Source organism: Cimex lectularius, unplaced genomic scaffold (assembly GCF_000648675.2).
Source record: "Cimex lectularius strain Harlan isolate CLEC.00 unplaced genomic scaffold, Clec_2.1 scaffold467, whole genome shotgun sequence".
Lineage (NCBI taxonomy): Eukaryota > Metazoa > Arthropoda > Insecta > Hemiptera > Cimicidae > Cimex > Cimex lectularius.
Window position 1 is genome coordinate 1 of NW_019394160.1, and position 122,500 is coordinate 122,500.

General features: G+C 34.3%; 1 protein-coding gene across 1 annotated transcript; it reads left to right on the top strand.

The window, feature by feature from the left end:
• Positions 1–11,269: 11,269 nt before the first annotated feature.
• Positions 11,270–103,761, top strand: LOC112128158. Its single transcript, XM_024229972.1, has 2 exons — positions 11,270–11,814; positions 103,653–103,761. The coding sequence occupies exons 1-2, from the start codon at positions 11,270–11,272 to the stop codon at positions 103,654–103,656; spliced, it is 549 nt and encodes a 182-aa protein (XP_024085740.1). The 3' UTR covers positions 103,657–103,761.
• Positions 103,762–122,500: the final 18,739 nt, after the last annotated feature.

Here is a 122,500-nt window from a genome sequence, read left to right on the forward strand (position 1 = left end):
TACAATTTATTGGGTATATATATATACATATATATTCAAATAACGAACTTTAATCATTTGTGACAAATTAGAAAACAATCAGGTATTTTGTTTATTGATAAATCATTTTAAGCGGACTACATTTTCAAACTCAGGATAGAAACCAAAAACGTTTCATTCATTTTAGGTAGTAATCCAAAATATGACCTTATTTAAAAGAGGTTTTTATAAATCACTCATTCGTGCAAATCTCAAATTATCTAGTAATTGGTTCAATAGCGGTTAAAAATGCGGAAAATAGGCATGTCTTTTATTTTTGATCCCTGGGAAACTCCGGAAACTGGCACTCCAGTCGCCTTGATCTTTTATGAAAGCATAGCCTGCTGTGTACTCAGTCCTCAACCCATTTTTTCACAATAACCCCGGACTGTCTGAAATAGACTCCAAAACCAGCCAATTTATTTTATTTTGTTTTTATTGCTGTCTGAAGTAGTTATTACTCAAGGAAACCAAGAAAAACACATTTCAAATGAATAATTTATAATTTATTTAAACAACTCTTTATAATTCGTACCTTCAGAATCAACTGACGTAGTAGGTAAGAACCACTGCGTCGAAAAGCAATAACCCCCAGTCCGATGCCTGAGCCACCCTCTAACCAGGTTTATTAAAATACAGACTCTGCAATGTTAAAGTTTATATATAATAGGTATAAAGGTTGCTTAATAAGATTAAAATTATTTTTAACTTCTACCTGAGTTACTGTCAGCGCCTTTTGGATTTGGTTACTGCTTCATACTCCACTAATCAACATATTGTACAGCAGTGTAGAGCTCTATAGCTACAGGTAATTCCAACACCCTAGCTTCATTAAATAAATTAGTAACAGTAAAAGAAAAGGTTTAACGAGTTTTTGTAAATTTTATCAATATTTTTTGCCTATACTGACAAAAACCTAAACTTTTGTTAACGCTTAAAGGAAGAGACAATTATCTTTTCATCGCTTGTAATAACAATTAATTAAGGTTTTTTTAGTTGAGATGAAAAAAAGTTAATGGCACGAGAGGGATTCGAACCCACGACCTTCGGCTAGATACGCCGCTGCTCTACCACCTGAGCTATCGTGACCTCGATCCACTCGGACATCAACTCCCCATCTCAACCCCACCTTATGAGTTTTCCCTCCTTTTGCCATTTTCCAAACTTGTAATAACGTTGAATGTGGATAAAATCCATAGGAGTAATTTTTTTAGTGGAACACTGGACATCATAAAAAATTGCCCATCCCCTCTCTCACAATCAGATCAATCCCAAATATTCCAATCTTTGTATAGTTACCCATTTAGTCTATTTACATGTTTTAAAGAGTACTTAAAATAAATGCGAGCTTTTTTGGCATACTTTACTTTTAGCGTCCCATCATTCTTTTTCCTGCAATATCTAAAATCCTCGAAAAACTCTTTAAAAGCGCATAATACCCATTCTAGATTCTCATAAAACCTTCCCTCTCACCAATTCTGCTTCCGTTTTCATCATTCCATGATAAGGTTTCAGAGTTTACGACCCCATCTTCTTTGCTCCACAGAACAAGAGTATTGCTTGGGGGCGTTTACTAGATGTTCCAGGCTTTCTATATGGTCTGGCACCAGGGCATACTTTAAAAACTTGAACACTTTCTACCCACTCCTTATTTTCTTATCCTGATATCTTACTAAACCGACAGCTCCGAAATCAGACTAAAACGGTCTTACATAGGGTCATTCTTGTTCCCTTCCTGTATATCCTGTATACAGCTGACCCACCTTACACCACAATACCATCACCACCATACATGGACCATAACGCAATTTTGTCCTCTAACTAAAATCCTGTCCAACCAAACTCCAACCCAAGAACACATTGAGCTTATCGAAGATTAGTACAAACAGTGGAAGACAAACTGAATGAAGGAAAATGTACTCAGTGTACGTTCACATTGGAAACAAAAGAAATGAACTTGCCCTCCACTTTATTTCCGTTCAAGTCGGAGCAGACTTACATGGAATCCCCACACAAGACTTAAGAGAAAACAACGTTATAAGACTTGAATAAATACGAAGACTTCAAGGACCGAAAACTGTCTTGACCTCAAAAACTAAAATAACTTTATGCGAGACTTTATTGAGATCACTTCGAACATACGGAGTGGAACTGTAGGGTTTTATAATTTCCAGCGCATTCAAATACTTCAATTCAAAAGTCCTCAGACAAATCGTCAACTCTCCTTACATCGTAACTAACCTAAACATTCCTTCCGTTAACGAACTGATCATCAATCGATTTCAAAAGTTTCTTACCAACTCCATCCTAACCCTACTACTCGAGCCATCCAAACACATTCCCATCCCGAGTACCCGCTACGTCGCCATAATCGACGATGGACTCCAGTACTCCTTGCCCCTTAATCGCTCATACTGAGTGCCAGCATTGGCTGGTTTTTCATAGCATGTGTCCTCCAGGTGCAGCGCTATTAACATATATGTACTAATATGTGGAGCCTACAAATTCAAACATATAAAAAACTTTCCAATGCTTGTAACATTGTAAACTATTGATATAATCCAGCCGAGGTTTGAATTTTTGAATCAAAAACATCATAAGTAAAAAATTGCCCTAGTGTATCAAGTCTAGAAACGTATATTTCTATTACTGTCTGTTTATTCTATGTAAGTTTTTTAAAGGATGCTTAAAATGAAAATTATGTTTTTTACAAAAGAAATTTCTTTGGCCCTCTTACTGGAAGGTCTTATTGTAACTTTTAATTTGTTATTCTCGTTTAATACGATCCTGCATAAAATTTACTTCACTTAGATAAAAAAAATTGCCTGATATACCTTGAAGTACAAAGACAAAATACTATATTAAAAAAATATTTTTTAAATATGTTTTATCCGTTCACATTGGTAAAAACTCCTGTCTAATATTTTTCGACCTTGTATCACAAAATTGTTGTATCTTTAAAATCGTTACCACAAATTTAGTAATATTGAAGTGAAAATATTCAATTGCAGAAATTCACAAATTGAGACAGTTTTACGCCATTATAAATCAGTCCCCCTTGGAGAAAAGCTCGGTGGGGATCCAAAAGTGAAACAAAGAAAATACTTTGCAACTTTAATTAACAGAAATTCGAGGATAAAAGAGGCATCAAGCATAATAATCTGATTTGGAAAAATGTTCTGACCCATTTGAGCCCGAGAGTGAAAACAAAACAATAGTGAATCATAAATATATTTAACACGCCACAATCAAAATATTGTGCTACTTGAAAACCTATACGTTTTTTATGATATAATAATAATTAAGCATTAATGTGTGGTGATTAGTGACCGTTAATCGATATTTATTTAGAAATCGTGAGATGCGGTCTGGTGTGATGTAGGTAGTAAAGAGAGTAAAGCAACATATGTATGATTGCAAAAAACCTAAGCAAAATCCTACAGCACTCGCTACCCACCATCTTGAACACCAACACAATTTCTACTTTAAAAATCCAAAAGTATTACACACAGAACAAAACAAACATAAACGTAATTTCTTAGAAATGGTTTACATCAACAAAGATAAAGACAGCAACAGTTACAGAACAGATACATGTAAACTCAGTCGCAGCTACGCCAATATCATTAATCAAATCGATACAGATAACATACCTCATTACATTCCACACATCAAATATTTTCACGTAGTCTAATTTCCCAACAATTTAGCTTTCCTTTTCCTATTTATCCCTTTCTATATAATCCTGAAAGGATAACCTGGCGAAACATTACCAATACATTGTTTCCCTTCGTCGGCTCCTTTCACCTCAAAGAAGCCGACGTCTTATACAAAAATGTCTTTTCTATACCGACATCCTTCCCCATCCCTTCAAAATCCAACGTATATAAACACAAAATAGCAAAATCTCACTGGCACACTCGACACGACACGCAAGAATGGCACAATTACACAGAATACAAACACTTTGAGTGAGTAGAAATACTTTGATTGAATATATAAAAATATATTTTGCATTGTATAAATTCACTTTTCCACATCCAAAATGTAATTGTTATATGTAAAGAATGTTTGTAAATCCCAGGCCCTGAAGATGATCTCAATAAAGATCGAAACGTTGGCACGATAAAGAAAATGTTTTTCTGAAACCTACATCATACTAGACCGCATCTCACGATTTCTAAATAAATTAAGCATAAAGGTGAGTTATGTTGCTGAAAACGCAATATTACTTTTTCATAACGACGGCAAAATCCCCGGCTGTGATAAGACAGTAAACAAAACTGTCAGAAACAATAATCATCGGGATTTCTCACAGGGTTTGGTCCGTAATTAAACCAGAAATTTACATACTGAAGAACAGCACGAATCCTGGATCGTTGGATCCGTGCATGGAAATTAATCTATTTCAAAGGGTACGAGCTTCACTTGGCACTTCAGTCTGAGTCGTTCGGATCCGAGAAGACCGCAATGTTGACGGATTTGTGTTAAAATCAGTGAAATAGTAAATTTCCCATTTTCCAGTTTGAACATTCGACTTGCTAATTAGCTCCGCTACACTTAATGATGTTTTTTGTCACCGTGTAGAATGATCGTTTAGTCGGACAAATTAAAATAATTTCCTACAATCATAACAAGTTAAAATTTCTGTTGAGTCGGATAGGTACAAGGTTTAAGTAGTTTACCCAAAGTCTCTTATGTTGTTATTATCAATTAGTTTTTGAATAGTGTCATATATTTTAAACATTAAACATTTAACAAACATCTTAAATAAAATGTGTTTAACTATGAGGCAGATTTCAAGATCTGAATTAAGCAACTGTAGTTCCCTTTTGGTTTGAGTTTCTTAACAATGCTTTTCTTATTTACCAACAACATCATCTAAACAATTAAAATATAAGTCCGCGCCAAAAGTTGGAAGGTGCGAAAAACCCATCTTACTTGGTCTTTCATTAGCACTAAACGCAGTTGAGATATTTTTCCCCTTTTAATAGTAATATCTTTTCTAGCAAACGAAAAATTAAAATTAAAACACGAACATCATGAAATAGTTCTTAAAGCAAGATCGCGTAATTTTTTTACGAGGGTATTTCAGCAACGAGGTTATACGAACCCTCGAGGTGCCAGATCAGATGATTTTTTAAATTATACGACAAAACATCCTGCAGACGAGAAGAAAACCAGTCGCTTATTGTTAACAACATTTTAGTTTGTTATAAATTCAATTTGCTAATAACAGAATTGAAGGACCAGAAACCATAAGAGTTCTTGGGAGGAGGAAACCGAAACCCTCACGTGACAAATATCGCCGACCGCTTTTCATTATATATAGAAAGTTCATAGACTTCTTACATATACGCGTTTCATACCTTGCTATGTTTCTTTTCACAAAGTTCAGACAAAAGACGAAAGACACACACACACACACACACACACACACACACACACACACACACACACACACACACAACAAAACAAAAAATATATGTATATATGAGTGAGAGACCGATCGGATTGGCTTTCCTTCCGAATCTGTTATTGGGGCGATAAAAAAGTAATCTAGGTCTTTGCATTTCAAAACATTTATTAACTGTTTCAAATCCACAAAGGGGGTAAATAAGCCGAAGGCAGACACTCCCCTTTCAAAGCTTGCTCACTCCGTAAAAATCTAAGAAATGTATTGCCCACTCGACACTATTTTTACAGCCAACAACTGTCGCAGTCAAAATCCAACTTCTAACTCATAATTGGGCACTCACCAGTGACAACCTCGTGAACAACTCTCAAGAGTCAAATCCACTCTACTCAACTATTGCCTTTCAAGTGACTACCCGTGTGGTAGCTCCTACGTTTTACAAAAACCTCCCCAGAGGGCACTACGTAGGGCTTTCTCCTACGTGGTAGAAACTACACTCAGGTTTTACTATTTTGCATTTCTTGGCGTTTCCTTTGGAGGGGATTCTCGAACTTCCAATAAAGACATGAAATCTGTTGCTTCGAAGTTTACACTCCTCATCCTAATTGTCCTCTACAGTTAATACAATAATGTTTGCACAATTAATTATTAACTAATTACCCAACTAATTAGCTATTCAAAAAATAGTCTTCTCACGATGTTTTTAATTTAATGAACGATTATTGAAAGTTATGTGGAATTACCAAAAATTCTAACTTTAAAACAAAACTACGATTACAATAAAAAGTAATATACTTAAGGAACACTTTTTCTGATTAACAAATTTTTTAAAACAATTTATGCTTCCTGAAATTTTTTTATTAAAAAGTAGCCTTTTTCCAACATATTAAAAAAGTAGAACATTGTCTCTTGGTCAACAATCGTTTTATTTAAAAGTATCAGTTTTTATAACTTTTTGTAACGTATCGTATAAATTATACGTTGTACAACTTATGTAAAAAAATTATAAGGAATATCATAAAGTATCTTAATATAAATTATAACGTTAAATTATAACTTCCTAAAACACAAAGGACGCGACGGATAGCACATAGAAATTATAAAGGGTACATTCGTATCGCATGATTCTTGGCAATTTTTCTTAACGACAACATTATCGTTGCTGCACCTATTATTTTTAAACAATGCGACAATGTCATGATCTGTAGACAACTTATTGGATGTTATTATCCAATTTGGGGAAGTTGTGTTGTTACTGAAATTTATGTTTGAATAAACCCGAGAAGAAATTTGCTGCTTTGCTTCTCGTGGACTTTTATCTCAATTTAAATAAATAATAATAAAAATAGAGTTATTTTGTAGGTTTACAAGGAAAAATAACGATCTAGTGGCGTACGTTAACGGCGAAAATATTCTAATAAATTGTATTGATCCAACCTAAACTTGCCTTGTAGTGTGAGATGTAGTACCAAAGTTAATATGGTTAAAAAAACTTTCAGTTTTCAAAATAGGAAAAATGCGATTTTATTTACAGTACGATTTATTTTATTAAATAAAAACTACCGTAATATTTTTTATGCAGAATAACGGTATTCCACCTTGAAAAAAAAACTGTTATCTATTTTAACATTTGTGAAATACATCGTTTTCATTTATTATACTGTCGGTGTCATGAAAAATTTGAAAAGAAAATAACATGAAAGGAAGATGGAGCGAAGTTAGGTAGTTTTTGATATAGCCAGCAAATGCATATTTGAAAAGGTTCTATTCATACCGGCACAGGAGATTGCAATAGCAATTTTTACGTCGGGTTTGACTTATAATGTAATATTTTCCCATTACTCTTAATTAATACCATTTGTCCAAAAAAACGTACTTTTTCAAAAGAAAAATTCGTTGTATGCATTTCACTTTTAAGAGATGAAAAAATAGCTACTTTACTCAATGGTTAGATATTGTTACAAAAGCAATGCTTTGTTTAAAATAAAATACAACAAATTACAGCTTATACCTTGAAAATCACACACACGTCTAAAACGACAGGATTAACCAAAAGTTTGGAACAACTCTACAGGCTACTGGCACGCAAATCTAACGTTCAAACAAAAAAACAAACTGACAATCTACAAGACAATACTAAAATCAATCTGGACAGAAGTACTATAACTGTGGGGCACTGCTAAACCTTCCAACAACCAAAGAATATACAATCCTTCCAATCCAAAGTCCTCAGAACCATAGCCAACGCTCCTTACAACGTCTCAAACATCACCCTTCAAAATGACCTCAAAACCACTCTCGTGCAAGAAATATTCCCCAAAACATTTTCCACTTCCCCCAGTAAACTCTCCTCTCATCCCAATTGAGTTTTCCAATCCTTAGGCAATAGAAACCACCCTTATAATACCACCATACGACTGAAGAGGAAATGGCCTCGCGACCTACTAAACGAACGACTATATACCTCGCATATAGTTGGGAAAACAGCCACGGTTTTTAACTCCCCTCACGACACATCTTATATGCCACTTGTAAATTTTGAAAGTCCATCCCATTACATAATGTAAAAAAGGGTTACATATTGAAATAAATATATAAAATAAAACATGTCTACAAATTGACATAATTAAGTTTTTTAAACTGGTTTCAAATTTCTTTGAACATAGCCTCACTCCCAACTGTTGCAAACTTCACCTGGAGACTCTCCTCTCGTTATCGAAAATCGCCTCTTTTTAACACCTTCATAATTTGAACATAAGCCCACAGTAACTGTCTGAAGGTTGCAATTAGTATTTTCCATTTCATTTAGTATGTAAACGTCTTTTATTCTTCTTTTGGGTAATCGCTACTACTTGTCATTTATTTCAACGTTAGAAAATTCAAATTGGTGCCCACTTGTTAGTGAATGGAGAAAGCCATTCAGTCAAGGCCACCCTTACGGTTAACCATGTTATTTTTTTACAAAAGATGGCAGCAATGAAATAAGATCTCGTGGTTGCCAGTAAGGTGCGGTGTTTCTCAGGGCTCCGTCCTTGGCCCCCAACTTTTCTGCTTTACCTTTATGATTTATCACTCCAAATAGGTTTTTGCAACCATATACTAATGGCCTCTAATTATACGTGCAATGCACAATGCTTTACATCGAAAAAATGCATTAGATTGGTGAATAAGACTATTGAGAACATAAGACCGGCATGATACTCGAAGCAAAAATCAGCTCAACCATATGGACTTTTACTAACTTCGGTGTAAAGTTCAAAATGGTCTGAAAAAGGAGGAATATACAAAAACTCACTGAATAATTAACCAGATTTTATTCCAATTGATACACCGTAACTTCTTTTTTACCAATAAATCTTATTGTTTTTATTGTTTTTTTCTGTTAGTATTACAAATATTCAAAATTCCCTACTTGAACGTGCTTTTAATTCCTCTGTCCCCTTCATCTTTAGTGTTAAAAAATACTGGAACTTATTACCATTTTTACAACAATTTGTATTGGCCAAAACGTTGTGTTCGTTAAGTAATCTTGTTATTACTTTCACTTTAAAAACCCTACATTTCAAAATCTCTGATTATCTCTTCTCACCCATTTCTTTGAATAGACACATCTGGCTTGGCTCGCTTAATTCGTTCAAATCCTGCCGAGCTCTACCCTACTAAATACATCCTTTTTACAAAATTATTTCCTTATCAGCTTGCTAAAATTATAACAAATTGCCCATAGGTGTCAAAAATGCAAAATAATATTCGGTCCATTCCTTGAATATTTTTTTGTCCTTTGTATAACTTTGAGTTTATTTTTTTTACTTCGTTCAGTATTATAGGATATGGTTATTGGTTTCTCTTTTCCTTTAAAGTGTTTTCATTCGGCCGCAATGCTTCCATCGGTGAACGCAATGGATAAGGCGTTGTCACAGCGCTAATAACTAAGCCAGACGTCCTGAATTCGAACCAGACATACTTACAAACAACAGTTCATCGCTTCAACTCGTTGTTCAAAAAGTTGATAAGGAAGGAACCTTCCAATCCTACCAAATGTACAACATTATCTTCTTGAACGTAATCCGGCTTTTGGAGTTGTTGACGGTATGTCGTGGTGCTTTTCCCAGGATTTTTTTCTCTGAACTTAGTAGTAAAAGACTCATTTTTTTATCCCTAGTTATCAATCCGTTTAAAAATGGATTTTTTACATTCCGCTTAAGGAGGCTAGCGCAAATGGAGATGGGGTCCAGTAAATTCTGCGCTTCTTAAAAGCTAAATTTGGTCATCATCAACGGTCGTACCTTTACATTTTTAAATTTTATTGAATAATATAACTACATGTGTAACTCAATAGTAAACGGGAGTGAATGAAACAAAACAACAAACAAAATATTAAGAAAACTATTATAGTGGAGAAGCGGTCCTTTGGTTACACTAAATCCATTGGTTACATTAAAATATTAAAATTTTGCAATATACCTGTCTGATTATTTTGTTTTAATATCCATTTATAGCGACAACGTGTTGCCAATTATGGTTGTATGTTCACGCTTTTCCTAATCAATTATCACGTGATTAGGGGTGGCCAGAAACGTCACTGAATTTAATTAAACCCTTGCTTTGTAATATTAGGTCGAAAAGTATAGGACAAGTGTTTAAGTTTATATTTTTTGCTCCGTTCAGTAATGTAGGAGATTGTTATGTGTTTTGTTAAAAGAGTTCTTTACGGGGGCAGCAACGGTTAATGCGTTGGTACGGCGCTCATAACACTAATGTAAAAAAAAGTCAAACCGAAACTGGAAACCCTCGTTACAATAATTAAGAAAAGGCTCTTTTTTAATGTCTATTACAAAAGGATTGCTATTATTTATTTGTTTTATATAATTTTGCATACATTTTTTATCATTAGTAGTAAATTAATATTTCACACTATATAGAAGTCGCAGTTGTTTTACTTTACATTTTTATTTTTAGTTCATTATTACTACATAAATCTAATTTTTTATAGTAATTTCATCGTCGTTTATAAATAATAATTATATAAAAATATCTGATCTTGATGGTCGTAAGTGTTCACAAAAGGAGTATGCAGTTGCCTACAAATCCGGCTTCTAGTAATTCGGAATTGAAGCAGACTCCATAAAATTTCTTGGTGCAATAGTAGATAGAAGCTTAAGATGGCCATAAGAAATCAAACTTGGTTAAAAATCATAAGAAAATAATGCAATTTCCTAACAGAAATGTCATGTATTTAACATTAATTCAAAGACAACTTAATTACTGCAATGCTGCAATAAGTACAATGAATGCATATATTTTCTTCATGTAACTGCTGGGCGAAAAGAATTTAATTGCACTGATATTAAATTATTTAATTTACTTCCCGAGGAATTAAAAAAATTAGCACATAGTGGGGAAAAATAATGTTAAAAAAAAGGGTAACTTATTGGACAGGACTAATAGATAAACTAAAATAATAGAATCTCTAATGTAAAATATACATATAAATATTTATTATAAGGTTATATGAGCCCACGGGGTGCCGGTGTTTTGGAAAATAGCACTGTAAGTATGTTGGTTTCGAATGCAGGGCCATTTGATTCGAAACCGGGGCCTTGACCTTACCGTGACCAGTCGCCCCTTTCCACAAAGCCTTACTGTAAAATATTGATAAAATATGATTTGTTCTTAAGGGAGAATTTTTCCCAGAGCATAACAAGCGTGTTTTTCGTTGTACAAAATAGTAATAATATGATATTTTTGTAACTATTTATGCGTGTAAGCGTGAATGGATGTGTGCACGTGGAATATAAATATATATGTAATATAAGACGGTATATTATGAAGGGGATGAAGCAAAATGTAATTCTGACATTGTTTGGTTGCAGGGAGTGCGAGAGGGATCGAGAAGGGGTGGTGGGGGAACGAGCGCCGAGTCTCAAACTACCGAACGGCCGTCTATCTGCCCAGTCAGTGGACGAGATCCGTGGGGGTCGGCTCGTCCGCGATGAGATCAAGATCAGTCTCGAAAACACAAACACTTGCACAGATTCTCTAGTCACAGCCCTCGACGACGAAGCCCTTCTGCTCACAGACCTCTTCTCGCAGGACATGAGCTACGCCGGGAAAGTGCATTTCGGCGGGGGGGACGAACTGTCCCTTTACGGCACCCCGAAGGAAGAGCCGTCCACCATGGGGGCCGGTGGCGGTCCGGACTCCGCCGCAGCGGATTCCGGAAAGCAGAGCTTCATCAAGAACCAACTCCAGGCCCTCTTTCAGCCCACGGACAACAAATTGGCCATGAAATTATTCGGGAGTAAAAAAGCACTGATGAAGGAGAGGATCAGGCAGAAAGCCGCCGGCCACTGGGTCATCCATCCCTGTTCAAGCTTCAGGTGAGTGGCAAAAGAACATGTTAAATTCTTGAAATTTGAAGCGTAAACCACAAACAGTGTAACACCTCGATTTAACTGTTCAATACTTAAACGATTTGTTTCCCTACAAATTTCTACAACCTTGCTGTAGAGAAGATGAAAAGTTGATTTCGTAAAATTTTATTTCTTATAACGAAATCAAAATAATGCAAAAAAAATAAATGGCGATATTGGTATTTTAACAAAAGGGTAATCAAATAAACGACCCTAATTTGTTTCATACTTACAGAGAATAAAAACAAATTGCACATTGCCAAATTAATCCTCCTAATATTCGAATCCGATACAATGCCGGTAAAGCACCACGACAAAACCTGTTGCAATTTTGCCTTCTCTGTGCTAAAACATTACTGCTTTAGTATATAACTGTATATATAAAAAATCTCGATATGAACATTTAATTTTCGAGGAATATTTTTTTTTTTAAATGCGCATTTCGAACAGTTATCATTTGGCCTTTTTTGGCGTATGAATAGTACCTTATTGTGCGCCGAGATGCCGGGAGGTTTTCCAAACAATTTATCAAAAGTTTTCACTTATATTAGATTTGATAAGAAATTCGACATTTGCAAAATCGTACATGCTCTTTTTTCATTATTTAACAACACTAGTTACATGCCACAATATGAAAATATGTCATGTCATGCTGATACTTTTTAAATCAATCAACAATAATAAAAAACCTGTTTCGTACCTTCCTGGTTTTTGGTTAATTCCTGTCGTACATTGGCATGATATCCAAAAGCGCCCACAGTAAAAACTATATTTTGTGCAAATAACAACATAAATGAAATCTACAAAGGCTTATTGTTTGCAAAAAAAATGTAAAAATTTTCTTTATCATTATTTAGCAATACATGTTACAATATGAAAATATGTCATCGTCATATTGATACTTTTCAAAACATTTAACGATAATAAAAAAAACTGTTTTGTTCCTCCCGGTTTTTGGTTAACTCCTGTTATTCCAGGAAGATACTGGCCTGATATCAAAAAACCTCCATAACAAAACAGCATTTTGTACAAATAATGTAACTGTACACGTTAAATCTACAAAGGTTTAGTGTTTCAAAAACAAAGGGAAATTGTCTTTTTATCATTACATATCAACTCTAGATCCATGTTGCAATATGAAAATATGTCATCGTCTTGTTGATATTTCTTTCACCAATCAACAATAATAAAAAAAACACTATTTAATTTCGCCTGGTTTTTGGTTAATTCCTGTCAAAATAAAAACTACATTATGTACAAATGTTATAGCATCATAAATTAAATCTACAATGGTTTTTTTGTTTGCAAAAAAATGAAAAATGGTCTTACTATTCTTTATGCAACACTTCCATATTACAATGTGAAAATATATCAATGTCTGCCAATACTTTTTCAATCATTCAACAAAAATAAAACCTGTGTAGTTTTCTTGGTTTTTGGTGAACTCCGGTCGTACATTGGCATGATATCCAAGAGCACCATAAAAACTACTCGTGCAAACAATGTAGCAACATACATTAAATCTACAAAGGTTTATTGTTTGCAACAAAAAATCGATTTGTGTAAATGGTGTTCGATGATATATATTTGATAACTATAATTTTTTCGTGTATCCATGTGAAATCACCTAGAAAATGTATGTGACAGGTGACGATTATTTTGTTTTTCTTTATTCCATTCTCTTTTACAAAAAATATTACCTATTGAATATTGAAAAAATTTTCATTTATAATGCTTGTTATCGAATATATTATCAACTTTTTTTAATAAGATTTTCTCGAGGTATTGTTTAAATTAGTTGCGAACCAGAAGGTGTGCCAAAATGTAAAAAAAAAATTATCCTGGGGAAAAAATCAATGGTTTAATGAATTGCAAACATGCAAAACCGACCTGCCATATAAGTTATTCAAAATAAACTTTGGTCCGTTTAAAGCAATTTACTTTGGTGCTGTGTCGACCTTCTAGGGCAGGGCGCCTACAAACAAAAAAATCCCTATTTTATCTCACAGATCCTTTTAATAATTAAGTGGCTTAGATTCTTTCTACTTTTTGTAGAAATTAATCATTTTCTCGCCATCAATTCTTTCCCAATTTACACTGAGTTCCTGCGAAATTTAGGCTCTAGCTGTTTTGATTATTAATTTACAATAATATTTCCTATTCACAATCTATATAGGTGCATATTCAAAATAAACCGTTAACTTAAAATTTATAAATTATATACATTTGATTAAAATAGTAATCCTTAATATATTTTGTTTAATATGTGTGATATGATTTATTAAAAGTTCTAGACTTTTAGTAAAATATTTTTGTTTGACGTCTTTTCATAACATTTAAGACAAGAACATAGTTCAAGCTATTCCATAGATTTCAATTTTAAGATTACTAGCCGGAGTGTAAAGAGCGGTCCTTCTGCAGAGCCAACGCCTGTTGCAGGTCTAACCAATAATCTCTGCTCAGAAAAAAATATTGCATAATTTTAAATGACTCTTGTTTAAATTATTTCACTCTTTGTTTCTTTTCAACAGAATTATCTTACCTTTCGATTATTATCACAATAATATTTGTCCTCGACCCGCGTATCACAACAAAATTAGCATATTTTGAATAGATAATTTTATGGCATATTAGTTAAAACTGTTGTTATCCTGCACAACATCTTATAAAAAAATAATATTGGGTGGTAAAATAATTTTCTTGGTTTTCTGTTTAATCTAATATATGAACCATTTCCTGTTGATATCTTTTATGTAATTTGTTATTTCCTCCTTCCAGAACTCCTCAAGGTTTGAGCATTGAATTCTTGTACGCGTTTTCTGCTAGCTAAGTAAAGTTTTGTCCGTTATTAGATTTCTTGAGATTCGGAATAAGTAAAAATCTGAATGGGCAATGTCAGGAAAATAAGATGGGTTGGGTAACACATTCCAGTCAAGCTAAAAAAAATGTTTTGCCTGCAAAGATACGTGGGAGTGAGTGTAACCATCCCTAACCACCCTCATAAAACACAAGTATAACCAACTCCACTGGATAAGCGGTTTGATCAGTTGTTGACTTTGATCACTCCGAATATCCATATCGTACAGCAGAGTTGATTTGGTTGGCGGGGACCAAGCTCATTATAAAACACCCCTTTCAATCCTACCAAATGCATATAACCTCTCGGGTGGTAATTCGGCTTTTGAAGTTTTAACGGTGTGTCCTTGCGCATTCCCCAGGATTTTTCTTTCTGACCTTTGTGTTAAAAGACATACTTTTTTCTACAGTTATCAATCATTTTAAAAATGGATCTTTTACATCACGTTTAAGGATGGAATGACGGATTGATTACGTAGATGCAGTTCAGTAAATTCTTCTCAAAAGCTTGAATTTGCTCATCATCAACGGTTGAACATATCATTTTTTATTGCACAATGTAACTACCCACGAGTGTGTAACTCAATAGCGATCAAGAGTAACTGAAAATGACAAACAAAATATTAATGAAACAATTATACTGGAGAAGCTACCATTGGTTCATGCATTACATTAAAATTTTACGATATGCCTCTCTGATTATATTTTCTTTTAATATTTGTTTTTATTAAGTCAAAACTTGTGTTTTTTTAGGTTTTTACTGATCAATTATCACGTGGTACTCAAAACGGGTAAGAGGAAGTTATGGTCTTCGGATCACCTTTCTTTTTGTGATACTAGGTCGAAACGTATTACACACGTGCTAAGCTTTTTTTCCAATGGAACTTTTAAATACGAATTTGCATAGCAATAAAAAATAGTCGTTTTGGGCTAGATTCCCCAGAGTTTATTTTGTTTTTCACGCCGATGTCCATTACATTAATTATATTTAAAAATTCATATTACCACCAGATTTTCCAAATTCAACGTGGTTACGACCGTTAACAAAACTGATTTATTTTTCTTCAATCCTAGCTCAATAATAGTAATATTTTAATGCAATATAGAAAGAAAAGAGAGAGAGAGAGAGAGAGAGAGAGAGAGAGAGAGAGAGAGAGAGAGAGAGAGAGAGAGAGAGANAGAATAAAGAAGAGGGAGGGAGGGAGGGGAGAGAGAGATGGAGGGAGGGAGAGAGAGAGAGAGAGAGTGTGAGAGAGAGAGGGAGGGAGAAAAGGATTGAATCGACAAAAACACCTGAATGTATTGTTTTATATCTCAATTCCTAATTTACATACGGAGGCTATCGTTTAAGCCATTACGTTTGATCTATAGGATTGTGCTGCCTTGTAAAATTTCCTATGGGTCCATATGATGGTTTTAAATTTATCACTATTTTACAATTTATTTTTTTTTTAATATGTTTTCAGAGCTCTTTTGGATGCAAAAGGCGAACATCAAATATCATTATTATATTGATTTTTACTAGCAAATATTTGACCTTTTTTGCTACGTATCGTAGATATTGAAATATAAATTTGTCACCGTACAGTATTTCTTATCCTTCGTAATATATTAACCTTTAATTCCACGCACACTAGGATAGACACAGTCATATTTTAAAAAATATATTTAATTTATACATTTTTTTTAAATCTCGGCTCCTAGGGCTCAATGGCAACAATGCTCAGACAAGTGCTCCATATTTTTTGTATTAGTATCACCCAAATACATATAATATTTCACTGATCTCATACCAGTAGACCTCCTTTGTTAGTAATAAAAAAGATAAAACATTCAAAAGCATAAAATCACAAATTGAGACAGTTGTTTGTTTCTCCCTTGAAGGCGAGCTCAGTGGGTATCCTGCAGTCAAAGAGAGAAAATACTTTACAACTTTAATTAACTGAAATTCAAGGATAAAAGAGGGATTTAGCTTAATAGAACTGACTTGGAAGAGGTTTGGAGGCATTTCGATTCTCAGCGAATAGAACAATAGTGAATGTCAAATACGTTTAATGCAATCACTCTAAATATTTGACAATTTGAAGGTGTATGTTTTTGTTATCATTGCAAATGATAAAACACATCGATGTTTTAAATTTCGCCTAATAAAAACAGTGTTTTGTGATCCCATGAAGCCTCCCCTTCTTACTAGTATTCATTAAATGTTGTTTCTTTTATGATTTGCAATAATTAGAAAACAGGTTCATAAGAAAAAAATTTAAAAATTGTCTATTAATGTTACTATTGTTATTCAGCTTTTTTTAACACTGTGAGGGCTGATGGGGTACTCGTTTTTCTGCCATCGACCCTCTCACTTATTAATTAACGCAAGCACCTATATACAAAAACAAATAAATATACACATTCATACTTACTTTAGAGGTACACTATTGTGCAACTACAATTATTATGGTATATAGTATTCACAATATTTAAATTTGTGGAAACACCCCAATAGCCCGAACAGGGGACACAACAATTCACACTCGTGCCCAAGGACGTCTTTACGTCGGGTGCCATGCCTAATCGCTCCATGTAAGAGGTCAAGGCGTGGATCCCCGAACCAAGTGTGACGTACTGAGCAACCTTTTTTTACAAACGGGACAACTGCGCGGGGTTTCAATCGGGTATGGCCTATCCTCAAACGGGTGATCACTATTCTTTCCTTGCGTTAAAGATCTTTACTGGGCCATCGGTGAGTCGTGCTCTGGAGACGCAAATTTTGGACGATCCGGTTATTCAGTGATAAATTTATAGCTTTTCAAATAAATTAATTACTGTAATTATACTATATTCCTATAATTATAGAAACTTTTTCCACTAATTCTTACACAATTTTTGGTATACTTGGCAAATACATATATATATATATGTCTTATGACACTTAGCGGCTCATCCATTTTTAACAACACTTAGTAGGTACTTCTTTGCAATCGTATATATAACGCTACAATTAATCTTTTAAAAATATTTTTGGTTCATTTTGATCAGCTTGAGTTACCGCTGCTGAATATGTAATTAAATCTTTTTATGCTCCACATATATTTTACNTCAAGTGTGAGGGTGTGTTGGTGTTGTTGTGGGGTTGTTGAAGGTGTTGTTCCACCATGTATGAATCTTTAACGTGATCCATTCTGGCTTCTTTTGTGTGGCAGTTGCACTCTGTGGAGAATTTTTAACGCAATTAAAGTTGATTATTATCTTTACTCTTGTCACAAAGTACAGAATGATTACGAATAAAAAATATAGGCTTATACCATATAACATTTTATTAAAAAAAAGAACACTGTCTAAATGGGGGGGGGTCATTACAGTTCCTGTTAGATTTTCCGTACCCCATTTCCGTAAGCATCCATGATTCATAATGTCACTACCATTTCGGTAATGGTGATTGTTCGGTGGTCAAGAAATGATAATATCCGTTTTACATCCTTTTCAAAAAGTACAAGTTAAATGTAAATAGAAATCGCTATGAACAGTAATTTTGTTCAAAGTGTTAGTTGTATCAACAACTTTTGACTCACGAATAATCTGGATTTTGGTATGGTCTGGATGAAAAAGCAAATTCAATTGTTATCGCCCAAGATTTTCACCTATTTTAAGGTTATCATTATGGCAAAAAAATCATAAAGTTGTGTACAAATTGGCATGATTAAGGTTTTAAAAAATAGTTTCGAATTCCTTTGAAAATAGTCTCAGACACTACATGGCCAAAGGCTGTAGCAAGACGTGGCGTTTAACATTGCCGTTTGATGAATTTGAAATTGGTCTTAAGCTTGGCAGATTATAATTGAATTTGTTTTTTCACCCAGACCATACCGAGATCCGGATGATTGATGATTAACAATAATGCAATAGAAAAAAACTTAAATATCTTAGTTTGTACAATTAGGGAAACAAAACATAAATGTTTATACTGGATTTCTGATGTAAATTTCTTTAATTTATACAGTTATAAACTTGTAAATAAAGTACATTTTTATAAACGTTAATCCAATTGTAAAAAACCGTTATAACTAGTATTTATTTCTCATTAAAAAAAATTATCATTAAAATATCTGGCAATTTTAATATCTCTGAGGATTAGATCAAACGACACGACTTCTAATTACATGGCCTCTTTATTTCTTTGATTACAAAAGGCTGTCGGCGATTAGGAAAGGTTGAATACTAAATATTTGCCGTAGCTAAATGTATTCCGAAGAAGTAAATCCTAATCACTGCTTACAACGGTGGAGTGGCGGCGGGGCGAGCAGAGAAATCAAATATTTAGAGAACGCTCTCCCCAACTAATTTCTGAACACAAGCATAGTATCAATTTGGAATTGTCTATAAGATAATATGGTCACAATAATTAAGAATAAACAAACAGTATTTTTTTCAGTGTGGTTTTCGTTGATCACTATACTTTTGTACATTCACAAAATATACAACAATTATTATTATACTTTAAATTGTCTTTGAACGAATGAAAAAAAAATATTTACGAAAAGAAAATACATTTTCCCAAGGAAGTTTAACACAAATTATAACAAAAACAGTTCTTAGTCGGTATTTATTAAACCGTCTTCTGGGGGTGGTGGCCGACCGAGATTCACATGTATGGAATATAGTATGTATATATAAAATTAATGATAATAAAATTAAATCAATCATTAAAGTTAAACTGTCCCTCGAGCTCTCTGCGGTACTCCCGTCCACTCTTTTCAAAACCAACCAGGTCTCAACAGTCCGTGGAATTAAGTTCTGAGATCAAACACGGTCCAAAACCTCTAGTAGTTCGCAAAAAGAGAACCCGAAACTCCGAAAGAATACGACATTAAGTTAAAAAATGGAAGAGGTCCTCCATCGCGCAGAAGTTACATAGCGAGCAACGCTCAAGAGAATCAACTCTCAAATGGGAATAATTAAAATAGATAAGTTGGCACCTAAGTGTGAAGAACCAACATAAATTGACACAGGACAACTTTAGATCATTATTGGTTAATTGAAATATGGGTTTGAATGATCCAGTTCTTTGTAGAGCATACAAATTTTAGATCTAAGAGCAAATATATACACGTACAATAGATGATAGAATAGATGATTCAAAAGCCGAAAATGTAAAGGAACATTCTTCATGGTTGTTAAAGAAGAAAGTTGATATTAAAATCATCGGCTAGTGAATTGACCGTCGTAAACAAGGATAAATTAGCATTAATTATTTCAATCGCCGTAATTTTGGCTGTAATCTGGCAATGTGCTTAAATATGAACGGCGGATTTTGATAGCGGTAACAAATAAATGGTCAGTTATTGTATCTAAGTATAACATGTACAATAGTTAGGCGTAAAGAGCACCCCCAGATATACTTACAACGTCAATTCGTCTGCCGCCAAAGAACCAGCGCTTGCCATATTGCCACCTCCTCCCCATGAAAAACTAACATTTTGGATTTATTTAAATATACTGTCAGGCTCCAATGATACTAATAATTTTCTAAAGCATCATGGAGGGTGGTCAGAATGGCTACATCTCAGCATAGAAAAGGCAGTTATTTCACCAGAACTGCGAATTCCAAAATCAAAACCACCAGGAAGGTAACGAGGTAATAAATGACAAAAAAAGCAGGGAGCTAAGGACGGAGCCCTGCCTAATCCCAGATCCAACTGGGGCGAATGGGCGGATAAGGTAGCTAGCATATTAATTATTTCAGAACAAAAGCCAAGATTTGCAGTCCTTTTTAAAAAAGATGGTTCCTATCACATTAAGTTACTTAATGTGAGTTCGAACCATCTTTTTTAAAAAGGATTGAACTCCACACTCACCCCATCATTTATAATTTCTATAGATTTGCAGTCTTCATAAGAAGAAGTCTTCAGTCACCGAGTCATATGCGGCTTAAAGTCAACAAAGAACGCAAAAGATTTATTTCTGTTTTTTGATATTTCGCCGTTAAAAGGATATACAGTTTGCCTTTTAGGAAGAATATTTAGATCAATCTGGTAAAGAAATATTCTTCCTCTCCCTAATGTTATTCATCTACACTGCCATAAAAAAAACCTACCATCTGATTTTTGCACGAAAAAATGGCCAACTTTGGAAATGCATATTTTCTAAGCCTTTTAAGTCATAGACCTTCGCTAGTGATTGGATTTTTGTCTGCCAGAAAAAACAATGTTGTCTGCCAAAAAAGTCGCGAATAATTCGAAAACGCTTGAGAAATCGGGTAATGTAGCAGGTGACCAAATGAAAGCTTATTAAAATTTCCCACCGATGGCTCAAGGCTGAAGGACGATTTCTTGGCTCGACAGTTCAATTTGAAGTTTTCGTAAAAAGTGCAAAAATTGACCGTTCCAGAATTTCAGAATTTACTGATGAATGACTGAAGCTAGCAAAACATTTTAAAAATCCATCTTCGTTTAGCGTAAATTTTTCTAAAAAATGAAACCTAGCGCAGGCCTGTGACTTTTGTGCAAAAACCAGGTGGTCGTTTTATAAGTCCGTGGTAGGTGGAGAATTGAATAATACGTTTACAGGTTTTTTAGAAAACAATACATTTTTAGACTTCATATTGATAAACTAGAAAAACGGACTTTAAGGATGGTCCGGGATACTAACATTACGAATCCATTTTTAAATCTTACGCAATAACTTTATTATGTATTTTTCATTTTTTTCTTCAATATTCGAAAAGGCTAATGGTTCGAATAATAGAGGGGGTTTGGTCTAGAGTCCACGAAAGAAGAAACGATCACGCACAGTCATTTCTAATACGCGGTTTCAGATATCAGCTTAATGATCAAACAGTTGAAGTAATTAGCCAATTAAAAACATAGAGTTTATAAAAACAGAGTTGTACGGGTGAAAGACCAGTGGGGTGTATGTAGCTCTGGTTACTAGTGGAAGGATGGTTTTCAAACACTGATTTCACACGTTTAATTGCGTTAGAAAGCTAGAATGAAGTTCGAATAATATATGTGCGAAATTTGACCGCACTTTTTATTTTGATAAATAAATGATAGAAAAGTAGAAATTTTACTACTTTTCATAAACACTAAGCGAATTTATCGGAGGCCATGCAAATTTTTATCTAATGAAATACAATACATAACTACTTTGTGCGTCTAGGAAATTACATAAAATTTTCTTTTTAGTAAAAAACACAAAGTAAATAGTAGATTTTTGACCTCTCCAGAAAAATAAAACTTGAATAAATTATTTTGAGATTTTTTTTGTCAAATTGTTCGCCGTCCAATTTTTTGGTTCAAAAATCACAAAAATTGTGGTGATTTTGGAAAGGCGCTACCGATCCACAGGAACACCGGTTTAGAAGTTTAAGATTTACATTTAATGACAGACAACGGACCTCCGTAAATTAATTAGAACCGGAGATATAAAATAAAAAGTCTGGGGAGTTTTTGTTGATTTAACCCTCTTCTTTCTCAATTATAATGGCATACAAAATGAAGGCTGAGATAGGCTGAAAGAAGGTGAATTAAAACATCTTTCTAATAGTTCTGTTAACGATTGAAATTGGAATCCAGTGATATGAATTTTAAAGTGAATCACCGGAGAAAAGAAATACCTCCGGATGAATCTGCCCAAAAATGTACATTTTTCACAGATATATTTCTTATTCAATGGGTTTAAAGGGTGCTTAAAATTATCCGCGTTACAATTTTCAAAACAATTTTTTGTGGCCTATTTTTACTGGTTGGTTTCTTCGTCTTTATTACGTTTTACATTTAATCTCAAGTAATAGGACCCCAATATACCTTCTTATTCTAGGTAAAATACACAAATCTTTTTATTTTAGATGGATTTGTGTATCTGTCGTACTTGCATTTCGAGGTGCACTCGATGTGTTTTGTAATATAGGATAAAAAAAATATTTACTCGCTAATAAAATATATAGATTTTAACTAATACGGTACATAGCAAAGTCGGTAGACATATTTTTTCAGTAAGAATGAAAGATGATATTCGTGTTTGCGCCCTAAAAAACCCCTGGAAAATTTTTTTTTGGTAAATAAAAAATATTATTGATCAAAAATCCATATATGTTTAGTTGTCATAATTGACCGTATTAATTATTTCAGTTAATTATTCTTCTTATCTAAGGTTTTGGTTGAGATGAAAAAGTTAGGGTCCCGAGCGGGATTCGAACCCAGGACCTTCGGCTTCGAATCTCGCTCGTGACATTAACTTTTTCATCTCGACAAGTCCTTAGATAAAAAGAATTATTACTTTAAATAGATTTAAAAAAATTATTTTTGATCAGGATTTTTTAACCACAATTCGGCGATCCTTTGCCATTTTCAAGACATATTTTTATATCTTTAACATTACAACAAAATGTTGAAAAACAGGTGGATTGGCAACATGGCTGCCTGTTTTGTACGGTTTTCATCTATAAAAGGCAAAAAGTGAACAATAATTAAGGAAGAGAAAGAAGAAAGAAATTAGTTATTTTTCTGTTAATCCCAAAAATAGTGGTCAACATGAAACTGTACAAGGCTCTAGAATTACATAATCTAATGGCGTAAATCTAGCCTACATAATAAATGAGAACCAGAGATAAAGATTTAAATGTGTGAGGTGTTTTTGCTAATTCCATCATTATTTTTCTCGCTTATAATGGCATACATTTTTTCAACGGTTTCAGTTTTATTGGATTTGAATAAAATCCAGAGGTGATCTGAATTTTTAAGTGTAACATGGGACTTGGGTGTTAAAAACATGCCCCCGGCTGATGCAGCCCAAAAATGTCCATTTTTTAGTTGTAATAAATGTCTTATGGACATTTAATAGTTCTTAAAAACATTTCGAGGGGCTTTGGGCTCTTTTCATAAACAAATTTCTTCTACCGACTTTTCTGGGAGCGAATTTTCTTGACACCATGTATATTTATGTATATAAAGTATATGTATATACATGTATATAATCTATATATGTCATAAGAGCCGAATTTTTTTCTGTCCAGGCTCTTGGGACCATTGGCAAAAACACTCCAGCACGTGTCTAATATTTTTAGACTTCGTATTAATAAAAATAGTTTCATGCAAATCGATCTCTTGTCTGTAGCCTCCTCTTGTACTGAATTCTGGCTTATGTAAGCTCAAATTTGCACAAGCGTGTACGTACACACTAAGTCTGTCACTTCTCGCAGTACACCGGGTAATTCGAGCTTTTATAATTTATAAAACCTGTTTCCTCCAAGAATTTCAACAGATACTCGATGGCGCTCTCAAGCACAATTCTCATCGGTTGGCGCTCCTACACGCTCTCTATATGGAGTCAACGAGTGGCACCTTTCAATCAGGAGGGACACATCGAGCAACCTTTCTCTTTCTTTTAAGAAGATAAATGGTAAAGTTTTATATTTAGTTCTACCAAAAGACATTTATCCATTTAAAGTAATTTTGTGATATTTTAGTATTAATTCAAAAAATGAGATTACTTCAGATTGGGGCAACATCAAAATCATTTGCTTATGTCGCCACTCAATCCACGATAACCAATGCTATTACTAATACATACGCGACCACTGATCTTGAAGCCCCTGAAGAACCCTGACCTGGGGTTCCACGGCGGTTTTCGAGAAAAATTAATAAGTAAAAAAATAAACGGTGAATGAATAAATAAAATTAATAAACAATGCATAGTAAAAACAAAAGTTTTTTATTTTGCGGCAACAGTAATTGTGTTCCCCACATACATGTTTATCTACGAAATAAATGCCAGCCTCTATTAAGAAAGTTTTAGATTAGTCTTTCGAATTATTAATCATATCATTTCGCGAAAAGTCAAGTCTTTCACAATACTATGATGATTATGATACGGAAAGCCAAATCATTTTCTGATTCACGATACAGAAGTGAGGTGGCTGTCTCGTGGGAAAGCAATTTCAAGATTAAAGGAACTACGTTCTGAAGTATGATCTCTGTTGATGGACCTCGATGTCAATTTGGTCAACTTTTCAATGACGAGAAATGGCAATTTATACTGTCGTATTTATCAGATATTTTCAATAAATGAATGCGATATACAAGTATAACAAATTTCGATGCTAATGACAAGTTCACAGCCATAAAAGAAAAATCCAGTTTTGGATTGAATCTGTTGAGAAAGAAGAGGTGGGGTGCTTTCCTGTGTAAAATGATTTTTTTTAAAGAAAACAAACCAATCCTTGCATACGGCACGTTGATTGACGAAATATGTGAACAACTTCGAAGTTGATAGATGTACTTTGAGTACTACTCCCCAACAGCTCAAGATACAATGCTGCTAAACCATGAAGGGGTCGTGAAACCGTTTCCATTTTCGAAATAGCCAACCAGTATATCTTCAAGTGAATACGAATGTTTGATAGACATTACTTCAGACTCCACCTTCAAATTTACATTCCAGTCTGATACTTACCCCCATTTTTTGCTCCGTCTGGATAACAAAAAAGTTCAACCGCTCGTTGAAAAAGCAAAATGTGTTCTTCCATTGCCAAAACCAACTTATCTAATCCGAATTTTGTATCTACAGCCACAGAGCTAAATACCGAAGCTGTCTAGATGTTGAACCCGACATCCATCCCTCGCTATCAAAAATTAAATCTAACATATTCAAATTTTAAAGGTTCAAACAACCCCCGTCTTTCCATGAATTCATTAATCATTATTGTTCAAATTACATTTAAATTTGTCTCGTTTTACATATATATTGATTATATTCTGTCCAATTTGATTTTCGTGTCCGGATTTTGAAAAAAGTTAAGTACGTCAATGTAATGTTTGTTTTCAAAGTGATACCCCACTCCATCAACTAATTAGGAATCTACCGGCAATTTATAAAACTTTAATNATATACATATACATATACACAGGGCGTCCTTTTTAGATGGCCCGGCTGAACTTCTCTCGAACCAATGACGATATAAAAAAATACGTCTTTAATATATTTAGTCTAGTTTCAAACTTTTACCTTTTTTGGAGAAATATTACACTGAGTACCTCAGGCCCAGTTCATTTCAGAATTTCTATTGACCCTATACATCCTGACACATCATTTTAAATGATGTATTACGCTGAAAACAATGGTGCAATCGAATTTTAATTTGGTCAAAATGACAAAGTTATGGCAAAAAAAGTGAAAAACAGCCATTTGGTTTGTTGTTTATTAATTACATTTTATGTTCGAACTGCCCGCCTTGCGTAAAGATGCAAAGATTTGCTCTTTTTAACCACTCCTCACAGGTGCTCAGAGCGATAGAGACAAGGGGAGATGGATTGACAAGCATTATCTATCCTTTGCCGTAGTTCTTCAACTGAGGTTGCTGGGATATGATTAGTGTTGACACTGTTTTATAAAATGGCTCCACAGAAAATAGTCAAGTGGAGTTAAATCGGGTGACCGAGGAGGCCAACAGATGAGGTCCTATCCACCTATCCCGGAAGTGACGATTTAAATAATTTCTGCCCTGCAAAGAATTAAGTGAGGGGCATCCATCAAGCTGAACAATCATTCTTTGTCGTTGTTGCAGAGGAACATCATCGAATAGTGCTTCTAAAACTTCCCTGAAAAAATTGAAGAACGGATTTATTTCCGAGAAGTCCACACAAATTGACTAAACTGTGAACCATCTGAGTACGAAAAAGAGTACGAAATGCTCAGATTTTCCTCTACCCACGTTCAAAAATTCCAATAGTTTAGTATAGCATTAGGAGTGAACTTGTTCATAGGATGAATGTAAGAACGTTTTCTTCAGCCTTCCAAATCGGCATTGGTGCAAGGAACGTTAGACGCATGTCATAATCAGAGTCCGGAAGTCCCTGGACAAGGTGAGAACGATACGGTTTAAAATTGTAAGTCCGGAGTACATCTCTAATTTCATTTTTTAAAAACCTAAAACCTTTCCAACATTTCGGGGAGAGGAATTCGGATTTTCGCGAAAATGCAGTAAAATATCTGATAGCCAGCATTCATTTTCTTTTTTCCCCCTCGTCGAAATTACGCTGCCGGTTTCTTTTTGCCTTATCTTTGTAATTTTTTGACCAATTTTAAGTCCGATTGCAACATTATTTTCAGCGTAAGAAATCCTTCAAAATGATTCACCAGATATATAGGGTCGAATTCCAATTTTAAGTTGGACTGGACCTGAGGTATCATGTATATTTTTTCTACAAAAAAGGTAAACATTTGAAACTAGACTAAAAAATGTTAAACATGTATTTTTTACATCGTCATTGGTTCAACAGAATTCAGCCGGGCCATCTAAAAAGGTCACCCTGTATTATAAGTTTCTAATTTTAAATACTTGAATGCGAGGGATCCTGGATTTTGTTCTGTGAAAGGGGTCCGCTGGCTAAAGAGTTTGGGAGGCCCTGGTATCAGGTATGGTACACTAAGAAAATTTTGGACTTTTCTTAACAACCAACTAATGGCGTCATTTCTGTTGATAAATTAGCTCTCGCTAACATCAGTTCCCCTTCAACACGTGAATGTGCTCCTACTTCATCTGATACTCTCCAACCTACTTCTCAGCATTCAAGACCGGGAAAAGAAGGTGTGTGATTGGCGACGCCTTCAATGTTGGTTTCGGAATATCTTAAAACACAACATGCCAAATAATTCTAACCTGATGTGTTGTCAAACCAAATTCATCTTTCCTTGATATAGTAAATTAATGTAATTTCTGATTTTGGACCAGATAATTAAGTTACTGTGTGTACTGAATCTGTCAACATTGATTTCAATGATAATTTTAAATTAAAACACAATGTACTTTTATTCGTAAATATTCTAAACTTATTATCCCGGCAATAGTTCGCATGGTACATATAATGATTTTCGAAATGTTAAATATCAGAGCATTAACACATTTTTTTAGCCTTATTAACTGCGATGATAGATATATTTTGTGACAACATCAACGATTCTCTTGCAAACTTTTACGAAATTGTTAAGATCGTTCTGAATTTTTTTGAACCAATAGAAAGTATTGTTCATTCAAATTTCCTCTCTTACGAAAGGCTTACAAATATTAATCATTGCTCCATCATGACAACCTATCTATCACATATTCTTCAGATATAGCCCACTTGTTTGCGAATTTATTCAAGGATAGTATTACCTCTAACTCCAACAATGGGCTCACTCACTTTTTGCTGTAGAGTTCTTAATGTTTTAGGCGGTCTCCTCCTTTCATTTGAATGTTCCGAGTCGAAACTTACAAAACTTTTTTTCACTCTTTCATGTTTCTTTTCCTAGAACTAGTTACGGGGGACTCATCAGATATTGGTGATACATTCTTTCACAGTCACATTGTGAAATTTATTGTTGGTTAACTCATTCAGTAGGCAAAGATGGCCATTAGTATACATGTATATAATTTGATTAATTGTAAATTTACTTTTATGCCTAGTTTTTAAATTGTATTCGAAGTTTTTCTTTTCTGTACTGACTGTTTTGGGAATGTATCCTGTATGGACTTTGTACTAACAAATAAATAAATATTTGCTGTTTACGATGATCACTGATTTTTATACTACCTGTGAACTAGCTAACGAAACATTATTTTAAAGTTTGCCTAATTTATTAACGAAAACACTTCTAATTTCACTGCCACGAAAGTTACCAAAAGTTGCCACCATTAGTTTATTACTTATGCAATTGATCTGTAATCGTTGTAATAAGTAGAATTAGACACAAAATTTGAACACATCAATTTTTCAGGACAAGACAAAGCTTAAAAAATTCACCAACAAATTCTATTATTTATTAGGTTATATAATTTTTCAGTTTTGATGTTGTTTTTTGCATTTCGTTACTAAGAGTATAAAAAACTTTACCATCTTTTTGTTTCTTTTTACGAGGGCATTTCAACTATGAGGTTATTTAACCGTAGGAGTGCCGGTGTTTTTGAAACAAGACCATTTGTAGGTATGTCGGGTTCGAATGCAGGGCCGCTGGATTCGAACCCTAGACCCTTGCCTTGCAGTGATGAGCGCCGTGTCAACGTCTAAACCCTTGCGGCCAGCGACGCCCCCTATACATGACCGTCCTTAACATTGCAACTATGTTACAATTACCGCCAATCGGCAATCCTCTCCATTTAAAACGAGAGAAGTTCTAATTGCTGTCGCGACCTTTTAATAAAAGAGATTAGATCATATGTACTCGAGCAGATTCTACAATAGATTAAAGTCATGAATTATTTATGGCGTTGGAAAAGACTTATAACATAGTTGTCAAATTGCAGAATGCCTAATTTCCAGCTTCCAGAATTTTCCTCTGGAACAGCCGTTGAACTTGTGTATTGACACTGTTCAATTTAGCCGTTTAATTTTATACCAATTAACCCAAATCTTCGGCAAAATTTCCCACGGCTTGTTACGGAACTTTCTCAGCGTCGGAATCTGATTGTAATTTTGGACATTACATCAGCTCACTTTCTAATTATTTAAACAATAAATACCCATGACCTCAGTTCGGATCGCGCCAATGGTGCTTAGGATCAAGTTTTGGAAACATTTTAGTATAATCCGAAACTTAATCACAATTCCCCTTATAAATGCCTTACTAATAAATGCAATTCGATTTTAATTAGGGGTGGGGGCAATCAGCTACCAAGCGAAGAAGAAAGTTATTACCTCGAAATCACTTCGATTTAAGCGAATTACACAGTACTCCAATCGCGTAACATTATCTTTTAATAAAACCTTATTTTAAGGTATTACAATCAAATTTATCGTACCCTGGTTTCTTGCCTAGCTGCTATCTTAAGGCTTATAGCCGAGCTGTTGAATGCTAATACATAATTTACATCTAAAATACAAAATGAGTTTGATTACTTAATTGAAAGAATACAGCAGCTCTTGTTAAACATATAATATATACGGGTATTCCACTGAAGATGTCCAACCACCCCCCAACATCTGCAATTTTTCGTTATGAAGTGTTTTTGTTTTTTTAGTTATTCTAAGTTTTTGGATGTTCCATCAGGTACAAAAATAGCTTTTTGGTTAATTTTTTAAATTCAAATACGCCCTGTGTAGCTTTTTTTTTAAATAATACGCCAATTTTTTATTTCGGATTTTAAAACTAGGTTAATTTTTAAAAAAATTTCCCGCTACTCCTAGTTTGATATTTTAAGTTTTATGGAAGTTAGCGAAATAGGAGTTTTACTGGGTATTAACGCTTTCAGTCGGCAGGTTACAATAAACACCACTCCAGGAAACTTGAGTTTCCTATTTCTTGAAGAATGGCAATTTTCTGCAAAAACAATCATGGCTATAGATAAAAGAACTGCCAGTAGATAAACAGACAGCCAGTGTTAAAGTGAATGTTCGTATTGTTTTCATTCATTTTCAACACGTGTTTTGTATCGTTTATCAATTCCAATAGACTTTACATCTTCTTTATAATTCTCTCCTTATTTCACCTAAATAAATTTTGTGAAGTACACGTTTTAAATGGCCCCAAAAGAAAAAGTATAGCGGTGTTAAGTCTGAGGATCTCGCAGGTCTCCGTACTCGGCCACGAGTTCTAATCCATCTATCTTCAAAATTCGGTTCGAGGAAATGTCAAACTGATCGGCCATTGTGAAGCCATCTTGTTGGCGCCACATGTTTCGTCTTGTAGCCAAGGATAATTCTCCCAACAAGGTTGGTAATTGTCACAAAAATCAAATTTCCTTATCACCGTTTAAAGTCGTGAATAATGCCTTTGAAAATGTTTTGTTGTAGATACGTAGTATTCGTAAAAATTCAAATCGATGTATACAACACACACTTGCCCAAACATTAGATTCACCAGACACATTGAAAATTTATTTTTCGAAGCAATTCTTGATGTTTTTAAAACCAAATCCGTGTGTTGTGGTTCTATTAATAGCCCTTTATTCAACAATTTGGCCTCATCTGAACAAAGAATAAATTATAAAAATCCGGAATCTTTCAGGACGAAAATGTGTTCAATAATGATAATGTGATAGACTGTTAGGCGAAGGTAATGAATTAATTTTATTCTGTAATGAAATAATTGATTTTCCATTAAAATACGGGATATTGTATTTTTAAACATGATTGTTTACACTTTCAATATCATGAATAATCCAGTCAATGATTGTGATGAACAACAGTTAGGTAATGATTTTTAACTTTAGGAGTATGTAGAAAAAAATGACAATCATTTTCTGGAACTTATTCATCTATCGAACCGGGAACAGCGTGAAAAATGATTAAAAATGATCTAGTTTTGAAACCCGAATTAAAGAAAGGTGGAAGGTGGTCTTAATGTCAAAACAGTTACTTAGGGCGTATTTGATGACAAAAAACAATTAACCGAAAAGTCATTTCTGTAACTGGTGAAAAATCTAAAATCTTCATAAAAAAAGATTAATCAAAACCTGACCAAAATTAACGATGTTAGGGGGAGGGGCATCATCCGTGGGACACCCTGTATACTGGGTGTCCACTTACTAGTGTAACAATTAACAACTATTCTACTTACAAAACAAATTGAAACAAGGTTTTTTTTATTATAAATTAAAGTTTTGAAGTTGAATTACATTTTTTTATTGAGTAAAAAAAATTAACGTCTTTCCCGCGTCAGCCTACATTTTCATTTGCTGTTTCATTAAGCCGATTTGATTTTGTTAAAAATCGCGAAAATTAATTAATTTTAGCTCGACTTTTGCTATTTCGTTGTAACACTACGTGTCATATAAATGGGAAAAAAAAATTTTCCTGGGGGTCCTATAATGGGCCCGGCTGAAGACAGAGGACCCCTTAATAAAGCGGGGCAAGGACAGCGAAGGTCCTGAAACGTTCGGGTGGTTCGAGAAGCGGAGGAGAGCGTAGCGAGGAGGACGCGGGCTAGAGGCAAAAAAGAAAATCGGTTTTTTTGAGATTTTTGGTGGTTTACGCCGGGTTGCGGGACAACAGGAAACTCGAGGGATTTCAAGAAAACCAACAGAAAGTCGGAGAAATCGCCGAAGAGTTCCACGGGATCCCGAGCGTCGAGTGCGACAGAAAGAACCAGGCCAGGCTATTATTTAGTTTTTTTATAAGTGTAATTTTGTTTTCGGTTTTTCAATTAAGAAGAGATTTTTTTTTGTAATTCTTGTAAGTTGGTCAACAGGAGATTTCGAACGAATGTTAACTTTTCTTTTTATTTATTTAATAGTAGTTTTCTTGTTCATTTTTATTTTATTTTTGTAAATTATACTCAACCTTGATTTCCTTTGGTCGTCTAGTAGGGTCACTATTCCCTGAGAGGAAAAATAGTGTGGCGCCCTAACTATATATCCGTTTGAACAGCTCCACGAACTTCTCTACCGAGCTACCGGCACCCACAACTCGGATGGGTTGTCACGAAACGTGGCGAATCGGCGCCTGAACAGGGACTATTTTCGGCTCTTCACCAGTTGACCGCTGGACAAAGATGTCGCTTGACGTGAACCGTTTGGCGAAGGATGAACCTGGGTACGAGTTGACGATTCGGGGAGCCCAGGAAGACGGAATATGGATGAGATGAGAACAAGGCTCCGTCGACTGCTGCAACTAGAGAAAAATGACCAACTGGAAGTGGCGACGTGTGGGGGTAAGATCAAAGCGATCCGCGCTTCTGCGGAAGACCTTGTCAGATCCCAGAAGCGGGACAAGAAGATCGAGACAAAAATCCAGCACGTGATTGGCCGTTTGACTCGCATCCGACGAGGATCTGGCTAAGAAAACACGCCTCTTTGACGATTGTTTGGAGTGGACAGAAGGATGGGTCGTCGTTGCTTCCGGAGTCTCTGAGAAAGTGAATTCAGATGTTGGGCTTGCTATGCATGGTTTGACATTATCGACGGCTGCGACCCAAACGGACGAAGACGTGAGAACTTCGGTGGCCAGGGAGAGCTACAGTAAAGCCAAGGGCCCGCCCATACAACAGGTGTTGGTCAGAAAGAGGTATGTTGCAGATTGGAGCATCTTCTTTTCTGGCGAAGGGAAAGACCTGGGTAAGCAAGGTCTTATCCTGGCCAGCCCTTTCTCCAGAGTTGAATCCCATCAAACATTTATGGGAAAACCCAAAAGACGAATAAGAGCACATCCATCATTTCTTGGTACACTCCACGATCTTGAAAGGACTCTTCGTGAAGAAGGTAGCGTAGTACAAATAGAGCAAAGGGTGCACTCGCCGTGACCAAGCTGGAAAACTGGTGTCAGAGAACTAAGTTGCAACTAGCCCCGGAAAAAACGATGCTCATGTTACTGAAGGGAAAACTCAATGTTAGGTCACCGCCTGTAATTCGTAAAGAGCTCCGCAACCCTGTCGTATCTTGGAGTAAGAATCACACCTGGCCTAAGGTTTGGCGCAAATGCCCTGAACGCAAAAGGTAGGGTGCCTACAAGAATTACAGCTATCCGTGTACCGTACATCAATCCGCAAAAAAATGAATATGCAAAAATAAACATCATGTCCCTCTCGAAATTTGAATTTCTGTTTGCTTTTGACGTACTCTTGTAATATAATGGGAAGACTGAACAATCCATTTATCAAATCGCATAACTGAAGTCTATTTTGAATAAACAACAACTGACTTTCTCCTTTCTTGAAATTCCATCTTCTCCCACATCCGTAAAGGCAAAAGCTTTAAACTTATTGAACTAACTTTTATAACTTTGAAACCATTTATAATAAACTTAACTATATCAATTTGCAGATATCTTTTAGATTGATTTGGCCTGATGATGATCTTAAAATTATCCTTAAGTCGGCGAATAACGATTAAATTTTTTTTCATCCAGACCCTACTGATATCAAGATTATTCTTCAATTTGCTTTTTAGCTCACTTAATTGAATAAATATTTTTTCTTACGTGAAAGAATATATTCAAAGCTACATAGAACTTTATTCCATAAAAGGCATTAAGTATTAATTATGTTCAATCCTAAACGATGCTGGACTTTACTACCAATGATACAAATCAATAGGTTAGTTTAGGTTGGGTTTTTAGTGTTCGACCTGTTTACTACTTTGCGTACCGCGATCAATATTGGTCTATTTCGCAATCTCCGTTATAGACTAGAGCCCGTTTTTAATCCTAATACTTTTTACCAACGCCCAATGTTTGGTAGGGGCTCTAGTGGATCTTCCAGGCCTTCCTTTTCCTCTCCTAGTAGTAGGAATCTCTGCCAACATAGCAGTAAGCGCAAACAGAGGGCATGTTCCGCCGTTTCTTCTTCTCCCTGGAAACAGGTTTGTTTCTCCTACTTCCAGTCTACGTAGCCTCGTGAGTTTGCAGTGTTTAGACAGCAGTGATAATATCATTATAGTCCAAGCACGTCGTATTTTCAGTAGTTCTGCTGTTAGTTTTTATCGATGGTATTTTTATAAACTTACTGGGTACATTCCGACTGAACGGAGGACTTATTTCTTGTCTAGTGATTAAAATAATGTTTATTTACGTCAACTTAATATCACTGGGTGATTTTTTTCAAATTTATGCAAAACCAAAAACCGGCTACGAATTTAAAATGCGCGAAACCTGCCCCTTTCCATATTTATCGAGGAAGCCGTGAAAACGTGACTTAAATAGGGGATTAAATTAGAAGTAGCTAATCCAGCGTAGTATCTTTTTCTGAGCTAATGGGATTTTTTGAGCAATTCGACGTACGTTTGACAAGTTCAATGAATGAATGAAGCCTTTTTCCCCCTTGGGAGTTCCCAATGGATCTGTTTGATTTCCATATTAACACCTTACTTCCGTAACTTCAAAAAATGAATTTTTCCCCTTCTGAACAAGAGGTTAGTTAGAGATAAAACCTTGTTACAATTTTGTTTGAATTTTTACTTTCCAGAGATGAATTCGGCAATGATAATTTTGTAAATGCGACCTTATAAATTTGTCAAACTCATAATTTTATAGCATGTCTCAAATGCATACATACACAAAGACGCTATTTCAAGAATGAAGACTTCTAAAATTATGAAGTATTTCTCTGTGGTCTACGGTCTGATGAACTATAATTTGAACGTTACCGATCATTTAGTCTGTCTATCCTGTCAGTGTCTCTCTGACGCGTCCATTGCGCCACTGCTTATTGTACTTTTCCTAGATCCTTAGTTCAGTTCAATTGGGACGACCTTTCTTTTAAGTAGCAGTCGATCATCGACTATCATTACTCCATATCTTTTTCATGTGCCTTGTTAGTATCCTGGGCTATGTCCCCATTGAGCTGTTGCTTCGCATTCGAAGAATGGGAGGCAATTTCTTCCTTCTAATTGCAAAACCTAGTCATCATTGAATAAACCCATGTTGTGTAGGTGTTTTATCAGATACCAGCGACCGGTTTATATCCCATAAACTACTTGACTTTTACCTTGCTCAACTATAGCCATGGTTTACTTTGTCTGGCATCTCTGGAATTCGTCTACTTCTTTTTAATTCGAATTTTTATTTTTTTAAATTTTGATTTAATTTAATCAAAACTCAGTAAATATAAGTAAATGCATATTAACTTAAATTAGTTTATATTAGCATACAAGTATAAAATGATGCAAAGCACTGTAACAAAAAGTCCTTACCAAAAGACCTACCTCCAAAGCCACTGACAAGCAAAGATAACGCCGAAACACGCACCCCACCACTCACGACCTAATATAAAAGACTTTACTTCATTGAAATCACACAGACCCAACACTGAACGAAGCGCGTCTGGCAGGCCAGTCCATACAGCAACCACATCACAGGTTCATCACCCAACCAAATTTGTCAGATATATATATNGGAAATCCGCATATTGGATCTGAGTCTGTTTCCGTCTTAGGAAAATTTTCAACCATTGCAAGATTAAAAATGTACCAACGAACAAGATTTGCCCTAATCATTACATAAATGTTTGGTTGATACGAAGCAGTACGAATTTAAACAAGGTTTTCCTACAAATGTATGGATACAAAAAAATGATCAATTTAGCTTCAAGGTAAGACTTATCCATACAGGAGGACGTAGCGTTAAACAACACGTTGACTGACACAGGCGAGGGTTCAAAACCACTTTGCAGCATTCTCAAATAAAATTCCAAGTGCTATGCCAGGATTCGTACCAAGGACAGCTAATTTGGCAAATACAAATCGGACACTGTAAACACACAGACACCTGGGTCCCACAGCCAGCTATTTCTTTTAGCTTTAATCATTCATTAATTTATTATCGCCTCTGTTTAAATTATTTAAAAAAAAAACACTTGTGAATTATATCAAAAATGTACCATGGCTTGGTTTGATTTTTCGGGGCGTTTTTGACCCTGCTTCTGAAGCGATTTCAAAAAAATATTTTCGACAATTGTCCATTTCTAGACTTTGTTTTGTATTCGCCTCTGAAAAAGAGGGCAGGCAATACAGCCACGAAACGACGAAACGTCAGCCAATGGAGTTAATTATTTTGGTTCACTGACTAAGGCAAACTAAATTTTCCGGGTAGCCATAGTAACGGAAATACTGAAATTTGCTGCCCAATTTTTTTTTCAAGTCCCACAAATAGTTTTGAATATACCAAAAAAAGGTGCAATTTTGAAACGACTTAACAGATTCACACGAAAATGTACTGTGTGTTTGAAAGTAAATACTGAACATCGGTGAAAAAAAATCTCCCCTCTACGAGGGCTGAAGGAAAAAAAAACTGATTTATAATTGCTATGTGATTGATGTGATTATTTTTTCTCCTTGAAGGGGAGGTAGGATCAAAAGCCATTTAGTAGTTTCACTAGGGGAATATTAGTTACAAAAAGAAACCAGGAATAAACTATAAAGTGAAAGTAAACATTTAATATATCGGAAACATTGAAATTCATACATTTTACATTTAAAGAAATTTTATAAAAAAGTTTAAGGTTAAAAATTTATTCACAGTGATTTATTAGCAAATTGAAAATATTTCAATGGTAGGCAATCCTACAAATTGCAAGCGTTAAAACCCTTTTTCAGGTTGTTTATCACACAAAATCTAAAGTTTTTCTCGTTCGAGGTCGAGTGAGCCTAATCTAGTGTGTTAGGCCGTGCCCTTCTGTAAGTCAATGGGTCAATTCCGGACCGACTGTTTGATCACTGCTAAATAAGAAATTGCAGGGGCTGCCTCCGTAATGAGCCTCTGACCTGACAGTGTTTACCAACAGATATCGTCGCAAGTTGAACGATTGCTTTTAACACTTGAAGCAATTGGAAATGCAATTTATCATACTCAAAATTTAAATTTGAGTTAAGACCTTATATACTGTATGTACTGATTATTTGGTTTGTTTAGTTGTTTGTTTTAAATAAAAATTGTTTAAATACAATGGTATAATTTTGTTTTGACAGCATGAACATCGGAATGTTGACAAACTGATGTTTTCTTGGTGTTATATAATGATTTGTGTTCAAATTTTCTTCTTCCTCTCCAACTTAAATATATTTAATAATTTATTTAGAAATCGTGAGATGCGGTCTGGTGTGATGTAGGTTTCAGAAAAACGTTTTCTTTATCGTGCCAACGTTTCGATCTTTATCCACACCAATAACAAATAAATCTGACGTAATCTACAAGATCAACTGTTTAAACTGTCCGGCAACTTACATCGGTCTTAAATCCCAATATCTGGACAAGAGAGTAAAGCAACATATCTATGATTGCAAAAAACCTGAGCAAAATCCTACAGCACTCGCTATCCACCATCTTGAACACCAACACAATTTCGACTTCAAAAATCCAAAAGTATTACATACAGAACAAAACAAACATAAACGTAATTTCTTAGAAATGGTTTATATCAACAGAGATAAACACAGCATCAATTACAGAACATATACATGTAAACTCAGTCGCAGCTACGCCAATATCATTAATCAAATTCAATACAGATAACATACCTATATCATCACAATACATTCCACACATCAAATATTTTTCAGATAGTCTAATTTCCCAACAATTTAGCTTTCCTTTTCCTATTTTATCCCTTTCTATATAATCCTGAAAGGATAATCTGACCTAACCATTACCAACACATTTTTTCCCTTCGTCGGCTCTTTTCACCTCAAAGAAGCCGACGCCTTATACAAAAATGTCTTTTCTATACCGACATCCTTCCCCACCCCTTCAAAATCCAACGTATATAAACAAAAAAAAATCTCACTGGCACTTTCAACACGACACGCAAGAATGGCACAATTACACAGAAGACAAACTCTTTGAGTGAGTAGAAATACTTTGATTGAATATATATAAAAATAAATATATTTTGCATTGTAGAAATTCACTTTTCCACATCCAAAATGTAATTGTTATATGTAAGCAATGTTTGTAAATCCCAGGCTCTGAAGATGATCTCAATAAAGATCGAAACGTTGACACGATAAAGAAAATGTTTTCGGAAACCTACATCACACCAGACCGCATCTCACGATTTCTAAATAAATAACGATTAACGGTCATTAATCACCACATATTTAATAATAAAGAAAACATCACCCTGTTACACTAAATTAGATTTTAAAAGAAAATATAATTTAACATTAGGAGTTTTATTTTGCTAAATTTCTTGCTGCGTGTTTTCGTGAAACGCGTATCGCGAGACACTTCCTCTTAAATCGAAGTTCAACCAGCCGAAGGAAATCGAGTAGAATCGATAGCAAGCAATAAAACCACTTTCCTTTAATCTACTTTATCGCTGGAGGAAAGGGAAAGAGAATCAAAGCTCGTATCTCGCGATTAGGACTGCTACTAATATGCCGTACACAATGGAATGGTTCATTAGCTAACAAAAATACAACCACACAGGGATCTAACTCTCCTCTCAGTAATGTCTGTTAAGATATTATGTCTGATCATATATAACACAAACGACTGCAAAGTTAGAAATGTATATGTTCTGTAGGGTTTACTTACGATGCGTGATGGTTAAAAAGAAAATGTGCGTACCCTCTAAGATTTGTTTGACGTTTTGACGTTTCAAGGCGTTTTTGTACCTTGCTTCAGTAAATAAATTAGAACCGGAATCATAAACTGAAACGTTTTCGGAGTTTTTGTCAATTTCGTTTTTACTGTTGTACCTATAATGTCATAAAATTTAAACACGGTTAACACAGACTCAAAGATAAGAGTCTTCGACTTTCCAACGGTCGTAGGAGCAATGGTTCTAGGTGATATCTAAAGGAGTTACGAATTTTTAAGTGGAAGCCGTATGTAAGCGCTTTAAACGTGTTTAAAAAGAATCCGAATTGTTTTCCCAAAGAAAAAAGATTTTTGACCTATTTAATACTTTACTGGAAGTATTCTCTCTTTATTGTACCTGTTTATCAATGTAATCTCTGTACACTACTACTTATCATTTTCTTACCCTTCTTAAATAAACAAATCAATTTTTGTACTGTAACCTTAAAATACGGTCACAACAAAACCAGAAACCCATATTTAAAAAAAATATATTTTAAATTACATGCTTAAAATATTTGCTCTTGTCGGTGATCGACAATCTTCATCTGTCAACTTCATAAGACGAAAATATGCAGTGAAAACAAGCGGACTAGGATGAAATAGCTTAGAATTCATTCCTCGTTATGAATGGCTTACTTCAAATTGTTTTAAAATATAGGTAAACATGATTTATAACCAGGCTTAATTTTGACCCCCATTGGAGTGAGCGTCATCCTGAAAAAAATAGAAGAAAAACATAATAAAAAAAATAATTAGAAAACAATTCCCTTGCGTTTTGTCATTGATTGTCATTTGTGATCAGTTGCTGACTTGAATCTCTCCAATTGTGTGCAGTGTACACTAGAATTAACAGTTTGGTTGATAAGAAGCTCATAATAAAACGCACTCCTTTCATATCCCACCAAATGCACAACACTGCCTTCTTGGGATACGACTGTTGGAGTTGTTAACTCTGCGTTTTCCCCAGCATTTTTCTCTTTAAACATAGTAGTAAATGATCCACTTTTCATTCCGAGTTATCAGCCTTTTCAAAAGTAGATCGTTTACCCTGCGTTTGAGGACCGAATCAAAGATGGAAATGCTTAATTTTCTTGGTTTTTCCTCTGATTTTACTAATTGTTCATTTAGTCAACAATACTATCAAAACAAAAACACACTTAGTAAACATTAGATATCAAAAGTGAATGAAGAAAGAAATGGAAAGTCGATAGTTTACTTTACAACGGACAGTATTGGTAATTGCCCATTACAAAAATTTGAGCCACTCGAAAAATAATGTCTAATCACAAAACCGTTAAATAAACACCGTTGCAGGACCTGAAGAAAAGCCTTGGCCCGATCGGTAAGTACGTAAACATTTTGGCGGCGTTGTTGAGGTATAATCCACTCTGATAGGCAAAACCTGTTCGAACCATTAATGCTCTGTTGAATAGGAAATGTGTAATCCGGCAGGGTGGCAATCTTCGCCCCATTGGCTAAAACAATAGAAAAAAAATCCATGAGTTTGCAATACGGCCTTAACCAAACAGCGCGTAAAATCGCTATTTTTCTTCTACCTTATCCCGCTTTTAATTAAAATTGTCCTAATTATCTGAAATATTAATGTTTAATTAAAACCTTAATCTTTGTATATAACGTCTTTAGTGTTATTAATAGATATTTTCTATAGCCTAATGCTATAGTTGGTCAGGAGTATAATTATAGAAGAAAAAACTATTTATTGATTGTGTGATGTTTCGGAGCTTTATTGTCCCTTCTTCTCATTTTTGTCGGTTTATTTGAAATTTACAACTGAAGTATTAACTACAACAAGGAAATACAATGGTGATAGAAAAATATAATTAGCTTGTGTTGCTTTGAGCCTGGAAGTGACTCAGTATCGGTTTCACCCAGGATGAGAGGCGTTTCACTTGACGTCGAGGAGTATCAAGAAGTGTGTAAAGAAAGTTAGTTTACTAAGGGATTGGGATGATCAGTGAGTAAGGAGTGGAATTTGTTGTATTTCGATTTGATGATGTAGGAAAAATCTGTGATGTTGAGGTCTTGGTCAAGAGTAAGATTGGTCACATAGAAAGGAACACTTGCAAAAAACGAGTGGTGTTGAAAAATGAATCATGTTTTGCGTAATTAAACCTGTCCAAACGTTATTGACGGTCAAATTCTCACAGGTTTTTTTTATGCGAGACAAATCCAAATGAAGGCAGGTAGGGACAACGCTTAATAAGTACTTGGAGCTATTGACAATCTCGATAGCGCCATCTTTCGTTTGCCGACAGTCTGCCTGTTCTTCTAAACACACCAATTTTAGATTTCTGTGGGTTACTCAAAACGTCCCAATTGGCTTCTTTAATATTTCAAAATAGTTATATTTAATTGAAGACCATGAGTTTCGTTCACGATAACGACTTCATATTCACGACATTCATATTAACAATTCGGACATCGTTTGCCATGGCATTAGGCAATTATTTCAAATATATGAACAATAAAACTGGGCTCAACACAAACCCATATCTAACTTCCGAATCAACGTTAAAAAAAAGTCTGAAACTCCTTCCAGGAATAAGATTGTTCCGCTTTTTACTAGAACCTCAAACTTCGAAAACATTAAGAGCTTTGAAAATAAAATTTTATATTATTATTATTAATCATATGGAAAGAGGTCAAGTTAAAAGTTTAAAAGGGAATTAAAGAAATGAATCCTGTTACCACTAAGCTAATTAATGATTATTATAAGCTCTACTCTGCACACGCATATACATGTACAGAGTTGAGCCTATCACTTCTTGCAGTCCCCCCCCCGGGGGGAACAGAACTCACAACTAAATTTTTGTTTGAATTTAAATTTAACGATTTTTTGACCCCTAAAATTGTTCCGAGTTTTGAGATGTCGTTATCGGAATATCGATCCACTTTTACTTTGGAGAAGAATGATGTTAGAACTTGCGCTAGGAATATATGTCAGGCAGAAAGGACGTCGAAATTATCGGTTAAAAAATTATTTACACTGATTTCCTCAAATATCACTATCTAACGGTTTTATAACGCTAGAATCAAGAATCTGACAATGAGGACAAGTGTTGACTATTTTCTGGCCTATTTTGCTTACAGAATGTTTGTTAAAATATCCAAAAAGCAGTATTTTGTTGATGTACCTCGTAAAACATTTAAAACTTTAAACATCCAACGTTAATGAAATTAATACAAAAAAAAACAACTTTAATCTTTAGATAACGATTTATGCCCATTTAAATGCTACTAAAATTAGATTTTGAAATTTTCTTTGTCAGATTATTATCACAAAAGACGCTCTGTACATGGAGCCAAGGAATTTCATCCTTCAAATAAGTGAGAAACATCAAGCACCCTTTCTCTATATGACACATACGCTTAGCTAGCTGAGGGTAAAGTATGGTTGTCAAAAAATGAATAGCAAAAGTCAAAATAAAGAAAATGAGTTCACGTTATATGGGAAAAGCTCATTATTCAGACAACTCTCAAGTACCGACTTCAAAACTCAAGGGTGTCATATTTTGCACCATAAAAGGAGCGGGCCAACTAAGCACCATGCGTTTTGATCTCCGGGATACGATTCTTACACCTTTCTCACAACATGCTCATAGAGTTTCCTTTTCCTAAGACAGGCGACAATTTGATGACGAAATCCTTAAGCCTCGCCCTGTCCTGGTCCTGTGTAGAAACGGCTTTATATTTATGACGTATAACATATTGCTTACGTGCACAGGGGAACCGAAATGATGCATAAAGAAGTTGGTTTATTTACTGTTGAGATAGAATAGCGGTAAATGTTAGGTTTTTTATATATTTTCAACTACCGCAGCGCCAACCCATAAGTTATAATCAGATGGACACAGTGAAACTTTTCCTCAGTTTTACTACTGTTTTCCTCAGTAGGTGGATTATTATAAATAAATTATTGTAAACATGGACTTTTTTATACTCTAGCCGCATTCACTTAATATACGGCTCTTCTTGTTCGTTAAACATGTATTAAAGCTCGTGGAACGTAAATTGGCCACTTCCAATGTTTAAACTTTCGTCTTAATGCAGTGATTCAGCTCCCTTCTAATTGAGGATTTCGCTTTTGTTACATCTGTCTAGTGGCACTAAGGGCAAGCCATTTCCGCCAATGAAAAACGTACATTACTCACGATTTGCTATTATATTTAATGTTTAAAAAGAGTATCGTTCATAGATCATCTTTTGGGAACTCATCCCACAGGAGATTTTTTCATAAAAGTCCATGATTTAACCAGGATTTAACTGAAATTCAGACACTAAATAGAAAAATCGATCAATTTAACTTGATGGATTATCAATATTAAATTGCTGGTAGACATTTTTTTACCTAAGCATTACTGTAAATTTATTATTCTAAATGCCATCGCCTAATTAACCAGTATGTAAGTTTATGGTTCAACGTTCCTTAGTAATTATTAATCCAATTATGTTTAATGGTATAATTGACCAAATTACTGATTTTAATTTATTATATGTTTTATGTAAGGTCTTGAGATGAAAAAGTTAGTGTTACGAGCGGTTTGCATCGTTAGGTGTTAGTTATTTGTGACAAATATTTAAATTTGGTCGTCATCAACATTTGAAGTAGACAAAAGTGCTCTGAGTCTTCCAAATTAAAATTTCCACTTCTAACCCGAGCAAACTACTTTCATCTTTTCAAAGCATGAACTCGGATAAATAAGCAATAAAAATCCGCAAATATTCCATACAATATGCGCTAATAAAACCTAAAACATGCAATTTTGTATGAACTAAAAAAAATCCTCAGATATGCCATAATATTTGTACTAAAAATAACAAAAGAAAACATGAATGTCAGAAATATCACTGGATTAATAATTAACTTTTTTAACGTAGACATATATTTTCGTTTTCATGTAGTACGTATTCATTTTGAAACGAAATAGAACAGAAAAATCTCAGTCGCACAAAAAAGCATATAATTTCCAATATACAAAATAAAAAAGCCTAATTAAGTTTATTATCAAAAGACGTATCTTCAATGCTAGTTTCTGTAAAAGTACGCGCGAGTTTGTCGGTCAAAACATGTTTGTACCTCCAAAAACACTTTTCAACGTCGACAAACGTGGTGGTACTTGTAGAAACTTAAAATACGAAATTGGATCGTCGCTTGCCACTTTATTGTTTACATTTGTTATATCATTAATTTTCCCCAACCCTGTAAGCCAGTATTTTTGTCAAGGATGTTTTTTAATTTCTCTTGTAATAACATTCCTGCATGCCCAGGAATTTTGTGATTTCTGTTTTGCATTGAAATCAAAAATCCCACATGCAGTTTTACAAGGTGTTCCCACACTTCCGGCATATTTTTAGGCATACAAGGTTGAAAAATGACAGAGGACTGAGACTGACTATTTTGATGTTTCAAATGAGTCCCTTTTCCGCAACTTTACTTTTCATAAATAGTAATTTGTCAGTAAAGGTAAAAAATAGCGCCTGAAATTTTGGAATAGGAGCCATACAAAAGATTCCGATTGTTTCAAGATAAATCCATTTGTCAGATTGTTTACGTCTTTGTTCTTAGCAAAGTTAATAAAATTGGAATCAAATTTCAGGCACTTATTTTTTCTCTCATGTTCTTAGTTTCCTAATTTTGCATTCAATAATCCAAAATGTTTCAAATTTGTAAGATCCTTTAAATATGGAAATGTATGCAATGTTCGTCAAATATGAAAAAATATACAGAACAAAATTTGAACCATTGGAACCACAGAGGTATGATTCGAATAAATATCGAATCACCGTGGTCGTAAGTGTTAGGAAAAAGAATTTGCAATTGTATACAAATCCGGGCTGTAATCATAACCGTACACATTACATACATTCCTAGCAGTTTGCCTATGCGGTAATAAAAAGTTAACATTAAATGACGAAAATGCAAGTTTTGTTTCCTTCATTTTAAATTAGCAAAACACTGTAAAATTATGAGATCTCGGACGAAACTGACGAATAAAACAATCTTAACTAACTCTATTTCTGAGAGTATACACAATAATGACTAAATAAACAGTGTACCAAAATAAAAGAAGAAACTGACGAATAAAACAATCTTAACTAATTCTATTTCTGAGAGTATATACAACAATCACTAAATAAACAGCGTACCAAAATAAAAGAGGAATACAATCGAATTATTGTAAAACTGTAATGACTTATTTTACAACCCGATCCATTTTATATCGCGATTGTTAGATTTTTCTATATATTACTTAGCAATTAGAAATATTTATTTGAACGGTCGGACCTGCATTGTACAGAAGAATTAAAGCATATTTTTCATGAACACACTGTTCAACAAATCCGAATAAAGCAATTACTGATTCAAGCAATTGGCTGAGTCAATTTTTCAATTTATTTAGATTTTTTAAAGATTTTTTGTCCACTTAATACACTTCTTGGTATTATTCAAATCTGCTCTACCTAGAAAGCAAATTAACCAGTTTTGATGGCATAACCTCCACTTACTGTTGCAATAATTAATTTTACTTTAACAAAAGAAAAAAATAAACTTAGTAACCGAACAGTTTGACTGAAACCATTAAGGATTTAAATGACGCTGGTAGATTGCTAATATATTGCCGGAAGTAGTAAACGCCGGACAGCTTCTGCAGCTTAGCATAAATCAAATTTTCTTATCACTTCCTTCATTCCCTCACCTCAATAATTACTGGCCTGCTTATCGTCCGTTTAATGGAATCGGGGATCAATCCGAGGTAAGCATTAAGCAGAAATATGAACATCAAATTGTAGAATTTACAATCGATTTATGTCCATTGTGTTTGGCTTTTACTTCATCTGTATTGCAAAAATATAAAGCCAACGTCTATTCGTACCGCGTATGGAAATACAACTTCTCAAGTGGCTAGAAGTAAGAATATTTATATATATATGTGAAATGTAGTTGAGAAATAGAATTGGATAGAACAGGGAGAGAGGGATAGACGATGAAAGGGAGAGAGAAAGAAAGAAAACGAGAAGGAGATAAATAGGCAAATAGATAGATATAAAGAAAGAGAGAAAGAAAGAAAAAGTTTTTATGTCCTGGGAACAGGTTCCCTTAAGGACAACAAAACAAAAAGTACAAACATATAAGATAGCTATCTGATAGAACTAGCGATAGACCAATAATTCAAAATGGAATAGTAGAACAATGTAATACTAACAATGCAATAATATAATGTACATATAATAGTAATAACAATGATTATTCGTGAATTATGAGATGCGAATAATCATCGACTAACGGTTATTAATCATTTAATCATCACAAATATATACACAAAACACACACACACACACACACACACATATACAGGGTGAATTGCTACTCGTGCTACAAACTTCTCCAGTAGATTCTTCACCCTAAAATGAACAAAAACACACACACACACACACACACACACACACACACACACACACACACACACACACACACACACACACACACACACACACACACACACANATATAATTCATCACAATATTTTCTTTTAATGATTTTTTTAAAATAATTTTGTTTTTCCATGATTTTTTTCAAATTTTTATCACCTAATACAGCCAAACCCTACTGACTCATTTTGCGACAGTTAGAATAATTCATTCTATTTTCTTTCATTTTTTAATTTTGCATTCCAAAACGTTTACTGCTTCCAATCTGTAATTTACCACGGTCTTAATGTTGATATTACACCTTGTAATTAGCTGCTGCGGAAAAATGACACCTTCGACCTTCAACTGGTAAGGCGTGCCATGTAAAATCGTTTCCCTTTGTTAGCATTCAACGGATCACAGTTTCTAAAGATTTTTGAAGAATGTAAAAATAACAATAATAAATATTTATATATCACTTTGAATTGTGTATAAAAGTTTGTCGCTATTGACTTCATTATATGTAGTTACTATTCGGCAAATACAACTTTCAATTTCTGTTGATTTAAATTAATGTTTTTTGGCATCATAATTCAACCAAGAGCTGTTGTATATTTTATCCAAAAAGAAATATGAGTCTTCAAACTGTAAGAAAAAATTAGGTATTAGTTCTATTTCCGTCACCCGCTTCGGCAGGGTAGGGAAGACTATTTCAAGTAATTTACTGTTTCCTTCTCCTCCTCAGGGATCACAATAATGTTTTAGTAAAGTCCTCCATTAACATTAGTCGATATAACAAAGAGAAAATACTCATTGATTTTGTGTGTGTAATTGATCGTGGGACTCTGTCCAATGAGGCGACTATCATAACGTCGAGAGATGAACAGAAGATTCCATGGATAAAAGTTTTTAATGTTGGGTGTCGTCGGCCTTTCGGAACTTTGCCTTGAAGAGTTTGTGTTTTTTAAACTTAATAAACTCACTCTACAATTCTCAAAAAAAGTTTACCTTGTCTGGAAAATAAGTCCACTTTATGAATTGAACCTCTTTTTCTTCTGTTTTGTCAATAGTAAATGGGAAATAGCTTATTCATGGACCAATTGACTGGAAATTATTCCCACAATTACTCTACAATAACCTAATATTATTTAAAAATTTAAGTAAAAACGGCTGAAGACGAAGCAGTACAACACCTAATAACAACCATACAAAACCCGGTAGCCGCAACGGTTTAGGCGTTGACACAGCGCTCATCGTTGTAAGGTAAAGGACCCCGGGTTCGAATCCAGCGGCCCTGCATTCGAAACCTACGTTATTACAATTTTTTTTTTTTCAAAAATACCGGCACCCCGAGGGTTGATAATCTCTGCTGTTGCGAACCCTCGTAACAAAAAAAAACCGTACAGAAGAGTGTATTTAAAAGTACAAACTTACAAACATGCAACTAGACTACAACCGCTTTATATTAGACAATTAATCTCTTCCAAACGACGAGCTCGAGCCAAATGACAACGTACTAGGTACCCCTCAGACCGATAGCTTCTCAGCAGAATGACGTCTAAATGAAAAATTGAACTTGACAAACTAAGAGTTCAACGATTCCAGACATACACAACTAACCTTCCGACTGAAGATAAATCACTTTGGACAGCAACCTGACGCATCCTTTTCTACCGAAGACATCCCCTCCATTTCGTGATGCCGACGGACCTAATAAAACAAACGGATACAAAAGTGGCTTATAAAAATAAAATAGATAAAAGTCAACATATAACCTTTACTCTCCGATGCCACCACTATACCTAAATCACATACCCCTATTCAAACTATTCCCGATAATCCCCCCAAGGAGATTGAAGCGGCAGTGGCCTCGCGTCCTGTTGGGTAGAGAGTCATAGCACGTAAATCCTATTAGAAGTGTCACCCCTGGGTGATTCTTAACACCCTAGTGCCACTTAGTTCCAGATTTTGTCTTGGTTTTTTCCATTTGTACATGTCAACAATTTGACTTAAAATATAAAAATAAATACTGTTGTAAAAAAAGAAAGAGCTTATGATTAAAGAAGAAATTATTTACAGTAAATTGCTTTTATAAATTTATTAGTACCAGTGCTCGTGTAAGGAAAGATGCGACATTATTTGGAGATTAAACCTACAGTCTGGTTCAAATCTTTAAATATATACCTAGTTGTGTTCAGTTCTTGTTCTAAAACGTCCAGCAATAATACATTACTATGGATAGGTGGATTTTTCGATATGTTCCAAGCACGAATCGATCCCATTAAAAGTCGATTCGTTTATAGGGCTTCTTGAGTCGTGATCTGAAAGCGTCATAGTAATCGAGCGGAGGTTTATTTTTTCACGGCTTGGCCGGAGAACGTAATGTTCTAATGTCTACGGCAATAAATGTCTGCCAAGATTTATGGATCGTCATAGGAAGCTCGTTCAAATCGTTTATTTAATCTGTATTGTTTTTGCTTAAAATTGTATTTGTTTCAATAGCTAAAATAGATAAGCATTCTTGACAAAACAATATGATGTATTGATAAATTTATTTATTTATTGAGTTTAGGGTTAAAGGTCCTTACAAACTTTACAAATGAAATTGTATATACAAATGGATTTATACGTTTAGAATTAAGACATGTATACAAACAATATATTTACATACAAATAATAAATAAAAAAATATGAAAATCATCACATCCAACAGCATTACATATAAAAAGAGGAACAACTAGAATATAATATAAATAAAATATACAATATAAATATAATAATTACTAATAAACAGCTAACTAATTAAAGAATTATTAAAGTTCATCGGTTACTTCAGATGGGGAGCGGACAGGGAAACTCTCATAAAAATAATTGACTCGCCACTGTGTTCGACCTTCTTTTATGGTTGTATGGCCTATTCTTCAGCACGAAAACATGCCTGCAGAGGCTCGATAGTCTCTACTTTCAGGAAGTTCGATCGGTCTCTGGCGAGTTCAGAACAATCCCTCTGGCCAGCCTTTGATGCGAGTTGGCAGCGCTGCCGCCAGAATTTTGGAGGAGCAGCTCACCCTCAGCTATGTGGTGGGGTTTATTGCCAAACCAGGACATCCGCTTTCGGGTGCGATCCTTAAATGCCAGTATAGTAAAATATACGAGCGACTTCAGATATGGACTCGACCTCTCGGAATACGCTTTGGTGATGCCTTAGGGATGGCGGGGATGACACATGGAACTGTACTCGAGCTGGGCAACAGGCCGACTCCGGCCTGGGTCCTCCAAGACGCCCTCGACCAGGAAGATTTCGCCGTCATCTATTTCGCTATACCTTTACCGACCAACGTTCTTGGAGCTTAGATCGAGGATCGCTGGTTTTCGGCTCGAATTTACCGAGAGTTGTGGCGTGTGCCGTGTATCGCGAGGATGCGTCTACTACGTGGTCGCGTTTGCCCGACAGAAATGTATGCGCTTTGGCACGCGCTTGGGGCGATTCGAGACGATGGTGGATCTGCCTACCTTGTCCGCACCGACTCCCTCAGCGCGGTTACTGCGTCTCGGCAAAACGGTGATTGTTATCTGGGTACCTGGACACAGGTCTAGAGGGTATGAAAAGGCGGACGAGGAGGCTAAGGCTGAGACGTCCCAATCTCCGGACTTAGCAACCGCGATCTGTCCCTCTGACGGTAAGAATGCAATAAAAAACATGATTAAAGAAGGTGACACCGTCAATGGGCCTATCGCAGAGAGGCTTTCACGGATTAAGAACACTGTCGATCTGTGGCCCTAGTAGGATCTGACACGTAGAAGAAGGGTCTTGGTCACCCGGTAAAGAAAAGGTCATGTGAGGTTGACACACAAACACTTGCTTTTGGGCCAAAGCCCGAGTATGTGTCATGCATTCAGGGTGTGCCCCACTTAATTGAAGGGTGCAGTGTCTTGGCTCCAAACAGTAAGAGCCCAGAAATGCCAGCCAATTTGAGTTGAGCACGGCAGCGAGTATTCGGGTCCCCTGTTCCGATTCTTGATGGAATAGAGGTTCTTCTATTGTATATAGTAATAAAAACTGTGTATACCTAGTTTGAGTTGACAATAGAGGAAAAACGCCTTTAGTTCCAGCAAAGTTGCTGGTACTAAGGAGGCATGTAATCGGCGGAATATCATGTACCGGATCGACCCTCAATTAGGTTAGTTGTATAATATGTGGAATGGGTGATAGAGGAGTATAGAGTACTCCATCACCCTAATTGAATGAATGGTATAAAAATTGGAGTTGCATGCGTTGGGTGCTGAATTGACCTAGCTGTTGACAGCACCCCTCCCTAACCTCGGTGGCTGGACGGATAAGAACAGAGATCTGCCTCCGGACTGCCGACACACGGGGTAGGTGATTCTCGATTTTGCCGGCAATTTACTAATAATTAAGTATATAGCAAAAGTTGGAATTGCCGGTGGATTACGAGGAGCGAATATGCTCAACTCGACACATGTTTGTACAAGTGCGGATTTGAACCTATGTAAATCCAAAATGCAAATAACATATGCTGAAGAAATCAGTGTTGGAGACTAAGTGGCTAGTTTCATGATTTTGTAGATATTCTGTTTTAGAGTAAGGAATGTCAAACATATGGGATAGTCTAATCGATCTAAGGATTTAAAAATTTATGGACTGACGAGTTATGCACGGTCAATAAGGTTATCAATAAATCTGTAAAGAAATTTTATGTCTTTATCCTTTTACTTCGTTTCAAGTTAATGAATGTTGAATGAGTCGATTTAAAAATATATTATATATCGGAAAGTAATAATATATTATCATTTTTTAAGTTCAATATTAGGCCGGCTGAAATTTTAATAGTTGTGTTACATTTTTCTTTCAAAACCCCAGTTCGTTATTTCAATAATCTCGATGCACTCATAAATCAACTGTAGCTTTGTGACGACGAGCACTGTTAAAAAGAAATAAAATTTGTAAAGCTGTGTATGTGGGTTAATTGTTAGAATAGTTAGTTTATGCTGAACTAGGATTTTCTTTCTTCTTCATTTCTTATTTTGAGAGAAGGATTTAATTAACCAACTATGATCAACACCCATTAAATTTACTGAAAAATAATACCCTTCCTGAAAATATAGATAAGGTGTAAAATTGGGTAGGACAAAAGAGTTAATTGACAGAGTTGTGAGTTTTGCACAATAAACACGGTTAATTATAGAATTGAATCCGTTGATTCAGAAACTCATCATATCCAAAAAAAAATTATTTTTATTTTTTCGCAATTTTTGTTTCATGTATAGATTGCAAAACAAACCCGTTGTGTCCGGACCTTATAAGCTACTTTAAAAACAGGTTGAAGTTGAACGAACAAACAGAAACCCGTCACGTCCAGGACAAGATTGTGTTCAGGAGAAAAATGTTCAACTAGCCTACAACAACTGAGGAAACAGTAGAAACCTTTAGTTGATGAAGTATAACGTACTTTGTTGGAACGCCAAACAAAATAAAGTTCTTTAAAAAAAAAAAAGTATTATTGTACACTTTTTTGGACAGTAATGCAGATTTGAAGACTATGTTACTAATTTTACAAGATTATAATTTTCAGTGCATTTTATTTCGAATCAAAAACAATTTGCAGAACATTTCTGGTGTCTGTTTCAGCAGAAACCCGTTATGTTCAAATTGAGTTCAATATTTAGGGTACTGTGATTAGTGACCGTTAGTCGATAATTATTCCGAAATCGTGAGATGCGGTCTGGTGTGATGTAGGGTACGGCTGATCAGTTTTAAAAAAATCCAAAAGAAATGTACTGCCTGAAAATGAAACGTTTTTATTGTTTTTCCGAAAGTTGATTTCTTGGACTCGGCGAGTTTCTGAAACAACTGATCCAATTGTGAGTTGGTGTTGAAATAGAATTTTCCATGTATTCCTTTCCTACTTCTCGAGAAGATTTAAGGTGTACGGAAAAAATAATTAGATTTCTGCCCCAATTTAAACCACAAGGACTATCAAACAATTTTTAGAATTTTAAAGTTAAGAGTGATTGTCTGTGGGTGGATGAGTTCATGTTGAACTGATTAACAACCAGCGATAAAAGATAGGTCCAAAAAGGCCGTAAATATGAATTTTCATAAATTATAAAATATCACGATATATTTTGATTGTCTAGTAAGAATGGCGGTTTAAGTGATTACTATAATCTTAATCCTAAAGTGATAAAAAAAAAAGTCATAAATAATTATTTATTGTATCGGAAGGTAGTTTTTTCAAACCATATCATTTCAGTTCAAATAGCCCTTGTCGTTCTGTAATGGATGAATGCCAAAGTTATCCAGTGTGATTGACCTCGATGTGAATATGATCAAACGCAGATTACTTCGCATAAACACCTCAGGTCGGTGATATCGGCCCGTTGAGCCGGTCCACGACAACCATCATCTCCTGCTCGACATCGATCCGTTCGCATGGCGAATTGAAGCCTTCCCAATGTAGTCGCAATGTCAAAATCCGAAGAATTTATATGGATCGATGTCCCGTAGTAGTCCTCTCGGGGCTTCATATAATAATCATCGTTTACTGGCTGAGAAAGAAAAAAGTTTGCCCCTTTGGCGAAAAAGTGGGTTGATTCTTTGTTCAAGGAGGATAGAAATTATTCGCTCAGGCCTACATTCTGTAATTAATATTTACTTTCATAGTTTGTAATACCGACAAACAAAAGAGACGACAAACTTACCCTTTCAAATGGCCATGCGAATCCCGTCTTGAAATTTCTGTGTTGTGAATAGCTCTTTATTTAGCCAAGAGAACATATGCTAATACTGCTTTAGATATTTCACTAAAGAGATACAGAAATATTCTCGTACTTCTCTTCCAGTCCGTTTGTACTGAACAAAAAAATGCATGACTTCTTTAAAAAATTAACATCATGTCCTACATTGAATTACTTACTAATGTATAATTATATTACAGAAAATTAGGCCATTTCGAAAAAAAACACTCAGTTTCTCCTTCAAGACTTATACGAACTACTTTCCCTAAAAAAAGTCCTACCTAAACTACCTTTGCTAAAATTTTGAAATTTCTCCACTTGGTCTGCAGGGAGAAAATGATCGTTAATTATTAAACGACTAGTTAAAATGGATAACAAATAGGAGCATCTGTTCACAACTCTGAAACTTATCAAGAAATATGAAATTGCAGAAGAAGCCATACACCAGATCAAACCTACCTGGTAAATTCCATGAAAATAATAAAGAACATATAATGGGTCATTATCTATCAATTTGGTCTGCCTATTTTGTATGTATTGCTTTGTCACCTTTGGGCATTTCGCCTTCTTCAATGTGCCTGTGTGATTTTTGTGGTGAAGTTTCTTTAAGTCCGTGTGCCGGCTTTATCTTCAGTTTTTTTTTTTCAGTGTATAATTTTCTAATGTGTAAATCAAGTATATGAAGTGTTAATTCATTAATTTGTGTATACCTATACATTTCCAGATTTTCGAATATATTGATTTTTATTGCTTTCTGAATATTGTGGATGTTTCATGCTTACCGCTATTGTTAAGGTACGATATTTGAGATTTCAGTCCTCTTTTAATGCCTAATATTCGTTAATTAGATTACTTTGTACAGTTCTTTCCGTAGGTATGTTAATGTAGTTCATTTAGTGCATTTTGTGTATGATTTTGTTGAACATGTTTGTGTTGTACATGTCATTGTAACCAATGATTTGTGTGTGTGTGTGCGTGTGTGTGTGTGTGTGTGTGTGTGTGTGTGTGTGTGTGTGTGTGTGTGTGTGTGCGTGTGAGTGTGAGTGTGAGTGAGACAGAGACTTTGTCCAAGTAGATACTCAAACTATTCTGTCATCAACAAAAGGTGAATTTCTAAAACGATCAGGTTACTGCATTTCAAAAAAACTTCCAACAGTTATTGTAAATAAGGCTACGCGAAACGAACGTATGGCTTAATTAATTTCTCACTCGTTCTTAAATTTAAAATTTACATAACATTCACTGGAGTACTCGATAAACCTATACACTAAATATACACTAATTACTCGAATTGAGGGTCGATGCGGTACTGATTTCCGCTCAAATTAACATTCTCAACAGTTCACACCGAACCCACCTATATCCAAACTTTTTATATGCCAATGGTTTATCCATTACGATGATACACTTCGACACCGCCAAGAGGATTATTGAGTACTCTGGTGAATGTGACCGACTTTTAAGTATTGCGTGTAGTTTTTATGTTAATTCATTGGAATAAATGTTATTTATTAGCGTGAAAAGAAGGGGCTTTTTGACCCCGACATAGATATCTACGCTAAGGTGAGTATGTGATGTCTGAGAGTCAAACTAAGTAATTACCGAGAATAGAATGTGTTTAACGTCGCCCCGAAGATTATCGAGTGCACTGGAAGTGTAATTGTGATCAGACTTCTAAGTTCAAAAAGGGTGTTGTGTTTATGTTAATTTATTGGAATGAATGTAATTTATTAGCGTGAAATGAAGTAGCTGTTCATTCTGGGGGAGGGGTGAAAAAAATTCTACGTTTATATGTATATGAATATATAATGTTTATATATATAAACACACGCCCATATATATAAACATATATATGTACACATTATAACATATTTGCATATATATAAGTAAAAAAACTAACATAATTGTTGCCATAATTGAATGAAATTTAGTATATTTTATGTTTTTATTATTATCTACTAGTACGTTACACTGGTTTTCACTTATCCCTCATTAGGATAATTATTAGATACTGTATCATAATTATTACAAAATCTTCTAACTATTAATAAGTCAAAACGTCTATTTTACACTTCAGTCTACAGGATACACGTCTAAAAACAATCAATCAATTTGTCAGCCCCTGGGACTCGGCTAAATTGTGTCGCCGGTCCCTGGTTTCTGTTAAGACAAGTTATACTAATAACATAGCAATGGCAACAATTCTGATTTTGTTTACGGAGAAAATTAGTTGAAAATTTTTCGTCTGCGGACTGTTCATTTGCATTGTCGAAAATATTTCACAACAAATCCTCTACCAAAAGTTACTGAAACCTGTCGGTCTGCTAATAAATTATATATTTATGTAAGTAAAATTGTAAGTAAAACTCATGATTTTTTAATGTTGACTTCCTATTAAGTTTATGTTAAAAGTTTTGTTACAAGACAATCGGAGAGGAAGATGGGAACTTAATATAGTCAGTTTATATTCTTGTTCTTTATTAACATTTAAAAATGTTCAATGTCATCGTTTTAGCCCGACTAATATTTATTATTATTATTATAAATTCCGGATAGTATTTCCGGATAGATTTTAAAAAATTGTATGTTTAAATAATTTAATTGTTGTTTGTTGATTATCGTTAGTCATACTAACGATTAAGGAACAGATAACGCCACTTTTTTGTCTCATATATTTAGTCCTATCGATTATAGTTAAAATCGATGTGTCTCCGGCATCGAGTTTTCATGGGTAATATGTTCTTGCCACAAGGAGTTGCTTGATCCACCCCCTCCTCGGCGGAGCAAAGGAAAACTCCGTTGATTTCAGGGCACAGCCTTTTCAGTGGTTGAATAATTGAATTGTCCTTTGACATCAGAAAGTATTTATATGCTGCGAGCACAGTTATAAATTTGTTTTTGTTGTAAGATGGAATTGAAATTACAGGTCATAATCTGTTGCGTTACGGGTAGCGACAAAAAGTATACAATTGTGTTGTTATAATATTTACATATAGTTTTAACAATTGATGCGAGTTTTAGGATATTCCGTAATTTCACCATCAATGGAAATCCATTTGGATAATATTTGAATAATCTGTTAAGTTCATTAAGCAAATCTTTAGGTTTGATTATACTGGGATGTAGTGTCCCTAGTTTCAGAATACGATTGAATTTTCTATATTCCTTAGCATATCAGAGATTAATTCTAATAATATAATAAGTTGGTTTAGCATATTTTCTAGTTCTAATACATCTTTTATTTCCCCCTAATGATATTATTAAGTTCTACAATTTGAGTTTTTAACTCTACATTACATTTATTTCCTTAAGGAATTCTTTATTTTTTTAGCATATTGCTTACAGAATATTGGTTATTTAATTGATAGTTAAAGTTATTTACATTGTTCTTTATATATGCTGACATTTTTTCATAATTTTCGCCATCCTAGGTGTCCAAATTACCGGTTATGAATTTTACAGTGGAATTTTACCGTTTATTATTCCTCTTTTTATTATAAAATGTCTTCGTTCAATTAAAGTATTTACTTTTTATTAGACTGCCTTCATAATTTTTGATAAGCCTGTGCGTATTTTGAAAATGTTTCAAAGTTAAGAATTTTGAATTTTATTTTTGTCAAAAGTTACTGTGCCTGTATGAATTATTTTGAACGGTTTAGTAGGATTACGTGTGTTGAATTTGAGTTTTAATGGTCTTTTATCATATTCGTTACTTTACACATGAATTGATTTTCATGTTTGGCCAATAATAACAATGTTTTATTCCCTCATAGTTCATATTTTGATTCCTCTATGGTTTGTTTTGCCACTGTGGTAGTTTTCCATAATTTCTAATTTTTCTTCCTCCACTCGTACAAGGAGGCTCCTTCCGACTGCGCCAGTTAAATAATTTCTTTTGACGAATCCGTTTTTAAAACTCTTTATTCAAAGAAATGGCAAATTACTACTGATATACATTCAGTTACTTCTAATCTAAGACTCTAAATCAAATTTGTCTGATATGCTCTCAGGAAAATCTAACTTAAGACTGTGAACTTAGTTAACTAAAAACGATTACAAAATCTTTAAGGTGGGCCGATGACAATTCCTGCAAGAACACCTTCGTCCTAGTATCGTCGTCAATTTATTTATCCAATAATATAATTATACTCGTTTATGACTTATAAACTCTGACAGGCAAAAAACTTCACCGAATTGATGTTTTTTTTTTCATTTTGCTGGATAAAAGATAAATCTGCCCTTAATTTGTTTACCTTTACCAAAAAATATTTGTTTATGCTATGGTTTAAATTGGGAATATCAATTAGAGGTAAACACACTTAATCCTTTTCGAAAATGCAAATGAACAGTCCGCAGACGAAAGTTTTCAACTAATTTTCTCCGTAAACAAAATCAGAATTGTTGCCATTGCTGTGTTATTAGTATAACTTGTCTTAACAGAAACCAGGGACCGGCGACACAATTTAGCCGAGTCCCAGGGGCTGACAAATTGATTGATTGTTCTTAGACGTGTATCCTGTAGACTGNGCTTACGCGTCTTCCGTCGGGCAGAACTCAGAAATGGTCGAACCTATCAAAATTTTACTTACAGTAAAAGTGGCGTATAATAAGCTCTAGAACCGAATTGTACAATAAAAATATGGGATTCTCATTTAAACAAAGTTAGTTCATTTCCCCGCTAGAGGAGAAAGTTATGTTAATTCTGTTATCACGCCATTCCTCGCCAAAATTAACTTGCGGTTTGTGTAAGACCATTTTTTGCTAAAGTTAATCGTTTCTGAATGAAATTGTGGACTGAAGAAGTTGAAACACCCTGTTTAAATTGATTCAAGGCCACTTGAATATGATTAAAACCTTTTTCGGTTCTTTCTCTATGTTGCAATATGTATTGTCCATTTTGGAAATAATGTGTAACGAGGTAAAAAATAAACAAAACGAAAATGTGTGGGTGCAGGCGATATTTGAAGAGAAATTAGAATACATTCAAATTCAGTAAAATGTAATTGTATGTCAAGAAAGGATAAAAAAATAAACCTACATTAAACGGCCATTCCTGGCTACTAGTGTGTTTTTTTAATTTTTAAACAGCTCTTGGGCCAATATTTGTATTATAGCTAGTTCTGTTTGTCTTGGCCCAGGGACAATCGAACGATTCAACCTTTTCAATAACAATATAAAATAATATGTTAGTAAATGGGTTATAAGGGAACTGTTGTTACATAAAAATTATATCAGTTTTAATATGTTATTAAAGAATATTTGTTTTCAACTAAACTGGTGCTTGACTATTTATTTACCATTGAAGAAAAGTTGAAGGATAAAAAGCAACTATAACCGCTCTTATTGAAGAAAACAATCAACGATTATTTTCATGAAATCTTGGTGAATGTACAAAGAACAATTTGGGTTACCATTTAAAAAGATAATGTTCATTTTGATTTTTTTAAACTTTCCTAAGCCCGGTGCTCTGTAAAACAGCTAGTCTCATGTTTCACTCACCTAAACCATCCCTAAACATGTAAATATAAGTATTCACATACTAACTTCGAGTTTGTCGACAGCACCTTTAGTTTCATTAAAATGCGTGATGAATTCAGTTTGTTAGTTATTATCGTGAGTCAGCGTGGTGCTTATTGGTTTGCGATACTCGATCAGGAGATCGTCGGACCCCAAGTAACGGGACAATCCCTCGTATTGAGTGCTAGGGTTGGCTGGTTTCTATTAACCTGTGTCCTCCGGGTTCAATGCTGGCTATACTGGCAGTGTTCTGACCGGGAGAAAAATTATCATCATATCTACAGACGGCAAATAAATTATTTATTAAAAACATATTGCGATGTTTCGAAACTAGTGTAGGCTAAATGTCCTTTTTAAGATTTTTCTAAGAAAGTAGTTTTTGAGAAAACTAGGGTGTAAGTTAGTACGTTGTCGCCCTGTACATTATATGATGTTTTATATAAATTATGTTTTATTATTATCCAAAAATGAGTTAATAAAATCCACTTTTTTCAGTCGAATCCGACGTAACACTCTGAGTACATTTAGGACAAAAGAGAAATTTACATCCGCCGTCAATGTTGGTATTATGTGTTTGCCGGTCGACCGCGATTTGCCATGATTGAACCGACCCTAATTGAAATATAGTATTTATAAGCTTGCTCAGGTATGGGACTGTCTCCCACTTCAGTGTTGTCCTCTGGGGACTCAGACTAATTCAACTGTTTTAGACAATGGTTTAGCCCACTTATGTCATTTGCTCTACATCCAGACGCCCTTGTCTCTACAACGAGTCGGACCGGATTTTGTAACGATGTAATTTCGATATGCATATCTTGCAGAAGAATGAATGCTGAAACGGTGGCCGAGATTTACCCAAAAGTATATGTCAATATCTAGAATAATCAACCGGATTATGGTTATTTTGTCATTATAGTTTGAATGTACATACAAAATAGTACAGAAAATTTCTCAAAATAATGGTCTATTACACGAAGGAATTATTCAATTTTCAACTGAAATTAGAAACGAATTGTAAAAAAGAATAAAAAAAGGCTAACGAATATTAGGGTAAAATTCCTAGGCTACATACAGAGAGCGCGCATTTGAGAATTTTGCTTGAGCACTACATCGGGTATTTCGGTCCCTCGTTTCGATTCTTAAGATTCTAGATTAAACGGGTTGGTTCTATTTCCTATAGTAATAATAGATGTGTATACCTAGTTTGTGTTAGCAGCGGCGTATTCAGCCGAAGATCGTGGGTTCGAATACCGTTTGTGTCACTAGCTTTTTTAATTCAACCAAGACCTTACATAAAAAGAATAATTAATATTCTTTTTATGTTTTGCCAAAACAATTTAAGCTATACGGCTGAATGAACCAAAACTGTTATGGATTAAATCCAAAAGATATCAGCAATAAATTTCAAATGTATTTATCCTGTAATTTCTTTACGGCTCCAAAATTCGCTCGTTTTGTAAACGTATTTATAATTCATAGCATCATAGAAGTCGCGTTTATTGGTTTACAAAATTGAGATGCAAAACACACAAAAATAAAATAAAATTGGTATTTTTTTAATTGTGTTGTATAACGATAAAAATAGGATTTTCATAATACAAAAGAAATTCCCTTAAGAAATATAATCAATTATTTAAGGAAAGTACTGATGTTTTAGGTTCCCTTAATCCCACAGAATATAAAACCAAACCAAGAAATATATAAAATATATTTTTTTATCAATTTTCTATTTTTATATAGATATAGATGAACAAATAACGAAGAAAAGTATTACTGTTATGTTTCTGCAAATATTGCATGTCCGAGTCTAGTATAAAACAACCCAACCCCTGGGTGTTGGAGAGTGGAATTCGCTTTGAAATAAATTGGCTCTCTTGGGATCCCAGCATACACAGTTATGTGGAATAATATCGTTGCTTTATGAATACATACATAAAAGCCCGTTATAATAAGCCGTTCAAATTTTACTTATTTGACTCGAAACCTACATAATTTTCAAAAGGATATATGTTTTGTTAGACATCATCAATCAACTAACTGATTGAAAAATGTTTTCAATTACATATGACAAATCACTTTTCATTTCTTTTTTCTGTGAGAAAATACTGAAAAATGCTCGAGGTAATACAAAGATGAGAACCTAGGAAATATAAAAGTTGTATTTACTAAACAAAATCCAAAAATGTATATACTTTCTGTTAGGCAAGTAATATTATCAGAACAGTTGTAAAAATTTTGTGGTATTCTCCCACTATGAAAGAGTATACAAATGGATTTGATTTTAATTGTAATGCCCTATGAGAAATAAATAAATAATTAAATAGCTTCGAATTTGAAAAGGCTTTGAGAATTTCAAACTTATGATAATATTCTAACAATAATTAGGCTGTGGGAACCTTTTCCACAAAACAATACATGATGAAATCTCTGCTCCCTGTGACAGACCGGCAACCCTAAAATGGATATTTTCATCAAGATGTAGCGATAGGGAAATTAATTGCTTTTCGCTGCTTGGGGGTCCTTGTTTTTTTTATTTATAAACAAGACGGTATTTTAATTTAACAAAATTAGTTATTCCGTAAATTTTATCTTATTTATTTTCCCTTTCTTCCTTTCTCTATCTTCCTATAACATTTACACTTAGTTGGGGTATTATGTTAATTTAGTATTCAGCCCTGGGCGAAAACAAAAGATAATTCAGGTTTTTAGGAACGTGTTAGACTAATGCAGAGAATTTTCGTTTATTTATACAACCAAAAACTATATTTTGATTGCTCAAATTAAATTATATAAGGGATTGCGGTAGTCGAGTGGTTAGCGTGTCACTCTCGGCTAGTAGAGTCAGTGGGCCTGGGTTCGGTTCCCACCGTCGATTTGGCAGGACCTGTCAGACCATGGGGATGACAGAGAGGAGACGGCCACTGTCGAAACTCTCAGTGTTGAGATTTATTGTTGATTGGTTAGAAGGTCACAAGGACACTGTGTTTTCAAGCGTTATGGAAGATTTGGAGCGTTGAAGAGAGGCTTGAGCTAGTGGATTGGTGTGGAAAGAGAGCTTTGAGTGGAAGGTGAAGAATCGTGTTTGATTCATGTCCATTATGAATGGGATATCCAGGTCTTTTTAAACGGTTTGGTTAGTGACGTAGAAGGGAGCTTTGAGGCGACAGAGGACTTTTTATTGAAAGAATTGGATTCTTTGGATGTTATATTATATGGCTTGCCTGAACCCTTCATCTCGACTCTAAGACCAAAACGGTGAAATTAGTGTCTTACATATTATTAATTTATTGAGTATATTGCGGATTTGGGTGTTCCGTATCTTCGGTTAAGTTTTTGTCTTTTTTTGTTTTGTGTAAACAACAAAACAACGACAGCATTTCTTCTCACCCGTATCCGACAGGCACAATGGTAGGTTTGATAATTGCAGTACGTCATCAATAAATTAAATATATGATATTCCAGAAAATTAACACTCCTTTCTTTCCATCTCTCTTCCCTTTATTACCGACCCTCCTGTATGGGTTAAGATGCCCACAGGAAATAAAATCCATTCGCTAAAACACAAATTGCAAACAAACCTATATTTGAAGTTATATGCTGCCATATGATGAGCATGCACGTGTATGTGATGAAAATGACCATTCAGTTTTCTTTGAAAAAAATAAATGAGTTGTTATTATTTTAAATTTAATCCACAACAAAGATTAACTGAACTACTTTCTTGGAAACAAATAAATGCAATAGTAAAATAAAATAAACTTTAATCTTAATAAACCAAAGGAATTTAATTGAAATTAATGTAAATTTATGAAGAAACAAAATGCATTGGAAAAATGTCTTATCGTCGAAAGAACGTTAAAAATAAACAAAAAATGTCAAGCTTGTATACAATATAAAATAATTACCAAAATTAACTTATGATGGGATGGTGAAAAACGCTGCTGTCCGCGATGGTCCAAAATGACAATACATGTCACAAATGGAGATGGGATGGTGAAAAACGCTGCTGTTGGCAATGATCCAAGATGACAATACGATGACGCCAATTTACAGATGAAAATGCAAAGGCAACGTCAAAATATGTCGGTTAGCTTCCTCGAGCCTTCCGGCGGTTGTCCCTGGTGGTGAGGAAATCGACGAGGGACGATACAAAATTGATACAACGATCGATAGGCCAAAGGGCATGAAGCGGTGTCTTGTCGGCAAAGGTTGTACGAGGACTCAGCATCAATCAGGGCCAAGGTTCTGCGATAAACAGATAATCCCAACGGTGTTTACATTAACCTTGGTGAGTCAACGGATACGAACGATAAATTAAAATAAACTAAATATTTATTACCTGATGCATGTGTAATTAATTAAAACTATATATATAAAGTNATAACCCCTTCCTTTCATGCTTAAATTACATTCATTCCAACAGAGTAAAATATAAACAACATACAATACTAACATAAAAGTCTGGTCACATTCACTCCCCCAGAGTACTCGATATTCCTCGGAGCGGGGCCGAACCCACTCCATTCGCGTTAATAACTTACTTTTGCTCCCCAGACATCACACACTCACCCCAGAGTACTCGATATTCCTCGGGGCAATTAAAACTATAAAATGTAATGAAGGAGGGAGAGACCAAAAAAAAGATAAAAAGGTAGGAGAGAGGAGTGTCGGGAATACGTCGACTTAACACATTTTCTCTCTGTACATAATTTATAATTGGAGACATAATATACAAAGTTTGGAAAGTTTTTGTCATCCTTATTTTCTCACCTAAATTTACTTAAAATCTGAACCTTGTCGACCAAGCTTTAAAACAAAGGAAATTAAGCTTTCTAACGGTTGTAAAATCTAGATGTAGTAAAATTTCGATTGTGGACCACCCGACGTTGGCGAGAAAAAAATTTGCGCGAGCGAATCCAGTCATAAAATATATATTTTTTAATGCTATGAAAAAAATGTGTAGATGAGGACCAACCAAAAGCTATGAAAGGAATGACAAAACACGAAACCCACAACGACAGGATAAAAATACTCCATTGCAAACGTGTTTAATAACTTTTCCTGGCAAAAGATTCCATTGGCTATCATAATATTCGGAAGTTTATGCCCTGTTCGTCCATACATCCGCCCGGTTAGACAATGTAATAACTATTCACGATATAAACATGCAGCAACCCAATGCCAAGGAAAACAACGGTTCTTACAATGTGGTTATGATAGCAGGCACTGTTATCACTATACAGAAAACATGACTCATCAAAAAACATAACAGCATTCCAATTGGTATTCTCTTTTAGGCGCTCGCTGCACCATATTCTCCTGAGTTGCTGGTGGCGAACTGTTGCTACAAAGTCTCAAAGGGATATAAGATATAAGGCCAACTTCCCACAAACGATTACGAATCATTTGTGTTGACAACGGCCTTGCCAAAACGTCTTGTATTTCATTTAGGATCTGGCGGGCACTTTGGAAAGGGTTCTTGCCGCAATGACAATATATCTGTCCTCCCTTAACGTCATAATGCGCTGAGATCCACTACATGGCCTCCTCTGGGCACTCCCAGTCTCTCGGAATCGGGCTACAGCCCGGGAGACCACGCTTTCAGAGACGCCAATTGCCTTTGCGATATCCACTTGCGGATGACCTCAATGACTCATTATCACAATAATATTGCAAATTTTTGGTTCAATATGATGTATTTCCTTGCTTAAAGAGAATAACTGGATGAAAATGGAGAAAAGACGAGAAAAAGTGTTTGTTCGCAAAATGAGTAATCTTCCGTTTAATATTCTTTAGTAAATCCGTTATTAAAAATGAGAATTAGCAAACTTTTTGTTGTTGGTTTGTATTTTGTTTTACCCAACTAACAAGAATATATCAGTTAATTTAATTAAAATTAATAGAATAAGAATAAATTACAAATATCCCTATTCATTTTTTAGCAGTTTACTTCGCCGGGGTACGATATGATCTATTAACCGATGATACAGCATCTTCCATCTAACGTAAAGACTCATTGCTAATAATATTTAATAAAGTCTTATTATATGAGGAGGAGATGATCCTTGAGTGGAAAATACGAACTGTGATCCTTATTTGTAAAGCGGGAAAACCTGCGGAATTGCCACCTCATACAGCCTCTTTCCTTCTGAAAACTTTTGAAATGATGGTAGAAAGGAGATTGGAATAGCTCGTAGAAACACAAAACATACTACCAGATTTCCAACATGGATTCAAAAAACAACATAGCACATACGACAATCATTTAACCTTCATTACTACGTACAAAAAAAAATCACGCTTGCTATCTTCTTTGATATGTTGATACGCCTAGAGTATTGTTAACATTAAAATATTGCGACAATTGATGGTGAATGAAAAAAATTCCAAAAATAATTACTCAAAACGTCACAAATCTTTTAGAAATTAGGACTATACTTCTTCTAGATATAATACGGGATTATCGCAACAGGCAGTTTTAAGTCCTATTTTATTCTCAATATATACAGCATAGCAAGAAACTTCCTACGAATAATATTACCGTCTACCGTATTTGCGGAAAATTGAACAGTATATACCAAGGACAAGAACTTAGAAGAAGCAGGAGGAGAAATTACCCCATTCATTCAGGAATTTGACAACTGGACCAACGAACTTGGGCAGATGCGTCCATTTACTACACAAAATGTTCCAACTCATAAATTCTTAGGAATAATTAAAGATAAAAATGTTATAGAAAATAAATAAAATGGAAAAATGTTATAGAATATGTTGAGAAAAACAGAGAAAGCTCTGAATGTTTCATGATGTGTGCCTATCTCATTCAAATAAGGGTCCATAATCTATGACATCCCAGTAAAATCCCACAGAGGAAAGTTAGCGTCCACTACTGATAAAGTAACTTGGAATCTCTTGATTGACGGATAAATACCTCTGCTTTTGTTTTTGCAATCCCAGACATATAGTTACCATGAAACTAAACCAACTGGCATGCCAATTCTATCCCGGACAACATAACTCCCATAACATCAGCCTCTACTGCTTCATGTGTTTATGTGGCAAAAAGAGTTAGCTCTTGGCAATGCTATCCACCCCAGATATAGCGAGTTAAGCTGAGCCGAGCAATTGGCAAAATTAAATATTATAACAAATCAAGAGGACCTAGCCCACTAGCGTCAGCCATATACACAGATGAGTCAAAATCAATCCATGCAGCGGAGAGCAGCCATATTGGGTATTGATAACAACTTTCAATTAATTAATTAATTGGACAAGCGGACCACGAAACTAGTGAATTGATAACAACTTTCAGATCAAGATAATATCAAACCTATAACAACAATTTTTCAGCGGTAGCCGTCCTCTGAAGAGAAGGTTTTAATTACATCTGTGCCCAAAATGACAAAAATTCAGTCATCTTTTCGGATCGTCAAGATCCAAAATGGCATCAGGAAATCGATACTTGATCTATCTTTTAGAAGGAGGAATAGTAGTAGTAGATCTACTTGCAAAAGAAAGTTCAATGTCTGGAATCCTATTCAAGGAAATCTCGAGTATGGATATTAACGCTCATACCAGAAAAGGGATTTGGATAAAGTGCCAAAGATAGTTCAATGAATTTAAATACCTCAAGGGGCGTTACTGTGCGAACATTCAACCAAACTTTCAAACCATGGTTTAGTAAAGTAAACAGACCCAATAAATTTTTCACCATATTAGGTCAATTAAGTTTTAATCACAATAGGCTGCCAAAAAAAGACTTTGGAAAAGATCAAGAGATTTAACGAAGTAGATAAACGTGGAACTCCCAAAACCACACAAGATAAAACAATATTATCATAAATAGCATATTTCCCTAAATATGTGGCTTAATGTACGGCTAATGCGGAGAACGTAAAGCCAAAAAAACTTTTTACATATCTAATCGCTTCTAATACATTCCTTCTAATTACTTTCTTATCCTACGTAAAAAAACGTTAATCGATTGATATAATAACCTTTAAATACATGAACTGCTAAGACCCACAATTTTTTTCTCGGATACTAGGGTGAATTAGAAAGAATGTTCGGACACAAGTGTAATATTTTTCAGCCTAGTATCAACCAAAAAAGTCTAATCAAACTCGGTAATCATACAAAAAAAGTAAGGAATAAGCGGATAAAATGATCACACAAATCCGAAACCGTGGTACTCAAGTAATGACCATAATTATTCAAACAAATTTAACATTTTCTTGATATGAAACGGTAAAGAAAGAACATACTCAAACACAATACATTCACCATCAGACTGAAGAATTAATTCAAGCACTGATGACAAACATAAGATTGAAATAACAAAATTCTAATCGATTGTCGAATCTTCCGGTATAAATATTCTGGTGGCAAATGAAAAAAGGTTTATTGAAAGTAAGACCATATAATTTTAACCATTTTCTGCACTACTACATTTTTAAATTAGTCTAATTCATACCTTAGACAAATTAGTACATGTTACAAATGTACAATTACAAAACTTTTCCACACGGTCACATCATTAACACTAATGCCAGTACTGTACCCGAGAACACATACTATGAAAATGTCAATTCTGTCCCTCAGTGTGAGGAATTAAGGGACGAGGAGGTCTCCAGGGCATCGTCGATTCTTGGAATGGGAGTTTACAGAGAGGGCTCGAGCAGTAGGGTAAGGATGGATCGAGAGTTTGGCGTGAAACTTTTGGAATCAGAAACAGATCAGTTTGTTGACAAAAGCAATGTTCAGGTCGTTGTGAATAGTAAGTTAAGTGACGAAGTAAGGAGCTTCGACAATTTGTCTGAGGACTTTTCATTGGACGGATCGGAGGCACTGGATGTTGGATGGCTTACTAGAACCCCAAAATTTCCGTATGCCCGGACCGGTCGATAAAAGTCCCGTATAAGATTCGTTGACGATCAAGACGGATTTGGTTTTCGTAGTTGTCCAAGTCTTCTGTTAAGTTGTTGGTTTTAAGTCTTGTGCGGAGATTTCACGTCATTCTGCTGTCTAGGTAAGCCCTAAATATTTGGCTTAAATGGAAGTCGGTATCTCTTGTTGTTGAAGTACAGTGGAGAACAAGACATTTTCAATATGAACGTACATTTTCCTTCATTCAGTTTTGTCGTCCATTTATGCTTGTCTTGCTTGATTGCATGTCTTCGATAAGCTCAAGGTGTTTTTCGATATAGGAAATAGCTTGGGTTAGCTGAGCTGCGTTAGTCCGTTGAAAATTCACTCCGCCGATCAATAACCAGTCGAATACTGTGTTGTAATAAACCAAGATTAATTGATAAATTTTCAATTAATGAAGAAAGCCAGGAAAAACCAAATAAAAAAGTTTTATCAAAAACAATCTCTTTTTGAAAAATTTCCAATGTCAAATAGTTTTGAATGTGGATTTTTTTAGTGAATTTACGGATTAGCAATAATCACTGTGTAAATGTTTTGACCTCATTATTTTTTTCGAACGAAAAGAAAAATAATGGAGTTGCAAATCAGTTTCCTATTATATTTTTTTTTCATGGACGCTTAATGTTTAAATGTACAAGCTTGTGCATTAACTGGTAATGGGCTTTGGAATTCGCTTTTTTTAACGAGCTACTATGGCCTTAGGTTAAAACAAAATATGCCAAAAACTAGATAACCCTGGTTTGAAATTAAGAGTAATTTTTAAGCTTATATGCAGTTGACACACGTTTCTGGGTTCTGTGAATAAAACTATGACCATTTGATTGTATAACAAAGACATAATTTAAATTAATCATAATTTTAATTTTATGTGTGATTAATGGTTGGAATGAAGCAGGTAATTTATCAAACATTCACCCACCATCTGTGGAAATTTCTATAATAATTTATCGATAGAAACTGAATAGTTAAAATATTTCCTGTTGAAAACGGTTTTCTACAGATACAACTTACCACAGACATAGCATTGTTTTATAGTTAGCTTATTTACGTTCGGATTACATTCTTTTATAATCTTGGAATGTAGGTTTGGCATGCATCAGGGAATAGAAAACTTCGTTTCACCCAAGACACCCAAATCGTACAATATATATCATCCCAAGCCGCCAGGATGGCATTTCTAGGCTATTATACAAATCTAGACTTCATAAAATAATTTTCTTTTTACCGAATCTTGTTTCATATACAGATCAGAAAAATGTTTTTGGCCGGAAACACTTTTTGTTCTTCTTTTCTTAATAAGGAAAAGGAAAGGAAGGAAGTTTCCTTAAGTTGGTTTCAAAGACGTTTTGGCTAAATTCTCAATGAGTTGCAAATGAGGTACAACGTATAATTCAATTCTGTAGATCTTATTTTTAATATCCAGCAAGTTCTAATGAAAAATACACTTTATTCCGGGACATAAAGTCCCTTTTACTAATTAATTAGAAGGCAACAAAATTAGAAAGATTCAACTCCGTTAAGGCAAATATGTCTACGGCAATTGAAAATCATCGGTTCCCAGTTGAAAGGACAAGAGATAATCAAAAGAAACTGGTTTAAGCTGGAATAAGATCTCGGTTGAAAGTGTTAGGAAGGTAATTCCTTAGGTGAAGGCATTGTACATAAAAATGAAAATAGTCAACAATGGAAATAAAACTACAAAGGACCTTAAGATAAACTGGACGTAAACGGATAAAATGGATTAAAAACGGATAAACTGGACAAAGTTGGAAAGGGTAGGGACTCAGTGGATAGTGAGGAAAGAATGCATACAAAATGAATATACTCAACAATAATAATTAAACTACAAAGGGGCAATTACAAATCATCGGCAAAATGTTGTAAGGACAAGAGATAATCATTAAGAAAGGGCAAAGGTGGAAAGGTATAGGACTCAGTGTGTAGTGAAAAAGAGAAATCCATAAAATTGTTTCAGGAATAAGGAAATACTTTTTTGTAGGGTTTGTAGAGGGATCAGTTTGACAGGAGTACAGAGGAACTGAATACGAAGAGAGAATTAGAAAGGGGAAAAAAGAAATTTGAGCGGACCTGGGAACTATTGGCTGTAAGAAGGGTGTAACCATTTCAATACGGTGTAGCCGAATATAAAACAAATTCACTAGAAAATTAAGCTATTCTTTAAGCTTCCCCGGTAGTCCCCCATATACAACACAGCCGTACTTAGATTTTGGGAGATTAATGGAGAAAACGTAAAGACATGGACAAAATATGGCTGGCACGATAGGACAAGAGTGAAAAAACATCGGCTGGAAATTTGGAAAATAAGTTTCCAGGGCAATGTCTCATCACAGATAACATCTATATATATTCAGTATACTATATTGGATATATATATTATATGAGTAAATATTAATTTTCCTTAGTGCAGATAGGATCATTGCTCAGATAAAACCATTAGCCTGAGCTTGGGTTTACACAGTTACTTGACTCTATCAAAACAATGACGCCTTTCTGCCCTTCTGTAACTAATCCTTCTTAAATAATAGCGAATCTGCTGGCATTTATTTATGGTGTATTAATTCCTTTTAAATTTGTCTTGCTTCCGAAGCTTTTATAATCAGAGTGTTTATGGAGTATTGGGTAACAAAGCTACAAAAAGAAAATAGTGTATGTTTGTTTGACTTTCACACACGTGTTATAATTACGACATATCTCTGATTCATTTTCGATGTAATTCTTTTCCCAATAATCTTTTACTTCTTTTATTGCATTCCCCATGTAATTTCTGTCGATGTAAATTACAAATATATTTGTCACGATTGTAAGGCAAACAGCTGGCATTTGTCCTATGCTTTTTGTTTTCCTCAAAGACAAGGAATTTTAATTTTGATACGTATTTATTTTTAAAAAAGATTCTGTATTACTTAAGCTTCAAAACCTAGAATTTTACCGTATTTCAACATTGTTTTTCAAGCACATTTTGTTGATCAAAGAAAAAGAAAGAGTTGCCATTTTTCGATGCAATTTTCTCAAAATCCATTTGCTCAATTACAACCATTGTTGTTTTATTTTTCTTAGTATATTTCGAATTCGTGTTTAGGGTTATTATGGTAATTCTGTTTCGTAATGAGACACGGCTGTCCTCTCACTTTGTATATCGTACCTCTATTTTAGAGATTAATATTTGTCAATTATTCCTAAAAAATGTCAAATCCTGACAGTGGTGTCATCTACATTGTGAAATAGTTGCAATAAAGTCAGAATTCTTTTTATAGAAGAAGTTGTTTTCTTCTTTCTTTTTTCTCCAAACAAAATGGTAGTCCTGAGTACTCTTTTCCCATAATTTCCATTACATTAATTTTTATATATATGCTCGGAGTGTAAGAAACTTTACTTAGTTTAGAAATGATATTTGTCATTCGATCGAACATCAAATTCTTTTAATTAGAGCAACGACTGTTTCCTCATGACATGAAAGATGTCCTCTCGCTTGTTGTAAGATTTTGGAGTTTGTACAGACTTGGACAACGTCCCACTCCCAAAGAAGAGCATTGATATAGAAAATAGCGGGAAGTTCCACGTGCCCAGGTTCTTTGAAGCAAAGAAAAATGTTTTCATTGGATAACGGATATGCAGACGGCTGACCCAAGTTCTTCCAATGTAAAAATAGTGTGTTTTTTGTATGCTGAATGTACGTTTTACAAAAGCATTCAACGTAGCTTGAACAGTTGTGTAAATATAAAAGTCAACTTTCTCCAATGATCAAGCAAATAAACCAGAATCCTGTATTATTACAATAAAATCTCGTATTCATCATCCTGATCAAAACCCGTAGCTTCCAGTGACGTTAGAAAAATATATCTTTAATTCTACTATGGACCTACAAATGTCTGATGCAATTTCACCTAATTAGAAGTTACCTTAACCCGACCTTTTTGGATGGAGATCATAAATATTAACTCTAATAAAAGATTCACGGTCAGAGTCCATGTTAAGCCCAATGTTATTAGTATTGGAAACCCTGATTGCAGACCCACACCAAGTGGATATTATCCGGTTGTGTGTTTCTTCTTTATTGTTGCATGCTCCATTATACAAATAACATCCCATTAATTTTCAATATATACATATTTATTTAGGACAATACGTAATAACTTTACAAAATGTACATACTGAATATAATTCGTATCAAATTGTTTGAAGAAAATTACAATCTTATTTGGGAAAATACTTTTAAAAATATGTTCAAATTAATTTGAAATTAACTTCCAAGTCAATTTACCTACGAACTTGAAAGCCTTCACATATCACTCATTAGACATAAAGACATTTATGAGGGCGCCACCCTAAAATTTTTGCTAACAATTTCTTAATTAACAATGCGCGCTCTTTGTCGAAGAGACGTCCACCAAAGAAATGGTGCCTTGACCACCGTTAACAGTCACATCTAGACAATGCGCAGACATCTGCGTTAAATTTGTGTTAATTTTAAATTTAATTTATGATAAATTTTTTTCTAAACTGTTTTTTTTTTCATGTTAAGTATGGAAGAATTCATTAATAAAGGAATTCTTGTCGCTACATGTTCTTCTTTACTTTTCTTGAAACCAATGTAGGTTTTTTGGTGGGAAATAAGACAGATAGATGATGGTGCCCTACAAGCTTCTCATCAGAAGTTCTATAAGTTCTTCATTTGTCTCAGCTAGTGGATTTCCTAAAATCTAAAGTCAATCTAAGTGATATGTATTATTTGATTACGTTGCGTATTTGTTGACATACCCGGTAAGCGATCTAATCCTTGTTTGACTTGTAATTTACTCCTGTAGGTCCAAATTTGTTACAAATTCGAGTGATTTGCTTATGACGGAATGTTTGTATTTACTGAAAGCCACCTCTCATCCCTTTTATTTTTAAAGAAACAAGGGAGCAAGAACACTTTGTTTTACATTTATGCTATTCGCAAAAAATTAAGATGCATTTTTGATAACGGCCAACGAAATTTTCAAAAATTTGTAGCTGAAATGTTAACGCCTCGGCGATTCGACCGGTTTCTCGCTTTCTCTCTATCTATCTGTCTTATTACTTTATCTATACATTTATTTATTTTCTATATTCACATGTTTTCTCCTCTATTTCTTATTCACCTTTTCTCTACCTACCTTTAGTATACTGAAACTCGTCTTCACTCCGAACCCACCTGTATGTAGGTTTCCCTATTACTCATTCTNTTTTACGTGTTAATGTTTCATATTAGATTGTATTATAAAATTAATGCGATCTGTGTCTACCTGCACTTCTCCTACTAGTGTTGATTTCTTATATTTTGAAATATTATTTTTACAAAAGGCCCACTTTTCCTCGTCCAGTGCCGCAATAAGGAGCTTTTCTTCATTTTTTACGTCGCACTCTAACGAATGACAGTTCCAACAATGCCAGGACACCCTTTAGAGATCCAACCCGACGGCATTTTACAAAGATTAAATAGAGATTAGTATTAACAGGTGTCATTTGTTTGGGGTCAGATGGGTGTCATCAAAAAATTGTTTACGCTACTTAATGTTGAAAGCAGAATAGTTATCGGATACTTATTTAAAATGATATTTCTCTAATGTATATTATGCCAAGCGGCCATCAAAGCACTAGTTCAAACATCATAAACCTCAAAGATGGTAATGAATTGCAAAACTAACTAAACAGATTAGGTATGCAAAATGAAGTCACCCTCTGTTGGGTCCCAGTACATGTGGGAGTAGAGAACATCGAGGAGCTGACACCCTAGCAAAGAAAGGGGCTGCTTTATCGCTGAGAAGTCCTGAGCCGTTCTGTGGCATAGGGAACTACTATCTTCGTTGTGGCATACTATCTTCGACAAAAGCACAACATGAAAACAGGAAACAGTGGACTTCACTCATTGGAGAGAAACAATCCAAGACTTGTAGCAAAATGTGGGAAGGAAAGAAACAACAGAATGCACCAAAGGAAGCAGTAAAAAAACTTCGAATCCTGACAGGATATCAACAGGACACTGCAGAACGAATGGGAATCAGAGGAAGGGTATTATCCAACACGGCACGTACAGATTATGCAAATAAGCAGAAAAGACACCAATACACTACTATATGTGGCGCCACAATTGCCCGCAGGAGGAAGTGTTTTGGGATGTAAAACGTAACCGTAGAAGAAATTCAACCATTGAAGCTGGGCCTACTAATCATACTAATCAGATTTCTTGAAGAACTAGGGCTCATTGGTGTGCTGTAGGAACGGGGGATGAAGTAGCTCTGTATGGGCGGAGTATATTACAATCCCCCAACATTATATTTTACATCTTACATTGGATAACGATTCGGCCATCCGATTGGGGTGAGATGAGAGTTTACTGCTGAAAATAGAAAATGTTTGGAGGATTATTTTTTTCACGATAGGGTCATTGCGTCGGTTGATATCCGAGGAGGATTGTTTATGGCTCTGAAGACTTTGGGTTGGAAAGACTGAACTGTTTGGACGTTGGAAGTTTAGCGGTGCCCTACAGTTTTAGGCGTATGTCCAGATTGGTTTTATTATTGTCTTTTAGATTGTTAGTTTGTTTTTTATTGAAACGTTAGATTTGCGTGCCAGTAGTCTATAGAGTAGTCCGAAACTATTTTTAATTCATAAGCACGGGTTCTACGTAACTTTTAACGTTTAACATCATCCATGGATATGGAATGGATCATGGAAAGTGAACGAGGTGAAACAAATATAAGTAAATATACGCACCGTTAGAGGGGAAAAACCGCTCATACATATCCAAATAAAAAAATGGCTGAACCGACGGTTATCTTCCCATGATTGATACGGTTGTATTTTTCCGCTGTTTTACAAAATGTTTCCCTAGCGATAGATATACTCTTCAAAAGCAAATCTATGTACATGTATACAAGTTCTTTAAATAAATTACTATACAGAAATTAGTATAGCATATTTATATAACTTGTATAATGTTAATTCAATTCACTAATTTCGTGGTCCGCTTGACCAATTAATATATTACAATTAATTAAGGTTTTTAGTTGAGATAAAAAAGTCAATGTGAAAAATGGCAAAAAGGAGGGAAAATTCAAAAGGTGCGGTTGAGATGGGAAGTTGGTGTCCGAGTGGATCGAGGTCACGATAGCTGAAGTGGTAGAGCAGCGGCGTATCAAGCCGAAGATCGTGGGTTCGAATCCCGCTCGTGCCATTGACTTTTTTATCTCAACTAAAAACCTTAATTAAATGTAATATGTTAATTCAATGTTGAATTAATGAAAATATAACTTTAATTACAAAAGGAAAATACATCCTAATAGGTCTATATAACAAAAGACCTTGTTAGACAGCACTACATATTGTAACTTCAAAAATTATATAATAAGTAATTAAGTATAACTTTTCGTCAAAATGTGATGATATAAAGAACTGAAATATCTGAACAATGTGCACTTACGATATATTTGACATTGTTGATGTTTTTATTCGCCCGTTTCATGCTTTCAAAGAAGAACAATTCATACTTTTGTTCCATTGAGGGAAAAATATCTCTACCGAAATAAATATACAATGTTTGGCAGTAAGTCCTCCTTGAGAAGTTTCCTCAGGCAGCTTTTTTAACGTCCTTACTTGTTCGAATTCAACGTCAACCGTTTATTGATTTTCGATTAAATTACAAATACACTATGCAAAAGTTTAGTACGCATACGTGCTCACATGAGTGTATTTATTGATGGATGAGTTTTCTATTCTGTGTTTACAACAATTCAGCATTACGATTTTGCTGTGTATGCTTCATACTTGATAGCTAAACGGTATTAAATAAAATATTCCGCTTGAAAAATCATGAAACTATTTTTTTAATCATCAATTAACGAAAAATTATATTTAATTTTATACATTTGATTTTGAACTGTATAAGTAATAGATTATCCTTGCTCAAATGTTATCAATTTCCGATCATGTCGTACAGATAATTCAAGTTTAAAAAAAATAGTACTTTTAAGAAGAGTAGAATTCTCTTAGTGACCCAAATCAGCCAAGTTGAAAAAATTGGCATTTCATACGTGAAATATATGAATTTTTGAAGTGAAATATATATTTTGAAGAAATATATTATATGAATTTTTCATCCACAAAATCTCCAATTTTTACCTTTATTTAATATAAAGTTTTAAAATGCCTACTTATTCGAACGGTTTATCATGCAAGTAGAAGAGCGATTTTGATGTGATTCTCAATATATGACGTCCATTAAAGGTGATCGATATCAGGGCGATGTAATTCCGTACGAGTGCCCTTACCGTTCGATACTATTGCCGAGCACTAAGGGATCGCGACGTGGACCTAATAGATTTATACTTATCTCCGAATTCATGGGGGAATGTGTCCGAATCTAAAAAAAGGGTCTGTTAAATATTTCTAATAAAAGAAGACTTGTACGTATTTCTTTCTTATCGACGTAAAGTTAACAAATGTTGACGGTTACTACAAAATTCGAAGTTGAGAGGTGTGTCCCAAAAAATTTATAAATACATGTAACTGGATCATTTCTAACTTGTATTTGAACTTTCATAATTAACACAAATTGTTAGCTTATCTGAAACATGTTTTTAATATCGGTTTGATAAACAAGCAATTTTTTTTTTAAATCAAGACAAGTTCAACTGGTGAATAAGAGCTGAGACACTGTTTGATGGGTTGTGACTTATTTAAGTCATTCTTAAACCTGAAACAATCGCTGACCATGACTTTCTATTTGGAATGTTTATCTACGTGTGGTAGCTTCCTGATATGGTGATTGAAAAAGAAATTGGTGGCACTTGAGATAAACGCAGACTTAAATCTTTATATTTAGGCTACTGCTTTCTTTTCTATGATGATAGTGTAATACTTATGATTAGTTTTCAGGACTTTGAAAGGTCGTTCACAGGGAAGGCTGCGGTGGTTATATTTTTTAAGGTGAACCTTTGAAAACTACAAATATAAAATGTTAAATTTTGATGAATAGTAATGAGAAAAATTGTCTGTGATTAAGAAGGAAAATCTACGTCTATGATTATAACTTTAGGTGGGGTCTTTTCTCTTTCATCCACTAGTTTAATTTCAAAGAAAGAAACTTTGTGTCCTTGAAGTGTCTCTGAAAGTATACGAATGTTGAAGCAGTAAAATTTTGAAAAAAGGTAGTATACCAAATTGTATATGAAAAAAATGTCTCAAGTTAAAGGTTTAAATACAAAATAATTGCGTTTTTATGAAACCATATGAAAACTAATTACTATTAAAAATATAAACTATATAAAATCTTTTTTTTTCAAATAACATTTTTATTTGATATTTACAACTACAAATATTGTATTAAGTAAATACGTTCATTTATGTTGAATTTGTCATTTGAGTCTCCTGTAGGAGAAGGATTTTTATATTTGATTTTATATATGTGAGTATGTTTAAGAGACTCAAATATATAAAATCAAATATAAAAATAAACTATTGTTTTAATTTGATAATTTTGAGAAATATAAAGCAATTGTATTTATTAAAACGTGTTCTACTTAAAACACTACATGAATATTATATACGGTTAAAAGTTATATAAAATGAAAAATAAAAACAATGATTCTTCTGTTAATAAGAAATTTGTTGGACATAAATTACTTTCTTTATAGACCAATTATTTTTTATGTAAAACACAGATCACAAATATACAGGAATTTTACTTGGCAGCTATTTTATCGCTTTAAAAGGAACGTTAATTTGAAATTAAAAAGGCTAGCTTGAAGTTAAAAAGCGTTAATTTGAAATTGAAAAGCGTTAATTTGAAGTAAAAACAGGTTAATTTGGACTTAAAAAGAGTTCATTTGACGGAAAAGAGCTACAAAAAGAAAAAATGTCCCTAACTAAGCTTCTCCTTGCTTATAGCCTTAGCGTAGGTCTCTTCCCGTCCACGGAATATTTGTTCTTCAAAGAAAAAATTTGTTACATTACAGTAATTCAAAGAGCCTTTTTAATTTTTTAAATATAGGAAAGTTGAAGTATTAATTAAGAAAAAATTGTATGCCAAAGTATCTATGATAAAAATAGTCTCTAATTTATAGAAAAAGTCAGCGCCCTACACCTTAACTAAGGCGTTATACCGTCAAAGGTTTATGAATTTTTTAAGGATGACACTTCGGAAACATAAACATATACAAAAACACTCAAATGATAAATTTGATTACATATTAATTGAGAAAAAATGTCTCATTCTCAGCACCCTAGATCACCTAATTTCAAAAAAATCATCCTAGATTCATCGATTTACAAATAATTTATGTAATACCTGCATATTCATCAAAAAAGGTAAAGTTATTCGGTTGTAATGGCTTCTTTTGAAAGAACTTCCAAAAGAACCAAAGCTGAATTCTTAAAAAGTTTTAAGAGTACTATATTATGGGTGAAAATAAATGTAATTAACTTTGAAAAACAAATATTTTTGTACGAAATACGTTTCGTTTAATTTATTATTATCTGTTTTATAATAGCATAGTAGAACGAATCGTGTTGAATCCACTCGAACTAATTTCCAGAAGCTCCAAAAGAAAAGAGGCCAGGTCTGATTGGTCGATAGGACTGGAGTCGAGCAACATAACATTTCCCCCTTTTTGAAATAAATATGACTCCAGATCCTCTCAAGGAAGTGGGTTTGCCCTAGAGCATAACAGTGCCTACAGAACTATACTACAAAACCTTACTTTTTAGCCTTAATCTTCGAACAATTAGAAAACAAGACTTCCCTAGCTTATATGTTATAGACCGTTATTTAATAATTGACGAAATGACTCCAGTGGTTTTGGCTTACGAAGTTTTGCATAATTATTTATTTCTAAAGAAGATACACTCTGGCTCTAATATAATAACTTTGTAGTCTCAAAAGGTTAAGTATTTATTAAATAGACGAATAAAATATTGAAGATTTTTAATTTAAACATTAATTAGTTTTTAAATAATGCGTGATGAGGCTTTTGTATCCAATTAATTAACATTGATCTCTCCCTTATAGGGAAACCTGAACTTTTTAGCGCTTGAAATATCGTGCCGTTCGCCGGGATGCGGATTTGGACGGACGAAATATCGATTCGGTTTATTGCATGTCGTTTATGATGAAATCACAATGAAACTATGTTTTTCCGCTCAACGATCGTTTGGTCATTTGTTCTTAACATGGAAATATTGTTTTGAAGTCGGTTCAATTCAAAAGATATAGATTTAAGAAAAAACTGTGTTACTCTGGAATATTTCAACGAACATAAAAATAAACCTAATTCTAAAATAGTCGCAGAACGATAAAAAATTACTTTTCTGAATTGTAAATGACCAGTGACAGGGTATTATTTGCCAAGGCTAATACTGAAGTTTCCACAAAACCGCAAAAACTTAGAAAATCGTTTAAATCTATAAGGCGCACATACAAGAAGAAAAGGGGGCAGTCGGCGGCCGCAACGGTTAAGATGTTGACACAGCAATCAGTATTGTAATATAAAGGTCCTGGGTTCGAATCCAGCTTTATAATGATCAGTTTAAGTAATACGAAAAAAGGCAGTATGTTAATATATCTACAAGAAAAACCGTCTTTAATTAAGAGTAGATGTCTGCCTCTTGCCTTAACTACGGTTTTATCCGGTCAAAGATATGTTATTCTTAAGAATGACACTATGGAAACTATAAGTACAAAAGTGAAAGTTGATTGCAAGTAAATGAGAAAACATGTTTCTAATTAATATGCGAAGTAACGTCGTATTTCTCTTTCTATGCCTGTTTTTTTTGTCAATTTTCATTTTTATTTTTTATTCAGTCTGCTTGCAATTTATTCTCCCTAGTTTCACATATTCGTATTAAAGCGTTAATATATGGGAAAGTTATAATAAACACAATCCGAATGTGGATATTTCAGAAGTAAAACGGCCTGCTATAATATGGGCCAATTTCAGAAAGCGCTTTCTTTCAACATCATGTGGCACTTTTTGAGACCTTTATTCAAATAACATTGCTGAGAAATTAACCCGCCTTATCTGTTTTATTTTTCATTTGGCAGGAGCTACAAGACCAACTATAGCTCTAGAACCTTTAGGATTACAAAATCAAATCACTTCTATGATGACATGTCTGTACCGAAAGTTAGACAATTTCCTCAAGAGAGAGTTAAATTATTAAACAATTTTGTACAAGAGGAAATCTTGGAGAGCGAGATGACATCGCTGTTTGACATCACAATTGATAAAAAATTCAAACTGTATTTTTATAAACTTTCCTAATCGAGGTTTCCTCCAATTTACATCCAGTTTTGTTGTATGACGGTTCTTCTTCCACAACTATTTGATATTGTCTTAAGCCCTTAAGTGGTGAAGCTTGACAAACTAAAGCGTCAGAGCCATTGATATAAGAGAATCAAACATCGACTCCTTCAGTTAGTAGATTTCTAGCAGACATAGTAAAATCATGGTTAAACCATTAAAACTGGCACATTGCTTTATGTATACAGGGCAAAACTCCAGGGACTAACAGGGATACATGTTATAATTGCTTGGGCCATGGAAAATATTAAAGGAATTTACTCTGACGAAAAATCCTCATTTCCTACATCCAAGCAGACCTAAAAGCATTAGCACGTAAGAAGATCACAAACAAAATTATGAAAACAACCTAGCAATATATTGTGTGCCAGCAAACGACGAACTAGTCTAAGGAAGACCTGTAAGGCCAACTGTTATATTAGAACTTATAATGGGGGATATTATAGTCAAACATAGAACTCAGAATGAGTCCACCAAAAACAAAAAGAGGTGTACAAGAACTCCAGAGATGACAGACACAGTACACTCATGACTAAAGAACCTAAAACTGGCAAACACCGTACCCCAATTAGACAGAGTAAAATTCAGGTGAATGATAGGGCTATAAAACCGTCAGTGACAAATGAGAAAACATCTACGCAACATGAGTGTATTCAACGATGATCCTATTTGTCAGCTATGCAATGTTGAGAAGGAAACTGTAACTCATATCATTTTCAAATGAGAAGCCAATGCTTAAGAAGGATCGCAGCAATCATAGTCAATGACTTCCTACTTTTTAAACAAGGATCGAGTCATTTGAACTAAAGTAAGGAATTAGGAAAAGTACCAATAAGCGAAAATGCACTGTTTGTAGAATAACAAAACCCGTTTCCTAGTATGATCAACACCTTTAAGAAAATTGTAAAAATGAACTGTACGCTAGTTACATATTGTACTATGGTTTAAAAATTTGGACATTTATATTAAAATATGATTCACGAATTGGATATAGGTCAGTAGATATGTTTAATACAAATACTTATAAAACGTTAGCTAGACATATTTTATTAATTTGATGATGAAGCTGGGTACAAAGATTTAATGTACTAATTAATAACTGGTTAGGCCCTTTTATTAGATCGTTTGTCATGTATGTTGCAACGTTCGACTTAGGTTCATCGGCGGGAGGTAAAGGACGGTCCGATATGAATTGACATTTTTTAATAGTCGCCCTATCTCAGAGGATATTCTCGTGTTTGTTAATTACCTATGGTATGGCTCGAGTATACGTTGGGTTTTCCCGTTTTTCATTTATGTATTGTCCCATTTATCGAATTAAAATCAGCCCCCGAAAATTTTAGTTCCAACGACGGTGTAAACACCTATCGCTAACGAGTACGACCGCTATAACGAATGGATGATGCTGGAGAAACAACGTGAATAAATTTCTTCACTACATTTCGAAATTGTATTGCCTAAACTCAAGCCAATTACACAAATTTACTAACTTCTTTGATTATCATTACGCTAATAAAAACATTTTTTTATTATGAGCGTATTGTCTTTCAAATATTTTGAATGACATGGCCTCTGGACAAATCATGGAGATTTAATCTTGGCTTCTAATTATGCATAACTTGCTGAAAACGGTAAACAAATGTATTACTGTCTTTAACGACATTTATCGAAAGAGAGCTGGAAACAACATTCCCCTAAAATAATTTATCGGTTGAACAAACTGAAGCTCTTTCGGGTAGTGTTTTTTCGTTAAAAAAATAAATAAATAAAACGGTTATTTTCTGAATACCAGGTTTGTGAGATATCCGTAAGTTTTGTGTTGTTATTCGCTCGTGAAAGTGAATCCATATTAGACCGTGATAATCGATTAATTTGTAATTAAACTCCAATTTCTGAAATGAGCAAACGCATAATGCACACAGTTCACATTTAAATATACAATAAATTGTATCAAACTTTTTTAACACAAGTAAATAGAAGGTGAATGAAAAAAAGATAGATAGATCCCTCGTAAGCGAGGACGAGAGAGAGAGATTGAGTGAGAGAAATAAAGAAAGCGTGAGAGAAAAAAAGACAGACAGAGAATAAAAAAGATGAGGCAGACATGAAGAAAGAGAGAGAGAGAGAGAGAGAGAGAGAATTAATTAGTCAGTGATTGAGTGAGTAAAAGAGGGGGGAGAAGGAGAGAGAGAGAAAATTAGTAAGTGTGTGAGACAGTAAAAGAGGGAGAGTGAGAGTGAGAGAGAAAACTGAAAGAGAAAGAGAGAGAGAGAGATTAAAACTCAGAGAAAGACAGAGTAGAGAGAGAGAGAGTGAGAGAGAGAGGGAGAGAGAGTGATAGGGAGAGAGAGAGTGAGAGGGTGAAAAAGAGTGATAGGTTTTTCACAGCTGATCGAGCAGCCAGAAAAGTTGTACAAGGCTATTATTAAAAATAAATGTTTTTCTATTTTCCTTTTGAGTTTATAAAATTCCAAAACTGATTTTGTTAAGAGCATTGGACCTCTACAAGAGCTACTGGAGTTCCAGCTTCCAGATTGTACTGTGTTTTGTGTGTGTATAGGTTAAAAATACGAATAGTGTTAATCATCGACGGGTTTTATCTTGCCTATCGACCTTGTTAAGCACCTTATATTGTAGATAAATATACAGTACTTATTTGTTACTCATTTTTTGGTATTTTGGGATACAATTTGCAATTATTATTAAATTGTTGCACAATCGCACTGAAGGTCGATTCTCCAGAACAAAAAAAAATTAATAAATAAAATAAACAAAAATTGACCAAAATGAAGATTTTGGGGCCGACAGTGCGGGCGACGAGACATCGACCTCCTCGGTAAACGAACCAAAACATTACTTTCCAAATGGTTTATTTTTCCAAAGAAAAAAGAAGAAGTAAAGAAGAAGCAAAAAGTAATATTCAGGAAACCATTTCTCAACCATCTGAACTGATACACCAGCAGGCTACACCGACATTTAAAGTACCAGCTCCAGATAACTCATCCGAATATTCGTTAGTTACTGCTTCCCTAGGAATATTAACCAATAATCCATTTGCTCCTTTATCATTACCAGATAATATGGAGAGTTCACCTGCAACAAAAGTAGTCACACACAAACCATCTCCCATATATATAAAAAATGTTAAGCAATAAAATTTCTGGGGTGCACGTTCAAAATTTGTAGAGAAAAACTTCATTCACCACCAAAGTTCGCATTACTGACTTTGTAATTAATCCGGAAACAGTAGAGAGCTAGGTATAATCAAATACCTTAAAGAACATAATGCTGATTACCATACCTTCCAACTTCAAGAAGACAAGGTGGTCGTTAGCAACTTACACCAAGGAGGGATAGCAATTCTTATTCGCAACTCCTTATTTCACTTCCCAATACCCTATAACGTAACTCCCTCTTTCCATGTAACTGCGACTTCCGTATTGTCGGAGCTCTTTTCATACACTGTATCAGCCACCACCTAACCAAACAATAAATGAAAACCACTTCTTATCGTTTCTTGATACCCTTGGTCCCGGATTTATATTTGGTGGAGACTACAACGCGATGCCCCCAATACATTCGATAGGTCGAAACTATTACAATGTTCTTAAACAAACCAATTGCTCCTTCCTATCCCCATCACAACCAACATACTGGTCTACCTCACCTAGAAAACGACCTGACATGCTTGATTTCTTTATTTGCTCCAATATAAGATCCCTTTATACTGATACTTATACCTTAGACCATCTTTCTTCAGACCATAACCCAGTTATTCTATCTCTTGATATTCACCAAAAGTAAACCCCCCTCGACCTACTCTCTAAACATAACATTAACTGGGATGTATTTCGAAGTACTCTTGAAGACAAATTGAAATAAAATGTACCCTTAAACACACCACAGCAACGGCACCTAACGTACCAACTTTATCTTACAATCTACCACTATATTTAAGACAACTTATAACACTAAAGCGTCGAGCAAGAGCCCGTTGACAACACTCTCGTTACCCCTCAGACAAAAATACATTCAACCGACTAACAAGAAAACTGTCTAAAGAATTACATAATTATTTCAACAATCAATATTCCACACATACTGTCACTGTCAACTGACGACATCTCATTATGGTTTGCGACTATGAAAATCGATCCAAGCACAGTATTTATCAAACAATCAAGACCAAGCCATCCAAACTTACAGTAACAAAAATGAAAGACTATATACCGCCCTGATAGTCCCACTATGGCCATACGGACTTGAACTGTATGGAACAACTAAGCGTTCCAATCTTAAAAAACTACAAACCCTTCAATTTAAAATTCTTCGAACACCAGTTAGTGGTCCCGTCTCTAACCATACAATTCATACCGGCTTAAAAATCTCATTCCTATCCGACCTTGCCCAATTTCGTTACAAAAATTTTCATTCTAAATTACCCGATCAATCAAACCCCTTAATCCACGAATTGCCATCCTCAACATTACCCGCCAATCCTCGTCGGAGTCTGAAGCGTCATTGGCCACGCGAAAACTTGGATGTGTAACCTCGGCAAAAGATAATTACCAATTGATCTCTTCCCAGTTGGGAAACTAACGGCTCCCATCACTGGAAGGACGCCTTTCATGCCTTAGTGCTTTTGTGTGTCCGTGCATACAACCTTGTGTCCACGTTCACACAATATAATAACAATTTCAATATTTAAAGTACAGTTGTAAATAAATAAATGAATTTTAAAAAGATTTAATGAGAATACACAATGCACAAATATTATCAATTCTACGACTATTCATCGTGGCCATGTATGCTGATTACCTTTAAAACGCGTAGCCAAAAGTAAAATCTTCTATTGCAGCAAAAGAATGCATTATCATGTAAGAAACGAGAACAAAGAATCAATATTTGCAATGAGTAGCGAGAATGTGGAGGTGTGCCGGAGGCTCTGTTGAATAGTTGATACAGCCGACCTCTGTACCCTCACCCACCTGGCTCTCATTTCAACCCAATTTGCTCCAAACTTGTTCCCCATGGTTACATTTTAATGGTGAACTTTAAATCACGTATGTATGCATTCAATTTGCCCAGTACGCCCGGTCGTCTATTTATTGTACTATAGGTCGTATTGATTCGAAATTTGATCAAATATCCACTTATTTCATTTCGTGATGGATAAATTTTATAAAAAGTGCGTTTAGCTCTTCCTCAGCTTCATTAGACTTGCTACTAACATTACTTTATTTAACTTGTTTTTATTTAAAAAATAGACAGATACAAAATTATTGTTACATTATATGTCTAAGGCAGTTATTACAGTAAATTTATATATTCACCCGTGCGTTGACCGTTATTGTAGGATACCCTGAATGTTGGCAGGTAGCATCTCGTTGTCATCCTCCGTCGCTTCCCAAATGTCCTGATGACCGTTCTTCAGCTGGGGAATTCCAAACTGACGTGATTAGCTCTATAGCTCTTGTTGACATTGTTGGCAAAGGGCTGAGTCCTTGATCTTAACTTAGGTGAGATCCTAAGCGATGATGATTACATCTTACGTGGAACATGGCCGTGAAGAATTTGCTTTTTTCTTTGTAAGAGTTACACCACGTGTTGTGGGGATGTATGGCTGAATGATTTCATAGAATTTCCCGTAATGAAGCTTCATAGATTCCCTTCCAGCAGTGGAATGAATCTTTTTTGGGATATGATATCCGATGCCGTTCTTCCGACACGATCCATATTTGTCCCTGTCGTGGTCCCTTCTTGTGCTAGGTAATCGGCTTTCTCGTTCCCCTGAACCCCTTGCCCTTGCCGTAAATTGTGTTTATTATTCAGGCTTTTGGCAGTAGGTGATTTAATGCTTAGTAGTGCACTTTGGGAGTCTGAAATAACAAGGACTCCGTTCCTCGTAGTACATGTGGCATGGAGCAACACCTCTTTTATTGCAACAAGATCTGCCGTGAAAACTAAGACTTTTCTAAAGAGTTGAAATTGGGCGTAGTGTTTATTGTTTCGATCAGTACTTGCTGCCCTACCCCAGTTTTATTTTTTGAACCATCATTGTATAGATGTAAGTGTTCCAGGAACATTGGGACATTAAATTCCTGCCAATACCATTGGGAGCTTCACTTTCATGGTGGAGGAAGTCAGGTCTTATTCTCACGCCGCGGTCGTGGGTTCGATTCCCACCGTCGCCTCTGGCCCTTTTTTCCCGATAACCCCCAATTTGAACACACAAGAATTCGTACTATGGCTAATATGCAAGATCATAAGGCCAATAAAAAAAAAAGTCAGGTCTTACGTTAGTTTTCCAATTATTTCAAAGAACTCAACACTATAAAGTGGTAATCCTCTGGATTTTTCTCGGTTCGAATTAAAATGCGGTGCAAACTTACAGAATAACGCTATTAAAAGTGGTAATTTTTTGTTGCTCCAAAACTTGTTCATCAGTGCATGTTAGGTTAGTGTCGACATCTTGGACATAAGGGGGTTAAGGGGGTCCATCTTTACCTGGTTTTAAAATAGGAATGATGACTTGTTCTCCCCAGCTGCTCATTTTTTCCTCGTTCATCCAGCTTTCGCTAAGAATATTCAGCAGCAGACGTTTCCCGTTGGATGGTAATTGGCATAAAAAGGCAAATGAATTTCGTCTTTTTCCGGGGTCGTTGATGTCTTTTGCTATAATCGCTTTGTCCAGCTCTTCCATGACAAAATCTTGTTGTTGTGTTAGTTCGTTGTATTTGATTCAATTTGTTGTCTTTTTGGACCTGTTCCGGAGTAAGTGATGTGAGGAGTTCCCTGGCACAAACATGTCGCGCTATGATGTGGGAACCCTTACCGACTTTTAGTTTACGCACTTTCTCCGATATTTCTTTTATTGTAAGTTGATTGTTCAGACGTTCACAATAGTTTTATCCATTTCACCTTCTTCTTTTCTTTTTGTAAAGTTGTCTGCAGTAAGCTGTGGCGTTTATTGATGCTCTGAAATTTTCCAAATTTGATTAATTTTTATATTGGCGATAGGGCAATATTATGTTATGGATTTTTGCCGATTCGCATTCTTCGTCCCTCCAGGAGCGGGGATGACTTTGCACCTTGCCTAGATGTTTAGAATACCTGGGAATAGAGTATGAGCGGCGTTGTGTAGTCATTAAATCCATGAGTCATACTTTTCCTGAGAACTGACGTTCCATGGCTTGCTTTCTATTTCTTTATCGATGTTTGCAGCATACACCTCCCAGCTGGCTTTTTTATGTTTTATTTTCTTCTACGGTACTTTTGGCATTCTTAGCGTTTGGAGTTTGGCCGGGTAAGTTTATGTCGTTGAATATGCCTAAGTGATCCGAGCTTAAAGGTTCGTCCATTCCATATGCGCCAAATAACAAGGTCAGAAGAGCAAATTCTCAGATCCACGGCGCTTTTAGTCGTCCCCGGTTTTTTGGTGCATGTCCGTGATAATTTAAGAAACTAAAATTAGAGCGTTCGATGACTTTTTACCCTCTCGGTTTGCGGATTCAGACCCTAGATGGTAATGTGCGTTGAAGTCTCCATGTAGTATGCGTCCAAGTAAGTGCGAAGTCTCATCCAACGGTGTGCTGCTGGTGTTTTGGCCAGGTTGGCAATAAATAAATATCATTGAAAACATTTTTTTCTTATGCTGAATTCTAATGCCACAAGTTTGGATAGAGTCTTTATTCACATCTATTTATTCATTTCTAGTCACATTTATTCATATCTAGTCACATCTCTGTCGACGTGTAGTAGGTCAAGAGCTACGGGGTGTTTTTATCAGTAACACTGTTCCACGGAATGCGTCAGGTGTATCTGATCTAACGACTGAGTAGTTTTTCATAAATTTTATCGTATGCAAGCCATGTTTCTGATAAAGGTATATGTGTAAATTTTCCTTTTTAGTCATTGTTTCCAAAGCAGCTATGTTTTATTGGATTGAATGGATGTTTATTTGCAATAGTTCATGGTAATTCAATATTTGACGGATTTGAGGATAAGATGAAATCTCACTAATAAAATTCATCGCTGTCCTTGTCAGCAAACTCCATGTGTTTCGTGGATTTGGCGTTTGGATTACTAGATGGATGTGTTTTTCAATTTCGACGGTTCAATATAGGTCATATAGGATCAATGTCTTAATGAGGAAATTAATTTTTTTAGCTTCATTAAAAAATCGAGTTTTACTTGTTTTTCCGTTGTCTTAAGTTGTGGACGGACGGGTTCACAGTCAATTTCCTTGATTACTCGTGTGATTTTGGTTTCAGTTTTTGGTTCGACATGGAGCTCAGGTCTGGTAGGTTACTTATTAGTTTAATTTTATGGCGGAGGGGTATTTCATGTTTTCTTTTTTTCCTATTTGATGTGATAGCTCTTTTAATGTTTATCGGACCAAAACTGAAACCATAAGGACCTCCTTTCGAAGAACCAATGAGTTAAGGCTGGATATTCAACCTCATCGTTTAATAAATAGAACCTGTTTCTAGTTTCTTCCGCATACGTTTTTTCCCTTTATTTTGTTTTTCATTTCCTGTCTATTTTTAATGCGTATTGGGTATTTTATTTCTGGAACTTTGTGGTTTCCCTTGCAGTTTATACAGATCCTGGCTGCTTCTTTATTTGGCACAGTTCAGTGTTGTGGTTTAGGGAACAGTTGTCACAGGTGGTTTTGTTCCGGCACTGGTCAGCTGTATGTCTGTATTTATGGCAGTTGCGGCACTATATTACGTTGGAAATAAAGGGTAGGACACGGCACCTGAGCCCGTATACTAGGTGGATTTGGATCAGCGTGATTTTTTTTTCTTTTTCTGAAACTTCATCGAACATGGAGTGAAATTCCGCCAGAGCGGAAGTCCTATCTGTATCCAATACGGACTTACGATTGTCCTTGTGTTTTTCGACAAAATCGGACCTTGTGCCGTAAAATCGCTTTTTCCCAAATTGTACCTAATTTATTCGCAGTTTTGACTCCTTTTTCGGAAAGAGCGGTAAATGTCCTACAGGACTATACTATCTTCATTTCTTTGCGACAGCCTAAAACGTTATTTATAACAGAGGAAATCTAAAATTTATCAGAAATCCGGAATGTTTAGAGGAATTCAAAATTTTGCCTCACTTTTACGAATAATCTTAGAGACCGTCGAATCACACAAAAATTTCTTGATTTAATAATCTTTCTAATTATTTGTGCATTACAGTGTCAATCACTACTTCTTTGGGAGGAGAAACAAACCTTCAAAGGTAAAAAACGTGGTCTCGGATGAGGGAAGGGGTGGAAGTATATCATGCTCGCTTTCCTTTCCTTTCTTTTTATTCTCATTTTAGAAAAAATGTACATTAATCAAAACAATAATGTATTTACGATAAAATTGGTTCGAACTGCCCTCCCAAGTCCCTGATGCACAACCTTGCTCATTTCACAGTAACTAGGAGTTTTAACTTTCTCTAAGTTTTTGAGCTGCAGCAATTATTCTTCTGTTTAACTCTTCTTCGCTGTTTACTTGTACCTTCTGGACTTATTGTTTGAGAAAACGACAAACGTCGTCAATCGTGTGAGGTCGATTCCTTTGACTACGCGTCTAGTGTTGACTTCAAAGTTGGAAATGTAGGCAATCCATCCAAGTTTTTTCAGCATTTCCACTGTCACAAGTTGTTGGCACCTTCTGATGAATTTAGCTCAATTTTCACTCTGTTTATCAGTAATTTTTACATTATCAATTTGCCTTGCAAAGTCGGGAAAGCAGAAAAGATTTTTTCCCGAATGACATATTGTGCAATTGTCCGGTGTTTTGTTTTCCAATTGCCAATACACTCAATATTCACGGTTTTTTATCGATAGGTTTATATCTGTTTTGGGCCAACAGTTCTAATTTTTGAAGGCGTAAAATTAGATGTATAGTATCATTGTTTTGGCTTGACCCTCCGCTGTCTGCCGTCATGTTTAAAAAATTTCCTCTCAAGGAGGAACGTAGATCATTTTAAAAATATGTAAAACAAAGAAAAGACCTGCTGTTAAATATTAATGAAAGGAAAAACACAAAACCAAGGAAAAGTGCGTTGGTGTTCGAATTTATTTTATGTTACCTTGATAAGACCATTGGAATACGTCAGCTCTTACTGATGGTAAACGCGAGACAGAGCTACCATCATTATTTGAAGTGTTGTGATATAAGCCATTGAGTAAATCTACGAGGATCTCGGAATTGTCTGTAATATGCAAAACGGGTGAGCTATTGGAACTTAATTAGGGAAATTTATGCTAAAATCACCGAAATATTAAGCGATCGTAATAATGTTAATTCACCAATCATTAGTGTACATGGTTAGAAATTATGACGCTATCTGGCAGTTTTCATCAATTTTTCAATTTGTACGTTTTTTACTATTTAATGCACCTCTATTCCAACAGTAACTGTAAATAAAGCTAATCCAATCCATTATAATATTGGCTTAAAAAAAAAAACAAATATAAAACTAAACAAAAATTAATTTTTGACTTAAAGACATTGACGATTGTTTTTTCAGAAAGCTCCGACCAACCAAATGAGGTATTTTAGCCCAGAAAATAAAAGGGATTATTCTTTTACCCGTATTAAAACCCAATTAAACTTAACTGTAATCATCTGTTTGTGGTTACATGGTTGAAAATATATTAATAAATTGCACAGCTCAAATTGATGATTAAATGTTGACAAACCCTTATGACAAAATATATGAACGTCATAAATTCGACATGGTTAATAACGGGACTTACAAGAACGATAATGAGTCGCTCGTTTCCCACACTCAAAAAAAAGAACACATTGTTTAAGAGGGTAGTTCTTAGTGGATGTGATATTATTCTAGTCATGGAGAAGAATGGCCCAGTGTAGGCTTCACAGCGAAACACCTGTGCTATGCCGGCCTGTACGACTAATGAATCGCCTGAAACGTATTGCCGGGTGTTGCATATTTTCACCCTCAAAATTCATCCTTTACGTTTTAGTAAAACTACTCGACGGCCCACTTTTCTCTTTACCAGAAATAAATAACTTAACGAAGTAATACTTAGTACTTTCTTAATTAAGTAGATAGTTAAGTGTGTAGAACTTAGTGACCGTTAAATAATGATTATTTAAAGATCGTGAGATGCGTTCTGGTGTGATGTAGGCTTGGAAAAACATTGTCTTCATCGTGCCAACGTTTCGATCTTTATTGAGATCATCTTCAGGACCTTGGATTTAAGTACGAATCCTACACCACTTTCACCCACCATTTCCAATACCAACACAATTTCAATTTCCACAATCCAAAAATATTAAACACTGAACAAAACAAAAATGAACCTAACTTTTTAGAAATGGTTTACACCAACAGAAATAAACACACCATCAATAACAGAACAGAAACATGTAAACTCAGCCGCAGCTATGGTAATATCATAAATCAAATTCAATATCAATAACATACATATAACCCGTAAAACATATAAAACCATCATTACACTCCACACATCAAGCAATTCTTCATAGTCTAAATCTTCAACAATTTATATCTCCTTTCCCTAATAATCCGTCTATAATAATCCTGAAAGGGTAACCAGGCCCGAAAGACAAACCATAACCCCCTTTCACCTCAAAGAAGCCGACTCCTCATAGAAAAATTAATTTCTATCCCTACTTCCTTATCCACTCCTTCAAAATTAAATATAAATAAACAAAAAACATGGCCAACATGGCCATAACAAGTGCAAACATGGGAATTGTTTAACATTGTGATTCGTTCTGTGACTTTTAATGTACAGTGAATTGGATTTGGCTGAAGCCCAAACGAAGCGAAGCCGGTTCAAGTCGCCGTAATTCAAGGGGAAAAGTAAAGAGCGTTAATGGTCTTCATTGACTTCTACTAACAGGTACTTAATTTAGGTAGTCCGATGAAGATAAATGTATATAGGCAAGCTTCGAATTTATATCTTATCCGTTGGCCACGGTCAGTTTTCGTATGGATCCGATTTGTCCGGTTATATTCCAGTGTTTCTGCTAAATAAAACTAATAAAAATTGTTAATATATTTCTACGAGTATTTCGGTGAAGAGACACGGCTCACCAAATAAACCATTGCGAGCCGCCATTCAGTTTTCATTGTGCGTGGTTACCATGTTACCAACTTGCCTGTTTAAATTTTCACTGATGTACCAGTCCCCTCCTTTCACCTACAACATTAAGTTCACATATACTTAAGATAAATTAGAATTGAATAATGAAATATCTCTGATGCCGGTATTCATTAGAGATTATCTTTAGTATGTTCATATTAAATGATATTTTAAACAACATGCTATTTACTGACCGCGATTAAAATGAGAAAAAAATACTCGTACTTACAACACACCAGACTACATGATAAACAGTCATTTACAAATTATCATTTTGAGGGAAGTCCTTCCAACAAATTAAAAAAATAAGTAGCTTTATTTCATTCTATATACATTTGTGATTAATTTGTCACCACTAATTTGAAAATATGACTATGGGAGAAAAAAATAAAATGTCAAAAAACCTCAAAACCAGGAGATAGGAAGAGATAATATTATAATAGATATAGAAAGCCTTTGAGATAAAAACTTTATGCTACTTTATGTAGTTTTTTAAATATTATTTAAATTATTTCTTCAATGCATCCCAGTACAATATAAGAGATCATCTGAATTAACCTGATCTTCATTTTCCTTGACTTAAAAATACCAATTGTAACTTCAAAAGTTGAAGGTCTTCTATTATTTGTACAATTTTCGAATCATCACATTCTCAATTGTTTTTAAAAACTCTTTCCAAACGAAACATTTTAAAAAGAAATATTTTTTATTGTAATGGATATGGAAAATATACTTTTTTCGTCTTCCTAGAGTGCGGAAAAATCAACGCCTTAACTACAAACGTTAACAAAACCATTTTTGTAGGATTAAAATGATGCAGCTTGTATTCCATAGTAAAAATATAAGGAAATAATCTCAATAAACGATTTAGAAACGTATTCTTGCACAATGTAATGAAATACGTGTGTGTGGTGATTAGTGACCGTTAATCGCTATTTATTTAGACATCGTGAGATGCGGTCGGGTGTGATGTAGGTTTCAGAAAAACATTTTCTTTATCGTGCCAACGTTTCGATCTGTACTGAGATCATCTTCAGGGGTCAAAGTGTTTGTCTTCTGTGTAATTGTGCCATTCTTGCGTGTCGTGTCGAGAGTGCCCAATGCTTTGGTGATGAGAAAATGCGTCGAATTTAATAATGAACCAGACTTGAAGGTATTGTACTGTAGCATTCTGAGGCCGAAGTTAAAATATAATTAATAATAACTATCAAATATAATTTAGCATTCATGCTCAAACTTCTTAAAAGTAAAATTCAAAAAGTTTAAAAGAAGTTTTTAACTTTCACACCTTACATGATGTTTTAACGGGGAAAAACAATCAAAATTATGGTAATATGTACAAATTAAATTTGATACGTAATAAAGAAATCAAGAAGAGTTGAAATTCCAATACTTAAATTTGGATACTTAAAAAAATATTATTGTATTGTTAGTTTCCACTGTGTTCTGTCATTTTACTAAATAGATGAATTTCAGTTTTGAAAAATAATTTATAATAGTTACAAAATTGTTGATGTTTGCCAATGTCCATTTTTACGTTTTAGAAAATGAAATATTGTATTATTTATAGGAGTTTTATCCTGATGAATTGTAAAATATACAATACAGCAATATGGCGCGCACTATTTCTCTCTCTCTCCCTCTCTCACACACTCTCCCACTCTCTTTCCTCCTCTCACTATTTCTTTCTCCCTCTCTCTCTCTCTCTCTCTCTCTTTCTTTCTTTCTTTCTTTCTTTCTTTCTTTCTTTCTTTCTTTTTTTCTTTCTCTCTCTCTATCTATCTATCTATCTATCTATCTATATATCTATCGATCTATCTTTCTCACTCTATCTATATATCTATCTGACTGTCTATTTTTTCTCTCTCCTTACTTGTCTGTCTGTTTTCTTCATTTCTCTTTCATTAGCTCTCTATCAAACTGTCTGTCCTCTGAACTTCTCTCCCATTTACTTATTATTAACATGACTGACAGTTTTTCTCTATTTCTCTAGAATTCACTTTCCAACGAACTGTCTTACTATTTTTCGTTGTATATCTCTCAATCTACTGGTATATCACTTTTTCTCTTATGCAGTCTACATGCCTGATTTTGTTTATCTATGGCAGTTTTTATCTACGGGTATATTTTTTTCTCAATTTCTCTCATATTCTGTTTGTTTTTCTCTGTTTCTCTTTAGTTTACTCTTTATCTGCCTGCCTGTTTTTCCTTGTTTCTCTCTATTTGTTTTGGTGTCTATCATCCTTTCTTCATTCCATTTCTAGCTCTGTATTCTCCATTGTCTTTCTCATTGTCCAGTTCTTGTCTCACTAATAATTTTTTTTCATGAGGCGTTTTTGTGTTCTTTTATTATCTATTCGAACAAAATTAAATCTTTGTTCTGAATCGTTAAAATTTGAACAGTAAAACATTAAGTTGCAATGTAAACAACATTATTTTTAGGAGTGATGTCAAAAATACATTCTATGATCGAATGGAAATATTCAAATGTTTGTACATTTGTAGAAATTTACTATTGGAAATTGGACACAAGTTTTTTAAAATATTTGGAAACGCTTCTGCACTGCTTATAGAACGGAAATACATTTTTCTTATTATATAAACATCCATTCACTACTACTTCCGCTCTTGTTGACTTGTTTTTAAATTGCTGTTGTTCACTTTACATAAGCAGTAAGGTTTTACTGTAATTACCTCTATTACGTTACACGAATACATTTACATCCGCACAGGTAATAACAACTATGTTTTTTTAAATATAACAATCGGAATTATTTGAGGCGTTATAATAGTCGACGTTCATCATCCTATCTTAAAAGAGGATATAAAAGGCTGACTGGTTTTTATATATATGTTTAGGCTGTTTTCTTTTTGAAATAACTGCGAAAGAATTGGAATAGTCAATGACCCAATCATGGTTAGACTCGACGCTTTATTTAAGAATTATAAAGGTTCGAGTTTAACTGAACTAAGAAACTAGAAAAAGTACACGCCAAATGTTTCAGTACATGGGAAACACCAAACCACGCTATACTAGTGTTATTAACATCATCACCGTTTTTTGTTAATTTATCAATAGTTTTTTGTAAAAGGTTTTTGGTCAAGGCTTTTTAAATACATCATTGTCGTGGATTTTTGTGGTCTAGTCATAGGTCTTTTCAATACGTATTGAATCTGTGATATGATGAAAAATGCTACATTTATGCATGTTTCCACACATTTTTTGACAACACTTAAACTTTATTTTGTGTTAAAAAATATATTAATAACATATTTTTTAGGGAACCGCAGTAACCGAGTGACTCGCGCGTTATACTCTCGGCTTGTAGACCCTGAGGTCGTGGGTTTGTTTCTCAACGTCGCCCCTGGAAATTTCTTTCCCGCTCCCCTTACAAAAAATTAAGTGGATGAAATGACGTCACTGTTGGTAGCCCCCGGTTTAAAAAAAATTAAGTTTTAGGTGACACTTGGCACCTGTTTTACTGCATTGATTTGTATCAGAAACGAAAAAATATTTAGGTTTAATAAGGAACGGTCTGAATCTAATAAGCATTTAACTTGATATTGACTGGGTTTGTTGATGATTTAAAGGTCCGTCTAATCTCTCTGTTTGTTCTCGGATAAATCCATTCTCTTTAGCTATCTGTAAATCAGCTTGAATAGGCGGATTGAGAGAGTTTATCAGTAAAAATCCAATATGTGTGTGTGTATATATATATATATATATACAGGGTGAATTGCTACTCGTGCTACAAACTTCTCCAGTAGATTCTTCACCCTAAAATGAACAAAAAAGTTCATATTGTCCATGGTCCGATTCTCAACCATTTCAGAGTAATTTCGCTTTTTATCGATTTTGAAAGATATCACGTCCTGGCGTCGGAAAATCGTGATATCTTTTAATCTAAACATTTCTCTGAAAATCTAATAGCACCGTTGAAATTCCCGTTAATTTTTCAATAAGAAGATGACGGTGGCAAAATGTTTGGGCTAATTTTTTGTGTTTTATTTCAGCCAGAACTACAAAAAGAGTGGAAAATTGTGTAAATCGGAAAGTGTATAAAGTAATCCAGAGTTTCTAATTTTAGTCTCAGAAGGCAGCAAATTTGAGGAAAACTACCTGATTTAATAACGCTTCCAACGCACTCGTCATTTTCTTATTTAGTGGTTGTGAGACCAAGATGTTGATGACAAAAAGAGAAAAAATGGTGGTTCAAGGATTGCTAATGTTTGAGAGTGACTTGCTACTCGTGCTACAAACTTCACCAGTAGATTCTTGACCCTAAAATGAACAAAAAAGTTCATATTGACCATGGTCCGATTCTCAACCATTTCAGAGTAATTTCGCTTTTTATCGATTTTGAAAGATATCACGTCCTGGCGTCGGAAAATCGTGATATCTTTTAATCTAAACATTTCTCTTAAAATCTATAAGCACCGTTGAAATCCCCGTTAATTTTTCAATAAGAAGATGAAGGTGGCAAAACGTTTGGGTCTTTCTTCCTTGACCTTCTAGCTGTTTGTAAACTTCTTAAGCATTACATACTAAATGGGCATTAAATTAAATTAAAAAATTTCAATGGAATTATGATTTTGATTCTCTCTAAAAATTAACGGGGATTTCAACGGTGCTTATAGATTTTAAGAGAAATGTTTAGATTAAAAGATATCACGATTTTCCGACGCCAGGACGTGATATCTTTCAAAATCGATAAAAAGCGAAATTACTCTGAAATGGTTGAGAATCGGACCATGGACAATATGAACTTTTTTGTTCATTTTAGGGTGAAGAATCTACTGGAGAAGTTTGTAGCACGAGTAGCAATTCACCCTGTATATATATAAAAGGATTATTGGACCTCCAACCACGACTTCAGGTGAACAATTTTTAAAACGATTCTGCCTGTTATGTTGAGAAAAGCTGCTTTTTAAATCGTTTTGAATATATATAACTCAAGAGTTATGTTATAGGATAGTAACGTAGAACGTGAATCTCATGTTATTTTACATGAAAGGCCGTTGATAGATACCATATTCTAATTACTTTAATTCATTAAACCAATATACCCACATTATTGGGAACAGTAAAAAGACGTGGACACATGTTTGCTTTTATCTTTTAGGTCCCGTTGCACCAGTTCGGTTTAAACTCAATTGAGAAATGAACCGAGTTCAACTCAAAGATTGCCGTTTTTCAATTTGTCTCGAACAGCATTCAAACGGTGATCCTAGTTCAAATTTGTAGAGTGGGTTAAACGAATATCAGAGTTGAACGATGTCCATTTCTTAATAATATAACCAGTATGTCATATTATTAACTACTGTTTTGATCGTGAGTGGTACAACCCTAGTGGCCATAAGGGTTGCACCAGCCACGGCTAAAACCATGTTCATTGGAACGTCGTTCATAATTTGCACCAAGTTCACGGGAGCGTTGCACCATTTGTAAGGGACCACAGTTCAACTGATCCTAGTTCAACCATTAGTTAGTGGAACTGATTGTAGTCTATTTGTACGATTATAGCTAGTGATCGAATTTATGCATTGTTTACATTGGCTCTTGTACCACTTCCGTAGACTTATATTTATGTGTATTTTTGTGTTTTTACATTTTCCTAAATTTTTCTTTCCTAGAATGTGTGAGAGAAAATTTTTGTTGACATCTGAATCTTTCCATCTTATCAATCAACCACGGTTTTTAACTTTCCTTCAACAATTTCTTCATCTTTGAAAAAAGTAATTAAAATAGCAAATACACCCCTAAAAAAGGATATTAAATGGAGTACGTTTTTTGAAATTTGCTGATCTCTAGGTTTGGAAATAGTAGTTTAGAATCACCATAACAAGTTTTTTAACATTGAAAAAAGAATTATTTTTCAAAGTTTTACCTATTAAAATGCTTATTTCACCAACGTTTACAAGTGTAGTATTAATCACGTCTTATTGGAAATTTAACGTAGTTTTCACTGGTCTCAACGGATTTGTCCAAAACCTTTCTGTTTTGGAGTTATCATTGTTTATTTGAAGTAAGGTCTTGAAATTAAAAAAAAGTTTAGGAATTTTTGGTTCTATTTTAAATGTAGTATCTACTGGCAAAATTTGTAACACGAGTAGCCGAACAGCCAATATTATTATGGACGTCGGTAGCTCTGATCTCCATTCAACCCACGCTCGGCAACCGTTTGAACCACGATCACCGTTTGAACGCGGTTTAAGACAAATCGAAAAACTGCAATTTTTTAGTTGAACTCGGTTCATTTCTGAATTTAGTTTAAACCAAGTTGGTGCAACGGGCCCTTAGTCACAAAGACTTTGACCTTACTTCTCTTTTTTAGCCTTCATCTCTCAATCATATTATCTTCTATTTACATCACAAGCAAGGAAAAACCTATTTCATGTTTGTAATAACCATCAGTTATTTCAAAATATAAAATTTGACATCGATCGCATGTATTGTTGTGCTAATTTACGGTTTATAATTTATTGGAGTATTTACAGTGTTTCACACAAGTAATCCGAAATCGCCTAAAAAATAGAGGTACTATTTTTTATTACGTGTTATATTTAAAGTATGATCTTATTACAAGTTGAACTTTGGACAATTTTGTTTAAAAGAATTAGGATTAATAAGCTAGTTATAGAAAAGTAAATTTGGACACAATCAACATGTCACAAAAATAATAGGAATCAGAACTTGTTTACAGATTTTCGTTTTGTTTTGTCATATTTATCGCATTAATCCTAGTCTATAGTGCGTCGTGCGGCGGTGCTATTAGTTCGTACTTTTGAAAAAAAATTCCGAAAAAGTACAACGTTTTTTCAATGGAAAAACGTCTCTATGTTGTAGATCTACGGGAAAAAGGAATGGCATTCCAAAAAATATATTTAGTTACGGAAGTCTCGTGGTCTACGTCCAATGATATTCTGTGGAGATATTAGAGAGGAAGACGGAATCGCCAACGCAAGTAGGACAGGTCGATCGAAAATCTTGAGGCTTGAGCGGAAATTATTAGGGACGGTAAAAAAAGGATCCGTTCATGAGCGCTTCCAAAATCGCAGTAGACCTTCATTCGCCTGCATGAATCGTGGTAAACGCGGAAGCGATTCGATTCACATCATTCTGATTATTGTTGGATACATTATGAAAAAACAGAGACAGTTTAATTAAATGTGACATAGCTCAAATAAATTATCTAAACCTGTGAGAAAACTTCGTTTAGTTACAACACTTTAAGTGATTAACCTCGAATCTTTTCTTTATCTTAGTCTCGTAATAGGCATTGAACTTTTATGTTTTCCAAGTTTTCCCACCATTCCCCGCCCGGCCAATCCGAACTGTCTAGAATCGAGAACTCGCTGAGATATGATCTATTTCGACCGTGACCTGTAAAAGCCTTAGTAGTTTTAAAAAGGTATAGGGTTAAATCGACATTCAACCTTCAAGCCCCTGTTGTTGGCAACTAAACCTTCCTTGTGGCCACTTTTCTGTTCTTTTATAGATATTAAAAATATATGTGCTATCAATGTTAACAGTAAAATTCTTGGCTACATTGACTGCACAAAACATCGTTGCTGGGGATGGGATTATCGCATTTTATGACAGGAGCTAAGCCCGGTCACTTGTACTACCAACTTCAAAGCTACAGTGAAAACTGGGTTAAACGGAAAATATCAAGAATTCGCGTTTGAAGGTTTATGTTAACCCCCACGCTGCAACCTAATTGCGAAGCTTTGCTATCCAAGCATTCCGATTTTTTATTCGTTACTGCAGCATCTTATACTATAAAATCATGTTCTACATCGTTCATGAAACGCTTTCATTATAAAGCGACTCGCAGTATTAATTATTTACGTTAGGACTATATAAATATTTAATTAATGTGGAATCCCTCCCTCTCTCGCTCTCTCTCTCTCACTCTCTCTCTCTCTCTATCTATCTATCTATCTATCTATCTACCTATCTATCTATCCATCTTTCTCTCTATCTCTCTATCTATCTATCTNTCTCTCTCTCTCTCTCTCTCTCTCTCTCTCTCTCTCTCTCTCTCTCTCTCTCTCTCTCTCAGGTTCTCTCCCTCTCTTTCTATCATTTTCTTTTTTTCTCTCTCCCGTACTCTCTCGAATTCGGTATGTTTGTCATCCTCACTCCTCACTCTCTCTTATTTGCTCTCTCCTCTTTTTTTACTATCTCTTTAATTACACATATTTATCTGTGTAGTGAGGCTTTTTACCTTCGACTCATCGACCCGCATAATAAAACTGGAGTTTCTTGCTTATTTCTTAAATAACTCATCATGATGAAAAATGAGTAATTTTAAAAGTACATATAACACAATTGTTAATTGTAAATTATTTCGAAATGGTAATATTATATTTTCATACACCAGTATCGTTAGTACACACATAAGTGACAGTCTTGAGCAAGTTTCTTGGGCCAATATATATATGGGAGATAATAGTCGTTATGTGAATTCACACTTTGATTAGAAACCATTATCACAATTATTCTCATCCCCATCGATCCGCATAATCGAAGCTCTAAAGATGTTGAGCTTATGGGTCATGCTGATCGGGAATGTATAAATACATTTATTAAATTTCTCAGATCCTGTAGAATTCCCGTGAATAAGAACAGATATGTGTATCAGAGGCCGCGCCTATGATTAGACTTCATGTGGTAAAAAAATATGGAATATTTTTCATTCCAAGGTGTCGCGTATGCGGTGCATTCGAAATGTCTGTCCTCTATGATCGTCAAAATAGACTTTAAACCACTTAGAAGAACACGTATTAGTATCACATACAATGAAAAAAATATGATGTTTAGTTGAGTAGATATTTACGATCTTGAACTAACTGTAAGATGGAAAATCATATTTATTTAATTTATCTATCAAGTACCATATCTTTGGAATTTCTTTCACTTTTGCACCCTTAATTATCGAGAGTTAGAATAGGTAACAACGGTTTTCTTTTTGTACTGAAATCAAGTATTGTAAAAAGACAAGATAAAGGATCAGAATGAGTGCTTGATATTATGCACAATATGAAAAAGAGCACGTCCTCACGACAGAACGAACGTAGTGTCATTTTTCACCGCAGGTCCACTACTATAGTAAATATTCTCCACCTTTCGAAGGTTATATGAGTCCGCATACGGCACATCGCGAATATATTTCCGATCTTTTGGCTGTCTCGATTTCCCTTTTTCCCTTGATACGGCAAAATGGTTGTTCGTCTGAACAAATAAGCCTCCGCAAAAGGATATTTGCTCAAATAAAACTAGTTACGCATTTATTGTCTAATAAGCTATTCAATGTACGGAAAACTTGGGTAATAATTTATTGCGATGTTATAAAACCTTCCTTCTGACACTTCCATGTTAATGGGGGTTAAGACAATGTGAAATGTTTGCTAAAGGGGAGACAAATTGCGCAAAAATTAAGTAAGCGAAACAGGGCGGTTACATACTAAAGGCGAAACAGATTTAATATGTGCTTTGTACTCCGAGTCGAGGGGTGCGTTCGTGAATACAATCATTTGATGAAAAGAGAAAAAGGGAGAAGAGTTGACCATTACTCATGCACCCTTTATTTCCTGGGCTGGAATTCCAGTGAGCTTTTTCCTGCTAACATAACGCCGTCTGGGGATTCGTTCACCGTAATAATTCATTTAGTAAAATTATTAAATAGTCCTTTTGGACTACTTCCTTCTTTTTGGGGTTTCCTTGGCAGGCATCGGGTTCTTTAGGAAAATGAGTGAATTATAAATCACAAAAGGATTTGAACACGACTGAAAGTTAGAAGGTAACAAACGCACTGTCCAACTCAAATCCAGCTCTTTCTGAAACTTACGTGTTTAACTAACAACACTTGTTATCATCTAGGTTCTAAATTATCATAGAAGTTCATATAATACGCAATTAAAAACAAATTTGTTAAACTTTTTGTTTGTTGGTACACAATAGTTTTATTTTTAGAATATCAAGTCCTTTTATTTTTGTGACCAATTTTATGAAAATATTATGGAAGTTTCTAAAAGTTATAATCCTACCCAAATTGAAATTTTTCTCGTGATGCTGCCTTTAAAGGAAATTTTTATTTTAAAATAAAAAGAAGTAAAGTTTTTAAACGCATACAAAAAACGCATTTTAAAAACGATGACATCAAATTGATAAAATCTCAATAATTTCTGTCCATCGGTTGCAACTGATAGAATAGCTCCACTCAAAACTAAACAAGTCCATTTTCCTCAATTCTAGAGGTAAAATTTGACATAAAAATCACTCATAGAAACCTACTTAATATTCAATGTAAAAATTCATGTGTTTCAAGAAACCGCTATACACTCCAAAAAATATGATAACACCTAGAAATCTCTATATTTTTTTATTTGTTGGTCTTAACGTAAACCCTTTTTCATAATATATAGTAATTCTATTGTTTCATAAGAAGCATGTATGATTAATCATAACGAAGTGTTTATTGTTTCATTTTAACGTGCCTTTCAGTCGGTTTTTATGTTGTGTTGCAATTTCTAACTATTTTATTTACAGTGTTAATTTTGTTTTTGTCATATTAAGTTGTTTAAGTCACGATGAATTAGTCAGAATCATCACACTCCATAAAAAAGGAAAATCAGTGATCTACTTCTCTAATCGCCTTGGTATTCATTTTTCGTCAGTTTCAAGTAGCATTCAAAGGTACTGGGCAACTAAACTCAGAGCAACACAATTCAGGTCGTCCCAGAATTTCCATTTCCATAGACGTCCGTTTTAGTAAATTGCAAGCAATCCAGAAGCGCAATTCAATAGATGCTAACATTAAAAACTTGATCCCTGGAATTTGTTGGATATTAATCTCGGATTAACTTTAAGAAGAAAACTAAGAGAGACAAACCTTAGATCAATAAGGCCCGTGAAAGAAGAACCTTCTCAGCACAGAACTCGTCGACTAAAATTTGCAAAGGAACACCAATCATTCCAAGAAGAACACCAAAGAAGTTCCATTCAATGATGAAACGAGATTGGACCTTAAGTATACATACGATCGTGAAAAAATCTGGAAAAACCTGGAGATCGATACATGGAAGCAGTCAATCCCAGGAAATGCCTATGGATTTGGAGATGATCCTAAACGATCATACAGTGGATTTTATGCCTTTCTTAGGCTATAAATTATTTCAAACATGAAAATGATCGGCCAAATAATTCAACATGTATTTTTAGTACCTGAACACGACAGGCGACGTTAGAGTAGCCAGCAAGACCCAACCGAACTCGTTTGTGACTATCACACGCGATCAACCCCCTACAACCGTTGAAATGCTAAATCCGACTGTTTTGGAAGAAGGTCAACATAACCTACAATTCACTAGTTTTCGTGGTCCGCTTGACCAATTAATATCTTTCAATTAATTAAGGTTTTTAGTTGAGATAAAAAAGTTAGTGTCATGAGGGGATTCGAACCCACGATCTTCGTCACGATAGCTCAAGTGGTAGAGCAGCGGCGTATCTAGCCGAAGATCGTGGGTTCGAATCCCGCTCGTGACTCTGACTTTTTTATCTCAACTAAAAACTTCAATTAATTGAAAGATAACCTAGAATTTTCTACAAACACATTGTGGAAGCATGCCAACAATGATGAGTTATTAAAGAGTTATTAAAAGTCTTCTTAAACCATCTGTATTCGTAAAATTCAAAAATCACACGGTTGTGATATTTTTTACTTAAATTTCTTCTAATGGAAATTTTTGGTTTTAATTTTTAAAGAATAATTAAATAACATAAACTAGTAATAAGCTAAAAATACTTCTTTTTTCTAAATAATGTTAATAATTTTTTCTCTTTTCCAGGTGACTGTTACCCGTAGCATAATATCCGGTATCGTAGTAAGTAGGAGAAAAACCAGCCAAATTTTCAACTTATGATAATTAAGATAATTTAGTAATTTATGCACGTTAAAATTCGATTCTTTTCGATTCGAAACAAAGATTAGTGATTTATCATTACTCAAGGTTTTCGGGTCAAATTTACAATAACGGGTTGTTATCAACTTACTAGTGAAGATTTCCCAAAAATTAGATAAGCTAGAAAAAATAATTTTTCAATTCTGCATTCTGCAAAAAAATACCTAAATAAATAAACTGCGATGATTAAAAAAAGGCAGAACACTTATCAGAATTATACTGGGTGTCTCGTGAACAGACATCAGTATTTCAGGAGGTTATGCTACATCTCAAATTGGACTAGAAAGTAACTGTTGTCGAAAGTTTGATTCGCAATTGTGTTGGAGATATTTCACTTTTCAGGGTACTTCAACCTTTCCCAACTTTATTCCATAAAGCGCATGTTTTGCTTGCATCCCCAACAACGATGGACATTTTTAACATTTAATTTAATTTTTGTAGGGTTAATTTGAATGAAAAAGGATGTTTTGTTTACTATTTATCATTATTTTTTTATAAGTTTCAAAATCTTGAAGTCCTTTTTTTGTTTTATGTTGATGATAATTTACCTTTACAAATTAAATGCATTTCTATAAAGGTCATTAGTAGGGGAAATTTTTAAATAATTTATACGGTTGGTGTACTAGTTTGAGAAGAAAACTCAACAAAAAAAGTCCTAACATTATTATATTTCACAATTTCGTCGTTCATTATCAAGGAAAATCTAACCAACCAAGCGAAGATAAGCAGATCAAAATTTCAGGTTCATCACCTCTTCAAACATCATGGAGAAACTGAGAGAGAAATTCATATAACTTTAGAACAAAAATTAAAGAAGAAAAGATAAAAGATCCACGATCATATGACACACTATTAGAAGAAGATTAACTCTAATGATGGTCCTTTATAATTATTATCTCAATTTGCTAATTAGGCTCAATTAAAAATTGGTCCTTCAGAGCAATAATTCATCAACGTATCTCAGATCTAGGGAATGAAAGGGTTTACGTGACAGCGAATATAATTGAAAAACATTAAGCGAGATGTAAGAGGCTTCAAGTATAAATTTTAAATGTTTAGATATGAAGTAGGTCAGACGTCATAGTGGATTTGATATGTTTCAATTTCGACACCAACCCAACCATTTGAAAATAACAGGCAATAAATATGGCACTAAGCTCAATGGTATACAGCTTTGAAAAACAGCGTTCAATTTCAATAAGGTAATTTATTGTTCAATTGAACTAAATTCATATTTCATTATATAGTATCTACAAATTATTTTATTCCCTTTAACAAATCATAAATTTTAAATTTAATAAACAAGGTCGGCCTGCTTTTCACTTCTATATTCCAGGCCATTAATTACCTCGAAATAGATAAAATCTAACATGTTGGTTATTCTAAGGCTTAGTACACGGGGCGTTGAATCGCACGGTCGATCACGCGTAAACGGGCGCTTGTGGCGTACACATGGAGCGCTTGGATAAGGGCAATTTTACGATGGAAGCCGAAGAAGTCGTTTGTCTGTGGTATCTCTATCGCCGCTATAAACTAACAGCGACAAAATTGTAAGAGATAGATTCACAAGTAGTATGTTCGTTACTCCCTAACGAATCACGTGATTACGAACCAAAACTTTTCAATTATATCATAATGTCAATTGACGATTTGTTGCACTTGATTAAGGGCGATATTTCATCAAGAAACTTCAAGAACAAGAAGTGTGTGAGGGATCCCAACCCGCCAGAAGAAAACTCGTCATAAAAACATCAATAATGTTGACATTGCAGAACAAGAGAGGATCAACTTTTAAAAATACATTGGAGAACAAGTTAAAAGCTCCAGGCATTAGAGACGTTTAGAAAAGCTCCAGAGCTTCCCTACCATACTGCGATGCTGAACTGCTCGTTCGTAAAACCACCACTAAATCAATGGTGGTTGATGGCATATAGTCATTTGTGATGGTCGTGACAGATATGTCGAAGCGGTAAAAAATATAATAATCGCTACATTTCACATTCCGCAATGTAGGTTTTTTTTTCAGTTTCGTCGATCAGGATATCGGTGTCAACAAGGTACATTTCTATCATGAAGAAAAGAATATTTTCCGGTAAAACGCGCGTTGATCTGACAGACCGTCTCCAGTATTTCTCGAACCCTTCCCGATAATCTCCTTTGACGCCTAAAGCTTTGCTAATATATTTACACCTTGTCACCACACCTTTGTAATAGTTAGTTAAAAAATAACTAGGAAGGGTCTCTTTATGTTTTATATATGGGAATTATACTTTACACCACATTGGAAAGACGTTTCTTCCCCTTTCAACGTAGGAATTAATGACGGATGGAAAGCCGTTCTGCTCAAGCGTTAAATAACTTGCAGACAACGTTTAAATGGTGTTTTTATCTCCGTTTTTCTCTACAGACAAAACGTGCAAAGCTTTGTGGGGGAACATATATTAAATATAAACTCCAATTGGCGCTCCTCTGGAGAAAGGAATTACACCCGTATTTCAACGCGTACTTTACAATGAAAAAAATGATGAATTTTTTTCATATTAAAAGGGCTTCTTTCTAACGCTATTGTTGTATGAGTATACACAATATTTGATGAATGGAGAAATAAGAGATAGATAATTGTATACATATATAATAAAATAAGGTATATGGAAATCGAAAATACTAATTACCAATGATGAAAGAAACAATGATGAAAGAAAACATGATTTCTACAAACTATCGTCACTTATATTCCTAGAGAACTGATTAAAGGCACTTGCAGCATATTGTACATTACATTCGACGACTTCGGACCTCCACTAATTACTAGGACTAATTACCAAATATTATAGTAACATGGTAGTCTTTAATTGTTTGCCGTGGCATTATTGAATGGTCTGCGGTATGAATAGTTATCAGAATTAATATTTTTAATCATCAGTTACTCCGGTGAGTCCGACGAAAATAGGAGCTCCTTAGACCGTAGAAGGTTATAATGTTTTCGCACGGTATTAAAGATGCCGTGGGCTAAATGCAATCTACATTTTTAAGGAGATTTCGTGGACATCAAATGATAAGATATCGACCTGTAGTGGAGTTTAAGAAATACCGGAAATGCAAATCCTCTATAAATTACTACAAGGAATACGTAAGATGAATCGAATGACATCACTTTTTTGTTGACTGAATTGAGATCTGAACTATTTTCTAAAATTTGAGAAAATTTTTGGCGAATCTATTAATATACTACACAATAAACTAACTGGTGCTACTAATGAAATTGCTACACAATGCCAAAAAATTAAATGATTGTTTCTCTAAAATAGAAAAAATTGGAAAATGATAACCTTGCTTTAAGGAAAAAAGTATTACAGTTAGAGTTCTCAATGGTTAAAAATGAAAAAAAAAAAACTCCTATCTACATTAGTAATAAGAAGAATTCCTCGAGATACTAATGCAGATGCCATGGGCATTACTATACTAAAAAAGTACTGGCCGCCTTAATATAACTATGGATAATAAGTAAATCGACAATTGCTTTTGACCCAAAGCAAAAACCGGATCTACACACCAGAAGTAAATTTTTGTTGATTGAAAATAAGAATACACATTTGAAAAAAGATGAAAATTCTTCAATTACAAATATAAATTGCGCTGAAGACTTAAAAAATTTAAACTTAAAATTTAAATTAAATTTATTTATGTAAATGTTTCCATTTTGTTTATTGTCTGATAATTGTCATATTCAGGTGTGTAACATGTCTTTTGAACCTTGTTTTTCATTGCTTTGTTTAATCTCACTTTTTCCATTTCTGTTTATTTGCCGTTTTATTTCTTATTATTAAAACATTTTTAATTTCTTTTCTGGTAAACTTTTGCCATTCAGTATACCGTGCCAAGTTTTTCTCCTCTTTCTTTTATGGCTGATTTCTTACAACAACAACTTGTATCTTCCCTTAGCTGTGAAATTCATAGTGCTGAACTGATAAATAATATAAAGTTGCGTGATTTAAAAATTTTAAATTTCAATAAAATGAATTTAAACCATAATCTAGATTAATTTTTAATTTACTTTAATAAACATATTGAACTTTTGGATATTATTATACTTACAGAAACATGGAATAATAATTACTTGAGCTATGAAATTAGAATCTTCTATCATTTTACCAGAAGAAATGTTATTAACGAAGCCGAACGTGAATCTATTTACTGATAGCATGAATCAATTTCTATGCTTATTCGATTTTGGTAAACACATTATATGTGGAGGTATGAACATGAATTTGCTAACTTCCAATAATTTATCGATACTTTAATGTGTTAGCTTCTCACGGTTCTGTATTCAATAAACCAACACAGGCACTCAGGAATCACTGATTGATCATGTATTTATTAAGGGGTATCATTTTCAGCTATTAAATAGTTTTATTGTACAAACATGTATTACGACAATTTCACCATTATTTTTACCATTAAAGATATTAAATCAAATAATTCAAAGCTCAATCTAATATTAGGTATAAACAAATTATTAGTTATGATTTATTATTTAGGTTTTGGGAAAGTGTAAGATGGAACAAAATATATGAAGTTAGTGATTCTGTTTATAATGCGTATCAGATATTTTTGGATTGTTAAGTTATTATATTGATAACTCCCTTATTTTTGTTAAAGTTAAAAAAAAGTTTGTCAAAATGAAGAGATGGAACACGAGAGGTATTTTGGTCTCAGTGAGAAATAGGGATAAATTATACAGGAAGGCAATAAAGAACACTTCTTTTGAGTAAAGTAGTAAAAAACGCTTAATATAACCATTTTAAACATATAGTTGCTGATTCTGAAGACGATCCTGAAAAGATTTGGGTGTTGATTAGGTCAGCAACTAATGATAAACATAATGAGGGCATTTTAATGAAATTATTTTCTTATTCTGATCGCTGTAACAGACAATTTAAAATCGCAAATGAATTTAACAACTTTTTTTCATGTGTTGGTGAGAATATGGAATTATATGGAAATTCAAAACAGTGCATTTGAAATCTCCAACTATGATCATAATTGGTACTGTTTGAGAGAAGAAACTGGTACAACACCATTTACATTTACACTATTTACATTAAGGCAAATAACCTGTACGGAACTTGAACTCCTTTTTAATTGCTTGGAAGATAATCATACTTTTCATGATAGCTTTTTAAATAATTTTGTTCTTAGCAAATTTCCAAATTTATAATTCCACTTTAGTTCACCTTTTTAATTTAGGTTATTCACTTGGTATTATCCATATGTTTTTAAAAAATCCCTAGTAATACCATTATGTAGTTCAAGACGAGATATCCCCCTAGAACTCCTTCAATCATATTTATCAAACAGAACTCCAGTCAGAAAGGATAAAACAGTTTATAATTCTTGTTCCTTTTATATATTAATGATTTTTTGAAAATTAAATTCTCTGGAAAAATATTTAGTTATGCATATGATACTTGTATCACTTTTTCAATCTAAAATAGGCTATCGTATTGTTCCCTGCGGTGGGTACTAATAAATTAAGACTGCGGATGTAACTGTAAGCTCACTTCTTAGAATTATTCTACTTAAACCGTATAGACATAATACAAAAAATTATCCAATGAATTTAAAGTAATGAATCTATACTAAATCATTCTTGTTCATATGTTCATATCTATATATACACATAATATAAAATCCCGTTAAAGTGAACAAGAGGTAGTGTTATTCGTCTGAATGGGAAGTTAATGTATTGGCACGTCTTTTCATTTATTTTAATTCTCCACCTTTTTGGTCCAAACAACGAGACACTCCAAATGGTTTTGAAGGTTTATGTATACGATGACTGGATGTTTATGCGGGGAAAGGATTGCTGTATAGGATCAGTGTTGAGTCTGTGTGATTTCTGTGACGTGAAGTCGTCTCATTTACAAGTGGGTGAAGTGTTTGGGTCCGTATATCGGCGGTTCCTTTGGTAGAAGTCTTTGTGTTGATTCTTCATAATTTGTGTGTTTATGTGTTTTTTAATATTAAAAATGTTATGTCAGTATATTCCAAGTTATCAAGTACGTTCAGTTTTCGTTCTTTTTGTACCTAGTGCATTATTTTCATGCTTTTTTGTACTGTCGAGGGTTCGTGATGGTTTTCTATGACGTTTGTCCCCGTGGTTTGATTTTCCCTGTCAGTCCATAAACGATATGTTCTTTGTATCGTCCTATTATTTTTTTTCCTGGCGGATGTATTTTTTGTAATCCGATGTATTATTACTATAATTTGGTAGTTACGGATCATTTTGGTCTCCCTACCCGCAGGGTTTTTCTGTTCGGCACACTGGGCAAGTCGAAATGCTTCAACGCTTCTGAAAAACTAAACCAGTGATAATAGAAAAACAAAAGAAATTACAAAGTAAAAGTTGAGCAGCATAAAGTATTGGGTTGTCCGGAAAATAATGCAGGATTTTAAGTTTTCATTAAAAAAAATCTATATAAAATATTCTGTTTACGTTTACAGGATTACTCATTTGTATGAATGTCAACACTTATTAATCCTCTTCCAAATGATATTGTTTGTTTACCTCTGTAGCATTCCGCTACTTGGAAATAATTCAGTCATCCTTATAATGTCAAAGCGAGAATTTCGTACGATTTTCTTTTACGAGTTTAAACTCGGCCGAAGCGGAGCCCAAACGGCTAGAAACATTAACCAAGTCTGGGGCGAGGGTTGTGTTAATGAGTGCACTGTGCAAAGGTGGTTTAAAAAATTTCGGGAGGGAGATTTCAGCCTTGAAGATGAAGAAGGTCGTGGAAGGCCTTCCTCTCTTAATGATGATGTTCTGCGATCAGTGGTGGGTGCAGAGCAACTCAAAGTCAGTAAAACGACCGTCGCTGACCACCTCAAGGCGATTGGAAAAGTGAAAAAACTCGAAAATTGGGTTCCACACTCATTAAACGATCGCCAAAAAAATCAGCGCTTTGATGTTTGTGCATCACTTCTTTGTCGAAACAAAAATGACCCATTTCTGGCCAGAATTGTTACATGTGACGAAAAGTGGATTCTCTACGATAACACTAGACGTTCTGGACAGTGGCTCGACAAAGGAGAAGCTCCAATACATTTTCCAAAGCCCCCAACTCATCAAAAAAAGGTAATGGTTACGGTATGGTGGGCTTCATTTGGTTTAATACACTACAGCTTCTTAAATCCTGGCGAAACCATCAATGCTGAATCATACTGTAACCAAATTAATACCATGCATCAGAAATTGGCAGTAATGAAGCCCTCTTTGGTCAATCGGAAAGGGCCCATTTTGTTGCATGACAACGCTCGACCACATGTGTCACGTGTAACGTCACAAAAATTATTGGAGCTTGGCTATGAAACTTTGCCTCACCCACCCTACTCTCCGGACCTCTCGCCTACTGACTACCATTTTTTTAGACACCTGGACCACTACTTAGAACACATAATATTCAAAAATCAAACGGAACTGGAAAATGCATTTATTGACTTTATCAATTCTAAAAATTCTGAATTCTACTCAGACGGAATTAATAAGTTACCAACACGTTGGGAGAAATGTATTGAGAGTATGGGAAATTATTTTGATTAAAGAACATTGCTTTAAAGTAACTAGTTTCTTTTTTTTTGTTTAATACCAAAATCCTGCATTATTTTCCGGACAACCCAATAATTTTCAACTCTGAATTATTATAATTCATATTTTTAATTTATTTCGTCTGATTACACTTTATGTTGTAAATAAATAACAAAATTGGATTACTCTCTCATCATAAATGAGTTTCAAACCTAAAAGCCGCCCATTATTCTTTGATTAACCAAACATTATTACTCATAGACTAAAAGGACAATCTATGATTAATTTCAATTATGATTTTTGGTATGGTAACTCTCTTCCTTCGATGTAAATTATGGAAAAGAACAGTCATAAACTATCCATGAGAACAGGGACCAGATAAAAATTTCACATAGTTGTCTACGTTCAATCCCTAAGCTTAACATAGTTTGCAGGTCTTCTCTTTCTCCCAGTTGCAGTTCGGAACCATAAACACGTTTACGCCCAGCTCTAAACCAATTGCAGTCCGTTTTACCGCAATTTCCAATTGGGTGCTGCTTCCAGAAATTATTTATTTACAATATTTCCATTTGTTTTTAAATATATGTTCATATTACATCATTTATTTCCATGAACATAGCCGTCAGGCCAATCAGCCAGTATTACATTGCAATTTGCAGATTTAAAGGATAATCCGATTAAACCTAAATTTATGTACTGTGATATTAACATGCGTATGTTGATGTTTATAGTTGATGGGACGATCGTTAGGGTTAAACCTTGACGGTCAAGGATTAATACACCGAACAGGAAACGTCAAGGGATATTATCCTTTTAGCTTAGGCTCTGTCTATGAACTCTGTAATTTTCTTATATCCGCACAAAACCGTTCCAACGACTTCGACGGTGATTATTAATCGGGTCTAATTAAATGGAATGAATCCTACATTAAAACGGATTACTGTGGACAGTCATTTTGTTAATATGTGTATTTATTTATATATCAATGTGATTTATAATCTGAAAATTTATATTTTTCATTAATGCCTAGATTTTTTTTTTAAATAAAATTTTTCATTTTTCTATAAATGATGTTTGACCAAAAAAAATTATAGAGTCCCATTTTAATATAATTTTACAAACATTTCCATTGATTGCGTCGTTTTAACAAACATTGAGAACCTTCCAGTCCAGTTTATAATTAGATTAATGATATATCAAATAATTTAACATACATGTGGAAAACATTTATTGCAGAATGGCGCATAATATGTTTTTTTTTATACATCTTTGTTTTTATATTTATTACAATATGTATCTTATTTACATTATGTAATGGGCTTGATTTACAATTTTGACAAATTAAGGGCTAATTCTCGTTTAGTAGGTCGCGAGGCACATTTTATCGTGGCAGATAGCCATGTAGCAAACAAAGCACTAAGTTCATAAATCATTAGCTAAAAATTGGTGCTGAATTGCAAAACTAAACTAAATAGATTAGCAATGCAAACGAAGCACCCTCTGCCTGGTCCCAAGACAGGTGGGAGTAGAAAGTAACGGGAGAGCGGACGCCCTGGCAAAGTGAGGGCTTATATACCACTGATAGGTCGTGAGCTCTACTGTGGCATAGGGATTCACATGAACTTATCACAGTATCATAGACAAAAAAGCACTCTAAAAATGAGGAAACAGTAGAATTCACTCATTCGACATAAACAATTTAAGAACCGTACTAGCAAAATGTGGGAAGGAAAGAATCAACAGAATGCAGCAAAGGAAGCAGTAAAAAACTTCGAATCCTGACAGGATATCAACAGGACACTGCAGAACGAATGGGAATCTGAGGAAGGTTATTATCCAACACGGCACGTACAGATTATGCAAATAAGCAGAAAAGACACCAATACACTACTAAATGTGGCGCCACAATTGCCCGCAGGAGGAAGTGTTTTGGGATGTGTAAAGTAACCGTAAACGAAATTTAACCATTGAAACTGGGCCTACTAATCAGATTTCTTGAAAAACTAGGAGTCACCGGTGTGCTATCGGAACGGGGGATGAAATAGTCTCTAAGAGCACAGTATATCACATACCCCGAACATTATATTTTACATATTACATTGGATCAGGTTTCGGCCACGCGATTGGGGTGAGATGAGAGTTTACTGCTGAAAATAGAAAATGTTTTGAGGATTATTTTTTTTCACGAAAGAGTCATTGTGTCGGTTGATATCCGAGGAAGATAGTTCATGGTTCTGAAGGCTTTGGGTTGGAAAGACTGAACTGTTTGGACGTTGGAAGGTTTAGCGGTGCCCCACAATTTTTAGTCGTATATTCAGATTGTTTGTAATATTATCTGTTAGATCGTCATGTTGTTTTTTTATTCGATTAGATACGTTAGATTATCGTGCCTTTATTTTTTTCATTTATTTATTGTTTATTTATTTATTTTTTAATTAAAAGATTTGTGTGCCCGTAGTCTGTAGAGTAGTCCGGAACGTTTGTTTAATTCATATCATTTTAGGCGTGTGTGTTGATTCCAAGTTAATCTTGAGCCTAGATCTAATTTTGGGAAAGATATATTATAGAATATTATTGTGTGATGGGTTTTTTTTTTTCGAAGGGTAAATGATAGATGGGTGCTTTTGCTTCCATTAAGTTGTGCAGCTCCTCCGAAGCTAATGGGAAATCGGGATCAGAGGATAGTACAGCTGTATCGTCGCAAAGGATACAAGGAGGGTGAAGTCGTGATTTAAATGAGGTCCAAATACGCTGCCCTGTGGTCCGCTACCCCTATAATTACGATGGTAATTTTTATTTTAAGGTGGCAACATGGAAAAATAATTAAAAATTGACTTAACTGAAGACTTCTTAGATCAAGTCTGACGTTGCCGGAAAGTGAGTGATAACGGAGGTATAACAACCTTTAAATGCTTTCCTGGAGTGATAAAATTGCCAAAAGTTGTCAAAGAATGTTGCACTATAGGTTAAACTATATTAAAAAATGCTGATTTCAAAGATCTTCAGGTTGATTTAAACTTGATGTTAGCCGAGTGGGTAACAATGGAGCTGCCAACAAGTTACCGTATCCAATGATTTTTTTATAATCTGAAATAGATTATTCTGAAATCTTTTCTTGGTATCTGCGGGGCGATGAACATGTAGCCTGGTCTTTTCCTTTAAATGTGGCTCCTAAAATAGCGGTCTTGGCTCGCCATACGTATTGGGCTTCTTGGTTCTTCAAGTTTTTTTAGTTTTATTAAAAATGTATGTTTTACTTGCTAGTAACACAAATAAATATTTACAAAGTTGTATTGCATACAACAAAAATAAATTATTCTTCAAATGAATTTTTGTTTGATTACTCCTCGGTCATCATTGCGACACCGCTCGTTATAGTACAGTAGTATCTGTGTCTGTGTAATCGAAACAGTTCTCCAGTAGAATTAAATTAATCTGCATAATTTCTCCTGAAGTTAATTCCAGATGTTTTACTGGTGGTATTTGCTCTGTCGGGCTGAAGTTGTTTGGCACCAGCGGAATAGCCGGTTAAGTACAACTCAAACAATTTAGAGTGAGGGGGTAGTCGGTTAAAGGCTCACCCCAACTTCAAAGACGCTAGCCATTTGTTGCTCCCTGCATTTGAAACTGTCTTCATTCCTGATAATAATCACGTTGAAATAGTAAAGCGTTCAATACGTCTTGAATCGGTTTTCAATTAAATTAAGTGGGATTATAAACTAATGAGTTCTTTTATTATTAGTTTTTATTCTTTATTTTTCCCTCTATTTTTTCACTTTATCTAAATAATTTATTCGTTAACATCAATTACTTCGGTATTCTGAGAAAGCATTTTAAAACACTTTCAACGACCTTTTAAAAACGAAGAGCTTGCAATATCCTGTTTAATATTTCACCATTGTATATTATAATTTCCCTGTGAGGGCATATAGTAATTTATAGAAAATGTATTTATTAAACCCAATAAATACGTACAACAATTAATACAATATTTATTTTGAACGATGATTATTATTGAATATACTATTTATTGATTTTTTTTATTTTAATGAATCTGGTGGCCGATAGGCAAGTTATGACACTTATTTTCCATGCCAACGCTTCTGGGTTCGAATTCCGACAGCCCATGGCTTTTTATTTTTCCATAACATGAAAAAAGTGTTTGACCCTCGTGTAGTTGGCCATAAAGCACTCCTTTGTGACAGGAATTACATTATTCTATTTGTTACATATAGTATTAATAAATTATGCAAAGTGATAATACATAGTTGAAACAATAAATAAATTCTTAGTTTGTTTCTTGTTATTACTACACCTCAGCTCGATTCAACAAATCCAATTTTAATCATGCTCCAGTCTTTTTTATCATAATAAACAAGTTAATGGCAGTTTTATTTAACTAAAAACAAAGCAAGTTTTTTTTTATTTAGGTTAAGTTTACGTTTCAAGTTGGACTTACTGAAAGTATTTTTGGAAAAAATATTTCATTATCTTTCATAGCTGCAGAAGAAAAGTACATATTTTTCTAAACATTTTTCTTTAAACTCTTTTGAATTTTTATAGACTTTAAAAACTGATAAAACAATTTGTTTTCTTTATTATTTATTCAGAATTTTTTCAAACCACCCCCCAGCAAGATGGCGGCCCTCCACAGCATCCCCGTATACATCCTGCTATTTCTTTTTGAAATTGGTATTAGATATTCGTGCTTTTTTGGCACACTCTTACCTGCAAATTTCCGTATTTTTTAATTGTCTTCAAATCCAACTTTTTGACAGTTTCCGAACCAAATTTATCCGGGACGAAGAAAATAGAGGACCCTATAAGAGTAAATATTACCGTCGTATTGCGAACAAACTACAAAAGAAATAAGCTCAAAAATCTACTAATCAGGTCATACCATGATCATCAAACCACAATTTCATTAAACCTTTTTTTCTACGCGAATTAACAATTTTTCAATTTTTTTCCTAAAATTAAGTTTTTCTCTGGACATTATCAATATATTTTTAAATGTATAAATCATTTTGTAGATGATTGTGAATAGTTACAGCTTAGGAATTGTAAAAATAATGTATACCTTATTAGAAATTACAGTTTCAATTCAGTGAAAAATAGACAAACGTTTTTCCAACGTTCAAATTATTTTCAAGTTAAAAAATACTAATCTCAGGAAAATATTTTATTTCTGATATATATATATATATATATATATATATATATTCCCAAACGAACATGTAAAATGTTAAATGTTTCAAATTGTTTAAATGTTTTTTGTCAAAACCGCATCAGTGTGGAGTGGTTCGATTATAGAGAAGAATAGCTTTCTTTGCCCTCACAATTGCAAGGTTCCGTACAACTTGTGGTATATGCATAACTTCATAATTTATACAGTGTAGACGAATGATAATTGTTTTTACATACTTGCTAATGTTGCATTTTTTCTCATTGAATTATGACAACTGGAATGTAAAATCGGCCATTTTCCAAGAAAGAACTGTATAAAGTAAAACCAACTGCTGTATTAGTTCAGATTGTGTGATAAGCTAAAGCTTAATAAACTATTTTCAAATGTGATGTTCGAATTATTTAATCTTTAGTCACATCATGGACGAATTTTAACCAAGATGTAAGAAAATAAATCACATACAAATCTTTATATCTAGTAACAATTTGTTCTTGATTCTTCGATATACACTGTCCAAAAATGGGGAAAAAACGGACCACAAAAAATTCCAACTTTGGAAATGCATATTTTTTCAGCCTTTTAAGTCAAGGATCTGAGATACGTCTCATTTTTTAGAAAATTTTACGCTGAACAAGATTGCTTTTTTAAAGTTTTCCTAGCTTCAGTGATCAATTCATCTTCAAAAATTCGGGGACATGTTAATTTTTGTACTTTTTACCAACCAGGTGGTCGGTTTTTTATAGACAGAGTAGTATTGAGCTGGATGAAATTTGCAGCCAGATTGTGTTATACGTGAGCATAAACCTAATTTTAGTTTATCCCGTTTGATACAAGAGATTAGCGAGCTCAGAGTTCAATTGAGTAATGTGCATGTTCCTCATTCTCGTCCTGCTTGTTTTGACTAAACAGTAGTTTTTTAAACAGTCCCCCTTTCGCATGTAAAGGAAATGATTTGTCTTTTTGAACACACCTCAATTTTAAATACATTATTTTATATTTGCATTTTTAATCGTGATTATTTAAACCGTTTTATTATATATTACATACATTAACTAAGTTTACGTATGTCTGGAACAATTTTAGGATTTTGTGTATCCTTTTACGAAGAAGAATTAAGAATTAATCGAAAAACAAACTTTTGTTACAAACACAAAATACATTTTCAAAAACTAAAACAGTACTCATGCAGCAATGATTACAAATCCGTCTGAATCTAGGGTGACCTGGGAAAATTCACTGCACGGAATTATAAATAATTTATAATTTATAAAAAAAATTAAATTTAAAACTATTATAATTTCCCAGTGTACTATGTAAAATTAAATTGTTCCACGAGCTATCTGTGGTGCATCAGAGCACCTTTACCAAACCAATAAGTAATGAACAATCAGGGGGAATTAACTATCAAACCAGAATTAACAATGAAACGCGCTCTCAAAACTCTCGTAGTTCCTAACAAGAAATCGTCTATATAGTCCTTAGACAAGACAATGAAATAAACATACGTGGTTGATATGAAAATGTGTTTATGAACCGAGATTGTAGGTCCCATTTTACAACATTGAGAACGTACTTGTGTTTATACCTTGTCTTTATCAAAATCCATTCAACCGAAAAAACGGAAATAAACAATATTTGTTTAACATACGCTCTACTTTTTAGATTATAGGTCTATAGAGAGATTAGATTATACATCTAGATTTTATGAATAATGGCAAAAACCCTCGCAATCACTAGTTTAGAAAAAGGAAAGATATTACATAACAAAAAACTTCGCCATGATATTGAAACATAATTTATGTAGTTAAGAGAAGCTTAGATAATTGATTAAAAAAATTGATTAACGTTATTTTTTTCCATTAACTTTATGTCTAAATAACCCATTACCCAGTTGGCTTAAGTAGTATAAACCGAATAGAAGTGGTTAACGAAAATTAATTTTCAGCAAAGTTTTTTCTTTCTTTTATGTGATTTAATATGACTTTTTTCAATATCTAACGTTTTTTATTCTGTTTTCATTTGGTTCTTAGCAATTTTCATGAAATCCAACTTGATAAATCTGCTATTGAAAATGTCAGTTATTTTTTGAAATCTTGATTTTTTTTAAAGAAAATGTTAAAAATTTTGATGTTTTTAAATGAAAATGTTAAAAATCTTAATTTTTTAATGAAAAATGTTAAAAATCTGTAATTATCAATCTTTGAAAGTTGCGCTTAAGCTAAAAAACACTGATTAATTTTCTTTTTAGATTCAATAGTTTTTAGTTAGAAAACAAGAAATGACACGAGGAGGTTGATACCCTTAATAATCGCTTGTATAATTAGCGATTATTTATTTTACTAGCAGTAAATATGGTACCACGGTGCCCTAGTAGCTAGGACAACGGACTCGTATTTTCCACATCAGTTATGGGTTGAATCTCAGCATAGCTCATTGCATTTGAATAAAGAAGAATATGAATGAAAGGTATTGTCGATTCTCAGGTCACCGTTTGTTTGATCCCTCGTCCGGGACAGTAATGCGATGGTTGGTGTGTTAGATTTTTAATTAAACAACAGAACAGAAATTGTACGAAACCGCGATAAGTAGTACCTAATACAACATTTAAATTAGAGAAAATACCTATCACAGAAATCTGAGCCAAAGACAGAATTGTTACCTAGCGCTACAGTAACTTGACCTTTCCATTTACGTTTTATTAGCTTATTTAAATATTTTAGTACTTCAAGTTTATGAACTATTTGAGTCAAACTATCGTAATAATGTAAATTGATAAAACAGAATCCCTAAATCGACTAGTATAAATCCAAACTGGCGATAAATTTTTTCTCATCTTTATTTTTATTGTGTTGGAATATTGATACATAAAAATATTGTAGGTCTTTTATTTTTTTTTCGTTTCATTTTATTTTATTTTTGGGAGGACTTCTTCCTCGTGATGTTGCCAGCGGAATGGAAATATTTCCTATCTTCCTCGAATTTAGAATACATGTAAAAACGATATACATGTGTTTCAATTCTTTATAGGAACAAGATATTTTTATTCACTAACAAAATATACACTGTATTTCTTCTTATTATTCCTTCGGTTTAAGAAAGTAGCGACCGTTTTGCAAATGAACAGCCGGTTTTTGCGTATTTATTTTATTTAAATCAATCAAATATTGATCCACGTTTCTTTTTCAAGAGAGTCTGTACTCTTTGCCTGTTTAAAAATCAAACTCTGATATTTTACCTTATTTCACATTTTCTCAAGGTCACACATAGGCTGAAATGTTGTCTTTTTTCCGCACGATTTTCTCCAAATCTATTTGGACTATTAAATAATCTGTTTTTGTTTTATTTTTCTGAATATACTACGAATCCGTAGTAGGAATATTTGAAAAATTGGCATTACTTTAATTTATACACAAAACAATTACTTAACTTTTGGATGTTTGTAAGCTTGCTCGCTACGATTGTTTAACTCTTATTGTTCTACAATATGAAAAAAGGCCATTTCAATTTGTTGAAGAGTTTTTGAGTAATGTGGGTTTAAAATTGAAAAAATACAACTTTTCTGTAGGAGCGATTGTCCGATCAACCTTTAATTTTCCCTGTTGCCGCCGAATTTACGACAAAAAAGTTACGCTCTTACAGTAGAGAGTTGACAAACGATGTTACGGTCTGGAAGGTATCTTTCGACACACGAAATTCATAAAAGGCGAAAATCTTCAGATAGCGTAATAGATGGCTTGTTGCAAATTTATTAAGGCAAGATGTACCAAACCATCCGTTCAGAATGTTCAAACAAATTTGTTTAGCCCTTCTTAAGCTCAGAATATCTTGGATGTAACCGTCTGTAGTATATTAGAAAAAATTTGGAATTGAAAAACGGTCGGCACCTTCTTCAAAGTATGTTTAGAGGCATTTAACACGGCTACGCGTTTATTAAGTTATTAAGTATTAGGTATGTATTAGGTTCGTGTCAAAAATAGGCCTCGATCCATCCGGAAAAACTTGCGAAATGCATAAGACGGGACGGGCTCGAAAGATGTATAATGAAGGGGTACGGAACACGCTGGGTGCCGAGAGAACAAATGCATTTTTCAAAAGGGTGTAAGATCCAAAGCGCGGCTTCGATTTCCCTAAACGTCCTTGCTATCGGAACAAACAAATAAAAAATGCAGCCCGAATTCCTATATGTCTTTATCCCTATCGGCGTTTTAAGCATGGACTGTGAAATGGATTTAAACGGCACTTCTTCAGAACAGCCCTTGGCGTGTCATAGAAAAAAATGGGCACCTTTATCGAAGAAAATCAATTCAAATCAACACCAGACCATAAACAAGATGGAATCAGCGATTTTTCTCGTCTAAAACAAAAACCATCATGACACATCATCGACATGGCTTTGGCGTTTTCCCATTCTGAATATTTTCTTTAGGATTATTTTTTTAAAAAATTACGCCCAACACAAATGTAACAACAAATGTAATGGAAATAACAAATCGTGTGCCATAGACTTGCTCGCAAACTATACTGAGATCAACTAACGATGACTTACTTAAGAGAACAGGCTACTGCAATGCTATATTTATTAATTAAATTTATTTTGGGTCACACAGTACTTAGCCTATCCAATTAGGGTTTAAGGTTGTTTAATCAATATTCCACATTATCGGATAAGTTGCAAACTCCGATAATTAATCACTCTGATAATGTTTGCAATGAGGATTAAGAGGCAATATTGTTTTTGACACTGTTATACTTGTAAAATAATCTTATTCAGTAACTGTTAAGTAAAAGGAAAATCTCTTACGTATTAATTATATTTCATTGCCTGTTGTTCTAAACGTAGATTTTGCCTTTGTTTTCATCGAATAACATTGTTTTCTTTTAAATAAAATAAAGCAGAATTAATGCGCAGAAATATTAGAAACTTTTCTTTTAATGCAGCTGTTCAATTCTATCGAATCGTGCAAATTTGTAATGGAGGTCAAGATAAAAATGTTGAATGTTGTTTTATTTGTACTAATTTCTGCTATTGTACTAAACAAAATTTATTACATGCCTCTCATCGACAACTGCATGCTATTCACCTTTATAACTGCCGCTCGTTTATCGCCTGCCTAAGCAGTCGGTGAAATATAAAAAGCTTTTAACTGGGACATGCCATTTTATTAACCTCAGCTATAACTTATCACCCCGCACCACTGGGAAATAAGAGTTCGGAAATAATGACACCGATTATTTTTAACTTCAGTGAATGTATAAATGGTTTAACCAGGAATTTCATGAATTCTTTAGTCTGAGGAATTTAATTTTTAATCCACCATATTGTTCTTCGCGATAAACAACTTTAAATAATAAATCTTACTTATTGGCCTTTTGTGTTGAGTTGTAAATAGTTTCGAAGGTATCGCCGGACCGTTTCGATCGGTTGTTGTGTTTATGCTAATTTATTGGAGGAAACGCAATTTATTAGCGTGAAAGGAAGCAGTTGTTTAACACCGACCGAAGTATATCTAGTAATTGATGGGTGATTTTGTGGCGTCTAAAAAAAAATTAAGTAACTAGGAGAATGAGTGGGTGCACCCGTGTCCCGAAAAATATCGAGTACTCAGGGAGAGTCAATATGACCAGACGTCTAAGTATTGCATGTTGTTTTTACGTTAATTCATTGGAATAAATCTAATTTATTAGCGTGAAAAGAAGGGGTTGTTTAACCATGCCTAAGAAATACCTATTTTGGGGTGAGTCACAACTTGGGACACTGGAAAGTGTGCTAAATATGGAGCTAGAAAACCTTGAGAAAAAAAATTCAAGCAAGTTATGAGATTTATAAATTTCTCAAAACGAAAGACGAAGGAACTACAATTTCATTGAAAATTGATTCCTTGGATGCCTACATACGGGCCTTTTTAACATAAATAAGATGCGGAGATAGAACTATACCGATTCTTTCAGGAGAAATCA

What these genes read in the sequence shown, in the direction of transcription:
- LOC112128158 (XM_024229972.1), top strand. Translation starts at nt 11,270, where the DNA reads ATGAAGCAAAATGTAATTCTGACATTGTTTGGTTGCAGGGAGTGCGAG.